The 140078-nt window shown below is 37.9% G+C and overlaps 1 protein-coding gene across 3 annotated transcripts; it reads right to left on the bottom strand.

The window, feature by feature from the left end:
• Window positions 1–48785: 48785 nt before the first annotated feature.
• On the bottom strand, window positions 48786–118995 carry LOC135320810 (uncharacterized). 3 transcript variants are annotated; one of them, XM_064483878.1, is made up of 16 exons: window positions 117903–118995; window positions 116341–116416; window positions 115940–116055; window positions 115753–115834; window positions 114391–114456; window positions 113530–113593; window positions 112104–112171; window positions 109936–110140; window positions 108528–108635; window positions 106552–106661; window positions 106103–106165; window positions 103785–103869; window positions 88202–88354; window positions 84812–85456; window positions 77611–77705; window positions 48786–53792 (listed from the first exon to the last, which is right to left on the bottom strand). In XM_064483878.1, the coding sequence occupies exons 1-2, from the start codon at window positions 118672–118674 to the stop codon at window positions 116403–116405; spliced, it is 786 nt and encodes a 261-aa protein (XP_064339948.1). In that variant the 5' UTR covers window positions 118675–118995; the 3' UTR covers window positions 48786–53792; window positions 77611–77705; window positions 84812–85456; window positions 88202–88354; window positions 103785–103869; window positions 106103–106165; window positions 106552–106661; window positions 108528–108635; window positions 109936–110140; window positions 112104–112171; window positions 113530–113593; window positions 114391–114456; window positions 115753–115834; window positions 115940–116055; window positions 116341–116402. The 3 variants fall into 3 exon arrangements, with proteins under 3 accessions (XP_064339948.1, XP_064339949.1, XP_064339950.1); XM_064483879.1 differs by lacking the exons at window positions 48786–53792; window positions 77611–77705; window positions 84812–85456; window positions 88202–88354 and adding an exon at window positions 98627–100903; XM_064483880.1 differs by lacking the exons at window positions 48786–53792; window positions 77611–77705; window positions 84812–85456; window positions 88202–88354 and adding an exon at window positions 115060–115098 and having other exon boundaries at window positions 100912–103869.
• Between the last annotated feature and the right edge of the window lie 21083 nt (window positions 118996–140078).

The raw sequence follows: 140078 nt of genomic DNA, 5'->3' as shown, positions 1-140078 counted from the left end.
GAGGGGCGGGGAGATCGGCCTTGGTACTAGCGGTGGAGACACACACACGGTTCCCGACCACCTGCCTGGCCCCACGGAACCGCGCCTCACCTCCGGAGCCCCGCAGGTGCAGCACCGCGGCCTCGCCCCAGGGGGTGGCTAGGGCAGGCGCCAGGCGCTGCGGCAGCTCGGGGCTTGTAAACGGATACCCCTTGCACGTGACCGTGTGAACTACATGCTCCTGGGGGCGTGTTCTCTTTCCCGCGAGCTGCGCCACAAAGAAGCGGGGCGGTCGGAAGGCAGAGAGGCGGGCGAGCAAGCAGGGAGAGCCCCTCAGCGTTTTAAGATGGCCGAAGATGCCTGGCGAGGGTAAGCGGTGGGGGGCGGGGGTGCTGTTGGGCACGGCACAGCCAGCGGCTGAGTCCGTTGGCGGACAGGGCTGGTGACCCTTTCCCCGGGGCCTGGCCCTGGAGCCACCATGTTTTTGGCGCTCAAGGAGAGACTCCAGTTGGACTGGGTGGCCTGGCGGCTGCATGTGTTCTACAAGCGGAAGAAGCACAAGTTCATCTTCATCATCTCCTGGAATGAGATTGAGGGCGTTTGCCATAACCTGCTACAACCGGATGGCCCAGAGGCAGAGGAGCGGCACCAGCGGTCAGGTGGGTGCGGGATGGGGCGCCAAGCCTGGCACACCCATGTCCAACAGGACCTGCAGGCTGTGCAGCCCAGCAGGCAGGGGTTGGCCTGGGGCCACTGCCTCAGTGACTCAGGGCAGAAGCCCTGGGCCCCAGAAGCTCCCGTCCTGGACGGAGGGTGGCTTTCCATGGAGCATGTGCAGCCTTCGAAGGGACCTGCTGCCCTGAAGTTTGTCTGGAAAAGAGGTGGGAAGCCCTCTCTGGATCCCAGTGTGGGCCAAGTCCAGCCCGACCCTGAGCACAACTGCAGGTAGAGATGTGCCTCTGTGGCAGCCACCTTGGCGCCTATGGAGGCCCAGGTGTCCTCAGTGCGGATAGTGAGCGCCTGCAGAATGGTCACCTAGATTGAGGTGCTAGAAATGGTGAGGGAGGATGAGGCGGATCCGGCATACCCGGGACTCTCAGTCACGGAGCAGCGGACGCCCGCTGTGGAGCTGGAGTCCCCGCCAGGGCGTGAAGCTGGTCCGGGCGCTTCTTCCAGGATCTGCGCTCAGTGCACCAGCAGCCAAGCCCTGTGAACTCGCAGCTGGAGCCGTGCTTGCTGATATTCCCCGAGGAGATCTTGGGCATGTGGACAATGCTGTTTGGGGGCGTCCCGGAGGTGACTGAGCAGGAGATCGCCACTGTTACTGTTACTGGGAAAAGGGAAATAAGAATTACCTCGTTTCTTAGTCATCCCTCAAAGAAAGAATTTCTAACGAGAGAAAGAAAGTGTGATATAAGTCAGATTTTTATTAGTAAAATAAAAAGGTAGTAAAAAATAGTACTTTCCCAAGAATTGGGAGCTGGCCAATCCAAGAGAGGAAAAATGGCGCTGCTCCTTTGTTTTTCTATCTTATATCCTGTCTTAGGGGCATTTGTGCGTGTGTGTGTTTGTGTGTGTGTGTGTGTGTGTGTGTGTGTGTGTGATTGATTGATTGATTAATGGCTCAGGTTCTTTGAGTTAACAAGCTGACGTCTCAAGTTCCTTTTGCTCTGGTTGATTGACAGCTCAGGTTCCTTGTGCTCTGGCATGCCCATCCCCTTTTGGGCAGGTTTTTACCCATGAAGCACATAGACAAACCAATGGGAGGGGGCTCAGACTGTAATGTTAATTACGTTACAATGAGCATTGCTTCAAGTTACACCGGGTCCTTCTCTTAAATGCAGCTGCAGCATTTTGATTTTAAGTGGCTTCTTTTGCTGGCCCTCATTTAGAGAAAGCAAAAATTTCTGGAGTCCCTTATCCTGAATGCATACATACTGTTATTTCCTGGATTGTTCCTTCCCCCTTCCTCTCCCCCTGCCCAGTGCTCATTTCTATCTAACTACCTAACATCGTCGACTTCAGGTCTACTTGGGCCACGACCTGGACACCTGCGGATGGAAGATCCTCTCCCAAGAATTCTTCACGGAAACCTATGACTGGGAGTATTATGAACCCTTAGCGAGCTGCAGCAGAAGGACCAGGAAGCACATCCAGGAGGTAAAGACCTAGTCTGGGCTCCAGTCATAGCTTTTGGTTACTCACTGCCGAAGGCTGGAGCCTAGGCCTAGGCTGTGCGCTTCTGGGACACTTGTTTTTCTAGACAAGGGAAAAGGAAAACCTGCTTGTGTATTTTCAATTTCTTGTCCACTAGATGGTGGATCACAGTCCCTTATCCTAACAACAGAGTTCTTTCTCACAGGTTTGCGTTTCTCTCACAAAGCCCACACTGGGCTTTACACGTGGAAAGTGCAAATTGGAAATCATCCAATAAGTTACTTTTTTTCCCCAGGCTTCCCCTTGTAAGGCAGAAAGCTGAAAGGACATTAGAGGAGAAGGTTAGGGAGAGATGAGAAGTGAGGAAATACAAGGTTTAGGGGAGCTAACCTGCACTTCCCAGGAAGCCATGGGTGGGCCCACCACACCTGTCACTCCTGCTTTGGCTCTGGTGACCTTGTTGTCACTGCACTACTCCCAGGAGCACAGAGGAGAAGGCCACGGAGCCTCCACCAGGGCAGAGGCGACTGCTCCTACCCGCCAGGTTGTCCTGGGAAACCACGGCCACTCCAACCTGTGCTCAGAGAGGTGAAAAGACACTAACCACTGTCCCCGGTGTCCGTGAATCACGTGACCATAGTGGGTCATGTGACAGCCTGGGGGCTGAAGTCCACCCCTTAGACCTTCTGGGAAAGCACGAAATTCAGAGGCAAATCTAGGTGAGGCCTGGATGCTCGCTTCGTGCTCGGGACAGCAGGGCCAAGACTGTCCTCAGACCCGCTCCTCAGGGCTTTAAATTTGGGGTCACTCCCCTCTGCTGCCCCTGCTCTGCTGCGGGTGTGCCTTTTTCCTCCCTCCGACTTGAGAAACTGCACTTTCTGGGGCAGGGGACAGTTTGCATGAGTTCTGCCTTTGGCCCAGAATTTGGGGCCAAGACCTTAACTGCCCCCACCCAGAACAACAGAAATGCAAATGATGGGGGTTGTGGGGTGGGGGAGGTGTTATTGTGCAGATCGGGCCAGGTATAGTCCACCTCTCCACACCTCCCACCTCTGAGAAAGGGAGCTAGTGTTGGAGCTGCCTCAGGGAACTATAGTCAGGTTGGTAACTCAATCCCAAATGGGCGTTCAAGATTAAAAAAAAGTTCTTTATATTCTAGTTGCAGTTTTCTGTAAGTTTCAGATTGTTTTAAACTAAATAAAAATAATTTGTGGTTGTAAAAGGGAAATTAATCATCATTCTTACACATGGGTCTAAAAAAAGAACTTAAAATGTCACTAATATGATGTGTTTTGCAATGATAATGTAAGAAATTAAAATCCAGTCATCTAGAGATCACAAATTAATTTATTAAAAATGATCCTGGAATTACATAGCTAGAAGTTTTAAACTTTAAGAAGCCGAAAAGAAAACTCTACATGTTACCAATATTTGCATACCAAATTTGTTTTAAATTGCTATTTAAAACAAAAACTATGGTAGAAATGTCTATGGTTTATAACACTGGCATTTCATCTCTGGGGTAGACGGGCTTCTTAAGAAAAACTTCTTTAAGGGCGTTATGGACTGAATGTTCACACGTTGAAATTCTATTCTGCCCCTCCACCCCCCTTCCTTTTCATCCCTATGAGATGCTCAGATGTACTAAGAGGTGAGGCCTTCTGAAGGTGATTAGGATTAGACGAGGTCGTGAAGGTGGAGCCCTCCCGAATGGGATTAGTGTCCTTATAAGTGTCATCAGTCTTCACCGCTTTCCCTCCTCCCCTCTCTGTGGAGTGAGGCCAGACCCAGGCACTGAGCGAGCAAGACTGAGAGCTGAGATTCTGGAGCTGCTGCCACCACCGCCAGCATGAGAGCGAGGGAGCACCCGAGGGACCCAGCCCCTGTGCGCTGGCCCAGCCGAGACCTGCGCCCAACCTGGGGCCAGCGGGAGCCACGGCCTCCCGTCTCGGCCTCCCGTCTCCCCCTCCCCTCCCCGCCGGCAGTGGCAGCTGCACACGCCGGAGCCCGAGCCGGCGGCGGCGGGGGACGGGAGGCGGCTACCTCGGGAGGGGCTCGTCAGCGGCTCCGCGGTGAGAGGGCGCTGAGATGCGGCTGGAGCTTCTGTCTCATCCTGGGGCCTGGGGCAAGGGACCCCCAAGGTGGAGGGAGGGGGTCCCAGCCTCAGCGACACCTGTGGGAGCCGGAAGCCGGGGTGGCGCCAAGCGGAGCTGGCTGGATCCCCCACCTCAGTGCCATCTCCGCCACCCTTCTGCGTCTATAGCATCTCCACCCTGAGTATATGAGCCGGGACCCCAAGTTCGGCCACCACCCCCCAGCCAGGGGTGTGGGCGGGGACCCCAATATGAAGTAGTGGCCCGGGCAGCGGGATCAGCAGGACCGGCGCCGCCATCCTTTCCTTCTCTCGCCCTCCCTTCTGCCCCCTTGGGGGTCTTCTCCCTCAACCAGTCACTGGACCCTGGCTCCTCGGCAGGACTCCGGGAGGACGTCTTAGGGTCCCACCCCCACCCCAGCCCCGAGGGCGGCGGGTTTGGGGGGACCTGGAGGGCCGACTGCAGCCTTCGCCCAGAGGGAACTTTATTAAAATCAAAATACAGAGCATCCCAAACCTGACTGTCCAGGGACAAGTGGACAAGGACCGGCAGAAGACCCAGCCTGAAGAGGGCCAGAAAGAGAAGAGGAGGGAAGTGGGGCCGCTGCCTCCTCTGCTCTGTTGGTGTTGAAAAGACCTGGGTGGCTGCCCCGCTTAGCAGCACCAGCCCCGCTTCTTCCTCAGTAAGGCGCGGGCCCTGCCGCAGCTGCCGCCTCCATCCCGAGGAGGAAGGGAACCAGCCCACCTACAGAGCTCTGGCTCTTCTGTAAAGTGTGAGTGGCTCTGGGAAGGGGAGTTGAGGGATGGGGAGGGCGAGGGTGCCTGTGCATCCTGCGGTGTTTTGCAGATGTTTTCCTGGAGTGTTGGGAGCATATAGATGAGCGGGGTACCTGAGTCCTCACTGTGGGCAGAAGGTATCAGGTAGTCCCGTGTTTCCTAACATTTTAGTTCTCTGTGTGTGTGATACGCAAGCCTGCAGGTTTCTTTTTGTGGAGTTCTGTCTTTCTGCAGAGTGGACACTTGCATGTTTCTGGCCATTAATTGGTAAAAGGAAACTGAGGAAGCCAGAGCATATGTGCGCACAGAGGACATCTCTGTGTATGTAGCTTTTCCTGGTACATCGGGTGGGAAACAGCGCTGTAGGTTTTGTTTCTGGGCAACTCTTATTTGGGTTCCCAAATGGAAGCCTCTGACTCTGTGAGGCTCTGAAAGTAAAATTTATTTTCTTCTCTGCATTCTTCCTTGAGAGTTTTCATTTCGGCACAGGAACTTTTTACCTTCTCATTTCTTGGGTGCAGTTCCTGCGTATCAGCAGGACGTGGTAACAGAGATCAGTTACTCAGGAAACTTGGGGTTCTTAGAAATCATAACTGATTTGGGGGAGAGCATTTAGTACTTTAACCAGTTTATTAAAAAGGTATTTCATCTTTCCTTAGCCAATTTTTTTTTCCCCTGGGTAACATATGTCCTAATTGACAGCATTTTTTAATTGGTGGAATGACTTGTGACTTCTTTCAGTTGTCTTCTCTATCAAATGAGGATGATTTTTTATCCCCCTTTGTTACTTTAAAGGAGAAGTCTATAGAATCTTTGATTTGTATTTTAAGTATCCTCTCAGAGTGCCAAATTAAGGTGCAGGAAGATAATGAATATTTTGTATATTTATGCAGACTTTAAGGGTTAGGCATAGGTGGAATTTTACATAACAACGCAGACTGTACCATACTGAGGATCACAGGCCCCTGGACAGCTGTGTGGGCTTAGTCCTGAAGCCACTGCTGAGAGAGGCTCTGTGGAGTGAATGTAAGCCTGGGTCATCTGTGTTAAATTTTCCATTCAGGACCTTGATCAAACTTATTTAAAACTTTCTCAAACACTTTTTAGCCTGTACTTTTTTCCTCTGAAGTGACAAATTCTACTAGTTTATTAGCCCTCATTTTTATTAGGAATTCATTTATTTATCCCAAACCTGTCTATTTAAAGTTCCAGGACAGATCCTGAGCGTGTGTTTTGAGAAATGCTAGAACGAGCTGGAGTTCATCTTTTCCTGGTTTTATAGATTTTCACTGTTCGTCTTTACCATCATCTTTCCTGACTCTTTTTGTCTGTTTTACAATCACTTTGCCCTCCTCTGGAACTTCTGCAGCTGTTTTATCCTTATTTATATGCCTTGTTCTTGTTATGCCTTTGTTATGAACCTTAAATTCTGTCTATTTTAAATAGACACTGACATTAAATTATTGTGTAATGGTTGTAATATTAGATGTGAGATCAAAGACACCTGTTGCTTTATCTGTTATTTTGTGACCATGAGGAAGTCATGTATCCCATGTTTCACAAAGATAGGAGGAGAAATCTAGTCCTGCATAGGCTGCTTTTGGGAGGGAGGAAGGGAGGACAAACCAACAAAATAGTTTGAGTGTAAATTCTACTCCATCAGAGTTGCTTACTAAATTTAAGACTTTTATTGCTTTTACTATAGATTGGCTAAAATTCATGTCAGTGTTTTATTGCGTATTTACTTAGGAGCAAAGAAACAACAAAGTAATTGGGGGTCCCTGCCTTTGAGATGCTTTTACTTATGAATGGCAGAGACAATGATACACAGACTGCACAAAACTGTAGGGAAAAGGGAAATGGACCAGTTTTTAATCTGTGACCACTATATGACAGAAAGTGATTGGTACATTATAGATGTAAGTGTGTTTGTACATTTTTCATTGGGGAAATGTTGATATTGGACTACACAGAACATACTGGAGTGTCTGAGCCAGTGGAAGAAAAGAGCAGGTGGAGATGAAGTGTTAAGACTTTTGGAACTGGAGGATGTGGGGAACAAAGGTAATTATGAAGTTGGTTGATGGGAAATCACAGGGAAGTTGTTGAGTAGCTTAGGGTCTGTTTGTGCTTGTGTGGGTATGTGTTTACAGCTCAAAGAATCAGTTGAGAACAATATTCCTGAGATGGTAGTTTTAAACCATAGAGGAGAAATTGTATTTTAAACCAAGGCATTATACCTGGATTCGGATTTTGTTTTTCTAGGGAACCAACATTTTTATACCATGGTCACTGAAGAGCGATACAGATGGAGGAGTGAAGAAGGTGCTCCCAATATATTAGCATGGTGCTAGTGGTTTGTGATACAAAGTAATTCAGAAATGGGGCAGTGGACTTTGTTTTGGACATTACATTTTCGAATTGAAGTTGGATACTGATGAAATCTCAAGACAGTAAAATTATGAGCAATATGCTGAAAATGTAGAATTGGGAGTCATTATCAAAGTATTAAAGTTTCTCAAGAGTGCTGATGGAGAGCAAAGAGCTGACAAATGGGTATTTTTACTTGGGAGAGGAGAATCTGTTGAAGTTAGCAAAGGTACAGTAAGAACAGAGATGGATGAGACTCTCCCTAAAATAGATGTTCTTAAAGTGAGTACAACTTGAAGTGGAAAAGGGAGGAACAGCCAGTCTCAGGACACATGATTATTTTTGAAACTACTGGCAAGCTTTTTGTAGGGTATGTCTCTTGAGGTTAAGTTCAGAAGAATATGTAGGATTTCACTGTTAAGGAACTTATACATAAAGGACAGATCTGTTTTACCAAATTCATGTTTTTAAAATGTGCCTTTCATTATCATACTGAGTTTAGTCCCCAACATGATGAAGTGGGGCTAAAATATTTGGCAAAGAAGGCTGCTTCTCCTGCTGGTAGGTGATGTGTGTCTTTGTGTCCCACACAGTGGACGGGACAGCACTTTGCTGGCACAGCATTGCTGAAAATGCCTTTACAAAATCTTTTTATTAAAAAACTAACAAATAAAACCAACTTGACACTTAAAAAACCCTGACATTTTTGAAGCATAAGATGCTGGAAGACTGATTTTTTAAAAATTTAAAACAATTTAAAAATTTTCGTTGTGAAGTGTGGAATTTACTGTTGATGCCAACAAGGATTGAGGATTGTGATTTAGGGACTCTATATAGCCACACTGTCTTGTGTTCCTTAGTTTGAATTCACCAATTCCTTTGTAGCTCCTTTGGCCTCTTCTTAGGAGTGACTGTTCCAATGGGAAAACATCCAGGGTAGATCAATTTAGATGGGGAGTTAGATCTAAGGTGGTTTCTGGAACAGATGCCATATGGGCAACTTCCTTCCTCATCCGCTATCTTCCACAACATTTTTATGCAAGTGAAATCATGGTTTGATGAACTTTAAAGGGCAGTCTTTTTGGGTTAACATAGTTTACTAGTAAAGGCAGTGGGAATGGTGGGACTCTGGTAGTTGGAAATGGTAACGTCATGTGCTTTGCCCAGGCAACTTTGGGATTGATATGAGATGATTAAAAAGACTTAAGAGTGTGCATTTTTGTTTGTGTGTTTGACACCAGATGAGCTAGCAGCCCATGCCTAGGCTAGCATCAGCCCAATGCTTGTAGATTGGAGATGGTACTTGGAGAAGTTTTGTGCTGCCTCTGACATCTCGTTGTGTAGAGGAGGGGTTGGCAAACTGTTTTTTTTTTTGTTTTGTTTTTTGTTTTTTGTTTTGGTGAAGGACCAGTTAGTAAATATTTTAGATTTTGTGGACCACATGGTCCTGTCACAATGATTCATTTCTGCTCTTGTAGTGCAAATGCAGCCACAGACAATCTGTAGGTGAATGAAGGTGACTGTGTTCTAATAAAACCTTATGCATAAAAACTGGAGGTAGTATGGGTTTGGCTCATAGTTTATGGACCCCTGATGTAGACAACTGCCAAGTCCACCTGCATGCAGTCTGAGCATCCCTCTACTGCAAAGCTGAGATTGGCTATTTCAGGTGGCCTGTTTTCTAAGTGAGATATGTTTCTTGGGGGCTGTCTTAAAATGATTCTGCACAGAGTCTACTGTTCAAGTTAATTTTGCCTCCATAGTAATGAAAACCATGGACTGAGGAACAGGGGCAATGCCATCTATGAAGGGATGCACACAAAATGTAGGGACACTTGCATTTCTTGTTCAAAGATACCATAATATAAAAGGTACCACATAGTGATATAATGGCTGTGCATCATGGCCAGAAGAGTCTTTGGAGTATCTGAAGAAACTTCTGGGTATAATTTTGAAACATTCTGAAAATAAGTTGTAAAGCACTTTAGATGTGAAATTAGAAGTGCTTATGCTCTGTTTGAACCAGATGGAAGTATTCGTCAAACTGTAAGAACACTGAGGTTTGATACTTATGCGTCTTAGAGCCTTGACCTCCTGCAGCGCCCGGCGCGGCGTGCGGAGTCCCGCTCCGCTCTCCGGTCCTGCTACCGGTCCTGCTACCGGCGGCTGCTGTTTCCTAGGCGACCCCGCACGGCGCGTGCTCGTCATAGCGCTGCCGCAGCCTGGGGTGACGGCAGCGCGGGGCCAATTATTTCCTAAGTGACTCTATCTCACAAGTGTTGTTTAGAAAGGATAATTCACTTTGGTCAATTTTACATCATAGGTAGCACCACAGCACTTGTTTCATATGTCAACGAATAGCTGCATTAGATATGGTATATTTTTGCCTGGTTTCATAAATCTTACTTATCTTTGGGTTCCCCAGTTTCTGTCGGGAGAAAGGATTACTCTTCCAATAGTGACACTTTTTAGTTAGGGTTAAGCCTGCTTTTACTTTAGATAGTATTTCTACACATATAATAGATACTTCAATTCCTCTTCCTTTAAGAAAGGTGCCAGTTTTATATAAACTGACATTTTTAGTATACCTTTTAGAAAGAAGGTCACTGTAAAGTTACTTTCCTATTCATTAGGAGGTGATTCTTTCCTTGCTCTTTTTGAAAATCTGTCTTTTTTTTTTTTGGCTTTTTAGGTAATTTGTCATTCTCAGGCTTAAGGATGGGTGGCAATTTTAAAGACACAAGGTGTTCCTCTCATATCTGCAAATATCTCAAATAGAAATGTTCCATATTGTTGACACTTTCAGTGGACCAAGGAAAAGAGTGGAGCTTGGTTTATTTTTTCTTTTTAGTGTAGTTGAATTTTCATTACAAACAGATGAGTAAAGTTGTTTTCAAATAATGAACTCTTGCTGCTAAACCTTTCTCCTTTGAGACTTTTTCACACTAAGTAGAAACCCAGCCTGTCTTATGCCTTCATGTGGTTGTAGGTTTTCCCTGCTTTCTCCTGACCCCTCCTGGGCACTTTCTCATGCTCCCTTTCACATGTGTTTAGAGTGTATTTCCTAAATCAACATGACATTTCCTGAACACTATGGGATATATATTTTCTAATAATTATACTTTTACCCACAAATATATTTAAAATGTCCTCCTACTCTACCTTCAGAATTTATGAATTATTTGAGGGAACATCTGTCCTTGATCTGGATCCTGAGAGACAAACCAATGTATAACAGTTTTTCTAAAATATTCCCTTAAAAAGTTTTGAGTAACAATTGATTTCTCTAAAATTGTAAGTTGATGTAAGTAAATACAAGATCCTATGTTTGTGTTGTGCTATCCTGCAATGCAGGCTTTTGAAAAATAATACAAATGCACAAGAGTCCTTACTGCTTGAGTATCTTATATTTTGCTTTTCCCCCATCACCTAAAGGACAGCTGGCAGATCAGTCAGATAGCATGAAGTGTCTGTTGCTTTGCTGTGTAGCCTCTGTCACCTTTTTTTCCAGCTGAAGTTTGGCTACTGGAGACCTGGGTGCTTCAGGCAGGAGGCAGCATGTGCTGAGCTTGTGTCTGTGGGAGCCTGAGTCATGCTGGATGCTCCTTTCTGCATGACGGCTATGAACTTAGGGAATATTAATGATGCAGAATATTTTTCTGTCACTTAGGCTTTCCTCTGAGCAGATCACCCTAGGAAAATACGTTGAATGCATCAATATTTTGGGCCAAATGTGAAGTATCAAGACACATTGCTGGTTTGTTTTTGGAAGAATGTATGTATCTTATGAGACTTTTAAAATGTCATGCTAAAATGTCAGTTAAGGGTCTAGTAATAGACCTTTGCATGACATCCTCTATGTCTGAGAAGGACTTGCCTCACTAGTGGTAGTGGGTAATTTGGAACAATCTCGTGGTTGGAAGCACTATGCATACCTGGAGCCAGCACCGTGTTGCTAGTTCACTTCTCATTTCCCTCATAACTTATATTCACACTGTGGAGGCAGAAGATTCATTAGTAAGGCAGTGTCATTTTTAGCTGTGTGGCCTGGAATGAGTTATTTATCCTTTTTTACTTTGGGCCTCATGACATGTGGATGGAAAAACCATGTCCTTCCCAGGGCTGTTAGGACTAAATGAGATAATATAAAGCACCTGCAGAGCTCTCCCAACGCCGCACATAGGACAGCATGGCCCCACACTATTAATATGAGTTAAAGGTCTTTTACAGTGTGACGCAGACAGAAGGCTAAAGTCAGGCTTTATGTTGCCCAACACTTAAACTCAGCCCTGGAGTTTGACAAATAAAACTGAAGTAATTCTACAGTGTTTTCAAAAGCATCTGTACTAGTGTGTGATTCATTAACATATTATTTAATAATCTTAAAAAGTAGAGAAATGACAGAACTACTATGCTTATTATTTACAGAAAAGAAAGACTGATTTGAACATAACTAGAGTTTACATTCATCTCCAAAGACCTCAGTATGCTTAGATCAGAAAGCATGCTTTTTGATGAATTCATTGATTAGCTCTGAAAGTGACTTTGGCTTAAATTGTCCATTTGGAAATACCAGGATGTAATTGGGTTATCAAGTTTTTTAACATCCTTTGGTTTAATGCTTGGAAATGAAAAGCTTAAAAAAAAAAAACCATGAAGTTTAATAAGTTTAATTTGTATCATTACATCTCAAACTATGATTGATGGAATTTTATTCAGGTGATATTTTGTTGTAACTGAATTTTGATTTTCTCCTTTTCCTAAAATGATGTGAAGGTGGGGTGGACATTCCCTTTTCATGCTTAATATTTATTACATACAGGATCCGTTTTCAGAAATAATTTTCCTTTCCTTCATTAGGTTTGGCATAATCAGTGTTCAGCTGACCAATTCAAGAAATAAATGCTTCTTGTTTTTTTTCTTTTTTTTGGGAAGTATTTCTATTTTGAGAGCAATATGAATTTACTTTCATAGTCTGTTTATTTAATAGAATTCTATATTTAAGATAAGTGTGTGAAAAAAATCCAAAGGCAGAAAGAAATGTTAGAGTTATATTTCTTAGTACTGTTTATCTTGCCAAGTCTTGTCTTCATTCTCTGACTGCATTTTTTTTTAACATTTTTCATTTTTTATTGATTTATAATCATTTTACAATGTTGTGTCAAATTCCAGTGTAGGGCACACTTTTTCAGTTATACATGAACATATATACGTTCATTGTCACACTTTGTGAGCTAACATAAGATCTTGTATATATTTCCCTGTGCTATACAGTATAATCTTGTTTATCTATTCTACAATTTTGGAATCCCATCTATCCCTTCCCACCCCCCACCCCTTTGGCAACCACAATTTTGTATTCTATGTCTATGAGTATATTTCTATTCTGTATTTATGCTTTGTTTGTTTTTTTTTTAAGATTCCACATATGAGAGATCTCATATGGTATTTTTCTTTCTCTTTCTGGCTTACTCTCTGACTGCTTTTAAGGCACATTTGCTTTAGATTTTGGTGTGAATGCAGAAATTAAATTAGCTTATGTATTAGTGCATCTCTAAGTAGTTAATTTAACGAATATTCTAGTTTTTTAAGCAAATTCAATATTTTAAATATTTTTGTTTGTTGGCAACGATTGCAATCATGCTTCTGGAGTTACACTTCTTTCCATTTTAGAGATTTTCAGAACTTTGCAGTCATGGATGTGTTACTGGACTGATGGGAGAAGAGCAGAGTCTATCTAGTGGGTTTAATGTCCTCCTGTGTAGTTACTATGTGTGTAACACCAGAAGGCTACATAAATAAATATGTGGGATGTCAGTTTTAATTTGTTTGATTGGTGGTCTCTTTAGTGACTACTGTGTGAATTTGATAATGTGCCCTTTGGATTGATGCTGCAACATGCAGAGAACATTTTTCTACTTGTCTACAGGTAGACTTCTTTTCATTAGAGAAATATTACAAATTTAACTTACTAGATGAGAAATTTAGAGCAGGAAACAAAAATTTTCAGAGTGTTTGTGAAGGCCATTTAGTGGGAGAGAGGAGGTGCAGAGGTGGGGAGAGACACGCAGGGCATAGGAGGGAGGGAAGAGGCAGACACTGGGAGCAGGGCTTGGGAAGGTCTGAGGTCAGCCTTAGTCTGAGGTCACAGCTGTCATTTCTTCGGGCTGTGGCCCTGGGGCATTACCACTTGTTATCTACCGCTCTTTGAAATGTTGATTAGATGCTTGACTCTAGTTCCTGCTTTTCAGCATCTGGATTGTTTAAACCACTGAAGTTGTGCTGGACATGGGGTAGTCAGTGTACGCAGGTGGGGAGATTCCACAGCAGCCGCTATAGGAGAGGGGCAGACCAATTGTTTTTGACTACATTGGAGTTTCTATTTTGTTTTGTTTTGCTGTTTTCTTTCCTCATTGGCCACTTTTCCCTAGCTTTGCCTAAGAAGTATACTTGTAGTTCTGTGTATGTGACGTAGTAATTGAGAGGCAAGCCTTGGAGTTGACAGACCCAGCTTCCTCCAGCTGCGCTGCTTTGTGACCTTGGGCAGGTTATTTATTCTTTGTCTGAACCTGTAAACCTGGGATCATAATAATACTACCTACTTCTGTCACAGGGCTGCTAAGAGGATTGAGATAATGGATCACAGTGTCTTCTCAGAGTTAGTGCCCAGTAAATGTTAGTTGTTGTAATAACGATGAATAGGACAATAGTCTTCTTATTTCTGTGTGTGTGCTTGCTGGGTTTTTTGTTGTTGTTGTTTGTTGGTTTTTTTGTTTTTTGAATGCTGAATACATTTGTGGCCTTAGTTTCTGAATAGGTGAACTGTTTTGAAAACTGCCTTTATTCAGCAGCAGACATTTACTGAGCACATACTGTGACAGGCATTGATCTAACTGAACAGGACATAAAGCCCCCTGCCCTCTGGAAACTTACATTCTGCTTGGGGGAGACAAAATACATAAAGCAAAGTAGATGACCCATCACCCATCTTATGAATTTTGGTGTTTGACTCCATATGTCTAAGCTTCCACTACCAACCATTAGTCTTCACCTTCAGCTCTTTTTTGTTCATTCCTGTAGTTATGCCTGAGAGTGTTTGTGGCAGGAGCGCCCTAAAAGCACAGAGCTAGTCTCATCTCCAGCTACTGCTCCATCTGAATTTTAAGGCACATATCACTCTTCATCATTTCCCTGAGTTGCTGCTTGCATTGGCTATCACAAAGCTTACATTTCAGTCCCCACGCTTCTGTTTCTTGTTGTTTTCAGATGTGTTTCTCCTCCTCAGTTTCTTACAATTTGCTCATGCATTTCCTTTCCTAAGAGGGGATACTAGAAACCCTTTTTAAGAAGTATTCCCTGACTAATCTAACTGTATGCTTGTTGCCAAAACATTGGCCCCCGCTCCCTGACAAGCCAAAGAATTCAGAGACTGGGTCTTGGAGCTTAGAAGAAAAGAGGAAGCTTTATAGATTTTTCAGGCAAAGGGGATTCACAGCAGGCTAGTGCCTTCCAAACTGTGTACCCACCTTGGGGATGGAGTGGGTGGGGGTGGTTCTAGAGCCATAGCTCAAACAATAAAGCATTGATAACCATCAACACCATCATTTTCTCATCAGAAAACTCAGAATGGTGTTATGATGCCTTCAGGTGATCCGTTCTATGGAGGGTAGTGGTTAGATCGCTTTATCTCAAGGTGTGGTCTTCTTGGTAATTCAGGGTATTTTATTAGGTGACAGTTCTGTGACCAGACCTTCTTCTTGGAGAAGGACTCAGAGACCCAGCATGATGATGACTTTCAATGGCTGGAATAAAGTAGAAACAGTAAGATCAATAGCTTCAGTTTCAACAATGAGCCTGTAACCATGAGTAGCAACCGGTCAGTCAGGTCAGTTGACCGTTTTAAGGGTGAGCATAAGAATAAGCAATCTGTTAGCCTAAGTGTGGCCATTTTATTAATCCTCCTTCATACTTTCCTTCTGCTCATTTGTATTTCTCACCCTCTGTGTGTTGTTAACTGAGATACTTAACTTATTCTGTGTCTTTAAAAAAACATTTTGTGTGTGTGTGTGTCTCTTCAATTGAATTGTAAGCCTTCTTAGGTCAGGGGCTACCTTTCTATTCTGAGCCTTAGCTTCCTCATTTGAAAAAAGGTAATGTTAGAGCAGGCAGACAGCTAGATATAAGCAGAGAAAGGGGAACACAGACCAAATGGCAGCAATTGGGCAGAAAGCAGGGGCACAGGCCAAATGCAGGAAACCCCATATCATGTAAGCACCAGGGGTCCATGGGCAGAGAAAGAAAAGCAGGAATCTTTGAGCTCATAAGTGGTCACACATTTAGGGGTGATCAGTGGCCTGGAGACCAATAAAGAAAGGTGAGAAAAGGCAGGAACTTCCAGTGTCTGAATGAAACTTTTTCTCATTATGCCCTCATTTCATTAATATTAGCCTTGCAGATTAGAAGTATCCATCATGAACTGATGCCATGACACTTCTGATCCAGACTAAATAAGGACAAAAATCCCTTTTCTCTTTGGGAATGTGGATTTGGGATGATAATCAGCGAATCTGACCCCAAACCCTTCCTTCCCCAATGAATAATCCACCCATTCACTTTTACACCCTATGTAACTAACTTGCCAGAGAAACACAGGGCAGCTGCTCATCTGAGCCTGCTAGCTCTCCTCTTGAGAGTGTACAATCCATCCCTTAACAAATTCTCACTTTACCTTTTTTAACCACTACATCTTATCTCAGAATTCTTTCTGGGATGGGACAAGAACCTGGTACACTGTCTACATCCACCGACGATATTAATACCTACCTCACAGGGATGTTGCGAGACTTCAGAGAGGTAATGTGTGGAAAAGGTCTTGAGCCAAATCCTTAATAAATGTAGTTTTTTTTTCTTTGAATCACTCTAGTTCCTAATCTTGGTACTGGGCATACATACAGTCAGTGCTAAAAAAATACTTGTTAGTTTATCCTGAATTGAGGTTGGGAGTCTTTTAATTTAAATTCCTCTTCTATGGATAATTTTATTTTTTTATTTTCAGATAAGATTCAAAATATTACTTTTCAAGTGTCACATGAAAAAGGCTGAGGCATTAATAAGAGACAACAGAACGGTGACTAGAGCAGGGACTGAAGCCCCGTTGTGTTGGTTCGGTATGGGCTGCCACACTTGGTTACGTGACTCTTGGCAAGTTGTTTAATTTTCTTGGCCTTAGTTTCTTTATTTGTTGAGCTGGGGAAATAACAACTATTTCATGGACACTATGTTGTTAGGTGAAGTGAGATAACCACCGAGCAGCGCAGCACGCTGCCCGCATGCAGCAGTGGCCGCAGGGGGAATTTGGCAACATCTGCAGATGTTTCTGATGGTCACAAGTAGGGGAGAGTTGTGTGTGAGGGTGCTGCTGGTGTCTAGTTGGTAGGGGCCAGGTGTAAACCTTGTACAGGACAGCACCCCATGATGAAGGATGATCTGGTCCAAAAGGTCAAAGTTACCAAGTTTGGGAAACCTTGCTCCATCATTAAATTCTCCGTTTCTCATTTGATTCCTTCCTTTGTAGTATAAGGTACTTTACCAGTTAGATTTTGTGTAAATTACTGATTATTGATAAAGATAAAGCATAGACATGGATAAGCCTCTAACCCACATTTTAAAACATAGACATAAAGGAAAATTAACAGATTTCATGATTTTTTTTAAGATGATAAGGCAATTACTCAAAAAGTAAAAGTATTTATACTTATTATTCAGAAGCTAGGAAGGGTTTCCAGGTAGATTTTACTAATTTTTATACAATTTAAAAAAAATTTATTCACCCCATCTGCCTGAATTTAATTTTTTTAAATGGCAAACTATTCACGTGAAAGTATAGCAAGAGTTAGGGGGCTTACAGAATGTGAGTACCATGTTATGTAAATATTTGTAAAGTCAAGTACACACTAATGGAAAAAGCAAGTATCAGTGTTAATAGAATGATCATTGGGAGAAACGTTGCATCATATCTGATTTCCCTTTCTTCCTTCAAGTTTTATTACTCACTGAGGAATTAATTTTTTTCCTACTGTTTAAAATTGAACCCTGTCCATTTAAGGAGCTTCTAATTTGATACCCTTGCTATTTTCCTTTATTTTCCTAGCTGAATTGATACTTTTCTTAAGGGAGAGCCTTTTCTAGTCCAGATTTAACCTAGCATTCAAACCTCCCTTTATTTCAGGGAGAGATTTAAGTGCTAATGCTCTAAGGCTGGAATTGGAAGGAACTAACTTTTCCCTTGTATATATATTATTAGCTGTGTACCATCTTTTGGAGAATTGGAAAAGTAGGCAATTGCATCATTTTCTGTGTTGTAATTCAAATGACTGCTTCCATCTAAAAACTGACTGTATCTCCATTTGTATGTAACATGTATATATTTAATGCAGTTTGTGTGTGTGTATGTGTGTGTGCATGTATATAGTTTCATGTATGTATCTGCACCTGGCTATTTCCTCTGTCTGGAGTACTGTTTTCCTTTCTTCTGTGAAACATTTATCCCTTAAGACTCTATTTAAATACCATCTTCTTTAGAAAGCCTTTCCTGGTTAATGTGAGTAGAGTTAGTTGTTTTTCCTCCTGATTATGCACAGTATCTATGTGGCTTCATAGCACTTAACATAGGTATTTGTATTTTTCTCTTCTACTAGCCTGTCAGTTCTTTGACGACAGTGGTTCTATCTTATTTATCTTTTTAGTGAATCTCTCCTCCCCTAAATGCCTAACATTTGCTGCCACATAGTGGCATATAGTAAGTCAACCAATGAATGAGAGAGAAAAAAAAGGGAACGATTTTCTAATAGGCTCTGCAAGAGGAGAATATTATTATCTTGTCACTTTTGTATCCAAGTGCTTAGTGTAGTGTCAGTCCAAAGGTGTTCAAAAAATATTTATTAAATGAATTAGAAGACAGTCACAAAAGTTGATAGAGATTTCATGTGAACGTTTCCCTTCATTTCTAGAAAATATAAAACAGCCTATTCTTTTGGTACATGTGATGCATTAAGGTGACCTTCTTCTTGACTCAGCAATGAGACTTTTGATCCAACAGGTACTTCCTGAAAGATGCTTTTGGTTGATTTCTTTTCCACCTAAGTCCCCATTCTCATGTTGAATGTGTTGGAAAAATGAGTATATGGTATCAGCCTTACACCGTGGGTGAGCTATCATTAAGTACAGGTGTTAAATATGGCCTCTGATCTCCTCTGCCCAGTGTGAGCAGGTCTTTATTCTCAAGTTTGGATAATGACTAAGGCTGTTGAAACATGGGAGAGAACAAGGGTGAGGAAGGTGCCTGCTACGTCTCTTTCTTTTGATGATTGATTTTATACCTCAGAGCTGCCCCTAGTTATTTATAAAGAATTAACTAGGAGAGGGCTGAGAATCTACCGGATAAAAGTGTAGATTTGATCATTTGATAAATTAATAATTTGATCATTATTTGTTTTGATTATCATTGTTACCACTTATTGAATGTTTGCAATATATCAGACCCTCTGCTAAGGATATTTACATACGTTATTTATTTCTCACAGCAGTCCCTATGAAATAGATACTAACAAGCCTTTTTTATGGGAGAAGAGCTGATTCAGAGAATTTTCTAAGAATGTATAGCTAGGAATTTGAATTCACAGAACTAGGATTCAAATCCAGATCCATCTGACTGTGGTCTATGCTTTTAGTCACCGTGCTGCTGCCTCTTAAGTTTCAGTGGAGGAGGTTTTTTTTTTTTTATTTGTGTTTGTATTTATTTATTTTGGGGGAGATAATTAAATTTATTTATTTATTCATTTATTCATTTATTTAAGGAGGTACTGGGGATTGAACCCAGGAACATGTGCATGCTAGGCACACACTCTATCACTGAGCTATGCCCTCCCCGTTCAGTGAAAAGTTTTATATTGAAAATTGTAGTACGGAAATAGGAGGGGAAAATAATCAGATTTAATCCTATACAGATATTAGAAGATAAACAGACTCTTGAAAAGCATTTTCCACGTTTATTTTCTTACACAAAATAATTATGAAATTTAAACCTGTAATTTAACCAACTTGCAGTAATTTGCATTTTTTAAATTAAATTCAGTCTTGCCCTTGGTATCATCATCAGGACAGGCATCCCAGATACATCTTTAGCAGTAGAAGAAGCCTGTCTAGGTCAAATCTAAAGGCTTAGGGAGCAAAGTGATGTTTATAAATAATTATTTTCTATGTGTAAAATGTGTTTTGTCATTAGAGGTAAATCTTTTGAAAGAGATTCTTATTTAGGGGACAAGCCTCAGAAATATATTATTTAGATTTGGAAATGTACGGTTTGTCATGCTGGGAAGGGGTAGCAGAAAATTTGGGAAGGAGCACTTGTTAGTCTCTAAGATATACAGTAAGTCAGTGGGTACAAGCAGAGTGTTTTTATTATGTGGTTTTTTAAACTATTTTTGTTTGCTGAGATAGTGTTTGTCATTAGAATAAAATTCATTTTTCCTTCTTCCCCATACTTTGTATGGGACTATTCCTTAATTAGTTTATTTATAGTTGTTTCACATTTAATAAATATAGTGAGAACATAGTTTTGACGTCTGTGCCCTGTTATTTTTATTTGTTCATTAGGAGATTTAAATAGTTTTGAATTTTATTTTGTTACCTTAAAAAGAGCTAAACCTGGATATTGGTCTTTAAAAATGTCTTATAGAAGATTTTCTCTTTCTTCTTGGTTGTGTTTTAAATACTGTATTTCTAACTGTAGTTATATACACTTGAACTTTGCTCCTTCCAGAATTATAATTCAAAGCCTTTGTAAAATTTTATCAAAAGTTACATGCAGACACTAAAAGCAGTGTGCTGAATGATGGTCTATTAAAGATTAAAATTACCTGAATAACTCACAATGAAAAAGAATGCAACAATGAATATATGTATGTTCATGTATAACTGAAAAATTGTGCTCTACATTGGAAATTGACACAACATTGTAAACTAACTATAACTCAATTAAAAAAAAAAAAGAAGAAAATGCCTGAATGAAATAAATTGTGGTAAATAGGAATTTATGGTTGGTGTACAGGGAGACAGATAATCCTGTCAAGACCTAAGGATCCTGTCTTAGGAAACTTACTGTTTTTTCACATTATCTATCTTTATTTTCTCCCCCCCACCCCCGTCAACCAATCAGGTTTTATTTCTACCTTGTAAGCTTGCATACTTATATTTTTGTAAAAAGTTTAAGGTTATAGAAAATTTATAAATAATTCTGCAAACATACATAGTAGACAATCAAGTAAATGTGCAGTGACTTTGAATTACATCAGCTTTAAATCACATAATTCTTTATAATTTGTCATAGATGCACTTATTTGCACAACATGCATACATGTTGGGTTTCCTTATTTTTGTGTCCTATTTCCAACATTCATACATTTTCACACTTGACCAGGCAGAATTGCATTCAAACTAGTGATGAAAAACTCGGCATAAATGTACTGTGCCTAAACCACTATTCCAGTAGTTCCCACAATTTAGCAATCATCAGGATCATCTGGGGGCTTGTAGGACCATAGATGCTGGTCCCCAAACCTGATATTTGATTCAGCAGGTCTGGAGAGAAACCCAGGAGTATAAGTCTTACATGTTCACAAGTGATACTGATGATTAGGGGACGAGAATTTGAGAACCAATGTACTGTAGTAATGAGGTGACACAAACCACTTATTTCAGAAGTTCAAGTACTTGTGTATAAAGATTAAGGCTTTGAACTTGTAACCTTAATTAGCAATACCCAATCTTAGATATCAGTTTTTCATGTTGCATTGGTTACCTACTCCTCCCTCTTGGCTTGCACTGTTTTGTGCTATAAAGCAACAACATGAGCTTTAAAGCAACATTTATTTGGATTTGAGTATTGTCTCCTAGTATCTGATTTGCATAAAAGTACATTTGTAAAAGGCTTCTATGGCCTAGATAATGTTATTTGATTTTTGAAAAATTTTGAAAACTAGTGTTGCACCTTCTATAAATAGACTGAATAGCATCCAGGAGCCTTACAGGCACAGAAAAGGAAGTACTGAGTATTAAAAGAAGAAGAGAAAAGCCTGAGAAACTATCCCTCCCATGGAAGAGAAACATAAAGTATATTGGCCAAATGTACTGTGTATTCTGGAATTGTTCATTTTTAACAAGCAGCTGGGGGATGCTGAATTGGTGGTCCTCAAAATTCTATTTTGCATAGCAAAGCCCTAGAATGTCAGTGTCTAATGTTTCCACATATGTTTCAATTAGATTTTTAACACAGAAATAGATACATTACTTGAACCTATAAACATTTCACTAAGGTAAAAAACACAGTAACAAATTTTAACAGTGCCCTGGCAAATTCATACAATAAAAGTAAAAGCCATCCCAGGGGGACAGTCCGTTAGTATCCTCCATAGATGCACAGTTTGCCTTTCTTAGAAGTGAATATTAATATGGCACTATTATGAAAACAATATTGATGTCAGCATTTGAGTGCTTAATATGTGCTCTTCTGTGTGCTTTGTATGTATTAACTCATTCAATCCTCACCATAGCCCTCGGAGATAAATACTGTCCATGTCCCTGTCTTACAGCTGAAGGTTTGGCACAGGGGGGGCTAGACATGCCAAAGACCTCGCCTTCAGTCAGCGGTGGGCCCGGGGCTGCAGCCAGGAGTTCTGGGGCTGTGGCCGGAAACCCTCACCACTATTCTATATGGTAGTCCTTGTCTGTACACTTCATATATCATTTATAGATGAGTGTCTGGCACACAAGGGCTATTGAAGTGCAGGCCATTTGCAATGGCATTTAATTATACACTCTATAAGGTTGGCAGAGCATGTCATTATCCATTTGTGTCTGTATATATGTCTGTATATTTTTCTGCTATGAATTAGGCTCCAGACTTGATTTAAATTTCCACTAGTCCTTCTTTTAATAGCTGAGTTCCCTGAAGTTCTTAGAAACTAGATGATTGCCTCAAATTATATGGCCTTGCTAGATCTCAAAATTAGCTTTTCTTACCACACATTCAACTTTATTTTCATTCCTTTTGAAATGGATAAGGACTAAGATTTTTACTTATTTATTTATTTTTGGAATGATACTGGTTTAGAAAGACAGAGGCAAATATGCTAAATCGTATGACCAGTTGCTGGAGGAAACAAATTATTATGTGTTCTAAAGTTTTTTACCTGTAAAATTTTGAGAGTAGTATTACCTCATCCTGCTGCCTTGTGAAATTGAATCACATCACTCATAATAATGTGAAGTGTGAGAAATTGTACTGATGATGGAGCATATCAGCAGCCTTTAAGAGAAATAATATAAACCATATTTCCTCAAATCTAAGAAGCCTTCTGTGTTAGTTTTGCATTGCTGCTTTAGCAGCTCACCTCACAGTCACTGTCCATCAGGAGTCTGGGCGTGGTTAGCAGGGTCCTGTCCTCTGAGTCTTACCAGACAGAAATCAAAGTGTCAGCCAGTGCTGCGAGCTCATCTGAGGCTCACAGTCCTCTCCCAGGCTCACTTGGTAGTTCACAGATTTCAATTCTTTGCCTTTGTAGGAATGGCATTCCTGTTTGCTTGCTGGCTGGGAGTAACAGACACTCCCCTAGAGGCTCCTGGAGGCCACGCTTAGGTTCCCACATGGCCTTCTGTATGCACAGTTCACAGCATGGCTGTTTGCTATTTAAGGACAGTGTTCTCATAAGAACTGATTTTTTTAGGTCAGGCCAACCTACAGTAATCTCAGTAATTTAAAGTCAGCTTATTAGAGATTTTAATTACATTGATAGAATCCTTTCACAGCAGAATTTAGATTACTATTTGGTTGAATAACTTTGAGAAGGTGTGTAAAACAGGGTGTTAAAATCTTGGGAGCCATCTTAGAATTCTGCCCACCACATGATCAATTATAAGACAAATTGTTATTTTATTTGTCAGTAAGGAAGAAAAATGCTGGCTTAAAGTATGATAGAGTGCATTATAAGTACTGGATATTGCTTTGTCCAAAAAAAAACCCCAAAAATAAAACAAAACAAAAATAGAATTGTGGTCATTCATCTAATCACAAATATTTGCTTCATGAATATCAAACTTAGTCCCCACCGCTGCCTTTCTGTGCTTTTTTGCAAGCATCAATTTTTTTTTAATGCTGAATCATAGTGTAATCTTTTAGAGGATATTAAAAATTGGGTCATAAATGTGACATGTGTGTACACAAAGTACACATAATTCAGCAAAGCTTACAATGATATAAACTGTCAGTGACCAAATTTGCACATGCCCAGGGAATGACAGCTACATTGTGACCACCACAGGGCAAATGGTGATTGCTTTTGTTTGTTTCCTACTTATTTGCAATCAGCTTTATTGAGATATAATATATACAGTAAACTGCACCCATGTAGGGTTTCATTTGATAAGTTTTGACAACTGTATTCATGGAAACGCTACCACAATGAAGACATTTCCATCAGCCTCAAAAGAGTCAGTTCCTTCACCCCGGGCAATTATAGATGTTGTTGTTGTTGTCATTGTAGATTAGTTAGCATTTTCTGGTATTTAAGTGAGAATAAATGGTTATGGGGACAGTATTCTTAATTTTGGGGTTTTCTCCAGACCTCCTCATTCTTAGAGAAATAATTTCCTTTTTAGGTCTTAGGCTTATTCCTTCAGCGTGGGGGTAAAATGATTCTCCGTGAAGCTTTCTGGCCACTACTGTGGGCTACCGCTGGCTTCTACTTTGCCTGGGCATTGTTCACCACCTCTCGGAGTTGGCTGTCCTGCCCCACACATGTGCGTGCGTGGCTCCCTGGCCCACTGCTCTGTTTGCTGTCTGTGTGAGGCCCAGCAACGGTGGCGGCTTTCAGCTGGGAGTTCCAAGCTCCTAAAACATTTCACATCATTGCTGTCTGAGGCTGTTCTACTGTTACTTAAGGCAGTCTTACCCCCCAAGAGAATCTCCATTTTTCTTGTTCAGATTCATAGTACAGTGTGAATCTTAGGAACTGTAAGCGATTTCCCTCCTAGTCACATCTTAGGGTTATTGCTTGTTTCATGTTGCTTGCTGTGTGCAGCGGTTTCCAGTGCAGGAAACACTCTGGGAAAAGTCTTACTTCCTGGAGCACAAGAAAAAGGGAACCAAGGGAGGACTCATGAAGCTCTCAGAAAGCTCTTTTAGCTGCCACTTAACACAACATTGTCCAATAGAAGTATAATACAAGCCGGATATCTAGTAGCCATATGAAAAAAACTAAAGAGAAACAGGTGACATTAATTTTTAATATATTTTATTTAATATATCACAATATTATTATTTCAACATGTAATCAATATGAAACTATGAAAACTTATTAAGGAGATATTTTAGATTCTTTTTCTAGTACTAACTCCGAGATCTGGAGTATATTTTATACTTACACCACGTCTCAGTGTAGACTTAGCCACATGTCAAGTGCTTACTAGCTTTTGGCTGGTATATTGGACAGTGAAGATGTAGGTTATGAACTTTACCTTTCCCATTAAGACAGTAGTGTATGGATTCCACAAGAAATTGGCTTTAACAATGCTTGACTCTCTAATAGGTTAGGTCTTGCGTATTTCAGAATGGTTTCTATGGTTGAGATATAAAATACTTTGTTAATAAAGACAAATACATTTTTATACATTTTCCTCCTTATACAGGTAAGCTTAGTGTTGAAAATTTGAAAAAGTCTGGGTAAGAGACTACAGATTGCCTTTATTTCTTAATCCAAAGATGGTAAGTATTGAATTCTGTTGAATTTCCTATTTGTGAATGTTTCATTTTCAATTAAAGAGAAAAGAGATTTATTTTGTCTTATTTCCTTGCTCCTCATATTCATATATTTATTGTTATTGACAGTCCTCTTGCCCCTTTGCTTACACTTACTCATTCAGAGTCCCAGGCTATATTCCACCATGGGGACCCTGTGAGAGGTCCTCTGTGGAGTCTGGTTATCTGAATGGTGCTCCCTAGATGGGCTTAACAATAGAAGCCCTGATGGCCTTTACGTATTCATTGCTAAACCAATATGGTTGCTTTCTATTTTTCTTACCTGTAGTATTTTACACACACACACACACACACACACACACCTTTTTTGTGTTGTTGAGATATAATTCACATGCCAGAAAATTTACCCTTTCAGAGTATACATTTTAGTGGGGTTTAGTTTATCCATGAAGTTTTGCACCCATCACTACTATTGAATGCTTTATCATTCTCATCACCTCAGGAAGAAACCCCAAGCCCATTAACAGTCCCTTCCCATCGCCCCTCTTCCCAGTTCCCTGGCAACCACAAATCTACTTCCTATTTCTATGAATTTGCCTATTTTGGACGTTTCATATAAGTGGAATCATACAATATATGGCCTTTTATATTTGGCCTTTTTCACTTAGCATAATGTTCAAGGTTCTTCTATGTTGTATTGTGTATCAGTACTTCATTCTTTTAGGTCTGAGTAATATTCCATTGTATGCTGATACCACATATTGTTTATTCATTCTTCAGTTGATGGTCATTTTGATTTTCTCCAATTTTTGGCTATTATGAATAATCTAGTTTTTGTGATTACATTCATTCTTCAAAAACATTTCTTTCTTCATATTATGTCCCATTCTTGTCAAAACTTTCAGGGGCTCCCTATTGCTTGTACAACAAAATAGAAGATGCCTAGTTCGCATTAAAAGTCTTTGCTACTTTCCTTTCCACCCTTCTTTTCCATTGTGTTGTAGTTTGTTATTTCTAAAATATGTGCTACATATGAATATAGATTATGTAAATGATATATATAATTTCATCAATTTAATTCATTTTTAAATGATCTAAATTTTTAAGAATAAAGACTTTATTTACAAACCAAAGAGTAGATTGAAGGTAGATATTTAGTCTGTAGAATTAGAACAGAATAAAGTGAAACATTATAGAAAAAGAAAGAAAAAACTTTTCTGGATTTGACCATAATGTCAAACAGAGACATTCATTTTCATATAATGTGAAAAAGCACCTCATTTGAGTCAGCCTTTGATATGTGGAACTCATTCAAACCATTCATTTTCTGGTTAGCACGGTTATTTTTTTCTGGGGCCACAGTTTTTCTGTTTGTTTTTTTTTTTAAATCCAGATAGAGTCAATCTTTTTCCCCTTTTGACATGTCTGAAATTGTTAAAAAGGAAATATTTTTATATAAACTTAAAAATTATTTCCCGACTATTTTTTGCATATACACACACAGATATAAATGTACAGTGGCATTTTTCTCCCATTATATGGAAAAATAGAACACAGTATATAGACTTAAAAAATTACAGTATATCTTAGAAATCTTTTCATAATAGTACATTGAGAACATTCTCATTTTTTTTCCTGCAGGATAATTTCTCTAAGATGTGTATCCACTTGAAATGTGATTACCTATACTTAGAAAAAGAGAGAAGGGGATATAAATGGGAAAAAGGAAACAATGTGCAGATGTTTGGACTTTGTTTATAGGTGAAAACAATGGAAGATAAGAAAATTTAAGTAATTGCCCAGGATCATGCAACCAGAGCAGGGTCCTGATGCTAATCTAGGTGTTTCCAAGCTCCTGGCCTCCCTGCTGTATCCATGTTGCATTTGATGAAAAAAAGGAGAGAGAAATCATGCCAACTTCTTTTTCAACAGAAATAATAGAATTCCAGACTTTATTTTCTGGATTAGTCCTTTAAGAAGTTTTGCATTCTGAAGCCTCTAGGTGTGCTTTTCAATCTTCAAAAGGACTATTTCTGATATAAAAAAGTATCATGAAATGATAGTAAATAAAACACTTTAGCTCTTTCCCTTCTGTGCGCCACTGAAAATCCTGGTGTCACCATGGGCCGCCACCCCGCCTGGTGTTACCAGTGCTGTAAGAACTAGCCACACCCAAAGCCATGCTTCTGCTGAGGTGTCCCTGATGCTAAGATCCGCATCTTTGACCTGGGGCTCAAGAAGGCAAAAGTGGATGAGTTCCCACTCTGTGGCCAAATGGTGTCAGATGAATATGAACAGCTTTCCTCTGAAGGCTCCAGACAGGTATGCGGGGTGACTTTGGAAAGCCCCAGGGCATGGTGGCCAAGGTCCACAATGGCCAAGTCATCATGTCCATTGGCACCTTGCAGAACAAGGAGCATGTGATTGAGGCCGTGCACAGGGCCAAGTTCAAGTTCCCTGGTCACCAGAAGATCCACATCTCAAAGAAGTAGGGATTTACGAAGTTTAACACAAATGAATTTGAAAACATGGTGGCAGAAAAGTGGCTCATCCCGGATGGCTGCAGGGTCAACTACATCCCAAATCGTGGCCCCCTGGACAAATAGCAGGCCCTGCACTCATGAGAGCCTTGGTGCTGTCCCCTCCTTCCACACAACCACCAATGAATCCTACTTTCCTGTCAAAACAACAACAACAACAACAACAACAACAACAACAACAACAACAACACTTTAGGATGAATTGAGTAAAGTACTGAAAAAGAGACCCCAATATACATAGGTATTTATCGCAGGCAGCATTTCAGATTGGTGAGGGAGAAGATGGATGATCTGATGATTTTTTAAAAATTTATTTATTTATTATTGGTTTACAGAAGTATTTTTTATTTTGGTGGGAAGAGGTAACTAGGTTTCCTCATTTTTAGAGGCGGCACTGGGGGTTGCACTCTACTATTTGAGCTGTACCCTCCCCAGTGATTTGGTGACTTACGTTGCAACAAATTTCTAATTTGTCAAAACAACAACAACAACACCTGTTCATTGCTTCAGTCTTTACATAAAAATAATTTACAAATTAAACAAAAGAAAATATAAAAGGACTTTGTGAGGTTAGCTTTCTTACTAGACTGAACTGAGTGAGTACAGCCATGAAAATTTCATTTTTTTCTTGATCACTATATTTTTGTGTGAGTTCTGTTTGTCATGGGTTTTCTCCAGCAAAAGTCCCACTGTAGAAGAGTGAATTTTCTCAAGACTTTATCAGGTAAAGAGAGTGAGAGGGAGCCAGAGACCAACTCCCAAGCTGTTCCAAAACTCTTATATTTATTGAGAATAGTCAAAAAATAAATCACAGTGAAATACATCATAGGAATGTGTAAGGGGTATGGTGTATGTGCAGGGATGCCGGTCAGCAGTTTCAGTTCATGAAAAACAAAAACATTATAATCTTAATTTATACTTAGAAGGTTACAATATTGATAATACAAATGGTTATTTTAAGCCTCAAACAATCATGAGCAAGGCTGCAGTTTTCTGAATAATTGATAATGAAACCCCAGGCCACCACAGAGTCTCCATACTATGATCAGAAATCATCTAAGCACGCGAAGCAGCCCAGCTGCCCCCAGCTGAGGGCTAGGTCAGTTTTCTGTGAGCAGGAGTGACCTACACTATCCACCTGCGCCTGGTAAGCCAAGCACGTCCTGCCGGTTAGGGCGAGGGATGAGCTATGGTTTTCCATAAGCAGAAGCAGCCCTGAGTCTGTGACCTTGAACTAAGCAAAGTGAGCAAAGCATGTCTCTGCTTTTCACGGCGAGGAGACAGTTAGCGGGTCCCTGCTAGCACAGCAGCTTCAAGGCAGCTGAGCGAATTCCCTCAGTTAAGGAGGTGACTGGCACTGAGAGTTCAGTCTTTTGTGCTTTTGGACATTTTGCTTTGAAGGAGCAGTATAATGACAAACACAGAAAGCATGGGTTTTGATTATACATTTCTTATGTGTTTACATAAAGGTGAGAATATGAATTCGTTAAACAATCATTACAATATCAAAGTTTGTTAACCCAGGTTTGTGCTCCCACAGTTTTGTATTTTCTGTAATTGCTCCTTAACACCAACTTGGGGCAGGCTCACAGCTTTCCTGATGTGTTTTAGTTACAAAAGCTGTAGTTGTGCTCTCGTCCCTTATTGGGCGTGACCAGTGACAGGAGGGACCTGTCTTTCTCTGTGCTCCTTCACTCCCCTCTCCCCATTGCTGGGAGTTGTACATTTATGCAGCCTTTTTTGGATTATCTGTTGAAATAAGGTGCCGATGCCCTGTGACTCAGGAGCTGTACCTCCAGGAGCTGAGCGCTACAGATATGCTCATACAACCTTATCTGAAAGGTGAGTCCTTTAGAGATGAAAATTCTTTGTTCTGATAGAAATTCAGCACATCTGCAGCCTGTGACTTAGTGTTTACTAACAAGAGAGCTGCTAAACCTACCCCAGCTCTCCTGGCACAGTGGTGAGGTATGTTATAGCCTACTTACTGGATGTTTAACTTGTTCCCAGTACTTTTTAGTATAAAAAATGCTGCAGTGAGTATCTTGGTGTACATGCTACACACCCATGAGTGCTGAAAAAGTGTCTTACCTGCTGTAGCTAGGAAAGTCTTCTGCTTTACATTTTCCCTCCTCGTACTTCAAGGAGCACAGGAGAGCTCAGTTTAAAGTCACAGCTGATTGCCTGCAGGGGTGTGTGACTGATGACAAGCCCTTGGCCCTTCCTGAGCAGGAGTTTCTGCAGATCTGGGCCTGTCAGACTGACCTGGGACAGTGGTAACAAATCACTCTTCACTGTTGCCCTCGATCAACTTCTCCACCTTCCTCTAGGGATGTGTGTCAGTCAGGGTGCCATTAGTATTTGTTTTGGACAAGACAACCCATTGGTGAGAGAGCCCCGTGCTTTTCTGGTCCCCTACCCCACTGTGATGCCATTGTGCTACAGTTGTGTATAGTTACTGACTCACAAAGCCTCTTCAACTGTCATTAAGGGGGTAATACTGCAGCCAGTTGAAAACTATTATAAAAATGTTGGCAGAAATTATATAAGATTTTTTTCTGATTTTCTTGGCTTCTCTTTATCTTCTCATTCCTTTAGCAAGAAGCAATGGTAGTTTAAGTTACTTAACTTGAATATCTGCCCTAGCACATGTCATTTTTTTATTATCCCCATGAACGTCTGGGTCAACAGTAACAGTTTCTTCACAGGTACAGAAATAACTTGATATGATATAAAAGCAAGACTTTATTCTGATTTATTAGCTTTGTTTTTTCTTTGGTGGTTTTACTTTTTTTTTTTGTCAAACTCAGGAAAAACTACCAAAATATTGCAAAGATTTCCCATGTAGTCTTCATTGAGGTTCCCCAAATGTTAACAACTTACACAGTGACAGTGTAGTTATCAAAATCAGGAAACTAACACTGATATAGTACTGTTACCTAGTCTCCAGCCTGTATTCAGTTTTCACCGGTTGTCTCAGTAATGTCCTCCCTCTGTCCAGGATCTGATGCAATTGCATTTTAATTGTCATGTCCCCTCTTAGTTTTCTGTAATCTGAAACAATTCCAAAATCTTTCTTTGTCTTTCAAGACTCTTATACTTTGAAGAGTACTGGTCAGTAATTTTGTAGAATGCCCAACAATTTGGATTTGTGTGGTTTCCCCATGATTCAATGAATGTTAAACATTTTTGGTTAAGAGAACTCTACAAGTGACGTTATTAAGCTTACTAGGAGGCACGTGCTACTGATTTGTACAATTACCAGTGATGCTAATTTGTTCACTTGGTTTAGGTGATACAATTGGGGTTGTCTGCTGTAGTTGTGCTTTTCCTTTGTAATTAATAAGTGTTCTGTAGGCAAACACTTTGTGACCAGGTAATTATCTTATTTTTCATCATACTCTCTAATTTTTATTTTCATTGGTGATTCTTACCTGAAATGATATTATTACTGTGGTGTTTGCCAAATGGTGATTTTCTGTTTCCATCATTCCTTCTGCATTTATTGGTTGGATCTCCTATAAAGAAAAGCTTTCACCACCAAGCCCATAAAAACCAGCAACACGGGGCCTTTGAGGCCACCCCCCCCTTTTGGAGACAGCCCGAATTCTGTCTATGGAGTATGTACCTACTTTTAATCTGAGCACCCAACCCCCACACCTCGTGGCCTTTCTCTTGCCTTTCAATGTATCTCTCTGAATAAATCTACTTTCAATCAAAAAAAGAAAAAAAAGGAAAAAAAAGAAAAGCTTTCCTTTCTTAGTTATGTGTTCAATTATTAAATCTATATCAGAATAGCCTTGAGGATTTTTATTTTACTTATATCAAATATACTAACAGATTCTTAGTCTATGGATTCAATCTATTACCATCATTACTTTTTGTGCTGTAATTACTCTAGTTTTGGCTCTAGGGAACCCCTTCAAGAAGGCTTCTGGCTCATCATTTTTTGAGGATTGACTGTCTTTCTAGTACCACAGGATGTCCCAGGCTCATCTTGTGCATTCTCTGCTCTAGCCCTGGAATTAGCAATTTCACCAAGGAAGATTAGCTGTCTTTATTGAAGATTGGAATTCTTCCATACTCTTTCCCTGATAATTGTATCTCAGCATCTTTTAAAAATCTTTCCAATATAAAACTACTTTGGAGGTTATGGGTATGTAACTCTGCTGTAGAGAAGTTAGTTTGTATCCAGTAATTCCCTTTGTAATAGATTCTGTATAGTTCCCAGCAGATTCATCTTGCACTTATTAAAGTGGGAGGATTTCTGCACAGGTTCCACTGTGCCAAATATGTTATTTCATGGAAACATGATTGAAGATTTATTATTTACAAGCCATTCGTTCCTAGACACTTGAACTTAAAACTAAGGGAGGCATTAGTACCCCATGTTCTTAGAATGAGTTGTTTTGGCACCACAGATTTCATTCATACTCTTCATTAATTTATCTTGTATACATCTGTAAATTAACTTTACTAGTGGTTCTCAAAGTGTGGTCCCCTACCACTAGTAGTGCCAGCCTCCTGTGGGAACTAGTTAGAAGTGTAGCCTTCTCGGGTAACACCCAGAGGAGGTAGTGTGGGTTATCAAGCCCTCAGGTGATCCTGATGCAGGAGAAACATTGCTGTGTCCATTTCCTGTAAATTGTTTCCAATTACTGGTGGAGGTACAGAGTGCCAGTTTATCCGTTTGCTGTTTTATATTATCTGTTTTACCTAGCTTGTAGGGGTAGTGAGTTATTTTGAAGATTAACTCTCTGTTCTCTCCTCCCGTTGAATCTGGTAGCCTCAAATTTACTTTCTGTCTCTATGAATTTGTTCATTTTAGGTATTTCATACAAGTGGAGACTCATACAATATTTGTCCCTTTTGCCTTGTTTATTTCACTTAACATAATGTTTTCCAGGTCCATCCATGTTGTAGAATGTGTGTCAGAACTTCATTCCTTTTCATAGTTGAATAACAGTCCATTGCATGTATATATCATATTTTGTTTATCGATTCATTTGTTAATGAACACAGGTTATTTTCACTTTTTGGCTATTGTGAATAAGGCTTGCAATGAATGTTGGTGTATAAATATTTTTTAGAGACTTTTTTCAAATCTTGTGTATATATCTAGGAATGGAATTTGAGGGTCACATGGTAATTGTTTTTAACTTTTTTAGAAAATACCAAACTATTTTCCACAGTGTATGTATTGTTTTTATTACCACCAACAATCTACAGTTTCTTCATATCCTTGCCAGTGCTTATATTTTGTTTTAAAAAAAGTATTAAATTTTTAAAATAATTATGGCTATCCCAGTAGGTGCAAAATGGTGTCTCAGTGTGATTTTCATTTGCATTTCTCTAATGGCTGATGATGTTAAGCATTTTTTCATGTGCTTTCTGGTCATTTATATATCTCCTTTGAAGAAATGTCTATTCCAGACCTTTGCCCATTTTAAAATTAATTTGTTTGTCTTTTTGTTGTTGTGTTATAGAAATTCTTTATATATTTTAGATATTAAACCCTTATCAGATATAAGGCTTACAAATATTTTCACCCACTAGGTAGGTTATCTTTTTATTTATTGATAATATCTTGATGTACAAAAGTTTTATTTATTTATTTATTTTAAAGTTTTACATTTGATGAAGTCCAATTTATCTATTTTTTCTTTTGTTGCTTGTACTTTGGTGTCATATCTAAGAGCTACTGCCGTGATAATGGCAATCCACGATCATGAAGATTTACCCCTGTGTTTTTGCATAACAGTTTTGTGATTTTAGCTTTTATATGTAGATTGTTGATCCATGTTGAGTTAAGTTTTGTATATGGTGTGACGCAGGGGTCAACTTCATTCTTTTATGTGTGGAAATCCAGTTGCTCCAGCACAATTGGTTGAGGAGACCTTTCTTTCTCCATTGAATGAACTTGGCACCCTAATCAAAATCACTTGAAAATAGATTTATGGCTTAAAGTCTGGACTTTCAGTACTGTTTCATTGGTGTATATGTCTATTCTTATGTACTATGTTGTTTTGAAGATACATTTCTCATGCTGTTTTATATACTTTTAAAAAACTTCTTTAGGCACTTTAGGTGTTATTTTAACTTTTTGTTCTTGATAAGACTAAAATTATGAATAACTTTAAACATTTAAAATATTGCACTTAGTAAATTATAAAGAAGTAACTTTAGTATTATGTGATATGTACACTCCTGGGCTTCTGAGGGAAGCATGAAAATGCACAAGACTTGTTTCTGTTCTCTAACAACTTGCAACTCCATTCATTTACTTTAAAAGTAGTATACTTTTGCTTTGCCATTCTATGTTTTCATGTGAGTCCACCCTTATGATGTCGTTAGTATAGTATAAGAGATGCTTATCCCTGTTGCAGCAAAGATGTAAAATTTAGATATAGTTTTTTTTTTTGCTGTTGTATAGTTTGTATCTTTACGTTAAGCACCTAATTTTATTACTCTTGTTATGTTTTTATAATTCATTTCTGTTATATTCTGCAACTGGTTTCCTAGAGTATGGGTCTTTCATGTTTTAGTTTTTTATGAAAGACACTTTAAGCCAATATACTACTGAAGTTTGCCTCCTTCTGTATGTTTTTACCCATCCATCTGCAAACACGGAATCTTTCTTGGGCAAATTTATATTCTGGTGCTGAGACTTGTTCACTGTGTGTTGTGCAGATAGTGAGATGGGCTATTGTAATGTGAACTTCCAGGGTAAATTTCTAGTAGTTGAAAGCGATGTTCTCAAGCATGCGCTCCTCTTGCAAGAACTTAATTATGTTTATCTTTAGTTACTCTTGCCTAGAATAGCACTGTGTGATAGAAATATAATTTGAGCCACATATGTTATTTAAATATTTCTAGTACCCTCATTTAAAAGAGTTAAAAAGGGCTAGATATAATTTTAATGTATTTTATTTAATCTGACATATCCAGGATATTATCATTCTAACATTTAAATAATATGACAAGATTGAGATATTTTACTTTTTTAAAAAACTTTTTCAAGTTTTTGGAGCTATGTGTTCACTTTATATTTATTAAATAAATTTTGTAATTTTTTTTAAATTGAGGTATAGTCAGTTTACAATGTTATGTCGATCTCTGGTGTACGGCACAATTCTTCAGTCATTCATGAATATATATATATATATATATATATATATATATATATTCATTTTCTTATTCTTTTTTACCATGAGCTACTATAAGTTATTGAGTGTATTTCCCTGTGCTATACAGTATAAACTTCTTTATCTATTTTACTTTTTTAAACCAATCCCTTGAAACCTAGTAGGTCTTTTACATATTGATTGGATCACCAAATTTTCATCAAAAATATTTGATCTTAGTTGAGACTTCAAACAATTTATGGTTGAAAATGTAGATTCACATGACTAAGTTGTTCCAAAGAAACTTATACTTTTCAATATCTGAATTAAGTGCCAAAAATTTTTCTTTTACTATTTTTATTTATAATGATAAAACTTGTTCATGCTTTTTTTGAATTTGAAGCAAAAGTTTAACAGTTTCAAATCTGTGCTAATTAAGCAAATTCACTAATTCTTGTGTCAACTTAGTGTTATTAACATCATTTCCTAAGGATATTGCATAAGTTGAACAACAAGTTTAAACTCGATCAAAACAACAAAGTGTTCAACTATTTCTGATTATTTTTGCAGCCAATTTTTACAACACTCTGTATTGTAAATAAAATATTCTGTACATTGATTCATGTTAGGGAAAAGTGTAAAATCTTTATTATCAAATCATAGTATTGTAGACTCATCACCAGTTGTGGGTTCTGGCCAGCAGAAGTCCCACCAAGACGGAATAACTATTCAAGACTCTGTGGAATATTCAAGAGAGCGAGAGGGAGTTGGGAGCCTCGAGCCTCTCCAATCTCCCACATTTATTGAGTACAGTCAAAGGAGGAATGCAGGGATTTAGGGAAGGATAGGGTGGGATCACAATGAGTACAAAGGCTTTGTTTATTGTTGGTGTTTGGCTCAAGGTCAGAAGACCCTTTTTGGTGAATCTTGTTCGTGGGTGTTGAGCCTTTCAGCTCATCAGGGCGGAACGTATGAGAATCAGCTGCTTAACAACTTGGACTCAGGTGGCTGTGCCTGTCTTAGGTTGCCCCCCTCAGGGGACCTTACCCGTCATTGGCTACCCAGCCTTCTCACCTCAGAGCCTGCAGCTTTTTACCATTCCAGCCCAAGGCTGTTTTGGGGATAGACGACTAACAGCAGGCACGCCCAGCGTTTATAGCCAGGGACCTGGATCATTGCTAAAACTTCAAGGCAGTTACTAAGCAAGCCTTCTTTAAGGAGATAAGCGGCTGGGATCTGTTACAGTTTGTTAACCCAATCATGGGCTCCCACAATTATAAGAACTTTCAATTTCAACATAAATGTCTGTACCTGTGTAACTAGGTCATAGGTACAATTTCTCTTTCTTTGGTATTTCAGGCCATGGTTGTTTGCCTGTACTGAGATACCATTGATAAAACATGAGCACTGCCATTTTTGTCTTTGATTATTGAATATTGAAAAAAATACTTTCTTAATCAGCGTCAATAATACAGTAAATCTTTGTGAAATTCTTCCTCTACTCAACCATTGAGCAAAGAACACAAGATTCTTAAATGTATTGTTTTCTATTTTTTCAAAAGTTTTGCAAGCTGTCTAGGATTCTTATTATTTTCAAGCACATACTTATCAGTTTTAACAATTTAATACATGCTACGTTTCATAGCTTTAGAATGCTGAGCAGAAACATTTTTTCATTCTATTTTTTGAGAGGGAGGTAATTAGGTTTAGTTGTATGTTTGTTTCTTTTTGATGATGGCACTGGGGATTGAACCCAGGACCTTGTGCATGCTAGGCACACACTCTATCGCTGAGCTATACTCGCCCCCTCACAAATCTACTCTATGTATGTCATATAATGGAGCAGAGCAATAAGAGGAGTATCAGTTTCTTCTTTTAAAAATCCAATAAGTGTAGCTTTTTAACCTAACATGGCTGGAGCTGTCTATTGAGACAGAGACTAATATTTTAATATATAGCTGAAATTCTTTGGCCGTGTAAAAGATGAAAAATAATCCATGCTACAATTTTGATTTTTTAAGGTACATATTGACATTTCTTCTTAAGTTTGGAAGTTCTTTCAAACAAAATGTGTCTAAAGTTGTACTTTGGTAGTGTCTCTTGTATCACATGGCTTATCTAAAGCTAAAAGAAAAGTAATTTCTCATATTTTGAATCTACTGATTTTTGATACAGGTCTTCCATATGATGGACAGTAGTTTGGTGGCTTAATTGAAGGCCTTCTACTTTTTCTATAATATCTGTTTTAGTATTCCTCATAATTTTCTAATAAGATATCTATAATTGAAATAATTTATTTACCATCTCTCTACTTAAATGTAGTTTCTTCCCTCTTTCCTTCCTTCCATCCTTCCTTCCTTCCATCCTTCCTTTCTTTCTTACATCTCTCTCTCTCCCTCCCTCCCTTTCTTTTTGCAAGAATCCATGTCATTTTATAGCTTACTAGAGTAATAAGCCCATATTCTTTAAAAATCTTTTAAAAATGTTTTTTGGACATTTACTTCTGTTCTCAGTTGAATAAGTTTTTTGCTTCTCTTTTGACTTAGGAAACTTCTTATGAAAATTTACTATGTGTTTCCTGAAAATGTCTCTTAATATTGTCTACTTTTTTGTTTAAAATATTTTTATATAAGTAATAGTTTTTAAATTTTGCTTTACCAGAGATACTTGTGATTACTATTCATGTTAAAATTGGTGCATTGTTTTCTTCCAGTCCCACTTCACTGTGCCGGTGGCAGTGCTATCACAGCATCTGCTCACTTCATGTCTTTGTGTTACATTTTAGTAATTCTTGCAATATTTCATAATTTTTCATTATTATTATACTTGGTGTGGTAATCTGTGATCAGTAATCCTTGATGTTACTATGGCAATTGTTTCGGGGTGCCAAAAACCACACCCATTTAAGATGGCGAACACAATCGGTAAAGGCTGTGTGTTCTGGCTGCTCCACCAACTGGTCATTCCCTCATCTCTCTCCCTCTCTTCAGGCCTGCCTATTACTTAATACACAAAAATATTGTAATCAGGGTGATTAATAACCCTACAGTGGTCCCAGTGTTCAAGTGAAAGTAAGAGTTGCATGTCTCTCACTTTAAATCAAAAACTAGAAACAAGTGCAGTGAGGAAGACATACTAAAGCTGAGATAGGCTGAAAACTAGGCCTCTTGTGCAAATGAGCCAGATTGTGAGCAAAGGAAAGCTCTTGAAGGAAATTAACAGTGCTACTCCAGTGAATACACAAATAATAAGAAAGTGAAACAGGCTAATTGCTGATACGGAGAAAGCTTTATTGTTCTAGATAAAAATGTAATCAGCCACAGCATTCCCTTAATCCAAAACCTAATCTAGAGAAAGGCCCTAATTCTCTTTAATTCCCTGAAGGCTGAGAGAGGTGAGAAATCTGCAGAAGAAAAGTCTGAATCTAGCAGAGGTTCGCTGATGAGGTTTAAGGAAAGACACAATCTCCATAACACAAAAGTACAAGGGGAAACAATAAAGGCTGATGGAGAAAGTGCAGCAAGTCAGCCTCAAGATCTCAGTAAGGGAATTCATTTTGGTGTCTACACTAAGCGACATATTTTCAGTGTAGATGGAACAGCCTTATATTGGAAGATGCCATCTAGGACTTTCACTCAGGTCTAACATTGCTGGTGACTTTAAGTTGAAGCCAGTACTTATTTACCATTCTGAAAACCATCAGGCCCTGAAGAATTATGTTCAGTCTGCTCTCCTGTGCTCTATGAATGGAACAACAAAGCCTAGATGAGAGCACATCTATTGACAACATGGTTTATTGAATATTTTAAGCTCCCATTTGAGACCTCAGAAAAAAAAAAGATTCCTTTTAAAATATTTTTGCTCATTGGCAAGGTAACTGATCACCCAAGAGCTCTGATGGAGATTAATGTTATGTGCCTGCTAACAAAACATGTTCTGCAGCCCATGGACAGAGTGACTCCAACTCTCAAGTCTTATTATTTAAGATATACTTTGCAAGGCTACAGCTGCCATAGGTAGAAATTCCTCTGATGAATCTGTGCCAAGTACAGTGAAAACCTTCTGGACAGGGTTCCCCATTCTAGATGCCATTAAGAACATTTGTGACATGTGGGAAGAGGTCAAAGTATCAACATTAACAAGAGTTTGAAAGACATTGATTCCAATCCTCCTGGATGACCTTTTGAGGATTTCAAACCTTCAGTGGAGGAATGAATTACGGATGTGGTGGAAATAGCAAGAGAATGAGAATCAGAATTGGAGCATGGAAATGTGACTGAATTAGCTGCAATCTCAGGATAAAATGTGAATGGGTGAAGAGTTGCTCCCTATGGATGAACAAAGAAGGTGATTCTTGAGATGAAATCTACTCCTGGTGAAGATGTTATGAAGATTGTTGAAATGACCAAAAAGGACTTAGAATATTACATAAACTTGATAAAGTGACAGTAGGGTTTGAGAGAATTGAGTCCAGATTTGAAAAGTTTTACTGTGGATAGAGTGCTATCAAACAGCATTACACATTAGAGGGAAATCACTTGTAAAAGCAAGAGCCAATTGATGCAGCAAACTTCACTGCTTAACTTTTAGAAATTACCACAGCCACCCCAGCTTCCAGCAACCACCGCCCTGGTCAGTCAGCAGCCACCAACATGGAGGCAAGACCCTCCACCAGCAGAAAGATTACAGGTCACTGTCAGCTCAGTGGATGATTAGAATTTTTTAACAATAAAGTATTTTTTGATTAAGGTATGTATATTTTTTAGACATAATGCTATTGTGTACTTATCAGGCTATAGTATATTGCAACTATAAATTTATATGTACTAGGAAACCCCAAAACTCCTGTGACTTGCTTTGTTGTGACATTGGCTTCATAGCAATAGTCTGGAATTGAGCCTGCAGTGTTTCCAAGGTATGCCTGTACTTGCATTGTCTTTGTGGCATGCCTCATAGTCATGCCAAATTAAAAAGAAAAAAAAATTCAAACACTGTTTATGGATAAAGGCTATTTAGGAATCAAATATTTGGACACATGTATTATATTTGAAGTCATGGCTCATCCCCCATTATTCTCCAAGTATTCTGCAGGAGTACTTGGGCAGTGGGGGGTATGTCTATATTCTAAAACTGATTTCATCATTTCAGTGAAAGACCAAATGACAACAAAAGAGGGGAATAATTTTCTTTAAGCACTCTCTCACAAGTTAAAATTTAAGATAATCTCATCTATAGAGATCTATAGAGGTCTCATCAGGCATACAACATATCTTTAAATAAGGAAATTTAATTTCAGTTGACATGGACTGTGGAAAGAGGTTAATGGAGTTCAAGTATTTAATATTCTGAGTTTGGGTAAGTATGAACATGTTTTATTATGCATACCTCAACTGCTTTGTGGTTTTTAAAGCTAGGGGTCTCTCAACTAGTTATAGCACCAGCCTTTCTCTCTCTCTCTCTCTCTCTTTCTTTCCTGTTTTTTCTTTTATCTTCTTTTCTTTCTTTCGCTGTTGTCCTTTGAGCAAGTCAAGCAGTAAGTTCTCCATGTTTCTGATTTCCCCAAAATAAATGTAAATAGTTATTCCATTCTCAGTCATGATCTGTGAATAGAGGGGGATGTCTAAAGACCTGTTTCAAAAATCATAGGAGCAAGTCTATGAATAAAAAAAGGAATTGAAACTTGTCAACTAGAGAATTTCTCTACCAGATTGTTTCCAAATGCATTCTGTAGGAGTAGTCACTAGAGATGGTCCTTGAAGAAAGGTTTCTGTGATTAAGTTTGAAGAAACACTGTGTACCATAATAGTGGCCTATTGATGAGTCATTATGCACAATAGTATGTTAAAGGTTCTGAGACATTTTACAAGAAAGAAACTTGTAAAAGTTTGTTTATGTTTTGTTTCTTAAACTTCTTGGACAGTGGAATTCTTTTTTTATTTGTCATATCTGATGTATGAGGAATGCTGCCCTCTAGAGGCATATATATATATTTTTTTTTTTGGTTGGGGGAGAAAACTTTCTTATATATTATCTGTCTAACATGAGAAAAAGGACAAATCTCATAGACTAAATTCCAGAAATTTAATGTAATTGTATATTTTTCATTTTTTAATGTTTTCTTTTAAAAAATCTGAGACAAGATACTATATAAAGCAACGGTGAGAAGAGAAAGCAGTAAGACCTACTGGTACCATCTATGTAAGAGCTGGTTAACATTTTCAAATCAGGAGTTCTTAGAAAAAAATAAATAGAGCTCTATCTCTAATGTCCATATGTCTTTAGTTGGTTCTCCCAATTTTCAAGAAATACATTATTTTTCTAAACATATTTTCCTTTTCTGCAAGTTTACTTAAATGATTTTTATAAAGCTAATACTACACAGATGCCAAAATTGGAGAGACGGTATTCACACAAACTTCACACATTACTTTTATTTTACAAACACTTACATAGAGCTTACATACTACAGTGTGATAATGGCACAGAACAGAGGTAGAAATTAACAAAACAGAACAGTGTCTAGGAAAGGATCCATATAAAATGGAGTTTTGCATGCAACACAATTGGCAATTGAAATAGTGAGGAATGGCAGATTATGCAATATATTTTGAGATAAATGATTAGGAATAGCCCATAAAAATGAAAATATTAATTTAAAACAAGTACGATTTCTAAAATAAAGGAATTACAAGACAAAAGAGAGCAAGAAGATGAGCACAAGACTGTAAAGAAATGGAAATGGTGCAAGCATAAAATATGCTCAGTTGCAGTCACCAGAGACAGTTCAAATTAACCCAACCAGATACCAGCATCCTATCAAATTAGCAAATAAATAAATAAATAAAGAAAGAAAGAAAGAAAGAAAGAAAGTGATAATCAATGCTCAGAAAGTTGAAAAGAAACAGGTAATTTAATCTCTGCTGGAGGGACTACTGGTACAGCTTTACAGGAGGACAATCTATTAATATAAAAATAAAATACTAAAAACTGGTGATTCCATTTCTCAGTGTCTACCCTAGAGAAATAATTTGTTCTTTTACAAATTGCACTGCAGCAATTTGTAAGAGAAAAATGGAAAAATCTAAATATATATCACCAAGAAATATATATATAGTCTTGGATATATATCCCTCCACTGTGGAATATTTTGCAATGATTCAAAGGAGATATACATGCATAATATATATAGAGAAAGACAAGGAAACACAATCAAGACATTAAGTGGAGAAAAATAAGTTCAAGAACATACATTCTTCCTATTAGTCATGTCAAAGTGGAAAAGAAAATGATTCCTACATATTCCACATAGACCCATCTATACACACACACATACAGACATACAGACAGACGTACATAAATGTGTTGGAAAAGCACTGGTAGGAAAACTGACAAGCAATCATTACCTTCAGGAAAGAATCCGTGACTGGTAGAAGGCAGTCAAGGAAAATATCAATCTATTCGTTTATTATTTTCTCTGCAACATTTAATTAGAAATATTTGCAAATACATAGAAAGGTTAGGAGAAGTGTAAGTGAACATCCATAAACCCACCTAGATTCTACAGTAGTCTATTATATTTATTTTATATCTATTCACCATCTGTTTTTAATGCATTTCATGTTGCAGATGTCCATACAATTTACCCCTAAACACTCCATGCATATTAACTAAAATTGAGAAAGCAAATTATATTCAGTGAAATACACAAACCTCCAATGTACCATTACTTGAGTTCAGCCTATATGATCCAAGCCACTATCAAGATAGAGAATATTACCATCACCTATAAATCTCTCTCATGTCCCTATCCAGTCAATCCCCACACCCACCATCCTAGAGGCAGACATAATTTTGAGCTTTTTTTCAAGCACAGATAAGTATTGCTTGTTTTATAATTTCATAAAAATGAAACTATATAGTAATGTTCTCATAAATAAAATACTGAAATGCTAGTTTACATATTGTTTATGGCCACTTTCAAGCTACTAATAGCAGAGTCGAGAAGATGAAACACTCCATTGCTAGCAAAGCCTAAAATACTATCTGGTCTTTTAAAGAAAAAGTTGCATTTATATAGGCTTTTTCGTTCCAAACTGACAGTTGAAACTATCTTATGCAACTTTTCCCTTATATAGGAAACTAAGACCAAGAGATTTTAAATGACTTATCTAAGCTTAGGTGGAAATGTAGAACACAAATTTAGGTCTGTATTCTGAGTCCTAGTCTGATCATCTTCTCAATATACCGGTAAATTTCTACAACTTATCAAGCAAAAATATATATGCCCACAGGCTCACTTTGACTCACATGCCCTATCTGTAAACTTCAAAATGAGTTAGAAGTTTAGTGGAACAGAATCATGGTGAGCTAAGGGAAATTAAACCTTTATGAACAAGTTTTTCCACAAAGAAGACTTTCATAGTGTGGAGCTAAACTAATGAATCCACAGTACTTTCAACTTACAAACAGGTGGATCACAGGTGGAAACTGATTAAGTGACAATTTCTTCATTAAAAAATAGTAAGTGCTTATTATGGGCTGGGTGCTGTAGGGATATAAAGTCCTGCTGTGAGAATATCCAGTGAGTAGGAGCAGTGCATAGAAAAAACTATCATCCAATTTACAAAGTTTTAGGTGTTAGAGGTGATAAGTGTGGTATTATTTTCATCTGGGCATGCCAGAGAAGGCTTATGATGGAGCTGGAACTGAAGAGTTTTATGACGTAGAGGATGAAGGGTGTGGGAGAGGGAATGAACAGGGCACCCCAGACCACCGGGCCTCAGATACACCTGGCTGTGACAGGAGGTATACCAGGAATATGGTGTAAAATGGCAGGTTATGAGGTTGGAAACATAGTTCTAAGCCAATATGTAATACACTCAGAATGCCAGGCTATCTGGAACTTACGTAAACATTCTGAAAGCAGCGGGAATCCAAATAGTTTTGGGATACCGGGAAGTAGCATTAGCAAAACTACAGCCTTAGAAATAATTTGAGAAATACTGGGTTAGGTCTGTCAGCCGCGGGAGGCTGGAGAGGGATGCGAGGAGGTGAGCTGCCCAACTGGAAAAAATGCACAAGGAGCTGACATGATGCGTGAGGAGCTGACATGGAGCAAAACAGCAGTTTATCGCAGTACAAGCGGGTGAAGCGCGTCCTCGGGCGTATGCGCTTGTCTTTTTATTATGCCCGCGCATGCGTATTGTTCATAACACTTTCTCATGCTATTGGCACATGCATACATTTACTTCCCACCTCACACACATGCAAGTTATTGTGAACTTTGACCTTGGTCCCATGGCCTACTCACTTAAGACTGTCAACAAGGTCACAACAATTCCAAATGATTCTTGGATCTTTCTAGAGGGGCGCCAGTATTTAAGAGCCCATGGTCCCCTGTCAAAAAACACTGCACTGCTTTTAAACAGCAGATAAAAGCTGAAAGCCAAGGGTCTATTTAAACTTGGAACAATTTTGAAAGAAAGTTACAAAAAATCTTCATCTGGTGCTTAAGTTTTACAATCAGAGAATTCACATGAAAAGGCACTGCCAGGTCCTGATAAAGAGGGGCAGAACTGATAGGAATGTTAAGGGCTATGCAATTTGCAACAGGTGGTTAGCATTGCAGAGCTAGGAAAGACAAGCACCCGAGGCTGACTGTGAATGTGCACCTTCACAAGGCATTGGAGGATGAGGCCAGATGGAAGAGTGGTGAGCAGGTCAGAGAAAATTCATTCCTGAGCTGACCGTGGTAGGGTGTGCATCATAGAGAGATTCAGGAGGTGTTACGGGAAATAGAACTGGCATGATCTGGCCAGGTTCAGAGCCCAGTTGAAGGCAGTGATAGTGACAGTCTTCAAAAACTACAAATACAGGAGCAACTCAGAACTTCAGTGAAGGAAGGGGAAAGAGCCCCGCTTAATCAGTTGACGTATAAGGTACCTGAGTTATCTAAGCCTCACTCTCAGGTTTATGGGATATGCAAGAAGCAACTGCAATCTGAGATGATAACCAAGAAGTAAAATTTGTCAATAATCTTTGCAATTGTTTTAAGATGAAGATGAAGAGAAGACAAGGCCCAAAAGACCACCTGGGAAATACATATTCAGGAAACAAGAGAACCAGGAAAGGAATGGCTAGAGAAGTGTGGAGTGGGGGTAAGGGCTGCTTTTTATGGGCCAGATACTGCCAGCCGGTCAGAAACCACCAAAAGAAAAGTACCTCATTCTGTACACAAGGGCCAATTCCTTACCATGTTATTAGCAAAATACTAAGAGGAAATCGTAAATAAGAGCCAGCTCCACAAATGTCTCAACAACAAAGTTTAAACAGGTATGGGGAGGCTGTTAGGTTAGAGAACTCTTTCCAAACATATTATTAGCTAACAGCACCGTGTAGGGAGAGGGTGAGACTGTTAAATTAACCTCCACTGAGTCTGAGGGCAGGTAAGTTAAAAAAATAATCAGAAGCCTCAATGAAGTTCTCGTAAGAGCCGTATAAGCAGCTGAATAGGGCAATAAAGCCAGACACAGCAGAGCTGGGTAATAGCTCTGGTTCTGTTATCCTAATCAGGTGCACCACCCAGGCGTGTTAAGCTCAGCTGAGTCTCCCATGAGAAAGTAAAGGGGAGGCTTCTTCTGAACACTGAACTATGAAAACCCATTCGTGCTGTACTCAAAAGAAAAAAAGAAAGGAAAATGCCCAAACACTGGGTGAACCTTAGTGCTATTAAATGCCAATACCATCAAAGACATTAAAAATAATGTAGAAGACTAATTATAGCTAATTAGACTGGGGACACTTCATAAGACTGCTCACTTATCCAAACAATTTTTATTACGTCTCTATTAAGTGCCAGGCCCCAGACTACGTGTTAGGAAATTGTGAATAAGAAGTTTATGTCTAGTAAACAGGCAACAATAATACTATATGAAGTGACAAATGCTATGGTGGAAAAAGGTATCAGAGGGTACATTGAAGCACTTGACCCAGTCTTAAGGAGGTCAAAGAGGAGTTCAAAAACATTTCCCAGAGATCAGGCTCTGAAACCTGATGTCTGAGTAGCCAGGCCAAGTTGAAGGAAGGAGATGCTAAGAAGCTAGGAAACCAGCCCAGAAGGGGTGGGAGAGAACTAAGTAGAACAGTAAGGCGACAGGAGAGAAATACACCAAAGTGATTGCAAAAAGTTTGTAGGTCATGCTAAGAGCCCCAGGGGAGAGTAAAGATTTACATGAAGAGGTGCCTATAAAACATCCAGTTGAAAATTTCTGGCAGGTTGTTAGAAGAATATAAAAAAGCCTTAGGGACTAGAGATGCAGATTTGGATCCCAACATAGAGACAGTAACTAAAGCCACAAGAACACCAAAGTTCTTGCAGGAACTGTGGACAGTCTCCACACTGAGAGGTGATGGAGAGGCCCAGGGAGACTCCCAACGCATCAACCTGTAAGAAGGTGGCAGAGGGAAAAAAATCATTTCCATTACACGGTAAGTGATACGACTAAGAATCTAGCTGAATATACATATATATATATATTTTTTCTTCTTCTTGACTTTTTTTTTGGTCAATTAAGCTTTTCTAAAATTATACTGTTACAATTTGTCAATTTCTAGTGATCAGCATAATGTTTCAGTAATACATATACACAAATATATTCATTTTCACATTTTTTATTATAGATTACTACAAGATATTGAGTATATTTCCCTGTGCTATACAGAAGAAATGTGTTTTTAATCTATTTTTATATATAGTAGTTAATGTTTGCATATCTCAAACTATCAATTTATCCCTCCCCATCCCCTTTCCCCCAGTATCCATAAGATTGTTTACTATGTCTGCAAGTCTCTTTCTGTCTTGTAGATGAGTTCATCAATGTCTTCTTTCTTTTTTTAGATTCCACATATGAGTGATATTATATGGTATTTTTCTTTCTCAGTCTGACTGCCTTTACTTAGACTGATGATCTCCAAGTCCATCCATGTTGCTGCAAATGATATTATTTTATTCTTTTATAGGGCTGAGTAGTGTTTCATTATATAAATATACCACAGCTTGTTTATCCAGTTATCTTTTGATGGACATTTTAGGTTGGTTCTAGTAAATAGTGCTGCTATGAACATTGGGGTTCATGTGACTTTTTGAATTAGAGTTCCCTCCAGATGTATGTCCAGGAGTGGTATTGCTGGATCATATGTTAGGTCTGTTTTTAGTTTTTTAAGGAATCTCCATACTGCTTTTCATAATAGCTGCAACAAGCTACATTCCCACCAGCACTCTAGGAGGGTTCTCTTTATTCCACACTCTCTCCAGCATTTATCATTTGTGGACTTTTGGGTGATGACCATTCTGACTGGTGAGGTGATATCAGTTTTAATTTGCATTTCTCTGATAATTAGCGATACTGAGTATTTTTTCATGTGCCTATTGGCCATTTGTTTGTCTTCATGGGATAATTACTTGTTTAGGTCTTCTGCCCATTTTTGGATAGGACTTTTTTTTGTTGTTATAATGTATCAGCTAATTTTTTTAATATTCTGGGAATTAAGCAGTTGTCAGTTTCATCATTTGCAAATATTATCTCCCACTCTATATGTTGTCGTTTTGTTTTGTGTATTGTTTTCTTTTCTGTGCAAAGATTATAAGTTCAATTAGGTCTCATTTGTTTATTTTTGCTTTTATTTCTATTGCCTGGGTTTACTGCCCTAGGAGAACATTGCTAAGATTTATTTCAGAGAATGTTTGCCTATGTTTTCTTCTAGGAGTTTTTTTTTAATTGAAATAAAGTTAGTTTACAATGTTGTGACAATTTCTGGTATACAGCATATTGCTTCAGTCTAACTGTATATTTAAAAAATTTATTTATACATTAAAAATTGCACATAGAAAAATGATAACAGTGATTATTCAAAGTGATTAAAGATTACAGGTTTTACTTCAAAATAAATGTAATAAATGCATAATTAGAAAATAATAAATTTATTTTTGAAAGTTAAAATGTTTTTTCTTCTATTACAAACACAATGTTAAATGGTCCTTAAACAAACATGAAGACAAATCATGGTAAAGTTGTTACTAAAGATAGGGTTTTTAAACTTCTTTGAATGCAACTAATTTAATTCTGTAAATCTTTATTCAAAAATCAACTTCAAAGAAATCAAATTATTTCAAGAGTGAAGGGAGGAGCTCTTTAACATAGTAAAGCACATACTACAGTTATTGCAAAGGTACTGGAAGGCCACAGAGACATACACACACACTCTCTCCCTCCCTTCCACTAGCAGTAAGGGAAGTGCTGCCCCCTGCTGGAGGACGGCTCAGTAAGACTATGCGGCTGCCACTGCCAAGCCCACCACTGACCTTCATTTCCAGCCTACACACAGGGTAAGGCAAGTCCTGTTACTTTCCCAACAGCGCATATTTTTGTAAAGTATCTCCAATATGTCACCTCACAGGACAAAGAGCATCCTAGAAAACTGGGAAAATACACACATTTGCCTTCTCCTCTACAGTCAAACACCCAAGATAGGATGGAGTCTGATCTCCAAGGCAGACAGCATTATCTGAGGTATGACCTAGAAAGGGAAAAAGTGACTGAAATAAAAAGGCACTTCATGGACCTACAATAAAAGAGATGCACATGAACAAAATGGAGATGTTAATAGTTGTGGTACAGAATTCTGACCTTGCTTGGAAACAGTAACTTGAGTTTTCAGTTAATATTAACATAAAGCATCTATTGACAGGTAACCTTAAGATAATGACAAGTGGTCGACACTAAATGACACCATGTCATGACATAGTTTGAAAAGTAAAAAAAAGCTCTGTCCATAGAGAGAATTGAAAGGCCAAGGATTCTATTACTGAGTGAGTGAATTTTGATAGATCAGATCTGTGGGTTCAATGTTCACATCTATGAAATGAAGGCACAAGATTAGTTTAGTAACTTTCAAGCTTTATTTTTTTTAACTGTGAGTCATAGTAAGAGGTACATTTTACAGCAGGGTATCTGAATACACAAAACACAGGCAAGTTTCATGGAACAACATTATCTCTTAAACTTAGGAAGAATAATGTTCATGGAAAGAGAGACAAATGAGATTAAAGCAATTGAACTTTTAAGCAGGAGGGAGATGATTAAAAGAACAAGTTTCTGGAGGAGATATGGGGTAGACAAAATCAAAAGGACTGATATCAGTCTTGGGAATGATAGGGATCACCCTTTTCTTCACAGACAGGAAGGAAGGAAAGAGGAATCAAGAAACAAAAGCCTTCTAGATTGAGAGGTAGCAAATTGACAGAAGCCTAGCTCTGAAATCTTCAATTATCTCGATGAGGAGAGTAAAACACTTACTGAGCAGTGTAAGCTCTAGTTGTTAAATAAACATTTTATTTTATGTAGGACTGTTCAATTTTGATTCTTATTTTGTTTATCACAGTGGAAATTTAATAACTTTCAATATTGATAACTTTTAGTAACTTACTTTACCAGAGTTAAAATTTGATTAGGGTTTGACATTCTTAAAGTATTAGTGATGTCTTAGACACGTTACAGAGAGAGATTTAAATGAAGAAGCCAACTTAGTAATGTGTATTTTCTGTGACCAGTATTGGTAAATATTGTTTTCTCCTTAATAATTTGACATTTTCATAAGGAAAATAATCTCAAGTATACTGTCTGTAGACTAATTCTAAGGAAAAAACCCTATATTATTATTGTAATGAATGTCATCTTCCTTGTGGAATTAAAATTTTTTTTAACTGACTCAAATATTTTTAATACATAGTATATATTAGAATTTACATTTAATTTAGCATAATTTTGAGATCATATATTCTACTTCTGTTAATATAATCTGTATTTTAAAACGTTATCTTCTATTTTTATTTCAAATATTTCACTCCAACTCTTTTTATTTCTTAAAGTAAAAATAAAAATGGGCAATGATTTGGTTTGACAAAGTAATTCTTAAGTGTTTAGCAGCAATAAAGTTTATTTAACCTCTCAGTGTAGATTGGTTTTACTCTGTAACAGCAAATACTGAAGAACTTAGACTAGGTCTGAATAAAGCTGGTGGTGAAACTAGGTTTTCTTCAATACCATAATACAGGCAGTTCTCTTGTAAAGCAATATATGTGTCTCTGGAAAAAAAATTAATGTTCTGCAAAATTATACCCTAAAAATATTGACAAGCAACTCAGAACTCTGCAGCCTTGTAATCTCTGTACTAGCAAAACTGGTAACAGTTCTCATAAAATTCTAGTATAGCTGAACATTTGCACCCAATATCAGTTAGTCTTCTTTGAAATGTAGTTCCATGAGGGCATTCAATTCTGTTAAAGATAAATTGTCAAAATTAAAAATTCTGATCCAGGATGTAGACTTTCTTCTTTAGATACTCCCCTCTTATTTTTCTTTTAAGTAAACATGTGAAAATATTTTCATGGCTTATTTGTATTCACAGCTCAGCCAGATAGTATAACATTGTAGAAATCCTAGCAGTTCTTGAAGCCATTAACTGGCCTCTGTCCACCCTCTTCCACAGGATGGTCATGTGTTTTCCTTAAGGTCATCATATATTGCTAAGACTCTGTGAGAAAGCTCTTCCCTCACGGGTTTAAAACATTACTCTGCTGGAAATAATTCTTTCTGGACCAATGTGACTCACATTATACTGACCTCATCACTTAATGATGAATGATTGAACTAATTCTCCCTGCAGAAGTGTGTTATGTAGAAAAAATTAGACAGTAGTCTCTAGCTGTCCCATTGCTATGTCATGATTCATGTAGTGGAATGTATTTGTGCACATTCATGTTTATATATACATAGTACCATGTAGTAAAGGAAAAGGGCTTTGGAGTTTGGCTGACTTGGCCAATAGAATCAAATTTAGGTGACTGAGTTTTGGTTATGTGAAGTAAATTCTAATTATCTGGTAGGATTCTTTTGGAGATTGAGATAATTTACATAAAACATCTAGCACAGTGATTGGCATATTGCAGAAACTCAACAAGTGCTATTTCATTTTCTAGTGATGAATCTTAAGGCTAAAAATACTAAGTGACTAGTTACCCCTGTACATAGCAAAAGTCAGATTCACTATGTAATTCTTATGAGAAATTCCTATACAGACATACATACCTGTAGGTGCATAGATAAATGCAGATTCTCCTACAAATTTAAGGTTTATTCTTCCCTTAATTGATTAATGTTTCACTAGTTCATATCCTTTTCTATTCAGATATTGAGGCTGATAATGATTAAAAAAAAAATTGGAAGGGAAGCTCTTTCCTTGACGTAACTTCCTATACTAATTAGACTAGGATGCTGTACTAAGGTTGTGTCAGCAGTTTAATTCATGCCTGTTTGCACTTTTCCAGTAGACTATAAAATGTTTCCCTAGCTGCCTGATAATAGTCAGACATTGGCAAATTCATTGCTTCCTTTTTAAAAAAAAATGGCATCTCCCCCAGTCAAAATAAAATATAGCAGGTTGCTTGTTTTATGTTACTGCATTATGTTGATAGTGTGAGTTTTCCTTTAGAGTAATTTATAAATGAATATGAAATTCATTAATATGAAGTTAACACCTTTCTATTTCTTTTTCAGTAAAACTTCTACATGTTAAGATGGTTAGTATTTTATTCTTTTATTTATAGATAAAATTATAGCAACAAAAATTATTTTCTTTTCCCCAGCTTTCCACCTTTTAGTGTAAAATGGGAAGAATATCTTCCGTATTTCTATAACAGGTTTGTTTACAGTATCTGCAGTTATTTACCTCACAGCACCGTTTACAGTAACATTGCAGATTCTGCATGCTCTAGATTTTAAGATATGCTGTATGAGTTTGTAGTGGTTATAATTTTGTTGTTTTATGTTTTGAAACTTTAAGAATTAGAGCTCACAGGATTTGACATCACAATTTTTCATTGGCTTTCGTTAAGTTTTTGAGCTGTTATGTATAATAAAAGTTATAATAAGGTATATAAATTTACATGTATTAAGTGATTAATTTTGAAATCATATTACATACAATAACATTTGTTTAGAGTCAATCAATATGTTTGATCAAATTTAAGATGCTTGAGATACACATTTATTTTAACTATTAGAAAGAAAAAATGCTACTCTTTAAATTATGGCATCTCATCAATTTCTGACAAGCTGAGACATGAAAACAGATATATGCCTTTAGACTCAATGAAATATTTCAGGTGTGTATTTAGACTTGAGGGCTTTTCTTTGGCGAGGAGCAGATTTTGTGTTGCTGGTTGTTGAAAACCCTGCTCAAGCCTATGTATCTGCACAGCTATGCTGGTTTTTCTTGTTAATTCATTTGTTCCCTCATTTAGTATTTACTGAGTGTCCTTCAGGTGCAAAGCTATGTCATGTTTCAAGTCACACAAGATTTCTTCTCTTGGTACTTCCTTTATATATCTGGAATATAACACAAAACCAAGTAATTGATGGCACAACATAGTACTTATGTCTCCAGCTAGATTCCAAACTATCATAAAGATTGCTCTTTTTCACATGTTTTGTATCTGCTTCATGTCCTAGGACATAATTTGTAATTCATTGTAACTTCTTGATTAATTGAACTTTGTTTATAATGATAAGAAAAAAGTGTAGTGTGTACACCTGACAAGTGTGTCTGTATGACTATGCATTAATATAATCAGAAGTTTTGAATTTTAGAAAAATGGAATAAAAAATTTTAACTGTAAAATGAGATACCAAAGATTTCTTCAAATAGCAAATGACTTTTCTGGATTTCTTTGACATTACAAGAAATCTAGAAAAGCCCAGTGGTCTGGCAGCTGGCAGCTGTGGCTTATTACCCAGCTGCACAAGTGAATTACTGTTTTGAACACTGTGGAATCGTGGAATGAACAGGTGTCTAGGTGTTCTATTGCTTGGGTGGACTGCCCTACGAGGACATTGCTAAGATTTATGTCAGAGAATGTTTTGCCTATGTTTTCTTCTAGGAGATTTACAGTGTCTTGCCTTATATTTAATTCTTTAAGCCATTTTGAGTTTATTTTTGTGTATGGCGTGTGGGAGTTGTTCTAACTTCATTGATTTACATGCTGCTGTCCGGTGTTCCCAACACCATTTGCTGAAGAGACTGTCTTTAATCACTGTATTTTCTTGCCTATCTTTGTCAAAGACTAATTGACTGCAGGCCTGTGGGTTTATTTTTGGGCTTTCTAGTCTGTTCCATTGATCCATAAGCCTGTGTTTATGTCAATAACATTCTGTTCTGATGACTGTAGTTCTGTAGTGTTGTCTGAAGTCTGGGAGGGTTATTTCTCCAGCTTCATTCTTTTTCTTCATTATTGCTTTGGCAATTCTGGGTCTTTTGTGGTTCCATATAAATTTAAGATTATTTGTTCAAATTCTATAAAAAAAAAAAAGTCCTGTGTAATCTGATAGAGATCACATTAAATCTGCAGATTGCTTTGGGCAGTATGACCATTTCAACAATATTGATTCTTCCAATCCAGGAGCATGGGGTATCTTTCCATTTTTTAGAAACTTCTTTAATTTCCTTCATCAATGTTTTATAGTTCTCCGTTGAATTTTATTAAGTGTGTTTTCTGCATCTATTGAGATTATGATGTGGTTTTAGTCCTTTCTCTTGTTGTTGTGAATTATTACATTGATTTGTATGTGTTGAACCACACTTGTGTCCCTGGGATGAACCCAACTTGATCATAATGTATGGTCTTTTTTTATGTGCTGTTGCATTCTATTTGGTAGTATTTCCTTGAGGATTTTTTTGCATCTATGTTCTTCTGTGATATTGGTCTTTAATTCTCTTTCTTGGTGGTGTCTTTGCCTGTTTTTGGTATCAGACTGATGGTGGCTTCACAGAGTGAGTTTGGGAGTATTCCCTCCTGCTTGTTTTCTTTCTATCAGCTTTACAATGTTCTGGAAAGCACAAGAAGAAAATATGGTAAATTGGCATAAGGCTGTGACTATGGTAAGTCCACCTAACGAGTAGTTTTCCCAACAACATAAATTCTTTTGTAACAAAAAGGGAGGGAAAATGACTGCTTCAAGTTGTAAGATGTGAAAGGCTACTCTACCACACACATTTCTTGTCAGTCACACAGAAGTTCTCAAATAATTATCCCCTGCCACTCAGAAAAAGGTAATACTGTGAGAAAACACTGTCCAAAGAACCCCCCGTCCACTTCAGCATAGGCATCAATTTTTCTGCCCTGCTCAATGAGGACACCCAGCCGTGGCTACAGGAAAGAGCCCTGATGCCCAAGCACCATCACATCCCATGACAGGAGCCATTCCCTTCCCCTGGGGGGGCAGACAAACTCAGAAAGCCCCAAAGCCTGGGCGGATGGCCTTATTAGTGTTCTTTTTTCAAGGCTCCGAGCCCCAACCTATGTTGTTTGCATCCAAAAAGAGGCCATATTAACAGATACACACCATTATATATAAAATAGATAAGCACAAGGACCTACTGTATATCACAAGGAACTATATTCAATTTCTTGTAATAACCTACAGTGGAAAAGAATCTGAAAAAGAAAAAAATATATATATATATACTGAATCACCCTGCTGTACACCTGAAACTAACACAACATTGTAAATCAAATATACATCAATAAAATGTTCTGAAAATGCAGCTCTAAAGAGCAACAGAGTCATGGTGTGAGCTGTCAGGCCCAGTGAAGGAGTTTTGAGAGGTGAATGTTTTAAAAAATAATTCCTAATACCCTGAGATAACTATTTCCAGGATGGTGCAATTTTACCTTTAAAAAGGGAAAGAGAAAAAAACCAAAAACAAAAATCTCAGACATCACCGTCCTGGAATTAACCAGCACACAATTAAATTTTGGAAAAGAAAACACAAAACAGTAATGCAGTCATTCATCAAATTCACAAAGGAAAACCAAAAATGCTAGCTCCTTACTGCATGATTTCAAACAGAAGGCTGGTATAGGTTACAGCATGAAAACGTAATTCTAATAATTAAACAAAACTTCATAAAATGAACAGGACTTGCAAAAATATGTTTCTGGTTAATCAACTCAGGGGATGTCCAAATATAATGCAAACAACTCATGTAATTTTAAATTTTCCAGAAGCCTCCCCAACTTTTTTAAAGAAGTAAAAAAAAAAAAGATGGAATTGATTTTAGCAATATATTTATATTTAATTCAATAGAGCCAAAATATTATCATTGCTGCATATAATCAACAGAAAAATATATGAGATATTTCACATGCTTTTATTCATACTAGACCTTCAAAATCTGAGTGTATTTTACACGTACCATGCATCTCAACTTCAGCTGGCTATGTATCAAGCAAGCAATAATTACATGTGGCTAGCGGCTGCCACTTTGTTTTTTTGTGCTTTGTTTTTTTGTTTGTTTGTTTGTTTTGTTTTGTTTGTTTGGGAGGGTAATTAGGTTTTTATTGATTTATATTTAATGGAGGTACTGGGGAGTGAACCCAGGACCTCGTGCATTCTGAGCACATGTTCTATCACATAGCTATACCCTCCCCCCTAGCAGCTGCCACTTTGGACAGGGCAGATCTCAATGGATACTTTGCACTTATTTGTAAGCCCAAGTCTTCTCAAAAAAGAATCCCAAAGGCAACTTCTTAAATGGATGCCTTCAGAAAATATAATTTCAAATACAGTTTTTAAGTTTTTCCACTCCACCAAGGATGCTCTCTACTGTGATAATCAAGCAGGTGGTTTCCCTATCCCTCACGGAGTCTCTGAAAGCAACAGGTAATGGGAGCAGAATGGGGGACTTCTGAACTCTGTGCCTTTGAGGATCCCTTTGGAGAAAAGAGACATTTTACTTCTGTTCCAGTCTCTTCACCTCCCCAGAAGAGTGTCTTCACTACATCACCATGTCCTTTCTTTCCTTGAATCCACCTCTCATTCCACTGCTGTCGGTTTTAGTCTCTCCAGACAAAAAACCAGGGGTACTCCCCTATTTTTAACACATCACCAAGCCTCAGTGTGTCCTTCTACAAAAATATCCCACTACTTTTCCTCACCCTGACTGGCTTCTCCACACCCAGTCTCTTGTAGTCTACATATGAACTAAGATTTAAGAATTACCCCACCTCCCAGCCCCAACACATACACCCTCACTGCTGTTCATGGCCTGTTCCCACTTTCTCAGACAGTGGCCTTCATTTCCCCCACACCTGTGGTCCTGGTTGTTCATGGAGCTGGGAATCTACCTTTGTGGGACTGTGGAATTCTGTTCATGCTAGTTCCATTCCAGGCCATCTGGTTCTAGGCACATATCCCAGGAAACCATTTCCAGTGATTCTGGACTCCCTGACCCCACCTTTCCTTGGAACACATGCTCATCAACAGCACCCCACCAACCCTACCCTCAGCAGATCCACAGTGGAACCTGCACTCGGTTCCTCTCCACTCCCCACAAGCATGACTCACTCTGCTCTTCTACACATTCAGGGAAGAGGTAAGGTCGTTCCTATAGTTACATTGTGTCTCCTACCACCATTTGTCCCTACCTTCCTCCAGGGTGTTTCCAAATTTGGAATAAATGACACATGTAAAAATCATCTGAACTTTGGAGAAGCTAGTGTGTGAATCAACCTATCTATCTTGCTATGGTGGCTTCAGAGATCTTTTAAAAGAACTAGATTAAACTGCATCCTGATTTTTCTTTATTGCACGTGAAAGTGTAAATAAGAAGACAATGGAAGAACTTCCTAATGTCTAATATAAACCAGGCTATAGCAAGTTGCCCGTTTTTATTAGGTTTTGAAGATTTATTTTTAATTTTTTAAGTGAGAGGTCTTTATTTTCGAAAACAAATCAATATGATTAAATTTAAATTTGACAGAATCTACTGTTAATGAGAAATTAATAGCAAGTAATTCATGCCAAGAACTTGAGCTACACATTTCCATCTTGTGTCTGCCAGGGACCAGTGATCAGTACAGAGACCGAGCTTGGTTTGATATTTATATTTGTAGCTGTGCTTCTTTAAATTTTTCTCAATAGAGGCAGCTAGCCCACCAAAATAATGTTTTCAATTTCTTTAAATTTTAAAGACAGAAGAAAAACTCATTATGTTATTTGTCAGATCTTGTAAACTCTTCTAATCCTCGTACCCTCAGGGACCATAGTGATGGCTTCATAAACAGTACATACAAGTGAATATTTTGATGATGCTGATTGGTAGACACATATCTCAAAATGTTTTGAGAAACTGTTTCTTTGTGCTGTGGATGTATTTGAGGTCCCCCACTGCCTTGGTGTTTTGTTCTTCCACTTGGAGTGAGAGACTCTCTCCCCTGTGGCAGCTAAGAAGGCTGATCAGAGAACATGGAGTGAGCATCAGCTAGCCTGAAGTCCCTAACCCTTCCCTTCCATGTCAGATTTCCATGAGAATGAAGCCCAAAGGGAAAAACGGAGTGGAAGATATTGTTTGGTTTGGGCTCATTGCCTGTTTTTCTCAAAATCAATGCAAGTTTCCTCCTAACCCACTGTGATTTCATTTGGACAGTGGCAGTGGGTTCATCTGTATGTGCTCTCTGAGCATTTTTGCTAGCTTAATGACAACTTTTTTTTTTACTTTTTAAAATTGAGTTATAGTTAGTTTACAATGCCTCAATTTCTGGTGCACAGCACAAATCTTCAGTGATACATAAATATACATATATTAATTTTCATATTCTTTTAAAAAATTGACTACCACAAGATATTGAATATAATTCCCTGTGCTATACAGTAAAACTTATTTATCTATTTTATATATGTCACTCAGTATCTGCAAATCTCAAATTCCCAGTTTATCCTTTCCAAATCCCCTCTCCCCTGGCAACCACAAGTTTGTATTATATGTCTGTGAGTCTGTTTCTGTTTTACATATAAGTTCATTGGTCTTATTTTTTAGAGTCCACATATAAGTGATATGTGGTATATTTCTTTCTCTTTCTGGCTTAATTCTCTTAGAATGACATTCTCCAGGGGCATCCACATGGCTACAAATGGCAATATGTTCTCAATTTTCATGGCCAAGTAGTATTCCATTGTATAAATATACCATAACTTCTTTATCCAGTCATCTGTCAATGAACATTTAGGTTGCTTCCGTGTCTTGGCTATTGTAACTAGTGCTGCTATGAACATTAGGGTGCAGGTGCCTTTCTGAATTAAGGATTCTTCTGTATATATGCCCAGGAGTGGGAACACTGTATCATATGGTAAGTCTACTTTTGGTCTTTTGAGGAATCTCCATAATGTTTTCCATAATGGCTACACCAAACTACATTCCCACCAACAGTGTAGGAGGGTCCCTTTTGAACAACACCCTTTCCAGCATTTGTCATTTATAGACTTTTGAATGATGGTCATTCTGACTGGTGTGAGGTGAAACCTCATTGTAGTTTTAATTTGTATTTCTCTGATAATTAGTGGTATTGAGCATTTTCTCATGTGCCTTTGGCTATTTGTATGTCTTCATGGGAGAATTGCTTGTTTAGATGTTTTGCCCATTTTTGGATAAGGTTGTTTGTCTTTTTCTTATTAAGTCGTATGAGATGTTTATATATTCTGGAGATCAAGCATTGTCAGTTTCATCTTTTGCACATATTTTCTCCTATTCCATAGGTTGCCATTTTGTTTTGCCCATGGTTTCCTTTGCTGTGCAAAAGCTTGTAAGTTTAATTAGGTCCCACTTGTTGATTTCTACTTTTATATCTATTTCTTTGGTAGACTGCCTTGGGGAACATTGCTGAGATGTATGTGAGATAATGTTCTGCTTATGTTTTCTTCTAAGAGGTTTATTGTGACGTCTTATGTTTAAGTCTTTAATACATTTTGAGTTTATTTTTGTGTATGGTGAGAGGGAGTATTTTAACTTCATTGATTTACATGCTGCTGTCCAGTTTTCCCAACATCATTTGCTGAAGAGACTGTCTTTATTCCATTGTATGTTCTTGCCTCCTTTGTTGAAGATTAATTGACCAAAAGATTGTGGGTTCATTGCTGGGCTATTTTGTTCCATTGATATGTCTGTTTTTGTATCAATACCATGTTGTTTTGATTAATGTAGCTCTGTAGTATGGCCTGAAGTCTGGGAGGGTTGTTCCTCCAGCCTCATTCTTTTCCTTCAGTTATGTTTTGGCAATTCTGGGTCTTTTGTGATTCCATATAAATTTTATAATGATTTGTTCCAGTTCTGTGAAATATGTCCTTAGTAATTTGATAGAGATTGCATTAAATCTGTAGATTGCCTTGGGAAATGTGGATATTTTAACAATACTGATTCATCCAATCCAGGAGCATGGGATATCTTTCCATTTTTTAAAGTGTCCCTTAATTTCCTTGTAGTTCTCCATGTATAAGTCTTCCACTTCCTTGGTTAGATTTACTCTTAGATATTTTATTACTTTAGGTGTAATTTTATAAGGGATTGTTTCTTTACTTCCTTTTCCTGTTGATTCATCATTAGTGTAAAGAAATGCAACTGATTTTTGTACATTAATCTTGTATTGTTTTGTACATTAATTTTGTGATCTTGTATCCTTGTACCTTGCCAAATTCTTTCATTAGTTCGTGTAGTTTATGCATGGACCTTTTAGGGTTTTCTATATATAGTATCATGTCCTCTGCATAAAGTGATGATTTTTTAGCTTCTTTTCCAATTTGGATCTCTTTTATTTCTTTTTCTTGCCTGATTGCAGTGGCTAGGACTTCCAAGATTATGTTGAATAGAAATGGTGAGAGTGGAGAACCCTGCCTTTTGCCAGATTTTAGTGGGAAGGTTTTCAGCTTTTCACCATTGAGTTCTATGCTGGCTGTAGGTTTGTCATAAACAGCTTTAATTATGTTGAGATATGTCCCCTCTATACCTACTTTGGTGAGGATTTTTATCATAATGGGTGGTGAATCTTATCAAATGCTTTTTCTTCATCTATTAAGATGATCATGTGGTTTTTGTCCTTTCTCTTGTTGTTGGGGTGTATTACATTGATTGATTTGCATATGTTGAACCATCCTTGTGTTCCTGGGATGAACCCGACTTGATCATGTTGTATGATCTTTTCTATGTGCTGTTGGATTCTGTTTGCTAATATTATGTTGAGAATATTTGTATCTATGTTTCCTCAGTGATACTGATCTGTGAGTTTCTTTTTTGGTAGTGTCTTTGTCTGGTTTTGTATCAGGGTGCTGGTGAATTCATAGAATGAGTTTGGGAGTACTCCCTCCTTTTCAATCTTCTGGAAGATTTTGAGAAAGACTAGTATGAGTTCTTCTTTGTATGTATGATAGAATTCCCCAGTGAAGCCATGCAGTCCTGGACATTTGTTCGTTGGGAGATTTTTTTTTTTATGCTTATCCAATTTCATTTCTAGTGATTGGTTTGTTCTAGTGGTCAGTTTATTCTTGATTCAGTCGTGTGGACTGTATGTTTCCAGAAACTTGTCCGTTTCTTCAAGGTTATTCATTTACTTTCCATAAAGTTGTTCACAGTATTCTCATATGATATTTTGAATTTCTGTGGTATTGGCTGTAATTTCTCCACTTTCCTTTCTTATTTTGATTGTGCTCTGTCTTTTGTCTGTGAGCTAGGCCTGAGGTTTGTCAATTTTATTTACTCTTTCAAAAAAAACAGCTCTTTGTTTGATTGACTTTTTCTATTGTTTTTTAAATCTCTATTTTATTTATTTCCTCCCTGATCTTTATTGTTTTCTTCCTTCTGCTGACTTTAGGTTTTGTTTGCTCTTCTTTTTCTAATTCTTTTAGTTGGTTAGTTGTTTATTTCAGATTTTTCATCTTTTTTGAGGAAGACCTTTACTGCAATGAACTTTCTTCTTAGGAATGCTTTTGCTGCATCCCATAGATTTTGTGTGGTTGTGATTTTTGTCATTTGTCTCAAAGTATTTTTTAATTTCTTTGATTTTATCATTGGCCTTTTGGTTTCTTAGTATCATGTTGTTTAATTATCATGCTGTCATTTGTCTCCTTTGTTTTTCTGTATTTGATTTCTAGTTTCATGCATTGTGTTCAGAAAAAAATGCTTAAAATAATTACTATCATCTTAAAATTGTTGAGTCTTTTTTTGTGCCCAAGTACATGATCTATCCTAGAAAATGTTCCATGTGCACTTATGAAGATTGCATATTGTATTTTTTTAGGATGTAATCTTCCAAAATATCAACCACGTCTAATTTGTATATTATATAATTTAATTTGTTGCGTTATTAAATTTGCATCTGGAAGATCTTCCAGTGAGGATAATGGGATGTTTTAATTTCCTACCATTATTTTATTCCCAGCAATTTCTCCTTTTATATCTGTTAGTATTTGCTTTATGTATTTAGTTGCTCCTACATTGGGTATAGTTATGTTAATGGATGTAATATCTTCATCTTGTATTGCTCCTTAAATCGTAAAACATTCATGTTTCTTTATGGTCTTTGTTTTAAAGTTCATGTTGTGTGAAATCAGTATTGCTACTCCTGCTTTCTTTTCATTTCTGTTTGTGTGTAATATCTTGTTCAATTTGCTCATTCACACTCTATTTGTGTCTTTTCCCAAAGGTGGGTCTCTTGTATGTGGCATATTGTAGCTTCTTGTTTTATTTTCCAGTCTGTCACTCTATGTCTTTTCATTAGAGCATTTAACCTATTGAAATTTAAAGTAATTTCTGATCAACTTTGGTTTATTGCCATTTTGAACTTAATTTTGCAGTTGATTTGGCATTTTTTTCCTTGTTCCTTTCTTTTTCCTGTTGTGTGTGTGTGTGTGCGTGTTTTTTTTTAAGTTTTCCTTTCTATTATCTTCGTTAATTTTTAGTTTTTGTGACTCTCTTGTAAGTTTCTGTCTTATGGTTACCCAATTTTGTACATATATTAACCCATTACTGTATCTGTTTGTTTTAAACATATAGTAATATAAACTCAAACCCATCCTACCGAGAATGAACAAATTAAAGAATGAAGAAAACTCTATATTTTCTTGCTCCCCTCTCCCACTCTTAATGATTTAGATGTCTTCTTTTACAATTCCATGTTTATTCTGTTGTAATTCATGGTAGTTATCACCTTTCCAATTATGGTTTTCTCCTTTCAAAAGCAACCTACTTCTTTTCAATTTAGAGTATACCGTTCAATATTTCTTTTAGTATAGATTTAGTGTTGCTAAATTCTTTTATTTTTGCTTGTCTGTGAAGATATTTATTTCTCCTTCTATTCTAAAGAATAGACTTGCTGGATAAATTATCCTAGGCTGAATCTTTTTTGTTTGTTTGTTTTTCATTCAGGACTTTGAATATATCTTGCCACTCCCTTCTGGTTTGTAGTATATGTGTAGAGAAATCAGCTGAAATCCTTATGAGTTTTCCTTTGTAAATAACTCTGTTTTTCTCCTTATGACTTTAGAATCATTTCTTTATCTTTAACCCTGGCCATGCTGATTATAATATAGCTTAGTGTGTGTCTGTTTGGTTTCTTCTTGTTTGGGTCCCTTTGTACTTCCTGTATTGGTATATCTGATTGCTTCTTTATGTTTCAGAAGTTCTTAATTATGATTTCTTCAAATACCTTTTCAATCCCTTTTGCTTTTTTTCTCCTTCTGAGACCCCTGCTATGTGTAGGTTTTGGCAAGATTTATATTATCCCATAGGATAATTGTTTTCATTGAATTTTGTTCTTTCATTGGTTTTTGTTTGTTTTCCTCTATTCTTTTCTGATTAGTTGATTTCTGTTGTCCTGTATTCTAAACCACTTATTAATTCTTCTGCATTAAGTAGCCTACTTTTTTTTACAACTTTTAACTCAGCTCTTATCTCAGCAAGTTTGTTTTCCTGTTTTAATTCACTCCTCTTTATAAAGTTTCAATTTCCTATTTGACATATTCTGTGCCTCTATATACAATCTCTTTTTGTGTCTTTAGTACTTTTATCTCTCCTCTTTTGAAAACATGATTTAATAGATTATCAAGGTCTAATTCATTGATCATTCTTTCAGGGGATTTTACCTGTTCTTTTAAATGGGAGTTGTTCCTCTACTTCTTTATTTTACTTATATCTCTCCTGCACTATTGATTATGGAGCATCAGTTATCTCTTCTGTTTCTAAAGGTTTTCTTTTTACTTATTTACCTAAAACGGGTGCAGAAATAAAGCTAAAAAAAATTAAAAGAAAAGAATAAGATTTGAAAACAGATTATGAACAATGACAGAAGAACAAGTCAAAGAAAAATAAAAATTGAGACCAATTTTAAAAGTCTTAAAATTAGAAAATAATATCTGAAAGCTGATTATAATAAATAAGAGAACAAAACAAAGACATAAAAAGCAAATTGTAAGAAATTTAAAAAGCTTAAAAGAAGAAAAAAATTTGAGAACATAGTCTAATCGATAATAGAAGAATAAAGCAAAGAGAAATAAAAATGAAATTGAGACAAACTAAAGACAATTTTAAATATTTTAAAGTCCAATTTTAAAAGGGGTTAAACAGAAACATAAAAATCTTTTAAAAGTAAAAATTTAAAAAGTAAAAGAAAAAAGTGAAAAAATGTAAACGTGTTCTTGTGGGCACTATGTGCTCTTAATAATTTTGTTGATAGCTCTGTCTGAAGTATGGGTGGTTACTATGTCTTCCTGTCTTTTGCCTGTTATCCTTTTTGTTGGGGATTTGGCCTGTGATCTGGTAGCAAGAGTCTTCCCTGGCTATTAAATGAGATCTCCTTTTTATTTTGTGGTTGTCACTGCTCCTGTTCTCACCCTGCTGCATGAACTCCACTCACTGGTTCCAGAGGCCCTCCAGTTGTGCCCCCAATCTGTGCTTCTCCTAGTGCCATGGGTCATGTCTCCTCCAAATGCTGTATTGTGGTGGTGCACTTGTGCATGGTAGGTGGTTGGGTCTCTCTGCCTTTCAGTGCCCCTCCCAACTTCACTTCAGTTCCATGCTCTTTAGATGGACTTGGATAAAATGGCCATACCAGTCATCACCCCTGCTCTGTGCCAGAACTCTTCTTGTTCTTCTTAGAAGCATGAGTTCACAGAGGTAGTGCAGCAGAACTTTCCTATTTGCCTGGGGCTGTAAACAAATCTGAGTCCCACCTATGAAGTTTCAGAGCCCCTAGGTAGGGATTGAGATTTCAACCCTGCCTCCACCTCGGTGCACATTAGAGTATATGGTGGGTGTGTTTGAGTCCCACTTGTCTTCTGCAGAAAAGGCACCAGATATGATGCCACAAGTATTCAAAGACAAAAGCTATGGCACCCCTCTGCCCAGGGCACACCAGCAGTGTTGCTTTGCCTTTTTTTTTTTTCATATTTTATAGGGTACTCATGTTGTTATGCTCTGTATACCTTTCCAGCGATGGCACACAGCACATTGAAATCTCCTGAGGTTGCCTCTGTACAGTTGGCCCGAGTCCTCCATCAGGCTCATGCAGTCTGTTTCATCCCACACCTGCTGGTTGGTGTCTAAGCCTGGGGAACATGAGGACACTTTTTGCCCATTTAATTTTGTTCTGTCAGTTAAGGGCTATTCTATACAATTTCAAGCCTCAGAGGTTCCCCCTCCATCCAGCTTACCTCTTCATCGGAGTGGGAGAGACCCAGCAAATAAGCACTATACAACCTTTGCTGCTCCCTCCCCATGGGACTGGACTGCACTATTTCCCTTTTTCTTCCTTTTATTTTCCTTTTCTCCTGCCAGATTAATGGCATGTTTTGTCTTTTGATGAAAGTAAGGTTCTGTCAAAGTTCAGTAGACATTCTGATTGGATAGGTGGGTCAGTGGATGTCAGTCTTGGTGCATTTGTGGGAGAGGGTGAGCTAAGAGTTTCATTCTACTCCACCACCTTGGCCCTTCTTGATTTTTTCTTTTTTTAAATGTACAGTAGTCTAGTGTCTGTATGTGTCAACTGTAGTGGGATTTTGTCCAGTAAACCTAAAATTTCTACTTTTAAATAAACTACTGGGTTTATAAAAAAGAACTAAGTTAACAGCTGCAAGCCAGCATCATCTATTCAAGGGTGTGTTAGAGAAGGATGGAGGGGAGGAAGGGGAGAGGGGGAAGAGACTCTAAGGGTGAGAGAGTGGGGAAGGGGGAAGCCCTACCTGCTAAAAAGTGGATGCTTGCTGCCATTCAACACAGCTCAGTGCCGGGGCACCCCAGTTTATGCAGGAAGAGCTAGCAGTCTGGACTCTGATCTAAAGACACTGCTCTCAGCTTCTACTCTGGAGTTGAGCTGGTGCTGCTGGAGGAGAGGGTGGAGTCAGGGCAACAGTTGTTGGATGGCAGCCTCTGATGTGAACAAGGAGCTGTGATTTCAGACTTGCTCCTTAAGCCCCTAAAGGACAATGAGCAAGTGAGTCCATCTAGAGAGACAAGGAGGGAGAGGGCCCTGTGGTGCTCCCACTGACTATCCACGCATCCAACTTAGAATTCTGTCTCAGGCTGACATCTTTGACCAAGAAACAACACAGGTTGCTTTTATTTCCTAATTTAATAAAAGCCTTTTGCTCGCTTCCACGGGAAGCATAATAACAAATCTGAGCTACTTTAAGAAGAAGGAAAATCCTCACTGAGAACCTACCCTGCACCAGACATGGTATAAGGAACTTCATGGCTGTGACCTCAGTGACATCTGACAAGTCACTAAGAACTGGGATGAAGGGACATGAGCAGAAACCAGAAGACAAAGACAGGCTGGAGGCAGATGTCATAAAAAAATTCCACAAGAATGAATAGCAGAAGCAGAAAGTGGAGCTTGTGTGGGACCACATGGGCAAATTCCTAGGTTTGAATTCCAATGAACTAGGCAGGGAGGTAATCCTGGACTTAAAGCATAAAGATCATTGGTTTCACAGATTCTCTGCATGACCAATTATTTTTGTTTGTTTTTTCTTTTTGCTGTCCTAGATTTTCCAACATGGCAATTTTTATACTTCTTCATCAACCATTCCCTTGACTGCTTCTCTTTTAATTCATATGCATAAAAGACTTCACCCAAGGACCAGATAACAAATCAGTTAATAACAGGAAGGATAAGCCTTCAGAACTTGCCAAGCAAAAGGAGAGATTGGTATGCACTAAGGTAAATATGTAAGATGATGTATAATTGAACTTTAAGTGAGTGGCTCACAGTAGTGCTCAAAAAGTTCAAAGAGGAAAGGAAGGCAGATGGAAGTGGTCATGTTTGTGTGTGTTTGTGTGTGTGAGCATGTGTGCTGGGAGAGGAATTGGGTAATGGATGAAGACATCATGCAAGATGGCTGAAGTGTCAGTAACAATCTTTGGATATGAGTTGAGAAAGGGAAATAAAAAGGTGAATTTGGAAATGATGCTTGAGGCCAGAATGTAAAAGTCCCTGAAGGTCAAATTAAGATGTGCTATCATATTTTATGTCTCATATTTCACACCAATTTAAGTGTTGACCCTCTTAGAAATGGTGACTTAGAGAGGAGATGAAGGGTTCCTTTAAAGAAGAAATCTAGACAAACCACAGCACACTGAGGCAATGGTACCCAGCAATTGCATTCCACAAGATTAAGTACATTAGCATTTCTACAGAAAAATAATAATTTATATCACTGTATGTTTCCTACTACGTACAGAGTTAGAAAATAGCTCAGTAACATTGAATTTGAAATATTCAAAGGGTGACCTAGAGAGACACCAAGTAATCTTTTGTGTGGTTGAGTGTGTGTTTCAAAATGTTTCAGTTTTTCCTGACAGTGGCCACTTTTATTAGGTATTTACCTAGAAGCAGATTTGCTGGAATAGGTTTATCTGTATGTTCAGGTTGAAGTGGATACTGACAGATATTTGCTTCTCAGGTGATTGTAGCAATTTACATGCTCATCAGCATTGTAGCATTCTTTATGTGCTCCTGAAAGTTGGGAAGTTCTGAGCCTCAATTCAGTTCTACAAAGGGTAAAATTTTAAGCAATCTCCTTTGTAGTTCTCATGCATACCACATTTTTAGTTATTACCTGTGGTATAGTAAATAAAATATCTGTCCTTTATTTCTGGTACCAGACACAGAACTTCAAAACTCTTGGAATTTCTTGAGTGAGAAGAGTGTCTCTTATGCTAATGAGGTGACTCATGGTAGTGGGCCCCAAGTTAACTTCAGCATGAGGGCTAATCCCAGAAAGACCAGCCACATAATTAGAGGGTTGAAAATTAGGGCCATGCTGAACTCTGGGAAGATGGGAGGAGATGGTGCTGGAGATGGAGATTAATCATGTGTCCAATGATTTAATAAATTATAAAGCCCAAGTAAAAACTCTGGACATCAAACTCAGTGATGCCTTCTGGTTTGTGAATACCCTGACTCCACTTGCAGCCAGTGTCTGAGGTTGGCATACACTAAGTCTGTGTAGTTTATTTGTTGAACAACTTAATGCACTGATTCTAACCTGAGTCTTACATCCAAATCTTGAATCATTCTGGAAGTATAAAGTCTATGAGCTTGTGTCTCTTATGGTGAAGCTTGACATTTCTGTCCATGTAGGGAGATTCAGGAAAGGTATGACTAAACAGTGGGAACATTACTGTGTGGAAAAAGGCATCATCATAGGAAATGAAATCCTCTAACACAACTATTTTCAGTTCAAAGCAAGCCAAAACAAATTGACTATTCCACTTGTGACCTAGGCTGTGAGCATTGGACTCTCCAGTAAGATTTGGTTTCTCCAGTAAGATTAACAAGAGGACAGATGACTGGATAAAGAAGTTGTATATTTATACAATGGAATAATGCACATCCATAAAAAATAATAAAATGATGCCATTTAAAGCAACATGAGTGGACCTGGGGAATATCATTTTAAGTGACGTCAGAAAGAGAAAGAAAAATGCCATATGATATCACTTATATGTAGCATCTAAAAGATAGATGAAATTATTAAAAAAAAAAAGACTCACAGACATAGAAAACAAACTTGTGGTTTCCAGAGGGAGAAGAGAGTGGGAAGGGCTAAATTGAGAGCTTGAGATTTGCAGATATTAATATATATATAAAATATAAACAACAATTCCATACTGTATAGCACAGAGAACTATATTCAATATCTTGTAGTAACTTATCGTGAAGAAGAATATAAAAAAGAATATATGTATGTTAATGTATGACTGAAGCATTATGTTGTACACCAGATATTGACATAACATTGTAAATTAACTATACTTCAATAAATAAATATAAATAAATATATATAGATATATTTTAATTATGCATTAAAATTCAACAATAAACTTTTATTCTCTAAAAGAAAGAGGAGAGTAAGTGGAGAAGCAATTTGAAATGTGTTTTGTATTTCATTATCTCATAATATAAGGACGATTCTAGTCTATAATTAGTAAATAACTTGCAAGGCTTAAACCCAGCAGAGAAAATACTTAAATACTTACTTTTGGGGAATTAGATTTAGACCAAGAGGAAAAAAAAATCTAAAACTGATATTAGACATCCATCAATAAACATTCAAAATAAATTCAGTGTCTTCCAGTATTAGACTGACATGTTCACCTTTATTTCCTAGAATTATATGAATTGTGGGGGAGTGGAATTAAGATAAAACTATGTTGGACTTTGGATGTCTGGCTAAGACATTTTAGTTTTAAGTTTTGTTCACAGGGGAGAGTGGAGAAGTTTTGGAAGGCAGCTATGCTCACCACTATATGCCTTCAAGTGGAGAAGTTTTGATCAGTAGAGGGAAGAGAAGAAATTAGTACCACAGAAAAAGGCATTATCAAGGAAGGTAGAACAAAGATAACTGATGTTCACTGTACATGGCTACCAGACTTTCCATCAGTTCATCCTTTTATTGAAAATTCATAGGATTACACTTATATTTACTTCTTCCCTGCAGAATGTGCTGTCAATTTTTTTAAAAATAAGAAATGCCATGTTAATTTTCAGACAGGTATACAATATCTGTCTGAATATATCATGGAAACATGGAGAATTCTGGCCAATTATTAGTAATTTCAGTATCAAATTTAAGAAAGAGGAGTCAGGAGCAGCCAAGATGGTGGAGTAGAAAGACATTAGTAGCTCACCCTTTCCCACAAATACACCGAGAGACACCCTGGGACCTACCCATTCACTCAGAACACCTACTGAACATTAACAGAACATCTCCTTCTTCAAAAGACAGAATTCACCACAAATCTGGTAGGAAAAAAGTAAAAGGAAAATAGCTTGGGACAAATCCCACAGTGTAGGAGTGACAAAGGAGGATTTGCACTCTTAAACTGGGGGGAAGGGGGGACTCCAAGTCTTGTATCTGTGCAAACTAGCCCTTGGCCCACAAAACAATAAGTAAAATGAGCACTAAATTTCCCTGTGACCTCAGCCTTAGACACAAACCAGCAGGGGATGGGCTGGGAATGGCTGCCAGAGCCAAGTGATGGACTGGGGCCAACTGCACAGAGGCAATCTCAGGGGGCTGAAGTATGCTATGAACTATGTCTGGGAGGGTATAGAGAACAGAACAGCCTGAGTTCCCCATAAAATTAAAAAAAAGAAAGCAATACTTCTGGTGTGCATTGCAGGGAGGAGCACAATGAGGCTGGGCCATAGCCTTTGTCTACACAGGCCTGTGGCACCATTGCTGGTGTGTTCTTAGGAGAAGAGAGGCAGGGCTCCACCACAACCACCATATCCCTTAGTGTGCAGCTCCCAGGCAGAGGTGGAATTGAAACACAAATTCATGTCTAGAGGCTCCACAACTTCACAGGCAGGGCTGAAATTTGTTTACAACTCCAAGCAAAGGGGGCCATTTTGCTATGCAGGTGCCTTTGCGGACCCACACCTCTAAGACAATTGGGCAAGGACTAGAGTTCTGGTACAGAGTGAGGGTGAGTGCTGGTGTGGCCATTTTCTGTGAGCCCACCTACCCTGAGTGGATGCAGCACTCAGAGTAGTTCTGACCAAGTTGCATGACCTGTGGGAGTCTAGGAAGAGTGAGCAGAATTTGCAAAGTGGGGTGATTGAAGGGGCAGCATTTGGGACTTGGCATGGTGCTGATCTGGTAGCATGAATGTAGTCACTGAGTGCTGGAAGCCCTACTGGTGTAGGCATCTAAGACAAGTGAGCATAGTTTGTGTATCAGGGAAAGTGCAGGTGCAGTGTTTGCTGCTGGGGATGTCACTGACCTGATAGAGCATCACCAACCAAGTGTGTGACCCAGAATTCAGTGGAATTGGGGGCAGAGAACCTGGGGGACACCAGAGCAGCAGACTGACATTCCTGTCACTAAAGCTAGGACAAGGTCAGTGTCAAGAAAAAGTACTTAAAGTGCTCCAACCCCACCTATTATGCACCAGAGTTCAGAACCAGGTCTGGAAGCCTCACTCCCAACAAAAAGGAAACAGACTCAGTCCCTGACAGAGATATGACAACCACAGAACAAAAAGGAGACCACACTAAAAAACCAGAGAAGGCTCTGGTCACCACAACACCAGCCACATATCTAATCAAAAGGAAAACAGATAACACACATGGAAGAAAGACATGGCTACCATCCATACTAAAAACAGACATAGCGAAAAAATTATTAGGGGTGCGCAGTCTACACAGGAACACATCCTCTTCAAAAAAAAAAAAAATCCCTTGAAGGACAGAGAAGATAACTGATACTTCATAATACATAGTGCCAGAGAGATATAAGTAAAATGAAGAAGGAGGGGAATGATTCTCAATTAAAAGAACAATAGAAATCCCCAGAAAGAACAGTCAATGAAATACATCTGAATAGTCTACTAGATCATGACTTCAAAACTGGAGGGATGAAAGCACTGAAAGAAATAAAAGAGACTATAAATAGAGAGAGAGAACATTATGAAAAGGAAATTGAAACTATAAAGAGGCGATAATTAAAAACATAATACTCAATGGCTATGAAAAGAGCCAAGCTATAGGCAGTCAAAAGCAGACTAGACAATGCAGAAGAATGAATAAGTGACTTAGAAGACATGATAGGAGAAGTCACCCTATAAGAACAGCAGACAGAAAAGCAGGAAGAAAAAAAAGGGAACAATGAAAGCAATATAAGGGATCTATGGGATAATATATAACATTCCAACCTATGCATAAGAGTGGTCACAGAAGGAGAAGAAAAGGCAAAAGAGATTGAAAAGGTATTTGAAGAAATCATGACTGAGAATATCCCAAACCTAAAGAAGCAATCAAATATCCAAGTACAGGAAGCACAGAGAGTACTCAAGAAGAAGAACCCAAATAGACCTACACCAAGACATATTAAAATTAAGATGGTGAAAGTTAAAGATAAAGAAATGATACTAAAGGCTGCAAGAGAAAAATGAATTGTTAGTTATAAGAAAAACCCCATAAGGCTATCTGTTGGTTTCCCTTCACCAACACTGCTGGCCAGAAGGGAGTGGCAATATATATTAAAAGTTCTGAATGAGAGAAAGCTGCAAACTAGGATAATTTATGCAGTAAGGCTGTACTTTAGAATAGAAAGAGAAAGAATTTCACAGACAAGCAAAAACTAAAAGAATTCAGCAATACTAAGCCTATGATAAAGTAAATAATGAAAGGTTTACTCTAAATAGAAAATAAGCAGAGGAGAAGGGCAAAGATGGTGGAGTAGAAGGACACTTGTAGCTCACCCTCTCCCAAAAATACACCAAGACTGATATCCATGAACCCACCCATCCAAACAGAAAAATTGCTGAACTTTGACAGAACATTGCCTTCTTCAAAAGACAAAATACATTGCCAATCGAGTAGGAGAAAAGGAAAAAAAAAAGGAAGAGAAAGGAAAATAGTGGGGAAACGGTCCTGCAGGGAGAGAGTGACAAAAAAGAAATAGCCTTCATTTGCTGGTTCTCATTCACTCCAAAGTAGAGGTCAGTGGGATGGAGGGGGAACTTCCAAGGCTTGGATCTGGATGGTATGGCCTTTGACTGACAGAACTAAGTTAAGTGGGCACAAAGGATCCCTGTAATCCCCAGGCATAGACATCAACCAGCAGTGTTGGGACAGGACAGGCTTCCAGAGCCAGGAAAAGGACATGGGCCAACTGTACAGAGGCAAGCTTGGGGGACTTCAATGAGCTGTGTGCCATAGCTAGGGGGATATACAGATCAGAAAAGCCTGGGTCCCTTATAAAATACACACATACACACACACACAAAGCTACACTGCAGGTGTGCCCTAGGGAGAGGGGCACTGTAGCATTTGTCTCTACAGACCCATGGCACCATTATTTGTGTATCCTTGGGAGAAGAGAGGCAGGGCTTAACAACAACAACCATATTCTCCAGTGTGCAGCTCCCAAGTGAAAGTGGGGTTGAAACCTGAAGCTATACCTAGGGTTCGGCAATCTCATAGGTGAGACTGAGATTTGTTTACAGCCCCAGGCACAGGGAATCTTTCTGCAAAGGTGCCTCTGTGGACTCTTGCTTCTAAGACAAATGAATAAGAAGAAGAGATTTGGCACAGAGCAGGGACAAGGGCTAGTGAGGCCATTTTCCCTGATCCAGGGACATGACTGGTGGGCCTCTAGAACCAGTGAGTGGAATTCAGGCAGCAGGGTGAGGATAGGGTCGGTGACAACAACAGAACAAAAAGGAGGCCCCACTAAACAGCCAGGGCATGCTCTTGCCACCAGAACACTGGCCAAATCCCCAACCAAATTAATAACAGGCAAAAAGGAAGGAAGGAAGACTTGGCAACTACCTGTGAGTAAGAAAGAACTCTCAACAAAATTATAAGGGAACAGTCTATAGAGAAATATATCCATATTTTCTATAATTTTTACTTTTTAAAAATATTTTATTCATTAATAACAAAATTTTTCTTTAAAATATTTTTATTAATTTTAAATTGATTTCAACTTGATTTTTATTTGTTTTGTTCTTCTGTTATTGATTATACACTGTTTTCAATTTTTTTATTTTACATTTCTCTTTTATAGTTTTATTTCTGCATCCACTTCAGATAAATAAATTAATAAATAAAACCTTTCAGGACCAGAGTAGATAACTGATACTTTATAATCCATAGTGCCAGAGAAAGATAAGAAAAGTAAAGAAGCCAAGAATCACTCCCAATTAAAAGAACAAGAGAAATTCCCTGAAAGAATAATCAATAAAACAGACTTTGGTAGTCTACTACATCATTATTTCAAAAAATGACTGATCACAGTACAGAAGGAAATGAAACAAATTGTGCCTAGGGACAGAGAATTTGTCAAAAAAAGAAATTAACACTATAAAGAGGAGCCACATAAAATTGGAAAACCCATTTATTGAAATGAGAGCTAGTGGGCTAGATAATGCAGAGGAATGAATAAGTGAGTTAGAAGACAGGAAAACAAAATCACCCAATCAGAACAGCAGAGAGAGAGAAAAAAAATCAATGAAAACAATATAAGTGATATATGGTATAATATAAAGTGTGTCAATGTATGCATAATTGGGGTCCCAGAAGGAGAAGAAAGAACAAAAGGGATTGAAAAGGCATTTAAAGAAAAACATAACTGAAAACTCCCCAAACCTAAAGAAGCAATCAGATATCCAAGTACAGGAAGCACAGAGGGTCCAAAACAAGAAGAAACCAAACATAACCACACCAAGACATATTATAATCAGGATGGCCAGGTTTCTACTGAAAGGAAAAAGAACATAATTGGAAAGACGATAACTACAATGAATAACAACAGGATAAACACGAAATTGTAAGAGAGACGTCTAAATCATTAAGAGTGGGAGAAGGGAGCAAGAAAATTAAGAGTATTTTTCTTTTCTTTTTCTTTTTTTGTTTTTGGCAGGATGGTTTGAACTTATATCACTATCTGTTTAAAACAAACATATATAGTAATGGGCTAGTATATATATATATAAAAGAGTAACCACATGACAAAAACTAACAACGGAGACACACACAAAATAAAACAGAGATAATACAAGGAAAATTATCAAACCGCAAAAAGAAAAAGAAAAAAAAAAACCAAAGAGGAAATACCAAATCAACTGCAAAACTAAGTTCAAAATGGCAATAAATACAAGTCTATCAATGATTACTGTAAATGTCAATGGACTAAATGCTCCAATCAAAAGGCAGAGTGGTATATTGGAAAATAAAACAAGAACATGCTGTATGCTGTATACAAGATACACACTTTAGGGAGAAGAAGAGACATAGAGTGAGAATGAGAGGATGGAAAATGATATTCCATGCAAATGGAAAAAAAAAAAAACAAAGTAGGACTAGCAATACTGATTACAGACAAAATAACTTAAAAACTAAAGCCATAAATAATGATAAGCAGGGCACTATATAATGATTGAAGGCAAAATGCAAGATGAGGATAGTATACATGTTAACATACAAGAACAAAACATAGGAGAACCTAAATACATAAAGTGAATACTAACAAATATAAAGAGAGAAATCTATGGGAACACAATCATAGTAGGAGATTTTAACACCCCATTCACATCACTTGACAGGTTTTCCTGACAGAAAGATAAAGGCAAAACAGCAACTAAATGATACAATAGAACAATTAGACTTGGTTGATATTTTCAGAATATTACATCCCCAAAAATTACAATATACATTCTTTCCAGTGCACATGGAACACTTTCTAGGATGGATCATGCACTTGGGCACAAAAGAAGACTCAACAATTTTAGGAAGATAGTAATTCTTTTAAGCATTTTTTTCTGAACACAATGCCATGAAACTAGAAATCAACTACAGCAAAACGTAGGAGAAAAAAATGACAGGATAATGATTAAATAATATGATACTAAGAAACCAATGGGTCAATGTTAAATTCAAAGAAGAAATTAAAAAAATACTTTGAGACAAATGACAAAAATCACAACCACACAAAATCTATGGGATGCAGCAAAAGCAGTCCTAAGAAGAAAGTTCATAGCAATAAAGGCCTTCCTCAAAAAAGATAAACAATCTGAAATAAGCAACCTAACCAACCAACTAAAAGAATTAGAAAAAGAAGAGCAAACAAAACCTAAAGTCAGCAGAAGGAAGAAAACAATAATGATCAGGGAGGAAATAAATAGAGATTTAAAAAACAATAGAAAAAGTCAATCAAATGAAGAGATGGTTTTTTGAAAGAGTAAATAAAACTGACAAACCTCAGGCCTAGCTCACAAAGAAGAGAAAAGACAGAGCACAAATAATTAAAATAGGATAGGAAAATGGAGAAATTACAACTAATACCACAGAAATTCAAAATATCATATGAGAATACTGTGAACAACTTTATGGAAAATAAATGAATAACCTTGAAGAAATGGACAAGTTTCTGGAAATATACAGCCCACAAAGATTGAATCAAGAAGAAATTGACCACTAGAACAAACCGATCACTAGAAATGAAATTGAATAAGTATTAAAAAATGAACAGAGTATTTACATAATCTCAGAATATTTACATAATCTCAAATTAATAGATGCTAAAAACAGTGGGTGAAGTCTTGCTGAAGAACAGAATATTTACATAATCTCAAGTTACTGGTTAGTCACAAAGGAAAAAAGAACTTTATAGGGAAGAAACCTAATAGACACCACCTAGTGAATTGATGAACTTAGGCATCACCCATAAATGGAAAAATTGATATCTTGTGCCATCTAAAATAACACCTTTGGAAGAACATAGCATCACTGATGCTTGTTGTGCTCCTGCTAAGAATACATGACATGGAACTAGTCATGAGGCAATATCAGAAAAATATAAAATGGACACTATAAAATTAATGATATATGTTCTTCAAAAATCATAAGATCATGAAAGAAAAGAAATGCTGAAAATTGTTCCATACTAAAGGAGAATAAAAGTACAAATCAAATGAATGTTATTTTTCAATATCTGAGCACAGATATTAGATATTATAGATATAATATTAGACATTTAACTCTTATAAGAACAAAAAATCATGATAAAAATTTTAAAGGAAGATATGCAAATGTTTCATCTAATAGAAAATAATATGAGAGAACTTACTTTAAAAAAAAGGAATGGAAAACATGAAGTTGAAAAGTATAACTGAATTTAAAAAATTGCTGGAGAAATGATAATGCCAAGAGAATGACAGAGAAGACACTTACTTGGAGAAAATATTTTCAAAAAGCACATCTGATAAAGGAGTATTATCTTCAATATACACAAAACACTTAAAACTCAACAGTGAAACAAAAATACCTGATTAAATGTAGCCAAAAGTCATTAACAGACATCTCACCAAAGAAAATACACAGAAGGCAAATAAGCATATAAAAAAATGTTCCACATCATATGTCGTTAGGCAAATGGAAACAAACATATTAGAACACCCCAAATTCAGGACACAGACAACACCAAACCCTGGTGAGGATGTGGATCTATAGCACTTCTTATTCACTGCTGATGGGAATGCAAGATGGTAGGGAATCTGTGGAAGACAGTTTGTCAACTTCTTAAAAGGCTAAACACTCATGCACAATATAATCCAGCAGTTGCACTCCTTGGTATTTACCAGAAGGAGTTGAAAACTTATGTCCACACAAAAAACAATATATAGATGTTTAGAGCAGCTTTATCCATCATATCCAAATCTTGGAAGCAACCAAGATGCTCTTCATTAGGTAATGGATAAATAAACTGTGGTACAGCTGGACAATAGAATAATACTCTATCCTAAAAACAAATGAGCCATCAAGGTATGAAAAGACATGGAAGAAATTTGAATGCCTTTTTTTTTTTTGAATGGCTATTACTAAGTGAAAGAAGCCAATTGGAAAAGGCTACATATTGTATGATTTCAACTATGTGACAACCTAGAAAATGCAAAACCATATGAACAGTAAAAAGATTGGTGGTTGCCAGGGATTTTGGGTGGGAGAGCTGAATAGGCAAGCAATGAAGATTTTGAAGCTGGTGAAAATACTCCACTTGATACTATAATAATGGATGTATGTCATTACACATTTGTCCAAATCCACAGAATGCACACCAAGAGTGAAACTTAATAAAAACCATGAGCTTCAGGTGATAAAGATGTGTCATTATTGGTTCATCAACAGTAACAGATAGAAACGTCCCCCACCAGAGTGGCCTAATAGGGAAGGCTGTGCAAGTATGGGGACAGGGCATATGGGCAATCTCTGTACCTTCCTCTCAGTTTTGATGTGAACATAAAACTGCTCTTGGAAAACATCTATTTAAAGTTTTCCTAGTCATAACCACAGAGAATCTATGCTTTGCAGGAAAATCAGTCCTAGGAGGGAAGCTCATAATAATACAGGACTTCCTCAAAAAAGAAGAACAATCTCAAATAAAAATTCTAACCTACTAGCTAAAACCAAGAGCAAACAAAAGCAAGTCAGCAGAAGAAAGAAAATAAGAAAGATCACGGAGGAAATAAATAAAGATTAAAAAACAATGGAAAAAATCAATCAAACCAAGAGCTGGTTTTCTGAAAGAGTAAACAAAATTGACAGATCTCTGGCCAAGCTCATGAAGAAGAGAAAAGAGAGAGCAGAAATAAACAAAATAAGAAAGGAAAATGGAGAAATTACAAACAATACCACAAAATACACAATGTAATATGAGAATACTATGAACAACTATAAGGACACAAAGTGGATAACCTAGAAGAAATGGACAAGTTTCTGGAAACATAGAGTCCACCAAGACTGAATGAAGAAAAATTGACCACTTGAACAAACCAATCAGGAGAAATCAAATTGAATTAGAAATAAAGGCTTACCTAGAAACAAAAGTCCACGACCAGAAGGCTTCACTGAGGAATTCGATCAAACATACAGAGAACTCATACAGTCCTTCTTGAACACTTCCAGTAGACTGAAAAAGAGAGAGTACCCCCAAACTCATTCTATGAAGCCACCGTTTGCCTGATACCAGAAACAAAGGTACTACCAAAAAACAACATTACATACTAATACCACTGGTGATCATAGATGCAAAACTCCTCACCAAAATATTAGCAGAGTCCAACAGCACATAAAAGAGATCATACACCATGATCAATTTGGATTCATCCCAGGAACACAAGGATGCTGCACCATACATGAATCAATCAATGTAATGCATCACAACAAGAGAAAAACACACACACACACACACACACACACACACAATCATCTCAATAGATGCAGAAAAATCATTTGATAAAATTCAACACTAATTTATGATAAAACACATTACCAAAGTGGTTATGGAGGGAACATAGCTCAACATAATAAAAGCTTTTTTTTTTAACTTTTAAAAATTGAGTTATAGTCATTTTACAATGTTGTGTCACATTCCAGTGTAGAGCACAATTTTTCAGTTATACATGAGCATACATGTATTCATTGTCACATTGTTTTTTGCTGTGAGCTTCCACAAGATCTTGTATATATTTCCCTGTGCTATACAGTATAATCTTCATAAAGGACAAGGTTGTCACTCTCACCACTTGTATTCAATATAGTCTTCGAAGCCCTAGCCACAGCAATCAGGTAAGGAAAAAGAAATAAAAAGGATCCAAATAGGAAAAGGAAGAGGTAAAATTGTGACTATATGCAGATGACATGATACTGAATACAGAAAAATTTGAAAGTTTCACACAAAACTAAAACTAATAAAAGAATTTGGCAAGGTAGCAGATACAAGGTTAATGGACAAGAATTGGTTGCATTTCTTTATACTAATAATGAATCATCAGGAAAAGAATGTAAGGAAACACTCCCTTTTAAAATAGCACCCAAAGTAATAAAATATCTAATAATAAATTTAATCAAGGAGGTGAAATTTTTATAAATGAAGAACAATGAAACTGATTAAGGAGATTAAAGTAAACCTGAAAAAATGGAAAGATATCCCATGCACCTGCCCAAGGCAATTTACAGATTTAATGCAACATGTATTAAATTACCTAGGACATACTGCAGAGAAATAGAACAAATCATATTAAATTTTATATGGAAACACAAAAGACACAAAATTGCCAAGGCATTGCTGAAGAAAAAGAATAAGGCTGGGGAAATAACCCTCTCAGATTTCAGAAAATACTACAAGCTACAGTAATCAAACAGCATAGTATTAGTACAAAAACAGAAATATGGATCAATGGAACAGGATAGAAAGCCCAGAAGTAAACCCAGAAAATTTTGGTCAATTAATCTTCAACAAAGGTGGCAAGAACATACAATGGAATAAACAGAGTCTCTTCAGCAAATGGTGTTGGAGAAACTGGAGAGCATCATGTAAATCAGTGAAGTTAGAATACTCCCTTACACCATACACAAAAATAAATGCAAAATGGATTAAAGACTAAAACATAAGACAAGACACAATAAACTTCCTAGAAGAAATCATAGGCAAAACATTATCTCACATACATCTCAACAATGTTCTACTAGGGCAGTCTACCTAAACAATAGAAATAAAATCAAAACTAAGCAAGTGGGATATAATTAACTTACAAGCTTTTGTACAGCAAAGGAAACCATAAACCAAACAATTCGGTAACTTATGGAATGGGAGAAAATATTTGCAAAAGATGAATCTGACAATGGCTTGGTCTCCAGAATATATAAACAGCTCATATGACTTAATAAGAAAAACAAATAACCCAATCCCAAAATGAGCAGAAAACCTAAACAAGCAAATCTCCAATGAACACATATAAATACCCAATAGGCTCATGAAAAAATGCTTAATATCACTAATTATCAGAGAAATGTAAATCAAAACTACAATGAGATATTATCTCACACTAGTCAGAATGGCCATCATTCAAAATTCCACAAATGAAAAATGCTGGAGGGGGTGTGGAGAAAAGAGCACCCTAATACACTGTTGGTGTCAATGCAGTTTGGTGCAGCCATTGTGGAAAACAGTATGGAGATTCCTAAAAAGACTAAAAATACAAATAACTTATGATGCAGCAATTCCACTCCTGGGCAATTATCCAAAGGGAACGCTAAATCAAAAATACGTCTACACATCCTACAGCCAGCATAGTACTCAATGGTGAAAAACTCAAAATCTTCCCACTAAAACCTGGAATAAGACATGGTTACCCACTATCAACAGTCCTATTCAACATAGTCTTGAAAGTCCTAGCCACAGCAATCAGGCAAGAGAGAAATAAAAGGGATCCAAATTGGAAAAGAAGAGGTAAAAGTGTCACTATATGCAATTGACATGATGTTAAATATAGAAAACCCAAAATCTAGTAGAAATAATCACAGAATTCAGCAAGGTAGCAGGTTACAAGATTAGCATTCAAAAATAAATTTCATTTTTTACACTAATGATGAATCAACAGAAAAAGAATATAAAGATTCAATCCCCTTTAAAATAGCTCCCAAAGTAATAAAATACCTAGGAGTAAATCTAACCAAGGAAATGAAAGACTTCTACACAGAAAACTATAAAACACTGATGTAGGAAATTAAATAAGACTTTAAAAAAGTGGAAAGATATCCCATGCTCCTGGATTGGAAGAATCAATATTGTTGAAATGGTCATATACCCAAGGCAATCTACAGATTTAAGGTGATCCCTATCAATTTACCCAGGACATATTTCACAGAAGTAGAAAAAATCATAATAAAATTTACATAATCTTGTTTAATAAAAGCTATTTTTGACAAAACTACAGTCAGCACAATACTCAATGGTGAAAAACTGAAAACCTTCCCACAAATATCTGGATTGCAGTTGGACCAAGAAAAAAATTATTAAGTAGGACATGATTAGAACAGCTGGTGCAATTTGAATATGACCTGTGGCATACATAATAGTACTGAATCAGTAATAAGTATCCTGATTTTGATAAATATATTGTGATTGCATAAGAGAAAATCTTAAAAAATAGTCACTGAATTTGAGACATGATTTCTATAAATTATACTCAGATCATTCAGAAATAGATATGCCCAGGAGTGGATCATGCAATAAGTCTATTTTTAGTTTTTTGAGACACCTCCATACTGTTTTCCATAATGGCTGCACCAAGCATATGATCTAGTAATCCCACTCCTGGGCACATATCCAGAGGGAACTCTAAATTGAAAAGATACATGCACCCAAATGTCAATAGCAGCACAATATACAATAGTTAAGACATGGAAACAACTTAAATGTCCATTGACATATGACACTATAAAGAAGCGGTGTTATATTTATACAATGGAATACAATTCAGCCATAAAAAAGAATAAAATCATAACATGGATGGATTTAGAGATCATCATTCTAAGTGAAGTAAGCCAGAAAGAGAAAGAAAATATATGGTATCACTTATATGTGAAATCTAAAAAATGAAAGAAAAGGAAGACAGTACTGAACTCATCTACAAAGTAGAAACAGACTTGCAAGCATATTAAATATTCTTATGGTTACTGGGGGAAAGCGAGTAGGAAAGGATAAATTTGGGAGTTTGTGATTTGCAAATTTGGGCCACAATATATAAAAACTGGATTAAAAAAACAAATTTCTTCTGTATAGCACCGGGATCTTTATCTCCTTCTGCTTCTTTTCCAATTTGGATCTCTTTTATTTCTTTTTCATGCCTGAGTGCAGTGGCTAGGACTTCCAAGATTATGTTGAACAGAAATGGTGAGAGTGGACAACCTTGCCTTTTCCAAGATTTTAGTAGGAAGGTTTTCAGTATTTCACCATTGAATTTTATGCTGGCTATAGATTTGTCATAAACAGCTTTTATTATGTTGAGATATGTTCCCTATAAGCCCACTTTGGTGAGAATTTTTATCATAAATTGGCATTGAATTTTATCAAACGCTTTTTCTGTATCTACTAAATTCAAAGAAGAAATTATATGGAACCACAAAAGACCTAGAATTGCCAAAGCATTGCTGAAGAAAAAGAAAAGAGGCTGGAGCAATAACTCTGCCAGACTTCAGGCACTACTACAGAGCTACATTAATCAAGATAGCATGGTATTGGTACAAAAACAGATACGTGGAGCATTGGAACAGAATAGAGAGCCCTGAAATGAACCCACAAACTTTTGATCTACTAATCTTCAACAAACGAGGCAAGAATATTCAATGGAATCAAGAGAGTCTCTTCAGCAAACGGTATTGGTAAAACTGGACAGCAGCATGTAAAGCAATAAAGCTAGAACACTCCCTTACACAATACACAAAAATAAACTCAAAATGAATCAAAGACTTAAACATAACACATGATACAACAAACCTCCTAGAGGAAAATATAGGCAAAACACTATCTGACATAAATCTGAAAAATATTCTCCTAGAACAGTCAACCCAAGCAATAGAAATAAATGAAAGAATAAACAAATGGGACCTAATAAAATTTACAAGCTTCTGCACAGCAAAACAAACCATAAGTAAAACAAAACGACAAGCTAGGGAATGGGAAATAATTTTTTTTGCAAATGAAATTGACAAATGCTTGATCTCCAGAATATATAAGCAGCTCACACAATTTAATAAGCATAAAAGCAAACAACCCAAACCAAAATGGGCAGAAGACCCAAATAAGCAATTCTCCAAGGAAGACATGCAATTGATCAATAGGCACATGAAAAAATGCTCAATATCACTAATTATCAGAGAAATGCAAATCAAAAGTAAAATGAGGTATCACCTCAAGCAAGTCAGAATGGCCATCACTCAAAAGTCCAAAAATGACAAATGCTGGAGAGGCTGTGGAGAAAAGGGAACCCTCATACACTGCTGGAGAGAAGGCAGTTTGGTGCAGCCACTGAGGAAAACAGCATGCAGATTCCTAAAAAGATTAGGAATAGACCTAACATATGACCCAGGATACCACACCTGGGCATATATACAGAAGGAACCCTACTTCAAAATGACACTTGCACCCCAATGTTCATAGCAGAACTATTTACAATAGCCAAGACATGGAAAGAGCCTAAACATCCATCAACAGATGACTGGATAAAGGAGATATGGTATATTTATAAAATGGAATACTATTCAGACATAAGTCAGACAACATAATGCCATCTATATAAACAGAGACAGAATCAAAGACATAGAATACAAACTTCTGGTCAAACGGAATGAGGGTGGGAAAGGACTGGGATAGCAAAATGCAGAAAATATATCCAAGACTGTACTGTGTATCACAGGGAAATATATACAAGATTTTGTGCTGGCTGAAAATGAAGATAAGAGACAATGAATGTATATATGCTCATGCATAAAAGAAAAACTGCTCTACACTGGAATATGAAACAAAATTGTAAAATGATTATGAATCAATAAAAAGTTAAAAAAAGAAATTTGATGGGTGACATAATAGAACGGCTAAAGAAAGGATTTGGCAGACTAGATAATGAAGAGGGACTTGAAGTGTTTGAGAAGACACGAGAACAGAAAAACGTCAGTAAAAAGATGACATAGAAAATCAAATTAAAACCAATGCAAACATTGCTGTTGAAACCTAGGAAAAGACAAAGGATGCAGGGCTACGACATATAGGATTCCCAGATGAAAAAGCAAGATAATCAAAGAAAAAAGAAAAAAGGAAAAAAGCTCTGAAAAGCTATTCGAAAAAAATCAGACCGAAACATGCTGAAAGCCAAGCAACAATCATTTATAAGAAACCAGGAAGCACGGAGCATCCAAAGAAGGCGGAATCCCAATAGACTTACAAGCAGCTGTATTATCATTCAAATCATCAAAGTTCATGATCAAGCGAGTGACTTTGAATGCACTTAGAGTAAAGCTACTTAGTCACAACAGAACCTCCAGAGGGGTTTCAGCTGATATCTCGACAGATTCATTGCAGGACAGTTAGCATTGACAAGACACAGACAAATTTCTGAATGAGAAAAAGCTGCAGTCTAGTGCAGCCTATGCCACAAGACTGCCATTTACAATACTGGCCGATGTAGACAATTTCACAGACTGGCCAATTTTAAAAGATCTCAGAACTTCAAAATTTATCATAAAAGAAAGATTGTGAATTCTACCCTGAATAGAAAACTAGAAAGATGATCTGGAAATAAGAAAACCATCATTAGAAATGCAGGAGATACAATATAAGTTGCAAAGAATAAAAGAGAAGTAGGCAAAGAGGACGTCAAAATCCTAAGGATGGGAGAAGGAAGCAGGAAAACATAGGTGATGTTCAGCAATTTTGTATCTTAATCACTATATATGACTATTTTCATCAAATGGAGTGATATATTGCATAATGTGTTTGCAAAACAAACAAACAACAAAAAAGCAAACAAACAATCACCAAAAGCATACGGTTGAGTGACATATATCCGCAGAAACCAAGAAAATTCAAAAGAAAATACTAAAAGTGATGTCAAGTATCATTCAGCACGCTTTGACACAGTTTGGCTGAATGCATATAAACAACACCCTTGTATTAAGAAAACACACGCGTGCACAAATCTTAATAAATATTGATACATAAAAGCACATTGTGACCTAACCCAAATGACTATTTTGAATAAAATAGATCCATAGTCCGTGATATAGAAATACAAGCCTTCCATTAGGATGAATGAATGGCATATTGAATACTATGAGAAGAATAAATGGCATATTCCTATAATAAAGACAAGTAGCTCTGCCAAATCGTAAAAGAGTAAAAAAGACAGACAGTAAATTGTATAATGGGACTGGTTTCGTTTCTAGGAAATTCAGCCCCAATGAAACAAACGAATCCAAGTTCTGAGAGTGTGGGTTTTTCAGCAGAAAAGCAACAGAGAGATATGCATTCTCGCTGAATGTATATGACACAAATATAAGATTCCTGTAGTGGGTCTTTGGGTACTGTTAACTGTTAGAAAGTTTATAGACATGTGAATCCATAAACTTAACATGGACGTACTTCCTCCGTTTCTACTTTATATAGAAAACTGCACATAAGAAAAGAGGAATGGAAAATAAGAAACATGGGGCACAAATGGAGAGAAACACACTTACCTTAGGGAACTCTGGTCTGATGCAGCCCCTCCCTGAACACTGACAAGATGCAGCAACCATTGGGGATGGCAGTTACCAGTTGAATTCCAGGTGGAATGCTGGTGTGTCCCGCGTGGCTTGTTGTGGCTGGTGGATCCAAGGTAACTGGGCAGAACACTGTGGGTGGATCAGTGTCACGGAGGGGCTGCCGCCCTCGCTGAAGCTTGGGTTATGTCTCTTGTTCGGGAAGCTGTGTAAGACCCAGATACTGCTGCTGCCCAACGGCCTGAGTTCACGGGTCAGTTTCCAGAACCTGAAAGGTCAGAAAGTGGAAGTTCTTCCTGTCCTCAGCTTACTGGTGAGACTCCGAGTTAGTTTGACACATGCCCAGTCCTGTAGAAGTCAACTTTAAGGGAGACACGAAGAGAAGTTGGCAGAAAAGCTGGATTCACGGATTGAGGGGAGATGCGAACACATTGATGTGTGTTGTTCTGCTGCAATGGAAACTACAGGCATGGAGACTTCTGTACAGAATACTAGGCTCGGAAGATATTCATGAGACATATTGAGCGGCACTGATACTGGCAGAAAACTGTGGAGGGTCAACGTGAACTTGAGGAATTTCTCAGTTCACTCCTCCAAGAACGGGTCCAAGATTCTGGACGTCTAAAAGAGAAGAGATGGCAGAGATCATAAAAGCGCTCATGTTCTTGGAACAGGTCGTGAGAATCCACACGTCCCAAGGGACAATTTCAAAACATTAAGACCACCATGCACCAAGCCCAGGTAAGCCTTCGCCCAGGGTGGGGCCTAGCTATCAAGCAATTCCTCTTCCCTCCCCAGCACAGGCATCCATTTTAAGGCGTCAGTACGTGAGCTGCAATGAAGCCATTAGGAGCAGAGCAAGCCCCTCCTAGAATCAGAGTTCAAATTTCTTCACATTCTGTGCACAACAGTGAACTCCTCCATGGTCAAATACTCTCGACTAAAACATTGCAATTGAATTCTCATATCACACAACTAAATGATGAGCTTTGCTTAGATTCAGCAAATACAGGGTTTGAGTCTAATTTGGGTTTGAGTGTGGAAAGTGAGGGGAATCTTTGACTGAACTTGAATACATATTAAGCCTAAGTTTTTCAAGAGAGTATAGGTAAATCTTATAAGTCAGTTATTGAAATGAACTGTAAAAGTCACCATAGAATTGAATGGACACATGCTTTGTGGATTCTCTTTTCCCTTCAGTCAGGGACCGGGTGCAGGATATCATGGGGGTGCAGTCTTGGATGGGTTAAATTGCTTTACCAAGCGTGATTGGATGAGTATATATTCTCATGGTTGATAGAAGAGCACCTGGTTCTCCATAGTCTAGCAAAGCTGCAGCAGATTTCTCATAGATATAATGCTTCTAGGTGCTATTTGAACCAAGCCTACGTGTAAATATGTTGTTTGTGTTTCCTTGTGTTTACCTCGAGAGAAAAGTTGACCCTTTACTAGCCAACATTGACAAGTACGTGTCATTGGGAAGAAAGGGCAGCACATCAACAAGGGAAACCCAGGGTTGGGGTTATTTCATGGTTCCTATATTTAGCTCATTGTTCCTGTTGTTGAATGCATAAATAATAAAGCTTTCACCTGTCCCCTTCAACACTTGGGACTGCTATTTTACATTCTTTCTGTCTATTTTTATTTTGAGCTGACAAATTAGTACCAGAAAATGACAAATGTGCTTTGGGGCTAGATTCAGTATGTTTCAAAAGTTAACTTCATTTTCATACAAATCCCAAAATATGTAAATCAATTCCATTAACCATTTGAAAGACTGCCACTGAGGTATCAACACAATGTCAATAATGGAGTTTTCTGAGAAACCGTCCCACCATGTCTGTACAGAAAATTGAGCTAAACAAGAATCAATTTTCTGTGAGTTATGTCTGTGAAATGTTGATTAATCGATGTCCATTTGGCAGAGTACTGGTGCAAATTTCGCTCATTCACTGACATGTGCTCCTAAAGATATCTAATTTCTCGCCAAACCCTTGGCTTGGGACACTTGGCGAAGAGTGGTCTCTTACTTCCAAAGATAGGAAGAGGCCTCACAAAACCTGGAAGGAGCAGAAAGAAATGTAGAGAATGGAAATTAGTGCAGGACCTGACCTCTGGTGAAGGAGCAGCCAAGGTGAAACTCTCGTTTACTTGGACACACACTCTCAGGCGGTCAGGAAACAAGGGATTGAAAGCACTGCACTGCGTGTTAGAAGAGGGCACAGCAGATGCTTGGGTGACAGAACTCAAAGAAATCAGCACAAAATATCCCCACAGTTGATTCCCAGACCAAGATACGAGCGGCCAAATTTGAGCTAGCAGAAGCTGGGCAAAATGAGGGATATGGTTGTGGATGATGGCACACACTGAATCTCAGTGATCTGGAGGGTGTATTGGATTGTGGTTGGTCCTATCAAGAGAGCAAACCGGCCTGGGTTCCAAATGAGAAACCAACCGACCTGGCGTGCGAGTTTGATTTTATCCAAATTTCCCATGGCCACATCCAATGCATCTGGAGATTCAGGGACCAATTGGTTATTTTACCAATCGAGCACGTGTGGGGCTCAATCAGAGACGTCATGCATCAGGTCTGAGATTTCCAGGGGGCCTTGAGGTTGAACTCAGTGTCCAAAGCCATAGGATTTGCCACTTTCATAGGCAGGAATTTGATTTGGTTTCTGGGGTGGAGGGTCTCCCCCAAGTGTCTGGACTTGACTCTGGGTGAGTTGGTCAGTTGGACAGTGGCTCAGTGTGAGTCCATGTCCATTGGAGGAGGTAGTGGGTTAGATCTAGAAGGACTCCTTCTGGGGCGGGAGGGCACACAATGGAGGCAGGAGGCCAAGTCAAGTTGACTGAGAACAGGGCATATCCTGCATAGTCCTGCAGGGCAAATGAAAGCGTCCAGTCTACAGAAGGTGGAAAGGTGATCCATACAATGGTTCAGCTCAGCTGTCACATCCTCAAAGGAGCCTTCCCTGCCTGCAAAGTCTAAAGGGACAGCCTCCTCCACACATATCTCCCCAGCAGACACCTGCTCCATTTTCTGCATAGCATTCAGGACCCGTGCCCCTGCTCCGCACCCAGCCATGGTTCCGCTGCCTAGAGGGAAAGCCCTCACGGTAGCCATCAAGCCCTGCACGACCTGGGCCCCACCTCTCTGTCTCCCCTGCCACCACTGTCTCCACCTGGCCCTCTTCTCTTTCACTCCTGCACTCCTGACTTCCCCCAGCCCTGTGTGCTCTCCAGAGCACGTGTCCCTCTTAACATGTTGTGTGCTCACTGTGTCTCACCCACTGCATGCCTCCCACCCAGATCACAATCCAGCACACAGTAGGGCTCAGTAAGTAGAGAATGAATGACTCTTACCATCACTGCTGGGAAGAACTTTGTCTTTGGCCTACAGTGATCACACACCCGTCACACATTCGCTGAGGTCCTACTGTGTGCTGGGCGGGTTCCAGATACCGGGCACAGCAGGGAGTGAAGCAGGCAGGTCCCCATTCTCATGCAGCAGACAGCCTGGTGGGGGACACAGAGAAAATTAAGTAAAATATACACAATGTCCGGAGGTGATATGTTCCATGGAGAAAAATAAGGTCAGGGAGGACATTTGAGCAGATTCCTGGAGGTGTTCAAGAAGCAGGCGGAGAGAGATCCTGGCTGAAAGATCAGCCAGCGCAAAGGCCCTGAGGCCACAGTGGGATGCGCGTGGAGGGTCTTAGTTGTCCATGTGAGTTCTTAGTCCTGCCTTGAATATGTATGTTGCTTCTACTTGTAAACCTTGATTACAACTTTATAGCAAATTAACCTGCATCATCAATCTGCATAATTTAGCCAATTCTGTTTCAGGTGTTGTGGGAACAATGGCGGGCTAGTTACTTGGGTTGGTAAAGAATTACCAGCGTCTGAGAAGGGTCTAGGAAAGTTTAATAGGGACACTGCTATAGGCAACATCAGGCCACACAGGCAAGAGGTGCCTACACGAGGGCCAAGGTTGAGTGTGTGGGGTCTGTTATTGGGGAGTGCTGTGCACACAAGGAGGAGGGGGATGAATGATCAATTCATGCACAGGTACCTGGTTGGTTGTGAGATCTGTCAGGGGCTTCTCTGAACAACAGGCTTTACCAATTTAATAAGGGCAGGATGTGAGGCCTCTCTTCTTGGGGCAATGAGTTTTCATAGGGTAAACACACAGCAAGAGAAGATGTTTTATAGCTTCTGGAAATGCAGGTGTGCAAAGGGTCCTGCAGTGGGGAGTGGGAGGTAAGGTGCCACTGGGCTCTAGGCACACAGAGAGCCCAGGGGTGAGGGTGTATGACTCTAAAGAGTGCCAGCTGGCTTCACACCAGGGACTTTATGTGGAAACAGGAGAATCTAGGTTGTCAGCACGTGTCTACTCAGTGACCTTCCTAAGCCTAGCTCTGTCAGACACCAGGTGGCTGTGAAATGAACATGAAGGTTCCCACCCTGAGGACCCCAATGAATGAACATCTTGACATCCTCAAGCCCCTTCCCCTGCACAACCGCCCCACCTCATCTGGGTCTCAGGCTCTGACCCTGACATCAGTGACACCTTTGTTCCCTATATCCAGCTCCTCTGGACGTCTCTGTGATGAGCTGTTCCATGTCAGCGAGCCCCAAACTGAGCTCTGCCTTTACCCCATGAATGCTTCCTCCCTGTGAAGCCCCTTGTGAAGGAGCCACCACTAGCAGGATCCTTCAGCCCTGCGGCTCTGCCCTCCCCACCCCTCCGATTTTCCCCAGCCCATGATCCCCTCTGGAGGTCCCTATTATCCTCTCCCTCCCACTTCAGTCTTGGGCTGCACACCAAATCCCTCTTTACAATCTCCCACAAGACAGGTCCAGGTCCACTTGGGGACACTGAGTTGACACAGGCGGGTGTTGCTGGGAATGAAGAGCAGGATCCTGGAGCAGAGGAGAGGCAAGGGCTCCCAATCCACCAGAACACAGGCTAAAGTGGGGGCAAGACACCCATAAAGGGTGAGGCAGGCATCACACTGCAGCCCCGCCCTCTGCTCCCCCAGGGTGCCCTGTGTTTCCTGCTTTGGCCTGGGGGACTTCCCCCCTCACTCTCTGTTAGAGGGGTGCCCATTCATTCATTCACACCCTCATTCACCATGTACATGGGTCCTGCTCAGTGCCAGGCCTCAGCTGGATGACAGCTCATCCTTGGGGACACAGCTCAGATCTCACCTCCTCCATGAAGCACTTCTGGATTCCCACCCCTCCTGAAGCTCCTCTGGCCTCAATTGGGACCACTAGGGCTGTGACCACACTCTGATTACCTCCCAAGTCTGTGATCTCTGTGAAAGCCCTGGGCCCAATGTGGAAAGAGACTCAGAAAAATGGGGCCAAAAGGGGCTAAGAAAAATGTTACTAGTTCTCTATTACAGAGAAGGGCACTGAGCAGAGAGAGGGCAGTGTCTAACCAAAGCTACAGAGGCGGTTCTCAGTGAGCCCTCCCATGGCCCTGTTACTAGTTCTCTGTTACAGATGAGGACACTGAGCCACAGAGAGGGAGCAGAGCCCTTCTATAGCCTTGGCCCCACGGCCTGTGTCCTTTATGACTAGCTCCATGCTGCCAGCAGGGGTGTGGGCCTGGAATGGAGGTTGAAAGCAGCCTGACCCCCAGGACCCCTTCATACACAAAGTCAGTCTCAGGAAACACCCCTCAAGACCTACTCTACACCCCTGGGATTGGGACCTGATTGCTGTTCCTGGAAGCTGGCTGGGCTTCCCTGTGAATTGGCCCAGGAGATGCTTGGGACAGACACAGGTCCCCTGAGGCTCCCTGTCCCCAGATGAGCAGCTCTGGTCCCCTTGACTGTCCCTGGCAGAGGCCTGATGACACGAGGTTTTGGCTGGGTAGCCAGCTGTGGAGATGAGGAAATGGGGACAAGATGCAGGTACATGAAGAGGTCCAGGTATTCACTCAACTATCATTGATTCAGCCCTTGCATTGTGGCTGGCCTGGGCCCAGGCCTGGGTGTCCAGCAGTGAATACAGTCAACACCTTGAGCCTTCTGGGAAAGCAGTGCTCAGAGAAACGGGCCCTCAGTGTCCACATCAGTGCCCATACCTGGACCTCTCTGGGGGATTCTGACATGTGGGATCATGATGGTCCTGGGAAAGGAGAGAGAATGTGGGCTGGGAGTCAGGTCTGCATCAGAACCTAATGATGCCCCTAATGTTGTGTGACCTGGAAACTCCCTGACCTCTCTGTGCCTGGCTTTCCAGCCCTGACTCAGAGGACTGCTGTGCTTGGCACACAGTAGAACTTCAATCAGAGGAAAAACCCAGCCCTTCCCTAGGAACCTCTCCTATTACATGCCCAAAGCTAAGCCCATGTGCCACACATCACCAGAGCTGATACTTGACAAATAGGGCAAGTGAAATCCAGCAACTCCTCCATCCTGCCTGAGGCCATTCCCTCCTCAGTGACAGTGGCTGAGAGAAGGTCTCTGCATCCCAGAAGTCTGAACTGAGCCTTGTGACCTGGAGGAGTCCCTGTTCCACAAAACTTGGTTTCCAGGTCCTTCCAACAAGACACAAGAGCACCTGGTCAGTGTATTAGCTGCAAGGTCCTCCCTTTGCAAATTCCCCCATCACATCCGGGCTAGAAGATGTGAGTTCCAGGGCACATGACCATCCAAATGAAGACTTCAGGGAAATATCCCTGCCCACACTGCCCTCTTCAGAGCCCACCTTCTTAAAGAAGGGGTAGTGACCCACGGTTGTGCACAGTTTTATCAGAACACAGCCCTCACCCACTCACCATTGGAAACACGTGAGAAGCAGAGATTCCCAAGTGCCTGGACCCCTGTCATCCAGAAAGCAGAGGTTAGGGTAACAGACAGAAGGGGAGAAAGTACTTTCAGACTGTATATCTGATAAGGGGTTAACACCCAAAACATATAGAGAACTCTTAAAATTCAACAGCAAAATCAAGCAATCTGATTTAAAAAGTGGGCAGAGGAACTGAATAGACATTTTTCCAAAGAAGGCACACAGATGTCTAACAGGTACATGAAAAGGTGCTCAACATCACTCACCATCAGGGAAATGCAAATCAAAACCACAATGAGATATCCCCTCCCACCTATCAGGGTGGGTGTCATCAAAATACAAGAGATAACAAGTGATGGTGGTGGTGCGAAGAAAAGGGAAACTTGTGCAACGTTGTTGGGAATATAAATTGGTGCCATCACTCTGGAAAAGAGTAAGGAAGCTCCCCCAAAATTTAAAATTAGAACTTCCATATGATCCAGCAAGTCCACTGCTGGGAATATATCCAAAGGAAATGAAATCATTATGTCAATGAGACAACTGCACCCTCATGTTCACTGTATCATTATTTACAATAACCAAGATATGTAAACAACCTAAGTGTCCGTCAACAGATGAATGGATACAGAAAACGTGATGCATATGTATGTATATATAATGGAATCTTATTCAGACATTAAAAAACTGAAATCCTGCCATTTGTGACATCTTGGATGGACTTTCAGGCTATTAAGCTAAGTGAAATAAATAAGACAGAGAAAGACAAATACCTATGATCTCATTTACATGTGGAATCTACAAAATAAACCGAAACCCATAGAAACAGAGATCAGGCTGGTGGTTGCCAGAGGTGAGTCAGGGGGTGATTGAAATTCGGGAAGATAATCAAAATGTACAAACTTCCACTTAGAAGATAAACAAGTCCTGGGGACATAATGTACTGCAAGGTGACTGTAGTTAACAACACTGCGCTGTGCATTTGATAGTTGTTAAGAGAGTACCTCTTAAAATTTCTGATCACAAGGAAAATAGTGTGTGACTATGGGTGATGACAGAAGTCAAGTAAACTTAATGCAGTGATCATTTCACAATATGCACATGTAACAAGTCATTATGCTGCACACCTGAAGCCAACAAAGATATGTGACAATTGTATCTCAGGAATACTTATCTCAGGAAGCGGGAGTGCGAGCCTGGACTACGTACTGCAGGAGCTGCCTTTGCCCTCCAACAGCAGAGGGTGGTAATTGTGACAGGGACTGTAGGTCCCTGAAAGCCTAGAATGTTTACTGTCTGGACCTTCACAGGGAGAGTGTGCAGACCCTGCCCTGGAAGACGGTGGTCATGGCAGCAACAACGCCCTGCCTGTGTTCAGGCTCAGCCCAGACAGCTCCTGTGCTCTGCTGTCACCGCATTTACTTCCCTCCACACCCTCAGAGGGAGAGGCTTCAATGTTCCGATTTTACACATGAGAAAACTGAGGCTCATTTGCTTTGAATTATTGACCAAGTGGTGGGGGAAGCTTTGAACCCCAGTGTTCTGATTTCAAAGCCACATCTCAGTCCTGATTTTTAGAAGGTGGAGGTCCAGGCACTGGGGACCCTCCACCTTCCTCACTTGTAGTCGTTCTCCAGGGCTGCCATCCCCGAGGCGTCTGGGTGAACACATTTAATCCGCTTACTCTGCACCAGCTGAGCCCTTGGCTGCCAGTCTGTTGTCGCTGCCTGACACCAGCTGAGGTTTTACAAGTAAATCATCCCACCTTCCCTGCCAGCCCACCTGCCCTGCCATGTGGGGCAGACCCCTCCTAGCCTGGTCATTCTAAACCCATAGCTCACACATTTGCACAACTGCATCGAAAGGGCCCTACTCCCTGTGTGGAGGTATCGACAAGGGGAAGGGAGGGGAGTTTGGGGTGGCCGCTTACTGTGAAGATGACACATGACAGGGACATGTTCATGTCCATAATGGCACTCAATTTGAAGCTAAGAACATGGTCACAGCGAGGGGTAAAAGCTGAGAGGCTACAAGGCTGCTGAGAAAGGGGCTTGGCTATTGAATTGTAAATGTGTAATTTAATTTAAAAATTAGCCCCCTGGGTGATAAGAATTTGCCCCTAAGGCCAGAATTGGCCACCTGACCCCTGGGAACCCCTCAATTACAGGATGTAATCATCTGAGCATGGAGGGGGCTTAAATTGGGGTGCTGTCCTCTCAGTCATGGTGCACCTGCCCACGTGTGCACCCATGAACTGCAGTTCTCACACATCAAGGCACCTCTCATGCCCTGCCAAGGAGGTCCAGGTCATAAGGAAGGGATGACAGACTGTGAGGTCACACGTGTGACCCTGCAGGGGTGAATGTTGTATAGGGAAAAGCCCCTCCCACTGTCACCTCCAGGAGGGGTGCTGGAGGGAGCAGGACTACTGAGCCCCTAGGCTTAGCAAGCATCCTGGCTGGGGCTGGGGAGAGTGTCCACTCTGAAGTCATAGGTCAGATAGTAGATTGTGGTCCCACCCCCACAGCTCACCAGGGAGACCGTCTAGTCTGTTTTCTCTGTAAACAGGAACCCAGTCACCCTCACGCTCAGAAGTGGGGGCAGCCTGTGTAAATTACAACACAAAGCCATGGGCTGTTTCAGGTGTCCGGGGTGTCCAGCCCCCCTAGGCCGGGCAGGTGGGAGAGGATATGTGTGGGTTAGCAGGTGTGAGAGCAGGGCTGAGACTTGGCTGAGTGCATGCACTCTAATATCCAGGAACTGGGCAAATCGGTTCACTGAGGCCATGTGTACTCTCCCTTCTCATTTACAGTCCCCTGTTTGAACAGAGGCCTCTGGAGTCTATTAGCCACATTGTTGCCTGTCACCACACTGTTGCAGTTCCAGGGTCTCCATTTAGCCAGCTTGAAGGAATAGTCAAACTTTTTCTTAAAACCAGTGACAGATAACCAAAGTGGCTTAAAGAAGCAAACAGGGCAGGAGAGAATGACTTACATAACTGAGACATCCACAGGGAGATAGCTTCAGGCATGGCTGTACCTGGTGCTCAGTGACATCAGCAGAAGTCATACTTCCCCACCTCTGGGCTCTGCCACTGGTTTCATCTTCACATGGCTCTGCCTTTATGAGAGCAATATAGTCACCAACTGCCACAGGCTGACATCACCACCCCTCAACTCCCAACTGAAATAGAACTTCTCTGCTCCCAGGTTTCCAGCAACCAGGCCTGACCTCCGTGGGGCCTGACTGGGCTGGTGCCCAGCCCTGAGCCAATCACTGTGACAAGGGAGGATGGAAAATGCTGATTGGCCAGATCAAGGCCATGTGACCATCCTCTCCAGGAAACCTGTGAGCTGTTCACCTGTTTTCAGGTTGGGAGAGTGTGATGTCTCCCAGAGGATCCTGCTACTAGCACAAACTGCAGGTGTCACAATGAGCTGGAATGAGCCTGTCTGCTTGGTGACAAGTGACATGTCACTTAGTGGTTCCCTGCTCAAGGCAGGGAGGCATGTCCAAACAGTATTGGGGCTTCAGAGCCAGAATGTAGTAGAAAAGCCTCCCAGTCTCCCAAAAGGTGGGAAAGTGAGCAGTGACACTGGAAAGGCACTCCTCTCTGTGGCCCTTGGCTTTCTCCTTGTTACAGTGGAGAGTGCAGTGTTGCCCCTGACAGCCCACTTCCCTGCTGGGAGGCCTTTGCAACAGGTGGAGAGTGCTTGGAAAAGCCCACTTATTCTGAGGAACTGTTATTGCTCCTGGTGGCATTATTATTTTCATGTCACTTGTGAGGTGGGCCCTGAGGGGTCCCTGATCTGGGGGCACAGACACCCACGGAAACTTGGCCCAGTATTGCTGTTCATTCAACAATGACTTTCCGAGCACCTACTGTGTGCCAGATTCCCAGGGTAGAGCAGTGGTGTTGACAGCACAGGCCCCTGCCTCACCTCATCTCTGCATCCCAGGTGGGGTCAACAGAGTGGGAGTTCAGGAAGCAGAGGACGTGGCCGAAGCCTCGTGGGAACCCCTTGGTTTTTCTCTGTGCTGAGGGCACTAGCAGCACATCGATTGTGGGACTCAGTACCCGCAGAACCCAGCAAGATGGGTAAAGGAGAGGGGCATTTCTACAAGCCCATCCTCACTAACCCCAGGCTCCGGAGTGCAGCTCCACTCTGCTCAACCCCAGGGGGCATCATCCACCATCCTGATCACCCTCTGGTATTACTCCCCGCTCAGATACACTTTTCCCTGTGGCAGCTACACTCAGAATATGTGTTTGTTTCTCTCCCATGTGGTTAAGTGGACTTCAGACACATGATAGTGATGGAGTGGCTAAGCCTCTGGGCAGATTGCTGGGTGACCCGCGGAAATTGCTGCACATGGTAGGCTCATTTCTGTCAACCAATGGGCCAGGCCACACCACTCTTCTGACTATTCTACCTCACTTAATCTGCACAGACTCTCTGTGCAGGACCTCCTGTTATCCCCCATCTCTGCTGACCTTGGGTGGACAAAGCTTGGGTTTGAGAAAGTTGCCCAGGTCACATGGTAGACAAGTAGGGAGCTGGGGATTTGCACCCTGTTCCCAGGAGTCTGGATCATGGAAAGGCCTGGGTGGGGCAGCTTATTGACAAGGGAAGTCCTGCCCAAGCCTCTCCCATGAGAGCCCACCCAACAGCACAACTAGCAGAGTCAGCATTTCCTGGACCAGATGGACAGAACCTCAAAGCTTCTTTGCAAACAGATTGTTTCCATGTTCTTTTGCAAACACAGAAAGGCCACAGGCCAGGGAAGGTTAAGGCCAAGAGTGATTTCATTGGGGAGAGTGAAGGAAAAGTGTGAAGACACACAGCACTCCCAGCAGCCCTCTCGGCAGAGCCTGCCACTGGGTGAGCAGCTACCATGACTACCTACCATAACCCTGTGAGGTTCATGCCTGTACAACTCTGCCTGTGAGAAGAGCAAAGTGAAGCTCAGAGAGGTGTGGGGACACTCCAAAGACAAACAGATAAGGTGGGATCATCACCACCATGCTGTGCTGGGACAGGCAGTCACCTGTCACACTGCTCATGCATGGCCTGCTGGGAGTAGTGAAGGCCTGACAGGAACACAGGAACACTGTGGTGAAGGTGATGTTTCTACCTGGGACAGCTGGTGCCGGGAACTCTAGCTGATTCTTCATTGTGCCTGCTTTGATTGTCAGCATGTTGCAGCCTCATGTAGGGGAAGGGCTGTCTCCTTTCCACACCGGTGCACAAGGAAGAGCATGTACACACTGGCATCACCATAGACCACCGGCAGGATCAGGATCTGGAGCTCAGAGCAGAAACTGCCAACACCAGGAACTGGTGCAAGAGGAGGACCTGAGTGCCCCCTGAATCATTTCTAGTTTTAAAAACATACTTAATTAGGGGGAAGTGATAAACAGTTGATCCCTTCAAAATATTCGGTTATCCAAGGAACAGTAGCATCTCAGCATTGTAAGAGGATTAACTCAGTCTTCAATAACCATCACTTTATGTATGAGAAAACAGTGTTAGGAGTTACAAAAGGGTCTCAAGATCATGCAGGTCAGAACTGAGAACCGTCCAAAGCATGGGCTGCATGATAGCCTCTCTAAGCTACCTGAGGCTTGGTCTGCTCCTGACACAGGGCAGATGGTTCTGAGAAAACCACATTCCTCAGGGGACCCAAGGGAGTTGACAGAGTTGAGTTTGGGTTCCTGATCATCTAATTTTGGAATTTTGAGATTCTTCTTCACCTGTCCTTCCTCCAGAACAGAATCTTATTCAGGCGGGATTCCAAGGACTGAGGCATGTACCAGGCAAGAGAGCAGGCATGGCTGAATGAGAGCATCGCCAGTGCCATCAACAAAGAGGCCAGGGCACTGAGATTTCCAGTGATTTAGCATCCTGGCTGTGAGGGGTCATGTGTTCTACAGTGAGTTCTGAGTATCCTGCACCGCCCTCGAGGACCTGCAGGGGGCGCGCGAAGCCAGCGTGTCTTAGGTGGCGGTGCGCATGCGCAGTTCGCGTAAGCAGCCAGCGTCTTCCCTGGGGGCGGAGCTTGTTTCCTCAGGACTGAGCGGGCGGCGCCATGGAGGCTCCAGGACAGCGCTGCCTGCGTGTCCGCGGGAGGAGGACGCTCCCCGCCCGCTGTCTGAAGTTACGCCGGTTTCCCACGGCCTGAGCCCGCTTCCTGCCGGGGTGTGTGTGGACCTGACCGAGCTGGGGCCCCGGCCGCCTGGGCAGGAGGGGACGGGTGCGCTGGCGGGCCCGCTTCGACTATTCTCCTCGCCCGCAGGGAGCGGGTGAGTGTCCGCGCCCCTGGTCCTCACCGCCCGGGTCCCCCTTCACCCGTGTGATCGGAGGTGTGTACACAAAGGGTCAGGAGCGGGGACTCGGGTGTAATGGGAAAGGGGCTGAGAAAGTACTGAAAGATTTAAAGAGAAGTGTGTAAAATCACATTATGTTAATTTTTATATTTTAAGTGTGTCAAAGTCGGATTTTATAATGCTTTTACTTTCTTGTCTTTAAATGAATGCAATCATTTATTTAATACTTAAAATATGATTCTCAGCTTACCTCGTTTTCAAGTCAAAATACTGCCACTGTTGACATTTTCTCATAATATAGTGACAATCTTAAACAAGTGTGAATATAAACTCATTGAAAAAATCTTGCAGCATTCCATGGTGAGTAGTCTTGTTAAAAATAATATCCGAGCCATTACTAAATCATTACAAAAATATAAATTTTTTTGAAACACTTTTAGAAGTTCCACACACAGTGGTATTTTTAAAAAACCAACCACTGCATAGTGCTTACGACCATTTAAGATGAAATATATTCAAACCTAAAACTTTAGAATACTCAAAATGCAGGATAATATCTGCTTTTTCATTGCAAATACATGTTTTCTTCATAAGTGCAAAATACGAAAGTATTCAGCTAAATTTTTTATATCTTTATTCAAAAGGTGAAAGTAGAATATAATCTCCTTATTTTTTATTTTAAGGCTATTTCCCATAAAAATTGGTATTTTTATCTGTAGGATCTTAATTGTCCATTCATTTGTTTTTCTCTTTTGGCTTATTTTCTTTAACAGAGTGCATTCTTGTGTCTTTTTAGAGTTTTTAATTCTGCTCACTTATTCCAAGAGACTTTCTGACACTGATAGTAAATAAGGGGAGAGGCCTTATAGTAACTGTGCATCTTTTATGTCAGCACAGTGCACTTGCTGATATGATTTTACATTAGATTATAATATAATTATTTTATTTGATTTACATATATACTAATACATATATATATATATATATATATTTATATAACAGCCCCGCCTACACTCTGTGCGAAATCTGAGCTCCTTGTTTCTCTTGGCAGCACAAGTTCTCTGAGGTGTCAGGGTAGAAAGATCCTCCCTGCATCAGGCTATAAACAAGTCTCAGTCCTGCCTAGGAGGTTGTGGAGCCCCCACGTGCAGTTTCATGTTTCAGCCCTGCCCTGCCGGGCACTATGCACAGGAGGAGATGGTAGCTGTGGCTGAGCCCTGCCTCTCTTCTTGCGAGATGTGCCAGTAATGGCACAGGTCTGAGGAGACAAAGGATACAGCACCCCTCCCCCCAGGGCACATGCCTGTTTACAGTTTTGTTTCCCTTCTGAGTTAAAATTTACCTGACAATGAAATGTATAAATTAGGCTTTTGAGGTTCATCCTTGTATCAGTAGTTGATTCTTTTTTATTGTTGAATAGTATTCCATTGTTTGAATATACTATCATTTGTTTTATCCATTCTCCTACTGATAAATACTTAGGCTTTGGGTATCTTTTTTTGCAAGCAAACATTTTTTAAAAAAATTCACATATAATATACATGCTTAAATGTGAACACATCTTAAGTATGCAGCTCAGTGATTTTTCACAAAGTAAACACATCTATGTAACCTTCATCCAGTCAAGAAACAGGACATTGCTGTTCCACTTTGGGTTTCTTCCCAGATACTATGGCACCCCTTTGATGGATTAACCATCCTAAATTCAGCCACCATGGATTGGTTTTTTTGCTTTTGAAATTTTTGGTCCCGTACTTTCCACTCAACATTATGTAAGATTCACCCACTAGTGTTTTCTGTAAACTAGTATATTTATTTTTATTGCTTTAAAGTATACAACTTGTATGCATGTGCCACCACTTATGGTCATGTATTGTTGACAAGTGTTTGGGTCATTTTCTATTTGGGGGTATAACAAATAGTGATTATGAGAATTTTCTGGATGTCCTTTGGTGCTCAGATGTAGAAGTTTCTGAAGGGTACACACATGGGTTACCCTTGGTAATAGGGTGTGAGTGTGTGTGTGTACACATATACACACACACATATACATATATAACTTTCATTCAAAAAGCCTATTTCCAAAGTATTTGTAAGAATTTATATTCCCACTGGCCATGTGTAGGAGTCCCCATTGCTTGTTGCCCTCACCAATGCTTCGTATCACTTAACAACTATTTTAGTGGATGTCTAATGGTGTTCCAAGTGTGGGTTTAGTACGTATTTCCATTATTACTAAAGAGGTCAGCCCCTTTTCATAGCTTATGTGGATTTTTTTTTTGTGTGTGAAGCACCTGTTCAATTTTTTTGCACATTTTAATATTGAGATTCTGCCTTTTTCTCCACTGGTTTTTGTTCTTTATATGCCCTAGATACAAGTCTTTTGTTGGATATAGGTATAGCAAATATATTTTCCCACCGTGTGGCTTAGCTTTTCACTTTCTTAATGGTATCTCTTGATAAAAATAATTCTTAAATTTACTGAAGTCCAACTTAAAACTCTTCTTTTATGTTTTGTGCTGTGTCCTGTTTTAAGAACACTTTGCCACTTCAAAGTCATTAAAATATCTCCTACACTATTTTCTAGATGCTTTATTTTGGTGGGGGATTAGGTTATTTATTTTAATGGAGGTAGTGGGAGTTGAACCCAAGACCTTATGCATGCTAAGCACACATTCCACCTGAGCTTTACCCTCCCCCAGATGCTTTGCTTTATGTTTCAAGTAGATTTATAATCTATCTAAAATTACGGTTCATGTATGGTACAGGGCTTAATTCAATACTGTTCCATTGGTCTATATGTTTAACTTTAGGTAGTTATCACATAGACTTAATATTGTTTTATAATAAGTCCTTTAACATTGTTCTTTAATATCATCTTGGCTATGGTTGGCCCTTCAAGCTTCTCTATGTATTTAGAATCAGCTTGTCAAGTTCTACAAAAAAACAGTAACAACAATTAACTTTTGGGGATTTTGATGTGCACATATAAATCTTTGAATCAGTTGAAGTGGAACTGACATCTTTAAAATGTCGAGCCCTCCAATCCATAAATTTGGATTATCTCCCTTATACTTATTTTTATCAAAGCTGTAACAAATTATCACAAATTTTGCAGCTTAAAGCAACACAAACTTATTATTTTATGGTTCTGTAGGTCAAGTCAGGAACAGGTATCACTTGGCTAAAAATCAAGATGTCAGCATGGCTGTATGCCCTTCTGTAGGTCAAAGGAAGAATATATTTCCTTGCTTTTCCAGCTTCTAGAGTTCACCCACACTTCTTTACCCATGGCCCTTCCTCTATCTTCAAATCTAAAAGCTTTACAGCTTTCTAATCCTTCTTCCAAAGTCATATCTTTCTGACCACAGCTGGGAAAGATTTTCAATTTTTAAGGACTCCTGTTGTTAGACTAGGCCCATGTAGATAATCCAGGCAAATCTCCCTGTCTCAGAGTCCTTAACCTGATACATCTGCAAAATCCCCTTTGCCATGTAAAATAACATATTTACAGATTTCAGGATTAGAGCATTCATATAGGTAGGGGTCAGTGTGGTGCACTATTCTGTTTATCAAACTGTTTAACATTTGACGCTTTCTGACAAACGCACAAGATAGAAGATCCTGATCATGTTTAGGACGCTTCCTCTGCAAAATATTGGGCACTGAGTTTATTTGAAAGGACTGAAAATAATATTACCACAGGAATGGTTTCCTAATTCTACTGACATTTACTTACTTTATACTTAAATACCCAAAATGGTCAGCCAGGAGTGGGATCTTGGCAAATAAAATAAAAGTATTATTCAAGCATTTATCACTGAATTTACTAGCTAATTCTATTTTAGAAACAGACAGAAAATAAAACAATTTAGAATAAGTCTGCTTACTTATATATTAAGTGAACATAAAGTTTTAAAATCTTGTCTGAATATGGGATAAAGTGAGTATCATAAAATGTAATGTTAATATTTAGTACCTGCAAATCTCAAACTCCCAATTTATAAACAAATTCATACTGTATAGCACAGGGAACTATATCCAATACTGTTTTGTAGTAACTTATGGTGAAAAAGAGTATGAAAATGAGTATATGTAAGTTCATGTATGACTGAAGCATTGTGCTTTACACCAGAAATTCACACAACATTGTAAACTGACTACATATATATATATATTTGAAAGGACTATATATACCAGGAAAAAAATTAGATTGATAACCAACAAAAAATCTGTCAGTAATATAATGCTAGAAACACTGAGACACAAAAGAAAATCTCAGGCATACATCTGTTTATAGAGTCATAGAAAAAATAGTGCCTATGCAAGTCCCTGATAAGCATGAGAAAATAGGAAAGGCAATATAAAAGTTCAAAATGCTTTGCTATGTAAGAGCTGCAAGATGACTCAGACACAATCTTAAGTGGTCAAAATGTTTATATAATTAATGATAATTTACAGTAATTGAGGACATCATTTTGAATGAGATAAAAATAGCTGCTCAATTTTCATATTACTAAGCAAGTCATTTCTGTTTGCAGTAGGTTCATATTATTTTTATATGTATTTATGTTTTATAAAGACATCAACTTAGATCCTGGCTGATAACTGACAGTAGAGCAACTGATTGATTTAAATGGTTATCATAGGCTTATCAGATTTCATATGCTTTAAATATACATTAGTTATTAGCTGTCAGGAAGAGTTCAATTTTCATTTATTCTAACATAGTTGTGTCACAGGCAGATTACTCTGTATTTACAATGGAGGATCAAGATAGATATAAAGATATTAAGCCTTATTGATCTTCATAGGGGTGCTTTTATAAGAAAAGGAGAATAAAATAAGAAAAATCTAAAATACTACTTTTTTTATAGTATTCTAACATTTTTATCTTTATTTTTATTTTTTTACTGAGTTATAGTCCGTTTACAATGTTGTGTCAATTTCCGGTGTACAGCACAATTTTTCAGTCCTTTATGAATATACGTATATTTGTTTTCATATTTTTTCACCATGAGCTACTACAAAATCTTGAATATATTTCCCTGTGCTATACAGTATAAACTTGTTTATCTATTCTATATATACTGTCAGTATTTACAAATCTTGAACTTCCAGTCTGTCCCTACTCACACCCCTCCCCCCTGTAAAATACTATTAAATCAACATATATTTATGAAGAACTATGAAAAATGGGAAACTATAAGTTGTTTCTTTAAATTGGAGCAAAGAGAACTACTTTAACTGGGAAAATAGTTAAAATCTGGCAAGTTTTATGATTTCATGTTCACCCCTGACAGCTTTTCTTTCCTCCTTTCTCCTTCAATCTTTTTTGGGCCTTCTAAAGAATTAAATTAAAAAAAAGAAAATTAAGAAACAGCTTTGCATCTAAAATAACCTCCTAACTAGAAAGATTGTATACTTTGTGAAAAATTTACAGCTGCCGACTTATGATCTATGTCTCTGTCCACACTGCCTTACTTGTTAGGAAGGGTCTTAAAAAAAAAAGTAAAGAAAAATAGCAAATTATAATGGCTTTTACATTTTAAATTCTTTTCTATGTGTTTACAATCTGCTCTATCATGAGTTATTAAGATAAACATTATCAGCTATACTCTACTTTCCTATCATGCACATTGTGACTCTGAGAAGCACGCACGCTCTAACTTACCATCTGCAGGTGGTGTACAGGTTAATGCAGTTATTTTGACAATATATGGTTTGTAGTCTAGTTGTCTAACTACTACATAATGGAAAAGATGTAGAACTACTGGTACCACTGCCCTCGGTCTCTGTCATTTACCTTAAACATACCTGGAAAAGTAGATTCAAAAACTCATTGGCAAGAACATTTTTCACACTCCAAATCTGATATTCTTCTAGAGTTAAGATGGCCACTCTGAAAGAGAAACAATGTTTAAGATCATCTTAAATCTTCATTTTCTTATATTATTTGAATAAAATCTGTTTTATTAAACTTACAATGGTCATTTGTCTGAAAGAAAACTAATGATTTAATGTAGATGCTATGTGTTCATCTAAAAGTAGGCCAGCAAAAATAAGTTCAAAAGTAACCAAACTCTGAAGTAGTGAGTCATAACGTGGGCAATTTATCACCAAAAATCTTCCTCCAGTAAGACCTGGGAAATAACTCACAGTATCTTCTGGTTCAAGGTGAAGTTTACTAACAGAACCCACAAAAGTTTCTGGGTAGAGAAAAAGGACTATTTACTAACTTTGAAAGAATTTTTTCAAACTCTCTGGATTATGCCCTTTGACCCTAATAATTTTCTAAGATCTTCTTTAAAACACCTGGCAATATCATTAGACTTCTAAGAGATTTAAAAGAACTAAATATATATAATAAATGAGTATCTATATTAACATTTCCTCAAAATAAAATTTAACGTTACATTCACAAGTTGAGTAAAGTGGTATTGTTCTTTTTTGGTGTCAAAGTGTACCAAAAATTACATTTATATACAGTAGACAATATTTCTTGGGAGGCAAAAATATAACCAAATGCTTATTACTTCATGTTTTGAACAATCACCTTAACAATCGTAGATGAATAATAATGTTCTTAGCTTTTATTACTTAATTATATTTTTATTATCTAACGATTTATTATTTAATGATTCTTAATAATATTTATTATTAATGATATTCATGTATTCATTCAATATATAATACCATTTATTATAAGAAAAGATTTTAAAGCACTGTGATGGTAATTATTGGCTTTCATGATGCAACTTCCATTAAAGTATATTAATACCAATGTAATTGTACAAAATAACGAGTAATATTGTCACAGTCTAGTCACCAGTGAATATGGGTAATAGGTTTGGTTGAAAGGTCCAAATTCTATTCTATATTTTTACCATTTCATTATTATGGTTACACGGAGATGGAGCAGCTAAATTATCTTTTTTTTTTTTAATGTTCAAAAGTACAGTCATAAGAAGAAACTCGGTCTTACACAAAAATAGACAGCAATGATAACCTCCATACTTATCAAACACCCAGAAAAAAGGCGATGGAAATTGTATCTCTACATAAGTTATTTCCTAAAAGAAACTTTCCTATGTTTCTGTTTTCATATATACCAAATAGAAATGGCTACCTTAGTTTTGGGCAGAAAAGTAAATGAAGATGGTTATCTGAATTGCCAAACAAAGATCAAGCCCTGAAAAATTCATTTCTATTATTTATTTCTATTGAGTGTCAGTTAATAAGACTATGATGATTTCTTCTGGATTTGTGATTAAAAAAAATGTTACTTAATTTTCTAAGCCTGTATAAGACCACTATGGTCTACATCCTACCATCTGCTACTTGGTACATGTCAACATTTGAATAGAAAGGGTCAAATTAACTCATATGTGTCTCACATATATGGATTATCTTCAGTTTCACAGGGATACATAGACATTAAGGCAAACCTATTATAATATCTTTAATAAATGTTGTGAAACTAAAAAAATTCAAGGCTTTATTCTTTGTAAAGTACATGCTCGTTTCTGCTATTATACAATTATTCTGGCTGCTATTAAAGAACTTAGGACAGACCCTCACCAATATTATTGAAAAAAAATTTTTTTTAAACAATATACACCACCCAGATTGAGATAAAAAATAATTTCCATCATCCCAGATATCCTATGGTCCTTCCCAGTTAAATCACCCATCTCCAAAATCACTATTGTAACACTTATTAACATTAGTTCTGTCTCTGTTCTAGAACTTCATATAAATTGAATTGTACAATGTGTTCTTTTATTCTGTGGCTTCTTTTGCTCAATATAAGTTTTGTCTTACCATAATGTATTAAAATGGGAGAAGTAAAGATTATAAACTACAAATGGCAAGGGCTGTCTCTACTTAATTTTTATAAAATGCCTAGCTTATAAAATATAATGTTTTTATGTAAATAACACTTAATGGAGTTGTTTAAAGGTGGAATGGGCTTTCCTTAGGGACAACTTGGAGGTACTGTAACGACAGGTCCAAATAAGCATTTAGCAGGGATGATGTAGAAGAGATTCAAGTATGTATATATAAGGTATGTACACCAATTCAGAATATAATGTATTTTTAGAAAAGAATAAATTAGTCTCTGCTAGACTCACCTTTGTGGTATCATGCGCATTCTATGGGTCTTTTACAATGTTGGATACATCCAAATGTAATTCCTTTAAAACCAGAAACCCAAATCAGTAGTTAGGAAGGAGAAGGTATCATTTTTATTAGCCAGTAGCTGAAGTATAAAGTATTTTCGGTCAAGGTTTTTCTTTTTTTTTTTTTTTAATTACAGAAATAGATTGCTTGTTTACCTTAAAAATTTATGACAATTTTCCAGTGGTTTCATTTTTTTTTACATAATACATTCAGTTTATTAAATTTTCTAAGGCAAATTCTCTTCCCAATTTTGCATCTTTGGCTATGAATATTTTGAGTAGCATAATATAGAACCTAGAAGTAGTAATAAATCTTTTTCTCAACCTCCTTTAAAAAATTCTTCACTCTATGTTCCTGTTGGAAGTTTACATGCAAGAAGATGTATGCAATCAGACTTTACCAGGATATCATCGGTTGTCCTTCCAGACCTCTAAATGTGCAACCACGTGTCTCTCAGTTCAACCCTAGAAAGAACTCCGTCACCATCAACATCAAATACCTTGAAGCAAACTAAAGAAAAGAAACTCTTATGGAGGGAAATTACTTTCATATTCTGAAGTATAATACATTTTATTACAAGCTGCCCTAGTAAAATTACTTAGTTCCTCAAACAACTACATTCTGGATTAAGTTCTTATTTGGAGGACACTGTGTCCTTAAAGTCCTTTGAACTTGTAGGAATTCCTGTAAACTTCACAAGTCTCTCTCCTTATATCATTAGCCAGCTTAGAGAACTCTATCCTTCACCTAAATCTAAAGTTAAATTTCTTGCAAACTGAAAAAGGGCCAAGTTACTATACAATATCTCACAGATTTTGAGAAGGTAATTCAAGCTTTTAAATTAATTTCTAATATTTAAAACTGATCACTTCAGAGTTGATTCTTACAATGCTGAAAATATTCCATCTACATTAAGAATCAACAAAAAGCTGGTACAGTAAGCCCCCTGTATCCATTGGTTCTGCATTCACAGGTATAAACAATAGATCAAAAATATATATATATATATGTATAAAATATATATATATATAACTTTCCCAGAAAGTTCTCAAAAGCAAAACTTGAATTTGCTATGCACTGACAACTATTTACATATCATTTACATTGTATTTACAAATAATTACATTATATTAGGTATTACAAGTAACCTAGAGATGATTTAAAGTATACAGGATGATGTTCATAGGTTATATGCAAATACTATGCCATTTTACATAAGGAAGTAAGCATCCATGGATTTGGTATCTGAGGGGGTCTCAGAACCAATCCTCAGCAGATAATGAGAGATGACTGTATAAAGATTTTGCCTCTCCAATGTAATTAATGTGCACCCAATATTTTTGCCTAAGAACAATTTCAAATCTTCAATGAAGTTTATATACAACAAGCTAAAAATCCGAAATATCAGCACTTTGCTAATTAACATCAATATCAGCAAAATTGCTAGTTAGTCTAGTTGGTTAACTTCCACTAGTCCACTGGCAAAAAATAAATTAAAAAAAAATTTAAGACAATAATTAACCTCAATTGAGAAAAAAAGACTTCAGCCTCTTTAATACCAGAAATTTAATGTGAACAAATAATCTATCACAAAGCTAGGTTAGAGTAATGGTATACTATCAGGGAAGATAAAAGAAATCTAAAGTTTTAAGATTAAATAATTATCTACTTCACACACCCGTGTAACAATTATGCTATTAAATTGAGTGCATCACAGTACAACATTACTAAAGAATATTGAACTATTAAGTATCATACCCAATATATGCAGTATTTGTGAAGCTGTATTTTACAAAGATGCAGAGATAATGACCCTAGTGAATATATAAGAATTAGGTTCCAATTAAATGTAAACTGCTGCATTTTCCTAACCAAATATGTTTAAGATTTATTAATGTAATATGCTTATAAATTATGCTATAATATTTTAGCTAGGTTTAAAAGATAAATTTAGTATTTAATAAAATTGTTTTATCATAAATTTAATTTTGCTAATAAAATATCAATATACACAATGCTAGAAAATAAGTTGGAATTCAAGTTAAGCAAGACAAATTTTCTATATAGACTACCAGAAAATATTTTCTATATGCTTAACATTTTCAAACACATCATAAATGATGTAGTTCATTTATCATGAATTGTACATTCATCTGGAAAATCAACCATTATTAATAACAAAGATCTTAAATTACTCCACAGTAAAAAAGAACAGATGATTGAACTTTACACTGACCTCAGTAAAACCTCAGCAAGAGATTGCTATTTGCCAAAGGGATGAAAATTCAAGCTTTAATCAGATGATTTTTTACATGAATGGATGCTAATTTTTTTCTCTGTATAGCTTCCAAATTTTGTGATGTTTAACACACTTACATTTCTGTCTTTCAGCCAGAGGTCCTCTGCAACAAGCTGATAACCCACAGGATATCTCCTTAAAATCTATGTGGCTGTCATGATTTTCACCAAAAGCGTTAAATAAACCTGTAAAATAGGAACACAGAATAAATCACAGCCAACAAACTTCCTGTTAATAATGACATGCTTATGAAAGGAGGCATGACTCTCATAAACTGACTTAGTTTTTAAAAGTTATCAGTAGTTTCCACTGTCTTAGGAAGTTTTTTTTTTCCCCCCTGGCATAATTATAACCAAAATTTAACTTCCTAGAAGAAAATACTATCATTTAGTGTTTGGTTTTGTCTGCCTACCTGTCTCTATCTTATATTAATTCCAAAAGTCTAAAGTGATTGTAGAATGTAAAAAATAAAAGTATATTTTAAAAATGTAACTGGAAAAAAGTCAGAGACCACAATTATCCTAATTTGGAAAGACTAAGAAGAAAAAGGAAAAAAGAAGAAGAAAAGTTGAACTCTATCAAAGATATACTGTGATGTTATTAACAAGCTTCATACAGCTCCTTCATGAAGCAAAGAAAACTAACACACTATATTATAAGAGAAAGAAATTCTGTACTGCAGTCTTCATTGTACAACTTAATCTGTATACATAAATATATTAAATTTCAGAAATAAAGGGCAATTTATAATCTAATCCTGTGGATTTTAAACTTTTCATAAAAAATAAATGGAATCATTTTGTTTTCAAATGAAATGATTTCTCAATCTCTAATTCTAAAAAGGTAAAAACATAACTGCACTGCTGAAGTGGAAGCCCTGTCTGTTCTAGCTCCCCTAACAAATATTTCTAAAACACACTAGAAACCTGAAGAATACAGACTATTTCAAGAATCTAATTCTTTGCCCTCAAAGAGCAGAAAATTGAAGCTAAGAAGTAGTTAAATGACTTGCTAAAAGTAAGAAATTTTTTTTAAAAAGGTCTGAATCAGAAGCAGAACCCAAGCTTTCAGATTTCAAATACAGTTTTTGTGATTATCAGCCACAACTACTCCTTGTAAACCTCATTTAATATATATATATACTATATATATATATATATATATATATATAGTAGTGAAAAGTTTAGAGCTAAGTGGGGACCTTAGAGATGGTCTAGTCCAGTGGTTTCTTAATTTTTTAAGGGTGGGAGAAGGATACAGCAGTGGAACCTTCTTCTATATAATGAAATACAATAGACACTACTCAGCTGAGGAAGAGGTGAGGTCACGTGTGGAAGCTAGAGCTTTGCCTATTCAGTGTCCACCACCCTGACCTTGCACCAGATGCTGAGGCACCGCACTGGAGCACAGTTTCATAATGATTGTCTTGGTCAAACTGATTTTATATATGAGAATATTCAGGTGCAGAAAGGTAAACTGACTTACACAAGGCTCCAAAGGTGGAACAAGGCTCACGTGTTTACCAAAGAACATTTGTAGAAAATAGAAGGATTCCCATCTTCACTCAGAGATGGACAAATTGGTGGTGAAGCCAATGGGCCAAATGTCTCTAAATCAAATCATCCAGTTCGGGATTGAGCCCTCAGCAACCAACAGCATTTCTCCAGATGAATGATGTCTGATTCCTCCACTGACAATCAAATCAAAAAAGATTATAAAATCTCACTCTTCTCTTCTGGACAATTAATTAGTTCATCCTGATAATGTAACTTCTAAAGATACATTTTAATTTCCCAGTTAAACTGTTAAAAAACTACCTAAAACAAAAACTCTGAAAGACAAATATATTGTATATAAAGTGGCATGAAAATTAAATTCAAATTAACATAAAAGAGGCTTTAAAATGGGAAAAAAACTTGCAATTTCCCATTAAGCAGGCTGTTTAATTCCAACATGTAAAATAATAAACTAAGATATTTATTTTTTGCTTCCCACACTTTTATCTGTATTCACTTTGGTGATATTAATCTCTATCTTGGATTTGAAAATTCTTGATCATAGTCTCTCCTGGCTACACAGGTAACATACTAATAGCAGAATCTCTGTTTGATTTATCCTGTCATTATGGTAACCACTTACACATTTAATACTTATTAAATAAATGTACAAAGGGGATAGACCTAAGCTTCTCCTTCTTGGTCCTAAAATTCTTACTACCCCTCCTATGAAGGCAGGAGCCTCCTCTGTAGGACAGAGTGTAAGTGTATCTCCTGAGAAGGATTCCCCAACAAGGGCTGTCTTTACAGCGTGCTTTTAGATAAGATGTTTTTATGGGAAATTTCAATAAAAGGATCAAGGACCTAAGCTTCCCAGTATGGTGGGAGTTGTGATGGGCATGGGAGAATGCTCACTTGGGAGGATGAGATGTTAAAGACACTAACAGTGAAAAGGACAGGGCAAGATGAAGGGCGATTGGGAAACAGGACCACAGAGATATGAAATCTACTTCCCACTGTCATCTAAGTGATACCTACTTGAAAGAAATATTTTTACAGTTAAATTCTATAATGGGGGGTTATTTAAATGAAGCACACATATACTCAATGAGTAGATCACATAATTTTTAGAGATTCAGAGTGCATTAGCATTTTCAGAGTACTTTTTACATCAATAACTAGTATTTATAAATTCCTGTGCGCTAAATAATTATGTGGAATTATTTCCATTTTGCTTTTAGACTTACTACAGCTTAACCTATTCAATGCACTGATACAGAGTAATTTTTCTAATGAATAAAAATGATAATATACAACCTTGTTAAAGATTCTTTAATTTCTCCATCACCAGATTTATGAACACTTAGGCCTATGTGTCAGGCCCCATTTCTTGCCAGCTTTTTCACCAACACCTTACATTTAGGTTATATTGCATTACCCAGAGGTCGGGAAATGTTCTTTCACACAGCCATGTCTTTATTAGGTCCTGTGTCCTCTGAGGAGAAACCTTCTCCCCACTTTCACATCCTTCCATTTTACAGCATAACCACTAATCCTTCTGTAAACACCTTCTAATGCTTTCCAACCTCACCAGCTACCCCAGGGTTTTAACTTCTCTCCTCCACAACTGTCCTCCACTGTATATAGTATCCAATATTCAAGTGAAGTATGAGTCCTCATTTACAGGTCTGTGGCCTCTCTAGATTATAAAGTATTTGGATTCAGAAACCTTGTGCTTTTATCACTGTAGCTGCTAGAATTCATTTCATAGGACCTGATACATAGTAACCACACAATAAATACTTGCTGAATGAATGAATGAATGAATGAATAGCCAAGGCAATCTTCACAGCCAAGGCTTCCCCATCCCAGCTCAGTATTCTTTCTGTTACATCAAAGAGACTCTGCCCCATGAAACAATAGACCCTGCACATTTTAACAAATGTATACAATTATTAGGAACTATTATTAGAACAGAGACTAGCACTACTGTTCTCATAGTTATGTCACATAAGTAGTGTATTAAAGCTCATTCTGATTTGTTATTTATACAAATCAGCTATGTCTGTCACCAGTTTAAATATTAGTAATTTAGAAAACAAAAGTTATTGATTTATCCACTCATCAAAAAACATTATGACAGATCTACTTACATACCTCTTTTGTCAGTTTATATACCAACTGGAAAAGAAGGGGTATACAGTCAACTCTGAGAGTATAATTGCCTGCAAAATAAATAAGAGAGTATTTTAATACCTCCAAATGGACTTCAAACCTGTATTTAATTCTAACTTTATTTTCTAATTATAAACAAGATATAACAGATTTCAAATTGAAGGCATCATTCCTGGAGAATTAAAAATAGGGTGGACCCTACAGATTATCATATTCAGTGAAGTATGTCAGACAGAGAAAGGCAAATATCAAATTATATCACTTATATGTGGAATGTAAACAAACAAAAAAATGATACAAATGAACTTATTTACAAACCAGAAATACATTCACGACATAGAAAAGAAACTATGGTTACCCAAGGGGAAAGGGGGAAGGGAAGAGAGATGTTAGGAGTTCAGGACTAACAGATATACACTATTATATATGAAACAGATAAACAACAAGGACCTACTGTATAGCACAGGGAATTATATTCAGTATCTTATAATAACCTATAATGGAAAAGAATCTAAAAACAATGTATATGTATATGTATATGTATATGTATATGTATATGTATATGTATATGTATATAACTGTGTAACTTCGCTGTACACCTGAAACTAATATTACAAATCAAATGTACTTCAGTAAAAACAAATAAATAAAATTTTAGAATAGATAGATAGGTAGGTAGATAAATAGACAGACAGACAGTCTGGCTAAAACTAAAACACAAGGTGGAAATAACTCTTCAGGAGCCAGAGAGGCTGCAGCACACACTCAGGATAGGAGACTGCAGAGGCAGACTCTGCTGCTAAGGCCGCAGCTCCTGCAGTAACAGTAAGGGCCATTGCTCATTATGGCAGCAGTACCTAGGGGTCTTTGGCAAAGGAAGTGGTAAGGCCATAATGTTCACGTTTTTATTCATTCATTCAATTCAATATCAAGACGTTAGACTAGAGCGTGTCAGTAACTAACATGTATCCTGTGACACTTACCTAGAAATGACCATAACACGATGAAAGCCTACAGATGCACATGCCACATGTCAGGGTCAAAAGGAAGTCTGTAGTGGGTGCTTATTTCAGAGTTGTTCCAATACATACAGGAACTATTTCTGTATGAAATACTTTAGCCCAACTTTTAAAAATAGCTCCACAGGAAGAATGTCAAAAGTACTAAAGTTTTAAGTAGTAATCCAAGATAGGCCAATGGTAAATATACTAAAGAAATTAGGATCAATAGCTTAGTTATGAATCATATTGAATCATTTGAATCATAATAATGTTCTCTCTGGTAAAATGGAGAAATGGAGGTATTATTGAGGCATCTCATAGAAAGAGGATAATCCTAGTTTATGAGTTGGAGTTGACAGACTTAAATACTGGTATACTATTTAATGACAATCTGAAATAAAATTTACCTTCTGTGTATGAGTCTGCATTGATATATGCAACCTCTCTCTCCTGGAGTGTTTTCACATTCTCCTGTAGTTGAAGCAAAGCAGTCACTTAACTCACGGCATTTACAATTGTGGAAATACAAGCAAAACAAATTAACTCATTAAAAGAGTGGTTTGCAGATACCATTATAAATCAAATGCCTATGCCTTTGACCATAATTTTAAGAAAATGCCATTAACTGGTTGATAATACTAATGCAATTAAAACAAGAAAGAAAAATATTAGTGATGCTGTAGCCACTGTTCATAGCAACAGCAGGGAGACCCAGAGGAAAACTGTCCCTGATCCCCTGCACCATAATATGAAGGGGTAAGGCTCGGAGATGCTCAGCCTCACCCTGGATCTACTGGAAGAGAACTGCTCAAAGTAAGGCCTGGAAATCTGTATTTTTAAAAGGTGTCCCTGGCAATCCTTACAGACATTAAAGTATGAGACCCCTTGACGTTGGGGATCCAAGTAACTTTACCATATTAAAAGTGAGGAAGTTGGAAATTTGATTTATCAAGAATTTTTTGAAAGAGAAGATATTGATGAAAAAGAAAAAGGAGGGGAGGATAGAGAAAAAACTAGAGGGAGAGAAGAGTGGCTATTAGGACAAAGACAAGACATTTCTCTCTCACACATACATGCACACACGCACACACATTCTAGAAAAATACAGCAGAAGAAGACTAATGCCATCATACACATGGGAATATGCGGAGAGAGCTCTTTTCTTCTCTCTGTTTCTCTCTCTCTCTCTAGCTTGCTACCTTATAAGAGCAGTTACAGTAAAAACATTTAAAGCTGTGACTGGTCATCCCACAAATGAGAATTCTCACCTCTGCACTTGGCCACACGGGATAGATGACAGCTGATTCTGCTGCAGAGTTTCCATTATGACAGAGCTACAGTAGAAATAAAAAAGATTCCTTAACTATATGTAAAGGTAAATGTGCTGCTGAATATGATCAAGAAGCTAGTAGAAAATGGGAAACAATTTTCAAATTGTCTTTTAATTCAAATGAATTTAAATTAATGCAAGGCATATTATCTTGTATCTTGGATTTATTTTATCTGTATTCTAAGCTGCTTAAATTATAGAAAGACACATGTATTTCTATATACATGTATTCACAAGAAATTACATATTTCTAAAAGTAAATGACCTTAATGAATAAGAACTGATTCATCTAAATAACTGTATTATGAAATGTATGTTCATAACACCAACATAATAATAAGACTTTGCAATATACATGGAATCAAATATGATACAAGTAACTGTGATTTTATTCCCATACTTATTTGATTCATATTATTATTTTAAAGTATGCGGAAATGAGTCAGAAGGAAAGCATTTTAAAAACCAGACACAATGATAAGAAAGATATGATATTCTTTAAACCAATTCTATAAAATTTGGACTCATAAATGATGAACAAAACAGAGGATAGTCACAGGAAAGTGCTTTTTGGTGCACCTGCCTTTAAAAAAATACACAAGCCTACCTTGAACATGTAAGAACTTAGAGTTACTGGACAGAGAGCCTAAGGGAAGAAGATGAAAGAAGGGGGCCTATGAGAGACACTTTAAAATAAAGCATTAAGAGCCAGTGACAAATGAAAATTAAATCATAATTGAATTAAAAATAAATCCTTGAAATTTTAGAGTAATTCAATTTACAAAATCAATGTATTATACTTCCCAATCAGGCACTTTTGTAAGTGGTAAAATATACGTATGGTTACAATTTAGTATGGAATCCATAAAGGAGAGACTATAATCAGAGTATAGTCATCTTAAAAGAGCATGTTGTTTTCCTAGATAGAAGAAATCCAAGGAAAATGTAAAAACTTGAAAATTAATGCCAAGGATCTATATCAGATTTTCAATAAGCTAATTCACTTGTCAGAAGCAGCTTCCTAGGTTTGACTATTTTCTGAGCTTACAGATTTTACTTATCACAAAACAAATATAAACAGAAACTAAAATATTTTAAAAATAATGAAAAAATTGGTTTGTACTTAGTAATTAAGAGGTTGTTTTGTTTTGCCAAACTGATGTAAAAGCAAAAACAAACTCTATTTCTTAAATTTTCTTGAGTATTTATCCAAATTAAAACAATATCAGGTAATGGAACACATCTGTGATTACCCTGAGTTACATGTTGACCAAGAAGATACATTTTCTGTCTTAGTTACCTCAGCCCATTTGTGGAACCCAGAAGTCCGATTTTTTCTTCATCCCAGCCGGCAAAAATGGTAGTTCTTCTCGGTCTCCAGCCTGTAATCATTGTTAAAATACATGGTTAAGTACATCTGCCTAAAAACAAAGGAAAATTCACTCAAGTCACTTTCTGTCATCACTTGCCAAGGAAACATTATTTACCTCTACTAATCAGTTTTCCAAAATTCTGGACAACTTCTAATAAATCAGCAGTTTCACTGGTTAGGTCAATACCTCCAAATACCCAGAAGTCCTGATGATCTCCCAGAATAACACACCTGTTTGGAAAGGAAGGCATTCAAAAGAATGACAACTTAGAATGTATTACAAAGAGCAGTAATTTATGTTTTTAAATTAAACTTCCTCCTGTTTGAGTTTCCACCATAGAAAACCATCAAGGTAGTGTCTCCTTTTAGAATTTACCTTTTTTTCCCCACATTTAATTATATCACATCAACCAGGAAAAAAATATTAAGAGTTGATTAAAATTTATCTTCTCTTACTCCTGTAATCTTTGTAAAAACAAAATGTTTTAAGACATTTTAAGAAATTCACCAACTCACCAAGTTTCACAGATCCTCAGGTAGTTCTGATTACATCGTAAATGCTTGTGATTTTCTTGATGTTATTTTAACCTTCCTAGAATTTCACAAAGGGAACAAATTACTTCACATACAGCATTATGTCTAACAGGTTCCTTTCAATGTTTTGTTATAAGTCTCAGAAGTACAGAAAACTGTTTAATAGGATGATAAATTCCCATATGCCCACCACCTAAATTCAATCATCGTTAATACTGTTGAACTATTTGCAAGCGAGTTGCGCAAATCATGACAGTTCTCTCCTATGTATTTAAGAATGCACCTTATGGTGAAGTTAAAAAAAAAATCAGTATTTTATATTTTTCCTCCCTCATAGCTCTATTGTTGGTATTTATTTAAACTTCAAAATTATTATTCAACGTGAAAAAGAATCTTGTTCTTAGCAATTTTTTTTTAAAAAAATGTGTATTTGTCCATTTAGAGCTCAAATCAATTAAGGGATATAAGCCCCAGGTGCTTTTTTTGATATTTTGACCAGGGAAAATTTCTGTTTCTGACTTTTCTCTTAAACTGTTACTGAAGCTACATGCTCTGTTTTCCTTGTGTCTGTATGTGTCTGTTTATAAATCACATTTGTCATTGTGTGCCTCTAGCAGGTATTAATACATGAGATAATAAAGTCTCCTATGTTAAAGGAACTCCATTCTAGTTGAGTTAAATATAGACTTTTTAAAAAAAATTCTTATAAAATAAAACTGAACTTCTAATATCTTAAGAGTTCTGAAATTTTAAAACAAGCTTCTTACAGAACTTATAAAATACTTGCAGAATCCAAATTCACATTGCTAAGGCAAATCATTAACCAACAAGGCTCATTTAACCATTTTAGTTTAATAAAAACAGCTATCTCCTCTCTGATTCATCAGTGTGAAGTTTCCCTTTCCCTCTACATTTCAAGCCAGTCAAACTAAAGTTCTGATCATGCCATGCTGTTTCCCAACCCTGCACAAGCTGTCCTCTGCAGCTGGCGTTTACTGCCTGTCTTGATTCCTTGGAAATCTTACTGTTTGTGTAAAATTAAGCTCAATGAGCACCTGTTCCATGGTCATGCCTCCTTAACACCAGTGCTGTCTGGGGTTAGTAACAGTAATGACTATGATGGTAAGCGCACGGGGCCATGTAGCAGTTAAGCGTTCACCACTGTGACCATCTAACCCACCCCCACAGAAGTGACCGGTGAACTTCGCTCCTTTCCCCCTTCTCTCCTACTCCTTCCCTTAAGTTAACCTAGGGTTTTGCATGCATAGTGTTTTGACAGTTATCTGAAACACTGTTTTAAACCGTCAGTTGAAAAGGGAAGACAAACTGTTACACCTGGCCCGGAGGAGGAGAGGGGTGGGAGTGGCCCAGAAGAAGCCGAACGGGACGCGCGGCCTCGGATCACAACACAGCCCCGTTCCTTCCTGAGTTTCGCACCCGGGAAAGCAGAGGCCTGGGGCCCGGACCACCTCGGGGCCTTCAGGGGAGGCCGAGGGAGGGACGGAGACCCGCGCAGGGCTGGGGAGGGGCCCGCAGGGACTCACCGTCTGTGCAGCGGCTCCTGACCCACGGCTGGGCGGGCGGCGGTGGCGGTTGAGGGTGCGGTGCCGGCTGAGGGGGCTGAGGCGGCGGCGATACCGCCTGAGGGGGCTGCGGCGGCGGCGGTACCGGCTGAGGCGGCGTCGGCTGCGGTGCCGGCTGAGGGGGCTGCGGCGGCTGCGGTACCGGCTGAGGCGGCGGCGGCTGAGACGGCTGAGGTGGCGGCAGTACCGGCTGAGGCAGCGGTACCGGCTGAGAGGGCTGAGGCTGCGGCGGCTGCGGTGCCGGCTGAAGGGGCTGAGGCGGCGGTACCGGCTGAGAGGGCTGAGGCTGCGGCGGCTGCGGTGCCGGCTGAAGGGGCTGAGGCGGCGGCGGTACCGGCTGAGGCGGCGGCGGCGGCTGAGACGGCTGAGGCGGCGGCGGTACCGGCTGAAGCGGCGGTACCGGCTGAGAGGGCTGAGGCGGCTGCGGTACCGGCTGAGGCGGCGTTACCGGCTGAGGGGGCTGAGGCGGCGGCGGTACCGGCTGAAGGGGCTGAGGCGGCGGTACCGGCTGAGAGGGCTGCGGCGGCGGCGGTACCGGCTGAGGCGGCGTCGGCTGCGGTGCCGGCTGAGGGGGCTGGGCGGGCGGCTGTGGCGGTTGAGGCCGCGGGTCCGGCTGAGAGGGCTGAGGCGGCGGCGGTTGCGGTGACGGCTGAGGCAGCGGCGGCGGCGGTGGCGGCCGCTGGAAGGACTTGAGGGACTCGAAGGCCTTCGCCAGCTTTTCCAGGGTCGCCATGGCGGCCTCCCGCCCCGCGGGGTCAGCCCCCGGAGTCGCCGGGCCCACCGGCGGCTCTGGTCAGCAGCGGTGGCAGTGAACGGGGCTCGGGGCTGCCAGCAGGTGCGGACCCCAAGCGCGCGGCCATCTTGGAGCCGTCCCGACAGCCCCCGCGGCCCTGCGTCCTGCCACGCTCCGCCGGTGGGGCGGGGCCGGGCCGCGGGATTGACAGCCGGAGGCAGCGGCCTCCGCCAATGGCTGCCGCGCCCGCCCCTTGGGCCCAAAGAGCCGACAGGGCTGCTGGAGTCACTGCGTTCTTCCCGGCGAGGGGCGAGGGGTACTGCACGGAGATCGGGAGGGCGGTTCGGGGGCGGGGTTGCGTGGCACGGCGAGGAGGGTGGGCAGGGCGGGGTGACTTGTGATTGAGGGCCTCTCTCGGCGAGGGGCGTCCCCGGACGACGCCTAGCGGGTGGCAGGGAGGCGGGGCAGTGGGCTGGGAACCCGAGACCCCCGCGGGGCGCTTGCCCACCCCGCGGCGCGGGCGGTGGGCCGGCTGGCCGGACAGCCTGCTGTAATATGCTGACTGTTATATATTTGGCCTTACCCTTGTTAGTTGCCTCAAATCACTCCTTGTTCACCTTCATGATCATTACCATAGATATACTTCTTACAATCCTCGTACTTACTATGTTCCCTCATGCTACAGGGCCATACACATGCTATTCTCACTCTCAGGAATAATCTTTTACACATCAATGCCCTACTCCCCTCAAGAGATTTGCCTATCTAATTCCAATCACTCTCAGTGCTCAGCTAATTTGTGAATTCATAAAGCCCATTACATTAACATAATTTCTTAACACCATGTCATTCTCCTTTATCACATTATTAAAGTATGCTTTATAATAACATAAAAACTCTTCCATGCATGAAGGTAGATATTAAACAATTAAGTTCACAGTATAAAGTTGTAAGTACATATACTGTATATTATGAAAAATGTTAAGGAATAACATACTATCGTTAAATTCATTCACAATTTTTCATAGAAATATGGAAATATTTATTCCAAGTTGGATCATCACTATATGTGTGTGTGTATATATGTATATATCTTTCATCCTTCATTCACAATATAAGTTCTGATAAAATATTGCCAACAATTAACTTTTATACCCCAAATTACCAATAAAGGAATAGGAAAGAAGGGAGAAAAGAAGAAAGGAAAGAAGGAAATTGAGGGGTTTTAGAACTCTTGAGATTGAGACATATTAGATAAAGACTCAGATCTGTACATTTATGTATGATAATTATTTTCCTGAAATTATATAAAAACATAAAGAAAACTGAAAGCTAAATATAAAATTATTTACAACCCAAATTTGAGGTTAATTTATATCTTCAATTGATATGCATTTTTTAAATTTAATATTACACTGTTCCATTGCTATAATATAATCAAATTCATAAACAGAAAACTATATATGATATATACATCCTCTCACCATTGATAACATCTCTGAAAGCATTTTTGAAGTAAAATACTTTATATTTAAAGTTTTTATCATTAGAAAGGCTTTGAATATTTTAACACTATTAGTTTTAATTTGCTTCATAGTATTATTTTTCCATTACATGAGAAATAATATCTTATATGGTTTTGATTCATTCTTTAAGTAGTTTGTTAATATTGTGTAATAAGTGAATTCATGGAATTGAGGAAAGAATGTATTTTAGGGCCTGACATGTAACAGTTTGACTACAAATCCTTCCTTCCTTCCTTCCCTCCTTTTTCTCTTTCACTCCCTCTCATCTTCCTCTCTCCCTCTCTTCCCTACTTTCTTCTTATTCCTTCCTGATTTTAATAATCAGATTTACTAGCTAGCAGGACCATTTTACTACCTCTGTAGATCTAGTCTTCCACAATTATAGCCATCTTATTCTACATTATATTAGTGTGATAAGCACACATATAGATTACTTTTATCAAATATGTAACTTATAGTTTTGATTTTAAGTTAATTAGCTATTTAATTCAGATTGTCCATCATTTCTTAGAAGTCATGGAGTATTCTTTCCAACACTTAAATGAGATATGTAACCAATGGAATTTTTTCAACAGAATAGTGAAACTGAATTTTAGCAGTGATATGCAATAGTTTTGTGGATATTTATTGATAGAATTTTGTAAGATCTCTTCTGTAATGTATACAGTATGTACATTTTTTGCACCTGTCAAAGAACTCCAGGCTTTGAAAAGAGAGGTTCTAATGGATCATGTGTTAAACTGCATTGGTTGATTGATCCTTATAAAAGCATGTTTAGTCATTGCTGTTTTTGGTAGTGGTTTTAACAAAAAAAACTGACAAATTTAATTGTGATAGTTAACAAATAATTCATAGATTATGTGTTATCACATAAAATAGAATGAATAATTGAATGCAAAAATTTCAACATGACTACTTCTACTCTATTGAAGTGTTCATATTGACAACTACCGTCTCCTTACACAATAGTTGCATTTAGTTAAATGTCTTGAAAAACATAATTTGGAAAACTCAAGGTCCTCGGGTGCCAGAACCTTTAATGTGCAATTCATTTTCACAATTTATGATTCTAAGAGAGTTGCTCCAAGTCAAGAAGAGGGAATCTGTTAACCAAAATTGGCAGAGAGGTACAGAGACGATTGCTTCCAGGTAGTTTTCTTTTTTCAAAGACACACAGGCATTGTGTGAACAAGACACTTCTGTTGTTTTTGTTTTTGAGTTAAGATTTTATTGTTGAATTCTGATCAAAATAATTTATACATTTTAAATTTGCACTGAATGAAGGGAAAATCTGCACAAGATGGATCAGTTAGATTGAACTTTGTATTCTCTTTTGACAAGTGTGTGTCCCTATACTTTTGCATATAGATCAAAAACAATACTTCAAGGCATTCTCACCAACAGCAAGCAGATCTCCAATTTAGAGTGTCTTGTCTTGCTTTTAATTTGCATTTAGAGTGTACCTTATTCTAGTTGGGAAGTTGTAGTCTCACTTCTGTAAGTGGAATAGTGAAGCTGTTTATATGTGAACTTGTTACATGTTGGTAATATTGTGTCTGTTGGGGGCTGGGAAATAAGTAAGCTTAATAAATTGATTCAATTTTGAGTGTGTTTGAATTTAATGAAACTTAAATTGTACTGATTGATTCTCAACACTTTAATTACAGGTTAATTTCAGATCACTGAATTGTTTTATTTACATCAGGGCATCACAGATAGGATAGAATGATATGTTGTAATATTTTGGATACAGTTATTTTGGTTTTCACACTAATTAAAAGTTTTACCTCCATCTCCACCAAGGACAAAGGGACAAGAATACAGTTGTTTAGAAAATGATACATTTGTAGGCCATCTGCTCTTTGCATAGAACTGCATGAGCATTTGCTTATAAAAAGGAATTACGCTCCTCTTTTTAGTGTGCAGATTAAAGACAAGCCAGAAGAGAAAATATTAATGCAGACAATGAGAGGGCAAAAGCAATATGATTTGTTAATTACTACAGGAATGTAAAATGCAGGTGGAAAGGTACATCAGTGAAGGTTAACCTAAATCTTGAATTGTGAAACAAGCTATAACCGTGTAATTAAGCTGAACTATTTACAATTGTTCAAATGCTTTGAATTTTTTAATCTCAAATCCTTTGCTCAGAATGTTCTTCCCTGTGTCCTATTAGCTTGTTATTTATTTTGAAGATTTTTCAGAATTGCTCCATATTATCCTTCTGTAACTCCTCTGAACTACCCTCAGTAGAATTAAATGTTTCCTCCATTGTGCTCCATTAGTAGCTAGTACATACCTTTATCATATAACTATTCAGATACTTGTATATCTCTTCAGCTTGACCTTAATCCCCTAGAAGTCAAAGCTTTGTTCTATTTTTTCTGTATCTCCATTTCCTAGTGCATGCTCCCAGATTTTATTCCTCTACTCAAACCTTACTATTGAATCTATACTGGAAGTATCTTCTCTAGACACTCTTTGTTTTTATGACTTATAATTGCAGCCCAAGATATCTCTCATTATACCTCTAACTTCAATCTGATCACCTCCTCTGAAGTTTGACCTATACTCAGCTTTCCACCTGACATCTCTGCTTTAGTGCCAGAAAGGGTGTCTCTAACACATTTTGCAAACTCATCTCACTCCTTCCATAAACTATGTCCCCTATTTTGCTGCTTAAGCTCAGATTTTAGGGGCCATCCTTGATACTTCTGTATTCCTTAGTCCTCACATACAAAAAATCACCAATTCCTGATAATTATATTTCCAAAAAACACCTTCTTGATCTTCAGCATCAGGGCCACCACCCAGCATCTTCTAATATCTTTCTCTCCTTTTATTCACTGAATTTCAGTTGCACTGGACTCTGGTGTACTGAAGACTGTGACTTTTACCCATCTCAGTACTTAAATGTGATGATATTCTATCAGAAAAACATGAATTTGAATTCTTGGGCATGGCTATTTCCTTCTCTTCACTCAGCTCTCAGGTTGATTTACTTCTTTAAGGACAATATTGGGCTGCATATTCTATACAAGAATCTGCTACCCAGATTGTTTTCTTACAAAGCACTTGTCTCTTTCTTAGTACTTAAAATGTCATTATTTTGTATTCATGTCTGCCTTTGTTATATAATATTCATTTCCCCATTCTAATTTAAAAACCACGAAGATAGTAATCATCTCACCATTATGTACCAAACATGTAGAACAAAGCCAAGCACATAAGAACACCATAAATATTTGTTAAAAAGATGAATGCATAGATTGAGAAAGAATCAAGAGAAACACCATAATCAGAAGGATAGAGGATGCTATAATGCAAGTTTCGTGGAGGCAGGCATATTTTGTTTTAATCATTATATCCCTTTGTCTAAGGACATTCTGATGTGTTATATGTATTCAATATTTGTTGAATAAATGTAAGAATTTAGAAAGCAATGCTTAAAGCAGTTTTGAATGACAACATCAATGTCAGGATATAGATTCAAGAAAAATAAAATTAAATCCTTCCACATGCATGACACACTTCAGTTTTTACAAAATTTCTGCTAACTATATTCACTGCCTTATCAATCAGTAAATAAAAGGGGTAAGAGCAGTTTTTTGGATCACTGTATAAGATAATGTAATCAAGGTAATGAAGAAGCAGAAATAACTTAAAATCAAGGAACACAGTAGTAAACTGACTAATTATCAAAATGACTTTCATGGAGAAGAAAAAATAACAAAAAGCACTCATTATAAATTTTGATCTGTAAGTAACAAAGGGAAAAACAAGAATTTCAAAAAAAATTAAGTATACATTTAATGGTATAAAACTTCTATAAAAATTGGTTTTCTGTCACTTTATACAATAGTTATCCAACTGCAAAACTGTACAATAACAGCTTTCACATTTATTTCTTCTAAAGTCAATGCGTTAGGCTAATTTCTCCTATCCCATTTCTGTTTCTTTTCACTCTCTCCAGGAGACAATGGAAAAGACTTCTAAATAACTACAGCATTTGGCCAGTTCACAATGGAGGGAAAAATGAATGGCGTAAGGAGCTAAAAATCATCTATAGTTTGAGTGTTAACTTTCAGATGATAAACAACCCTCAATCTATTTTAGATTCTATTTTAGAAAGAATGAGAGGAGTAAATATGATATAACTAAATATCCATCCAAATAAATTTCAGAAATACACATAAATAAATTTTTAAAAAAGTTAACATAAAAGCATAATTTAAATTACAACTTAAACAAGGCTTATATTTAATCCTAATTAAGCTACACATATCTTTGTATAATGTTCAGTGTGAGGATCTCATTAAATAAGTGTTTTCTTCTAAGTCTTCTCAAAAAGCAAGGGCATTATATTGTTTTTCATATGCTTAATGATATCTGTTTTGTAGTGTACTCTGATAGACACTAAAAAAATTCCTTTTATGGGCCCCAAGATCCCTGACATCACAAGGAAATGATTCATTTACAACTTCGGTAACAGATGAGTTTTTAAAGCAGTGATTTGGGACTATTGTTAATAACAAGGTACATGAAAGCTTCTTTATAAAATTAAAATTGTATAATAAGTGAGGGTTTATTATATTAAATGGTAAATGTATTATGTAAATTGTTTCATGGAATCCCACACTGGGGACCTGGGCCTATTGTTTCCCTTTGAATAACAGATTCTTCCCTAAATCATTTGAAATCTGTTCCCTGTAAATTTTAAATAGGATAACATTATTTCGTTATAATAGAGTAGTTTAAATTTAAGCACAACCATTCTGTTTCAATTATAGAAGTGTCATTGGGATTTAATTACACAATTTGAAAGACTGAGAGCAAAAACTACCTGTGTGCTCCTGATCTGGGAAGGAAGGCCTATCTCCTCCAGACCAGGGTTTCTGGACTTTGGCATTATTGCCATTTTGGACGGAATTGTGCTTGTGTGTGTGTCTGTGGTAGGGGGGAGTGAGGAGGGATGCTGACTTGTACATTTTATGACATTTAGCAGCATCTTAGACGAGATCGCAATAGCATTGCACTCCTAGTATGACAATCAAAAATCTTTGCAGATCTTACCAAATGTCCCAGGGATGAATTACTCCAGGTGGAGACCTACTGCTTAAAAAAATAAATAAATAAATAAAAAACTCTGAGCAACCCACCTGGCCACTTAAAAGCATAATACTTCAGCCTCTCTTCCTTGGATACCTGGTGGAATCAGTGCTGCAGCTGTCAGCCATTCCCTACGAAAATCACTGCCTTTGTCTGAAGTAGTAAAGCTGAGATACTGCACTCAAGAACTCACTACCAAGCAGTGAGCAATCTCCTCTCTACAAACATCATGGACTCAAGTCAGGAGCCCTTTATCCTTTACCCTCTTCCTCCACCCTCTAAGGTAGATGGAGGTAGTAACCAGATGTGCTTTATTCAATCTATGGTTTCTGCTAATAGCCACATTAGAGAAATGAAGCTGCTCTTGTTGTTTCAAAAACTGACCCCATGCATGGAGGGCAAAGAGAGCCTGAAGAAAGAGGCAAACCACTCCAGACTGGTAGGTGGCAGGTTTAATAAGCATGGGAAGTTACATATGAGGTTTGTCTTGGGTGGCTGTGGGACAAATAGACTTCTGAACCTGCCCACCAGAATCTTAAATGTTTATTTGCAGGCCTTTACTGGATTCAGTCACATGTACTTTCCAGATGGTCTGCATCATACATTGCTCTCTCAAGGCTGTGTCCTTGAAAACAGCTCCAGCTGTGGGAAAGGTGGTCAGAAGTTACATGGCAAGGGCAGGGGAGGGGTTGAGGAGCCTCTGATTGGTGGGTCCAGCTCATGAGTCAGCTGAAGTCACATCCTCTCATTGATGACCTCCAATAGCTCTTTGTTTCATTTTTGAAGCTCAAAGATCAATCTTTACCTAAGCCTTTATTAAGGACATGTATGTGTTAATAAGCCAGGGCTGTTGACATTTTATATCTATTTAAAAGACCATAGTGATGTGTCCTTCCATGGATTGTGATCACATGTAACCATAGGTCCACAGTTTCTGCTCTGGAGAAAATAATAAATAGGAACAGTGCAGAATCCCACCTTTAGATGAGCAGCTACCTTCAGATGTGGCTGACAGAGGACAAGGCCAATAAGCAGGCTAGTCCACTCTCATCCATCCTTTCTAAGAAAGAAGCAACCACAGCTCAGGGTCTCTAGAATTTCTAGACAGGTGAAGAAAGCCACATTCTGGCAGGGGGCATGAATAGTGAACTTAATATCTAGATATCACTTGATATTTAATTTGTCAGGGAAAATTTATTGAAATAATTTTGTCCAATTCCTGTTGGTCAGTGTTGTATCAGTTATTTTGTGTTGAATGAAAGAAACACCTGGAAACTTAACAACTTAAAAAGATAACCATTACTTCTGTCAGGTTCTCTGGGTCAAAGCAAGTCATAGACAAGCCCAGATTCACAGAACTGAGATGCAGATTCCATCTCTTGAATAGGAGGTGCTATAAAATATGTTAGTCATTTGTTTTGTAATTTTTCTTAGATGTTCTGAATTTCATTAATTTTGCAGTTAAACAATTAAATGAGGTGTTTTTCAAAGAAAATATCCTTAATTTTGGCAGGAGCTATGAAATTTATAGTATAGATTTGCACAATGTTTATAAATGATTCTATTTGAAGAGCAGGCATAGACAATTGTATTTTATAAAGTGCCAAGCCCAGGAAAAAGGTACTGCTTCTAGGAAAATTGACTGCAAGCCTTTTTTCTACTTATTTCTTTTTCTTCCTTTGTTCTTTCCACTCAAATTCTTGATACTTGGATGTCCTCACGTGGTAGAACAGAAGTAGTATTTTTTTTTAAATAACATTGAATAAATATTTTACTATATGCTCTTACACAGTTTCCTGTAATATTAATCTATAGGTTTATTTACTTTTAGGAGAAATCATGATTCCATTAATGTGCCCAGGATCTTTTAAAGAGTGTTTTTGGTTCATATTCAGATAACAGATGCTCTGAGGCTATGTAAACTACATAACTTTCTCTCTGCCATGACAACAATTATAAGCACTTTGCTTCTGGCTTATTTCCATAGCTTTTAATATATAAAAATTCCAAATTATATCATTTTATATTTGGTGTCTGTGTATTTGCAAACATACTATTCACATGGAGATTTTGCTTATAAGCTTAAAAATGACAAAAATATTTGTATAAAATTATAGATTTAGGAGTCCTATAAAGTTTGCTATTCTATGATCATATATATATTATATATTTTTCTCTTAAAAAATAAGATATATTCACAAATGTACTATAAGACTGTAGATCTAAGAATAAAGGCTTATGCCACAAAGAAACAAAGCACAGTATGAAAAAGGACATGAAGAAGGGACATAAGAAAGTTTGAAGCCATTAAGTAAGAAAGGACAATAGAAAAGAGGATGAGGAGGACAATGATATAGAGTAGTTTAAAAAAATTACAAAAAAGCAATGTATGTTTTCTTTCCTCTTTTTCATAATTTTATGTGCTTTTACTGTTTTCAGAGTAAGCCACACAGTAAAAGAAACCCACATTCTACTGCTGAATACTCAAGCATGCTTTGAAAGAAGCCATGGTTTAAACTGTGTGGGACAGCAGAATAATTCGGTGGACCTGAGCTCAGATCTAGTCCTACCCCGACATTTGCCATCTGAAATGAGCTGGGGGAGCCTCCCTGAAACTCATTTTCTTCAACAGGAAATTGAACATGATAATAGTTCCCTGTTAGTGTCAATGTAAATTTTGAATTTTTTTTAACACAATCTTTTTTTGAGGTGAGTGGGGACCAAGGTAATTTGGTCTGTTTGTTTGTTTGTATAATGGAGGTCCGGGATTGAACGTAGGACCTCGTGCATGCTAGGCATGCACTCTACCACTGAACTCTACCCTCCTCCTCAAATCTGAATTCTTGAAAAATTAAAATATGTGCAGAACAGTGTAATAGTCCAATAAATGGTAGATATTTTACAAATATACACCAACATATTTTTGAGGAACCACTTTCTATTCTGTTTCTGTTATACAAGAAATTTTTATATTTGTAGTAAATAAAATATATGCAGATACTTGAGAAGTCAACCTCTCAACCTTTGCTCAACCTTTAAGCAAACACGTCTAGACTGTTTAAAACTTCAGGGATGTCAAAAAATTTCAGTTGCATCTTGCTGATATTTATGTTTTTTGACAAAATCAAGGGTTTAAAAAATGTTAGTGTAAAGTTGATTCACCAATACTTAAATACTTAAAAAGTGCTTTTTTCCTCTTGTTCATCTGGACTGGAACTCAAAGCTTTCACAATTCAGTTCTCACATTGATTCCTTTGGACATCTTTCAGTACATGGTGTCCTATCTCTGTGTCTAGACAACTTTTTCATAAGACAAAAGATGTTTGAGTAGTGTGTGTGTGTGTAAATTTTTTAAGAAATTATCTAATAGATAATATCACTGCCTTAGAGAAAATGCTCCACTGAAGATCAATTGAAATTAGAAGAATATCTAAGACTTTTTCATGGCCAAATTGAGCCCATATTATTCCTTCACATCCACCCCATAAAACTTGTCATGGTTTACTTCAATCCCACTAACTTTTTCTCATCTTTTTCTCTCTTTCTCTCTCTCTCTCCCTCTTCCTTCCTTCCCTTTCTTCTTCAATTCTTTGGAAACCTCAAGCCACTATCCTCTTTGGAAATTAAGCCTGACATTCTCTTCTCCCAATATCCTGTTGTGGCTGAGTGTCCATTTGTCACACCCCAGCTTGAAATGTAACTCCCTAAGAGAAGACATTCAGAACACTAGCTCTAAAATAGCCATGAAAACATCCTCACTCTATACCTCTGCCCCCTTATTTCTTCTTTACATTTTTATTTTTTGCATTCTGAAATTACTTTACTTTTTTTTTTTCATTTACAGTGTCTCTCTCCCAGTTAGAATGTAAGTTCTTGGAATGCAAAAATTCCACAGCCCTTTAGTATAGAGAAAATGTGTGATGAATACATAGTATATATATTTGAATGACTAACCTTTTGAATCAATAGATGTATGAATATATTAATAAGGGCTGGAGAGGGGACAGGGAGACACACTTTGACTTACTCCATTCATAATTATTTCCTAAAGAATGGGTGAGTGGTTTATCTCCTGGAACACATGTAAGTCAGTGTTACACTCCTATGTGTGCGTGGGGAGGAAGTTTATTATGACATCACTGAGTGGCTCACTTGAATCTCCTTTTATCCTGAAAATGTTTAGATATATCTGCTGTGCTACACACAGAAAAAGTGATAGAGAAAGCTGGCCACCACTTGGTTTATTCACTTCCAAGTCCATTATAGTTTTCAATTTAAATATGAGAGATAATCAATACACTGGGTGCATTCCAGATGTGTTTTTAAGACAGTAAACTGTAAATGTGATATGACCTGAGGTTGAAAAAAGAAAACTGTGTGCAGAGGCATCAGTGAATTTCAGTGCCATCACTGAGCAGAAGTAGCAAGAAGGATTTTGAAAGCAGGGAATGCAGCTTGTTCCTAGGAGCATTCTAAGTTTTAGGCAGTTTCTGCTTTTTTTCTCTTCCAAAAATATTAAATGATCTTACCAATGTTATTCATCTTTCTTACAGTAATTTTATTTTACATATTTACCATGGCTGATTCTACTAGAACCTGAGTTAACCTATCACAAGAAAATCATTCTGAACAGAGACACAGTAAATTATCACAAGGTATGGGTTAAAGCCGTTTATGAAAAAAACTATCTTACTCAGGAAACAACTTAAAGGAAAATTGGATTAATTCTCTTCAGGAAGCAAAAAGTGTTTGTTTATTTAGTTATCTGCTTAGACATCAGGCATATAATGAAATTATAGATAGATATGCAAGTATATGTATATAAAGTCCTGCTCTTCTTTTCTTCAAAATTCCTAGATTTTCTATGAAGTCTTTTCTATTAGCTTCATTACATTCACCCTTTTATTCATTTATCTATAAGTAAAGTTGTATTATAAAATTACCAAATGCCAGGCACTAATCTATAGTAGTGAATTCACAGGTCCCTAGCCTCACAGAGTTTACACTGTATTGGAAATTATTAGCTGGTGTTTAAGAGCACTCCTGATACTCCAGCAGTCTTAGTTCTTTGGTGGGCATTATGTTAATATCATTTCTCATTGAAAGGACAAGGAGATGAAGTCTCACAGCATGCAAATCATTTCTTCAAGATCAGCAAGCTAGTAAGCATTAAATATGAGATTTAACCCCATCCAGTTTGCCCATGCCCACGAGTCCAGCTGCCATGCTATTTCACCTTTTTAACACATATTCTTCTAATACGTATTATCTATGCTACTCACAAGTTTCCTTGCGTTTTTAAGTAAATTTAATATTTTAATGGTGAAAATAGAAAACAACACAGAAATTTGGAAAATGGAGAAAATATTCATATTGACACCATGTTATAACTATTATTCTCTAAATATTCTCATGTTTCAATCTGTTAACACTTGGAATCATAGTTCATGAGCAATTTCACCTCCTGTCTTTTCCATTTTATTATAATGTTTCTATTATGTTACATGCAATTCACATACATTTTATTATAATGTTTCCACAATGCTACACAGAGTTCATAATCATTATTTTTAGAGGCCACTTAAATGTATATTGAGTTGATATAGCATAATATAATTAATAATCTCATTGGTAGCTATTTTACTTCACTGGAGGGAAGAACCCCATGATTTTATCACATAAAAAAGGTCTTTAGAATTTCAATTCAAGTGAAATTGAACATGTGCAATTGTTTGACAACTTTATGATAGCTAGCCTTCCAGGTACTGATATGTCTCCAAAAATGCACTTCAACAAATATTTCTTGTAGCCTAACATTCACCACTCACTGTGATAGGTCTTAAGGATGTTTAATTGGTGGGAAACAGTCTCTAAACTGAAGAAGCTTCTAAATCAGTCACAGGTGACAGAAATCCAAAACAGTATTAGCTAGAACATATAAAAATGCAGCAAGTCTAGTAATGTGGTGTTGATGAAAATGGATGTGATAGCAAGGGCTTTGGAAAAGGTGATATTTACACAGAAATCTGAAAGGGTGGTAGAAATTGGTTGCTTAGGTTGAGACTGCTCAGGCTGCTATAACAAGATACCACAGACTGGGTGGATTAAACAACAGGCACACTTATTTCCATACCATTCTGGAGGCTGGCAGTCTGATATATAGTTGCCAACAGGTTGGTCTCTGGGAGACCTCTCTTTCTGCCTTGTAGATGATGATCTGCTCTCTGTGTCTTCATATGTCCCCTTTTTTGTATGTACATGGAGAGAGAACCGGTATCTTTTCCTCTTTTGATAAAGACAGAAGTCCTGTGGGATTAGGGTCCTACCCTAATGACTTAATTTAACTAATTACCTCATAACTGTCCTATGTATGGCCACAATCACATTGGGGGTTAGGACATCATATGACATCATATGAATTTTAGAAAGACACAATTCAGTCCACAACAGATAAGCAGAAGGGTGGAGATGAGAAATGAGTTAAATCCTGAGGAAGGGAAGGGATAGATGGATAGATAGGTAGGTAAAGTTCATCAATAATACATTTAGAAAATTGTTTTAAAAACTTATGATGGGGAGAGAAGAAACTAGTAAAATAACTTCATGCTATCTTAGAGGAGATTAAATTGAAATTTCCAGCAAAATTAACAATCACAGTTTGAACAGGTCTCTTAAAACAAGACAGGAAATCAATTATTTAATAGCATTTTTAGTTTATAGATTTGCTTCTAGTTAGGGTCAAGTATGAATAATTAACTTACTTGATTACAAAATCATTCTGAATAATCTGCTTATAATTTTAAAGATAATATGAAAACTATAATCATAAAATGTGAGAGAAGAAAATATATAGAGAGATGAAAGAAGGTTGTTAACAAGAAATATGTACCTCCAACAGAGGTCTCTAAAGAAACTAAACTAAACCTTTGTCAGGGCAGGAGACAGGAATAAGATTATAGACTCAGATTTTTCTTTTGACCAATATTTGGACAAACTTGATCAGATTGATAAAGATGAAAAGATGACACCTGCCTTAAACTTATTATCTAATAATGATGTACAAATGTTTTCAAAGGCTGTCTGTATTTCAATATATGAAATCTCTTTCTGTATTATGGGAGTTAGAGTTCAAAAAATCTTCCTTTGTGGACTCACAATATATGTGAATATGACAGCTAAATTTTTTACATATTTTTAGAAAATGAAAATGATTTATTAAATACAATTTTAATAATTTGATTTATAAAAGAGCTGGAGGTGGCAACCCACAATAAATTAATCTATTGTGAATTATGAAAATATTAATCAGCTTGATGTAAACATCTGTGGTTCACAGAAATGGCCTGGAATTATTTATCAGTGTCATTTCTCCTTTCTGCCTCACCTAACTCCACTTAATGACTGGGACTCTCATGTCTTTGTCATTACATAGGGAATAGAATATGTGCCAAAACATACAGCTCAGGGTTTAAAAGTTAAATTGCATGAATATTTATGAATACACTGTCTAGTATACAAAAATTCTAAAATACCTCAATGATTGAGATTTAGCATTCAACTTGACAGAGTGAGAAAATGTTCGCTTTAAATTTAAAACAAAATAACTACCATTTCTTAATCTGTTAGACTGTACTAACAGCTTTACCTCCCCTATTTAATTTAACTGTTCAAAACAATTTTATTTAAAAAATACTGAAGAATGCATGGGAATGCAAATTGATGGTAAGTTATAAAGCCAGAATTTGAAATCAAGTATATCTGATTCAAGATGCCATACTCATTTTTCTCATCTGCAAAATTGAAAAAATATATACCATGTCCTCCTTAACTCACATTATATTGAGGTTCAAATGTAAGAGTGAGAATATTGTAAATTGTGACATCAAAATAGTTGTACAATTATTTATTCAGCTATGGGTGATGGTTGCTAGTACAAGCTAATAACAACATAAAACTCATATATATGTGGATAGTTGAGTTAGAATGAAGTTCTTCAGTGGATTAACAGGAATTACTGAAAACTTGTCTTGTGGTTGTTAAGTTCATCAAATCATTGAAGAAGAAATGTTTGAAAAGTCCTTTAAATCACATAAAGAAGGTAGATGTTTGATCCAATTCCAAATCAATATCCCTTCCTCCTTTAAAAATATATGTCTAATTTCCAGCTCACTTTACAAAATTTTTCCAAATCTTTCAAACCTCTATGGCATTCTTCTCTGGTGTTTCTATATGAAAAGCTTCCTGGATGTCTGTTTTATATTGTTCTAGTACTTATCCAAATATTCATTTTTAATTAACATTCCCTATCTCTATTTCCTAAGGCTGTTATGTAACTGTGTCTATGATACCAGAGAGATCACGGACTTTGCTTCTGTAAGTCACAAAACCCTTCAACTAATTATCCTGCAATTAGCAATGCACAATGAAGAAGTAAGTTCTTAATATTTGCTTGTGGTTGACAAGTATTATGACAATGCAATTTTCTGAAAATGTTACCAGCTCACTGGGAGTGTTTAACAAACTGGGGCCTGACATAATAGACCATATTGCATTCATATCTAACATCATGAGGCCCACTATAATATAAATGATGAAACTAAGCAAATAGCTAAACTGATAGAGACTTTATGCATGGATTAATGTCTTTGAAAAATGTTTATTAGTGTATTTGTACCTCCAGTATGTCTGAAAAATGTAGGAAATAATCTACCTTCTGGAACAGCACTGAATATATATATGTAAATGTGTGTATATAAATATATATGTATATGTGTATATATATGTATGTGTATATATATATATGTGTATATGAATACATTTACTTAGTTTCACATCCACACATCCAGAAGCAAACATACAAAATATCCATTATATATATTTGTAAACTTATATAGAGGACTTCCTTTTTTATGTGTGAACTATGCACGTGGTATCTTATTTTTAAAACACATTATGCGTATAAGAAAGACTGCATTACACATATCCATATGTAGGAGCCTAAGCGATTGTTGATCTTTTTTTTAAATAGGACTATTACTCCATGATCTCTTATTTCTAAATCCAGAACTCTCTTCCATACTGTCCTATGAAGGGGAAAGTGGCATGTGTGTTGAAGAGCAGAAGTAGATGAGAGGCCTTTGTAAATCAAAGAATGAAAACTCATCATTTTGTCCTTAGATATGTGACATAAAATTTAACGACATTCGTCAAAGGAAAAACATTCAGGAAAAACTTTAAGTCCCCTAGTTCTATTTGTTAAAGGTGATATAAGTTGATCTTTTTTATTGCTTTATGCTTTTTTTTTTTTTGAAAAATGGATTTTCCTCATTGAAGAAGTTTGCCCTGCCTTGGAAAACAACTTGCCATCAAACAAGTTCACAAGATATTTACAAGCTTGATGCATTAAAGGGAAGAATTTTTGTATACAAGTCTTTGCAAATTTTCTTGGATGAAATGCAAGAAGGGTTTGATTTCTATGAGATTCTACTTGATGGCAAACAGGGCAGAGCTATCACATGGTTCCCAGGAGGCTTACACCCAACAGCATGAAAACTTGGAAGTCTGGCTGTATTACCTTATGTGATGACTGCAGAGCTCAATCGCATTTAAGATTTAATATCATTGGCAATATGCCTCCAGCAGCCACTGAATAATATGGAGTAAAAATGTCTTAATCTCCAAAAGATTGCTGCCTTGTGAAGTAAATTACTCTAGTTACATTAACAAGTTAACTAGGTACAAGGTGAGAATATAAAATCTTAGAACTAAACTCTGGTTCATATATATTCAAAAGGTAGCAGGATAAAAGCAATGTATAGACTAAGAAGAAGCAGGGAGAAATTTGTGATGTTTGGACACCAAAGATGTCTGAAATTTATGACAAAGAAGTATCAATCTAGTGTAAAAAGCCGGGTCTCCTTTGGCTCTAATACTAAGTTTGTCATTTATAAGTAGTGTGATCTTGGACAAGTAACTTAAATTCTTAATATCTGTTTTCTTGATTGTAAAATTGGATTAATAATGAAACTTAGCTCATGGAATTATCAGGGAGGCTTTAAAGGATAAAATACATTAAATTATTAGAACATCTAGACTTTTATACTATAGTTTTATGTTATTATCATTATCAAAGTCATTAAAATTAGGAATTAAAAGTGATCATTTTCTTCACTTTTCTATATGTAACTTCTATTGTTACCACAATTTCTTTATTTCTTAATGCCTACATTCAGTTCAAGCTCTAAAGAGAAAAGACTGAAATTTTTCTATTATTTTAAAGGGTTAATAACACATTCTTTAGAATGGAACAAAGTCTCTTATTCTTTATCCTAAAATGACCCACTAAAATAGTAACCTGTAAGTTACAGAGAATTTGGTAAATCTAAAAACTCACCTTGCTATTTATTTTAACATTAAATTAAGATGAATGCAAAGATTCTTTAATCTGGAAATAAAGATTAGAGATGCATCAGTACATATTTGGTGATTGAAGCCAAAAAATTAGTAATTTTGGACATTAGGAAATTTAAATCCTAGGACATTATTTAAGAATGTACAACTGCTAGACTGGCACTAAAACACAACCACTGGAGTGGAGGCTACCAATTGTAAAGCTAGTATTCATAAACACTAAGGACTTCTCTCACAATACTTTGATATTTTTCCCCAAAGTGTGACCAAGGATAGAGCATTTATCGAGACTTAATTGTGATAAGTATCAGGATTATGTGTTTGTCTGAAATCCATCAATGAAACATAATGAAATAGTCTATAACCACGGATTTAATATTTCCCCCGTCATTTGATTGTGAATATGGGGGGTGGAGAATAAAGTTTAATAAAATTTCAATCACATAGATGCAATAGCATTCAATCTCAATATCCCAAACAAGTGGTTCAAAACAGAATGTCATATATCAAATCACTGATATGCTCATCCAGGACAATGACATTAGCATTTGTAATCTTGTCACTCGTAAAAACCCTGAAGACCTCAAGAGGCTGAAATATCCATTTTCCTGCCCCCAAAGGCCAGTCTCAGATAGGTTGATGTAAATTCTCATGTATTTAGAATCAATTGGAGACTTTTCAATAAAACTAAAATTATATAGCAGTTTTAAAAAGAATTTTACTCTCAGAGGAAACACAGCAGTAATGAGAGAGAGAAAAAATAAAAAAAAATAAAACCTTGCATTTACTTGGCATTAGTTTTGGCTATTTAGATTCTGCTTTCAAAGGATGTCCGTGATAATTATTTTTCTTTATTTTCCTTCGGATTGGCCCTTCATTTGACAATGACTGTGTAAGCTCTATGTTTTGAATATGTGGCTGATTGACAACAGCAAAAGAGGAAGAAATGGTCACTTAACTTGAAACTCCAGAGGAAAACAGGACACTCATATAAAGATGATTTTAAGAGCTGAATATATGTTATTCTGTTTGAAAATCATTGTACTGAGAGAATTTTATTAATAATATTTTAATTAATGTGTGATGAGAAGGAACTCTGCATTTATGGTACTTGTACAATATTCACTTTGATTTCATGTCTTTTAAAAATATATTTTCTACAGTAACATATCTGGTTCATTGACAGTCATTTATACTACTCATTAGATGATAATACATGAATGAAATTGTAGTTAAATGCATAAACTATCACTACAGGAGGCAAAGATTCTAAAACAAATGCATTAAAGCTGTCTGTCATTCTGCCTGATGCTCCAGTTGATCGCTGATATTTAGGTTGCCATGACAACATGAAATGTGTGTACTACTTAGCATTTAAGAATTTATTTTAATTTTTATCCTTATTTGATTTTTTAATATATTAAATGATAATTTCTCACATATTTCTGTTATATATCAAAATAATAAAACATTTGAGCACCTTAAACTTTTCTAATGTTATTATAAATATTATTGTAATAAATTATATAGTTAATGTTTATGAAGTTACAATAAATTATATAATTAATAAAAAGATATAGCTATATAGTTTTCTGACAAATTATTAAAATACTATAATAAAGGACACAAAAAGTTATGGCAAATGCTTTGCCCTTATGGAATACTTCTTTATTCCTAGTAATACAAATAATTCTAAGAATTAACAGCAGCCCTGATATTTAATAATTTAGTCCATACACACACATGCAGACACACATACACTGACACTAACACACAAAAATCATATACTGGCCAATGTTAAGGGCTCCTTCTTAAGAAGAAAGTGTCATATCTAACACTTGTTTTGTTGTTTTGGTGGTTGAAACTCTCCCAGTAGGGACTTTGCTTTATTGGTAACCCTCTTTTCCCAAAATGCCATCACAAGGAAATGACTGATTCAACTGTGGCTAAAGAGTTTATGAGTGATTTGTTCACAACTTATTTCTATTTTTCATTTTGTGAAGATCAATGGAAGTCAGCAGTTATGATACTTAAAAATCTAAAAAGCATTAAGTGCACCACCACATATTAGGTCCAGGAATGTTCCCATGTGTGATTATCAGCTTTACTTATGCAAAAGCCTACAGCAAAACTCCAAAGAAGGACTCCATCTTTTCACCTCCTGCTCCTGGGAAGGCGGTGGGGATATTCAGCCTGAGGGGCCAATCATATTAAAATAAAAGGTAAAGAAATGGAGCACAAACTTATGCAAGGCCAAAAATAATATAGACCTTGTTTAGAACTATTACCTATTAAAGGACATGTGAAAAGCAAGAACAACTACAAATAAACAAACAGCCTTTGATCCCAAAAGCCTGTCTTTCCTTCCCACTTCTCTGTTAAAAACCACAAATAAACTTAATAAGGTTATCAGTGTTTTCAGATGACACCTTAAACTCAGGAAATGACCAATATTCAGCCCAATTGGCTTAGTTTGTCAGGGATTGTCTTCAAAGAGAACATAAGAGAAAATACTTGGTGTTTCAGGGAACATTATTTCTTCCTGATGAAAAGGGAGAGTAGTAAGAAAGATCTCCTCTACACACTTCTTCCTTGCTGCTTTCAGATGTTGTTAACTGAGGATTTGATACTGAAACCCCAGCACCATCTGATGAATGGGGGAGTAGCCCAAATACTCAGCAGAATGCTTGAAAAGGATTCCATCATTCCATCACTGGAACACCGTTTTTGATATTCTCTTTTTCTAGAATTTCTATTAAAGGAAAGCACACAAGTGCCTACAGTAGAAGCCAAAATTATTCAGATTTTCTGCAACTTGAAGACAACACATCCTCACTGAATCAGATGCCCACTTGGAAATCAGATTCAGGATTACACATATTTGTTGATTTTCTCCATTCTCTTATTCCACTAGGAAGCAGTTTTGGTTAATTTGTGAAACCAGAAAGAATTTGAAGCCATAGGAAATATATAAATTATGATGGCTATAGAATCTGCTTGCCTTATTTTGTCCACTTGTAATTTTATCTGGTACCCTTCTTTTCTCTATTTCACTTACTTTTACTGCTTCATTTTCATGTGCTTTATCCTATCAATTGACATCAATTCATATTACCATATTTGGTTGGGCAAGATAAGAAATTATTACCCATGCTAATCCAAATAGCATAACATTCAACTATCAGTGAGTACACATGTATATCATATAATTTTGTGCCTTATGTTTATCTTTGCAATTATGCTCTGTTTACCATGATATCCAATTGAGGACAGAGAGAGGGCAAAGATAGAAAACATTCAGGAAAAAGTCAGAGCATACCACAAAAATGCAACAAATTAGAAAGCTAGAAGGTTAATAGTAACTACTTAATCCAGTTCCATTCATGATAAAACTAAGATGAGAGACACAAAGCAGTATCAATCCCTGTGGTGGTATAGTCAAGAAATGAATCCAGGTTCCTATTTACTGACATGGTCCTCTCTTAACTGCATTACATGGCATGCTTTCAAATGGAGCATCTTGGATGTCACATGATTTGCCCTGTTGATAAGCCAAGGCAAGTTAGCCTTACCTATGTAAAATATTAACTGAAGGATGGATGCAGAAATGAGCTAACAAGAGTGAAGCTAAAAGAACAATTTAATTTAATTCAAAACACTACAGATAGATTTTCTTTTTAATCCTCTCTTCTCCCAATTCCCCTGTTTGAATATTTCTTCTGGGCATTATCTTATTTAATTATAATTATTTGTTGATATCTTCTTACATCTGTATGTATATTTTTTAACTCTGGTCTTTCTATTCATGTATAGGCCAGGCATTTTTTCTAGGATCTAGGAAGATTGTGTAAATAAACTGACAAATTGCCCCTTCTCATGTATCTTTCACTCTAATGTGAGAAATAAATAATAACAAATAAATATATAACCTAACATTGGGTATTTTCCATGTGCCAGGCACTGTTTATAGCCCCTTAGATAAAGTAACATTATCACTATCAAGGTACTATTATTAGCCTCGTTTTTAGGGTTATGGAAACCAGAGCACAGAGTGGTAGGTAAAATTGCTCAAGGTCACATAACTACTAAAAAGTAAAACTGAGGAAATATGGCTCCAAAATCTGTACTCTTAATCACTATGCTATGACAGTTCTCCATGTAAGAAGAGTTCTGAAAACAAATTAGAGTGTAACTTGTTAAGAGAAATAGCATGAATGTGTGAAAGGTGAGAGAGTTTTTAGTTAAGGAAATAGATACATGCACCCCAATGTACATAGCAGCAATATATACAACAGCCAAGACATGGAAGAAACCTAAATGTCCATTGATAGATGACTAGATAAAGAAGTTGTGGTATAT

The sequence above is a fragment of the Camelus dromedarius genome, unplaced genomic scaffold (assembly GCF_036321535.1).
Source record: "Camelus dromedarius isolate mCamDro1 unplaced genomic scaffold, mCamDro1.pat HAP1_SCAFFOLD_20, whole genome shotgun sequence".
Taxonomy (NCBI): Eukaryota; Metazoa; Chordata; class Mammalia; order Artiodactyla; family Camelidae; genus Camelus; species Camelus dromedarius.
Note: the sequence above shows the minus strand (reverse complement) of the source record. Positions and strands in the feature narration are given on the sequence as shown.

Bases quoted from the DNA above. Each gene is read 5' to 3' on its own strand.
- LOC135320810 (XM_064483878.1), bottom strand. From the start codon at position 118,674: ATGGCGACCCTGGAAAAGCTGGCGAAGGCCTTCGAGTCCCTCAAGTCC.